The sequence below is a fragment of the Corythoichthys intestinalis genome, chromosome 8 (assembly GCF_030265065.1).
Source record: "Corythoichthys intestinalis isolate RoL2023-P3 chromosome 8, ASM3026506v1, whole genome shotgun sequence".
Taxonomy (NCBI): domain Eukaryota; kingdom Metazoa; phylum Chordata; class Actinopteri; order Syngnathiformes; family Syngnathidae; genus Corythoichthys; species Corythoichthys intestinalis.
The window spans coordinates 30,105,261-30,231,339 of NC_080402.1; the positions used below are offsets into that span (position 1 = coordinate 30,105,261).

General features: G+C 39.6%; 1 long non-coding RNA gene across 1 annotated transcript; it reads right to left on the reverse strand.

Moving 5' to 3' along the window:
- Positions 1–1,061: 1,061 nt before the first annotated feature.
- Positions 1,062–116,446, reverse strand: LOC130920262 (uncharacterized). Its single transcript, XR_009064128.1, has 3 exons — positions 116,266–116,446; positions 14,328–14,537; positions 1,062–4,374 (listed from the first exon to the last, which is right to left on the reverse strand). It is a non-coding gene; the product is annotated as an uncharacterized LOC130920262 (long non-coding RNA).
- Between the last annotated feature and the right edge of the window lie 9,633 nt (positions 116,447–126,079).

The window sequence follows — 126,079 nt, forward strand, 5'->3', positions numbered from 1 at the left end:
ATAATACACTTCACTGGTCCTTGGCATACATCTAATGGTGTTTGATAAACCTCTTCTTCTGTCAGCTTTATAGGTAGAGTTTGTTGGCGTCCTGCCCTGGGCCGTCCCGTCGCCGGTCTTGGCCGTTGGGGTTTTCGGCCGGGGCTTGTCTGGTTGCGTCTGGCTGTGCAGGGGTCCCGTCGGGCGTGCGCTGGTGTCGTGGGCGGGTGGGGGTGCTGCGCGGGTGCCGGTCCGGGGCCGCGGCCCTTCCCCAGCCGGCCGGGGTGGGGTGGAGTTGGGGTGGGGGCCGGGGGGGTGTATGCGGCGGCCATGGTTCCCTCCCGGGTCCGCCCGGCCGGAGCCGCGTCTCCCTGTACCGGGTGCCGGGGAGGTGCCCTCTGGTGTCATACCGCGTGCCCCTCCTGGCCCGGGGGTGGGTTGTGGGGGGTGCGCTTCCATCCCCTTGGTCTGTCTCCGGCCCTGTCCGCCTCACTGGGCCACGGCAGCTGCCGCTGCCCCCCGGCCAGTGGGGTCATCGACGGGGCCTGCGGGGCCTTGGGGGTTGGTGATGCGTCCCCTCCTGCCATCCCTGAAGGCCGGTTGATGGGTGCGCAGGTGGCCCAGGGGACCACCCTGGATCCCGGGGGGGGGGACGATGGCTCCTTTGCTGGCCTGCGGGAGGAGGGATGGGCTGCGCTTGACCCCCCCGCCCGCCCTCCCTCCCCGGGCTGGCTGGGTGGGAGCCGTGACCCTGGGTTGGCGCCCGCTCGGCTTCTCCGCCCGTCTGCGTGTCTGTCGCGCGCCCGGTGGGGCTCGCGTGCTGCTGGATGTTTGGGTTGGGGGTACTGGTGCCGGGATTGGCGATGGGGCGGCGTAGGGTTGGTCGCCAACGGGCTTACATTCATAAGAGCCCGAACACGATTACTGGGTTCTAGATCACAGAACTGATTTGTGTACACTCTACCCCTTTCAATCACTTAGCTTATAGACACCCCCACCCTCGTCCCCCTCTTTCACTGGCCAATAGGCCCCCACATGGTGTAAACCGGAAATACAATGTATTTCTTGTTGTTGTTTGTGTATGTGTTTCTTTCTTCTCTTGTGTTTCTTTTCTTCTGTCCCCCCATAATCCCTTCCTGTTCGCTGCTCTGTCATAATAAAAAGGTATTTTGAATGATCACAATGGGAATATGTCAGACTCTCAATGTGAAACCTTATAACTGTTCAGACTATCCGGGCACTTAGACTTCCATTCTCTGTGTCAAACAGCTGAACAGGACAGGTTAAAAAAAAAAAAGAAAAGAAAGTGCGGCTGGCTTGACCACGGAATTAAAAACGCGGCTCACTTCAGACAGCAAGAACACCGGGATTGCGTACAAGGCTTTATTGAACACACAAAAAAACGCGAAATCACAAAAAGGGACATTACAGTACATCGGGGTTTAAATTTTTTTTTTTTAAAAAGGGGAGAACCGCAGTGAGAGGCAACAGGATATACAAACTGTAAAATGGCAGCAAGTCAACACAAGCCGCCTAGGATCGATTTAAAGACACTGTCGGTGAGCTAGACTTGGATGCAGGTACAACGTTGATAACTCATTCCACATCTCTGTAACAACACAATCTGACCAGCAGAAGAATGTGACAAAATCATGCCAGTCGTCATACTAGCTTCACTTGCTAGCTAGCATAGCTTTTCTCCCAGTCCAGGCCAACTGCGTCATCACCCCCAGCGTGCAGTGCGCGCGTAAAAATGGCGCCCTCCGTAGGTCAAAAAATGTTCTAAACATTATAGATTTTTAAATCCATGGCAATAATATATGTATTTCTAATAACATAATTTAGTAAAAGAAAAAGAATGTGTGGCTTATTAGAGCCTACAAGTCTAAGTCTGAGGATCCCTTTAAAAGTTGGTGGTGTTTTATTAATTTCAACACTGTCATTGGACGTATATGCATCATCATTCAAGGCAAACTCCCTTACTCTGTCTGTCTCTCTCATTGATTGAGTCCACCATTAGGCACAGTCACATTTAGGATAGGCCAGCCATTCAAAGCTTTCTCCAGTGATTTGCACACAGCCATGAGCGCTACATCAAGACAATCAAGCCTTTTCACATTAAATGTGGATGAACCCGACAACCTTAAGTTAGTCTAATTTCAAGAACTCTTTTTGGAACGTATCCATGCTGCCTCAGGCCATCGTCGCTCTGTGATCGTGCCATGTGATTACAGGATGGCCGGACACACACAGACATCATTTTGCTAACTTCTTTGAGCTTAGCGACCAAATTTAAGAAAGACTCAAAGGATATATGAACTTTTATAACCCTTATATCCAATCATTTGCTTCTCCTAGCCTCCTTTTAGAGACTTTTTTTAAGAGCGACCTTGCCATTACCTCTCGGGGCACTTTGATTTATTGGCAACTTTTTTTTAACTGCCTGCCAATGAGAACTATAATGAGACATCAAATTAAAAGTTATTTTCCTGAGCAATAGTATATAAACTAAAACTCAAATTGGCTTGTTTCAGGTGTATCACACAAGTGAGTCACCTCACTTCCAGTAAAAAACCTTAACCCTAAAAAGTCACGACTGATGGTATGCGCTTACTTTTATTTTATTTTTTAAAACACATTGGTAATAGCAGAAAAACAAATAAGATCCAGGATTATTTTTTTTTTTACCATAAGAAACATTGATCACCTGTACAGGCAAGTAACATTTTACAGTAGGATAAACATACTTGTGAAATGTGTTGTTCCAACCCCCCACAAAAATATAGAACAACCACTTTAAGAGGGCCTTCACGCTACCTGATGCTCAGGCTCTCATAAAACTGGTCATCCTTAAATTATGTAACTTTTAGCATATAGTATAATGGAGCCTTGACTTATGAATTCAATTTGACAACACTTCTAACTCAAAGCACTTATCTTATCTATAGAAGAATTGGGCTATCTGCCAAGCTTCTGCTAGCTGTGTGGTTTGCTGCCACCATCTTAAGCTTTCCATTCAAAAAATGTGCTCAAGACAAAAAAAAAAAAAAAAACAGTCGTGTGACTGCTGTACATCTAAAAATTGTAGGTCAATTCATCTGCAAATCAAGGTACGAATATGGAAGTGTTGACGTCATCCATTATGCTCTGTCACATTTTCCGTGGCATTCAAGTAGGGGAAGTAGGGGTGTGACAAAAAATATCGAAATATTGATATATCGTGATACTATCCCAAAAGGTTATCGATATGCTCCTACCAAGAATCAAGATATCATTTTAAAAAGGTGTCAATGTGTAAAAAAAAAAAAAAAAAAAAAAAGGAACCAACAAGTTGCTACCAACTTCTTCCACCATAATAGTGTCTCAGTTAACTCTAAGGCTGCCATTGACAGTGCTCGACGCCCAATCCATTTAGACTGGGAACGGTCGTTCATTCGAAACCAGTGCATTCGCAGTCATTCTGTCCGATTTTCGGGGCACTTACAGGTCACTTGCTGTTCATTTACAGGTCATTTCCTGTTGAGTTTGAGTCACTGCCTATTCATTTGATGATTCCCAGGTCACTTCCTGTTCTGTAACGCAAAATAAACAGGAAGTGACCCATAAAATACCCCCAAATCAACAGGAAGTAACTGAAAATCAACAGGTAAATCACCTTAAATGGCCCAAGATTACATCATTGCCTGGCATTTACTGCCAATGACAACCATAGACGTTCAATCCGTTTGAAGTGGGAGGGATGGCAGCGAATGAACGAATGTTCATTCGCTGCCACCCTCCCAGTTCAAATGGATTGGACGTCTACTAGTGATAAACTCATTCCATTTCACAGCAGAAGCTTGTTTTTCTGTTCATTAGTTGTTTCTAGAATATTCTAGAATAATTTCTTGACCAATTTATCGATAATCGTTGTATCGCCATGTCGTCAGATCATCGTTATCGTGAGCTTTGTATCGCAAATCGTATCATGAGGTACCAAGAGGTTCCCACTCCTACATTCAAGTGTAAAAAAAATAAACACAGTACCAAAAAAATCCACTTCTGACTCTTCAGTAAAGTGTGTTGCTGGCATAAAGAGAAGTGGAAGTAGAAGGAAAATGTCTTCATGTTTATGTCCACCAACTATAACAGCAATATTCATATCCTTTCTAAAAAATAGGACAGATAGATGAACAGCTACTGAAATCAAGCTACTTCGTGCATATCAATTGTTAATATTACTAATTCAATGAATAAATCGATAAAATGTTTAGTACATCCATAGCGCTATGTTAAAGGAGTGTTAGGTAGCACTGGATACCGGCTGTCGGTCTACTGGCTTGACAGCAAACGTAGCATGATGGAAGATTCCAGTTGTGGTCCAGAGGCTGGTTAGAGTTTCTGTGGGGCGTACACCTGAGAAAGCAGGAAAGTATCATTCTCAAGATGATGCAGATATGCAGAAGTCTGGATAGGTGTTGGCAATGACAGAAGTTGGTTCTGAGTAGGGGTGTAAATCACCAATTTCATGGCCATACGATATTGATTCTTTGGACAATTACATGATATCTCCTGATTAAACCAAAGTGTGCCACGATTCAATTCAAAGGCCTTTGTTCAATTTAATACAATATTATACAGTGAGGAACAGACGTATTTGCACCCCTTGTGATTTTGCAAGTTCACCCACTGAGGAAATAGGTAGAGGTCTGAAATTTCCATCATAGATGCATTTCTACTTATAGAGACAAAATCTTGAATCCGGAACTCACATTGTATGATTTTTAGATAATATATTTGTAATTTACTGGGGTTCATAAGTATTTGCAGACCTGAGAATAAGCAATAATTATGACACTCAAAGAGTTGTCAGTCTACCTTAAAAAAAAGTCCACCTTTACCCCATGAATACCCACCCACCTACCACCCGTTTGAGCTATTTATTGTCACCTGTGCACCCCACAGTCAGTCATAATCCAACTGCTACCATGGGCAAGACCAGAGATCTTTCGAAAGACACTAGAGAAAAAATTGTTGAGCTTCACAAAGCTGGAAAAGGTATGGGACAATCGGAAAGCAGCTTGGTAAGAATAAATCAACAGTTGCAGCATTTGCTAGAAAATGGAAAAGGCTAAACATGACTGATAATTTATCTCGGACTGGGGTTCCATGTAAAATCTCTTCTCGTGGGGAATCATTCATGATGAGAGAAGTGAGGACTCAGCCTAGAACTACAAGGCAGGAGCTGGTCAATGACCTGATGAGAGCTGGATGTACAGTTTCAAAAGCTACTGTCAGTAGAACACTACGGTGCAATGGTTTAAAATCCTGCGTTGCTCAGAAGGTTCCCCTGTTGAAGCCAGTATATGTGAAGGTCGTCTGAAGTTTGCCAGGGACCATCTGAATGATGCAGAGGGGTCATGGGAGAAAGTCATGTGGTCATATGAAACCAAAGTAGAACTTTTTGGTATAAACTTTACTCGTCGTGTGAGGAGGAAAAAGAAGGATAACTACAAGAACACCATCCCCACTGTGAATTTTCGTGGTGGAAACCTCATGCTTTGGAGCTGCTTTTTGGCGAAGTGGACAGGACAACTGTAATCTATAAAGCAGAGGATGAATAGTGAAATGTATCGTCAGATTTTGAGCCACAACATCCTTCCCTCAGTCAGAGCCTCAGAAGATGAGTCATGGCTGGATCTTCCAACATGGCAGTGATCCGAAGCACAGAGCCAAGCTGACCTAGGAGTGGCTGCGTAAAAAGCATATCAAAGTTCTGGAGTTGCCTAGCCAGTCTCCAGACCTCAATCCAATAGAAAATATTTGTTTGGAGCTGAGACTGCCTCAAAACCTGACAGAGCTAGAGAAGATTTATGTGGAGGAATGGGCCAAAATCCCTGTTTCCATATATGAAAACCTGGTGAAGAACTACAGAAAGCGTCTGATCGCTGTAATTGCAAACAAAGACTTCTGCACTAAATATTAGCACTGTTTTTCTCTGGGGGTACAAATACTTAAGAAACCCAGTAAATTACAAATAAATTATTGAAAAATCATACAATGAGATTTCCGGATAATTTTTTTTTTTAAGTGGAAATGCATCAATGATTGAAATTTCAGCCCTCTACCTATTTTCTAAGTAGGTGAAATTGCAAAATTATTAGGGGTGAAAATACTTCTGCCCCTCACTAAACACAGTTTAATTTCACATTTTACCTAAATGAATAAAATTAAAAAACGTACAAAGAATTTTGGATGTTTTTGACAATTTTCTTTTTCACAAAACGGCATAGACTGCATAAAAGATAACGCTATTAACCGATATTTTGCGTTTTGATTGATTTTGATTGAGCTATGTTTGATAAATCGATGTGTTGATCCGGACCGATTACTTGTTAAACGCTTAACTCCAATTTCGACTCATAACACAAAGCACCAAAAAAAATTGACTGTACATATTAGCATTCAGGTTTTAGGTTTTTGATGACATTTATTTTTGACGTCATGACCAGAAACTACAAGGCTTATTTCTTGCCTCTGTGAAAGTCTTCAAGCACTTCCTCCGCCCTGTTAACCTACAGTACGTGTCCTTGGCGAAGAAGCCTTTTTATTGACAACACATCAGCTGGATATTTTAGAAGTCCAGGCTTTTTTTTCTCTCTACGATCCTTTGAGCCACGAGACGCTGCGTGACGAAAGGGACGTAGACCTCATGACTGCCCACGGGCGGAAGGGGCTGGGGGGCCATTAGGCCTCGTTGTGGGACGCTTTTGTCTTATAAAAAGTCACGCACAAAGTCTGATTTGAGTCATGTGCTCCTCATTGCATGGCCTTGTAAGACAGCGAGGATGTGTCTGGTCTCTCATTTTCTTTGCCTCGCATTCGTCCTTTTTCCCAGAAATTGTGTTTGATGTTATCTATCGCCTTGCGCTTCTAATGTGCATCCGGTGCCGCATGCCGCTGTGAAGATGCGCTGTGCATGTTGAGTGGGTGTGTCGGCGCTGGGTCGAGGCTTTTTAGTGCACGGAGACTTTTAGCTGGCTCCTAGGGACACTTCTTCCACACCCACGCCTCATTTTGATATATTCTCTGGACCACATCAGCACTGCTGAGATTGATATCGACACAGGCACAAACACATTCTTCCTGATCTATCTAGTATATGATCCATTTCTGGTCATTTTCTGTCATGGCCACGATGGCCATGCCACCAAATGTTCGATGAAAAAATTCAAGAAACCTCCATCACCCTGTGTTGAGGCTGGATGCTTCAAGGCATACCGGATATAGTTTGTTAATGTGAGATCATGGAAATAAAGGAGGCTGCACAAACACACCCATTGTAAATCAAAACGACAGCAAATATTCAAAGGAGCCAAAGATCCCCTTCAACATTTGAAAAAGCCTTTCCCAAACTTTTTAAGCCATACACTCTCTAAACCTAAACTTGGTTTTGGGAAAAACATTGAAAAAGCAGGTGTTTTTTTTGTTTTTTTTCCCAATTTTAAAAATGAATGAACAATCTCTCCATCAAGGTGTGTCATTATCTCCCCTTTTATAGTTTTCTGACCGCCTGGAGAGACGGCTGGTAAAGTCCTTCACTTTGTTGTTCTTCTTGGTAAGGACACTAACTAAAATGGCTATTCCTCTGTCACTCGTGGATGGATCAGAATGAAATTTGGTAGTGACATTCTAAGGATGTACATATATGCACCAATTTTTTTGTGTTTGTCTCTGAGCTGATTAATCGCTGATTATTTAATGGCGTACCGCAAGCAACACGTCACTTCCGCTCATTAATATTCATGGCATTAGCTACTGTTGCTAGGCAAGGACAAGCCACCATTTGTCCCTAATAGGAAATGAATGGAAATCGTGTACGAAGGAGATGTTTACAGCGCTAAACCTACCAATTCTCTCCGAAAATGATGTGCCTGGTGCCAAATTGACTGGCATAGATGTGGAAGAACATAAAAATGTTCAGTTAAAGAGATGGCTTTAGTGTCGAAGGCTGAAAAAGACGAAAAAAACGAGCCGACCTAAGCATAGCTTTAGCTTTTTTTTATCGACGCGACTGACAATGACATTCTCCGGTTTCAAAAAGCTATCCTTTACCATCAGCCCTGTCTTTCTTATATATCCTCTGGTTGTCCTACGTCTCTTACCGTTCTTGGGGGTAATTTAGTTAGCTTTGTGTAGCGATCGCAAATGCTACTCAGTCACAGCCAACGAACACTTTTAATTTTTTCATTGATAACACATCTTAATCCTACAATTTATTTACACTTCCCCCTTACTCAAGTTGTTTATATATATATATATATATATATATATATATATATATATATATATATATATATATACACACATATATATATGCTTCAATCAAAATTAGGGCTGTCAAACGATTAAAATTTTTAATCGAGTTAATTACAGCTTAAAAATTAATCGCAATTAATCGCAATTCAAACCATCTATAAAATATGCCATATTTTTCTGTGAATTATATATATATTCTGTAAAATGTTGGAATGGAAAAATAAGACACAAGATGGATATATACATTCAACATACGGTACATAAGGACTGTAGTGGGCATTTCACTCTGTTGTCATTTAAATCTGTCTATGCTGTCCTCACTCCGAAGCGTCTACTTTTTTCAAAGCTAGACAGCTAGTGAACGACGCCTTAATAATCAGACTTCTTCCTTTTTCATCTGATTTATTAATAAAATGGCCTCAAACCATTGTCCTCTTTAGACCGTTTACGTAAAACTACAAAAAAAAAGTAAACAAACATTGCATTAGCAACAACGTTAGCTTAGCACGCTATACAGGTTGACTAAACATAAACAAAAAGCGTCTCATACAAAAAATATAACATTTCGCTTACTAACATAATATGTACATTCTTTACAACAACCATACTTATATACAAATCTTTTCCAAGGATCATATAAGCACAACAGAGACGTCGTGCAGCCCATATTGAACTGGCAAGAAAAAAATAAAACATGTCGCAAAGCGACCACAAGAGTTTGCTGTTAGACAGCACAAAACGCCTTGCTGTCAAACTTACCAAAAGGCAGAATACTGTCTGAGAGGGACATATGCGTTAATTGCGTCAAATATTTTAACGTGATTAATTTAAAAAATTAATTACCGCGTGTTAACGCGTTAATTTTGACAGCCCTAATCAAAATATATATTTTCAATTTAAAAAAAAAAAAAGTCACTTCAATCAAAAAAAAATGTGTTTGAATGCAAAAATAAATTTGAAATTTCAAAAAATGCATTTGAAAGCTATTTTTATTTGATTTTTTTGATTGAAGTAATGTTGTTTTGTGTTTGGGCCACATTTTGGCTAGGACATTTGTGTCCATTATTCAATCAAAAAATAAGATGCTTCATACAAAAAAATATATATTTTCAAAAGAAAAATGATTTCAATCAAAAAAAGAAAATTTAAATCATAGAAAAAGTTTTTGAATGCGAAAAAATATTTGAGACTCAAAAGTTTGCATTTTAACACATAATTTTTCATTTAAAAAAAAGTTTTCTTTAATTTTAGCAATCCTTTCTGTGTTTGGGCCATATTATGGGTTGGATATTTGTGTCTAAATCAATCAATTCCCCCAAAAAGAAAAAAAAATTGGCCTCCTTTTTTCTGTTTTGTTTTTAATAATACGCAGAGCAAATTACCGTCTAAGATGCTAGTCACATGATCTGTTCAAAAAATAAATTGGACCCATTATAAAAATATCTTTTTTTGTTCATTTCATTCATTTTTGTTGTTTGTTTTCTTGCTTTACAACTTTTATATATATAGGAAAGTCAATTACATGCATTGATACTTTTCAGACAACAGGGGGGGCCTGGCCCCCTTAGCCCCCCCTCAAACTCCGCTTATGCTGGCCAGGATCTTCAAAGAAGTCAATTACATTAACCTCATTAACCTCAAATAACATTCACCTCATACAGAGTGTGTCAACAGGCAAAACCTGTGATTTATTTGCAATGCTTTAATAGCCACTTGTGAATGTTAAACATTGCGCGTTCAGTGATGGCAAGACCAACAACTGTGCCTTTTAGGGGGAAATGTTGTCACTTCCTCGCACACACAATGATGATTTCCCTCTGGCCTGCATTGCATGTGTACAATGCAACCCATTCTCCATCAGCGTGTCAACCATCACAAAACCACAGGCACTTTTGTACCTCCAAGATGTTAGCCAAGGGAAAAACAGCTCTCGTGTCTCATCAAACATCACTCTTTTGAAAAATCTATGACTACGTCCGAATGTGACACCGCAGAATATTCCAATAGAGAGAGCAGGGTTGAACATAAGCATCAAAATCACACTTCAAACACAAACAGGGTGACGCATTTAGAGCGGTTCCGGCAGATTTTTTGAATGCAATTCAAAGCCGTGAATTATTACATCTTTGGTATGTAAGGAGTGGGTCCCTTGCTTGCTGCCTGCTATTTAAGTTCTTCAACATCAATCTCATAAATGATTTATTAACACTGAAGTCCAGTTAGCTTGTAAGTGTACAAAGATGTATGATAAAGATTCAGCTTGTATTTAAGTGTTCTGATTGAATAATTTCTCAATTCATTAAAATTGTTTAGAGTGTACAATGTTTCCTCAAGGATTTTTTTTTTCAGCAACTGGGGCAGTTATCAATGTAAACAAAATATATTTTAATTCATGTTATCGTTATTAATTTTAAATAAATTATGCAAATGGTGAAAAACATACACAAGGCTGAAAAAGTTGTTTCTGCTCTTGCACCCCTCTTTAAAATAAACTGCTGTATTTTAAGCCAAAAGAACTGTTGTGTTTGATAGAACAATATGTATATACAGTGGGGAGAACAAGTATTTGATACACTGCCAATGGGAAAACCCATTGGCAGTGTATCAAATACTTGTTCTCCCCACTGTATGCTGCCATAGCAGTTTCATGGTGCATTATGCCCCAGAACTATTTTTAATTTGTCCTGTTTACCCTGGAGACCCCTGTTTACAGACACTGCGCAACCGCTTTTGTGTCAACCCAGCCATAAAAAGAAGTAATTCTATTTATTATTTGAAATGTCTATCATTAATCAATGTCTAATATTTCGTTTAAAAAAAGTAACTTTAAAATATACGAGTGAATAATTTTTTAAACTTTTAAACAAATTACGTCACAGTGAAAAAAGTGTCTGTAAATAGGTCATGGATATCTACCTCATAACTATCGCTTAATTGTGGTGGTTTGTTTTTTTTTTTGTTTTTTTGTTACTGACACATTTTACATGATATTTTAGATGATAAATAACCAATCCAAACAAAGAAAAATTGAAAAAAAAAAAGTTGAAAAGGGTAAATATTTGAAAAAGAAAATCTCGACCACCCCTTTTTGTCTGTGACTGCTGTATCGCAACCCTTGCTATATTACCATGTTTCACCCATAAAATCCCCACAAAGTCCGGCTGTGGCCATTCACAGCTGTGTCTTGACACTTGGTGAGACATGCTACACGGAGTTTTGGGATTGAAACAAGGTAAGTACGCGATAATATCTCGTTAAAATCATCGTGTCTTTAATGATGCTTGCACCTCGAGTTACCGGAAAGCCCCAAAAGACCTACATTGCAGTCGAACGCTAAAATGCGAATTATGGACACAGCAGGCTAACTGACTAGTGTGCTATCCATTATCTTTTGGACCTTTGTTGCCGTTTGGATTGCTTATTATGGAATGATATCGATGTATTAGATAAATTAGATACTTAAATCATCATCTTGGTCCTAGGCTTGAAGGCTAAATACAATAAATGGATAGTGTTATGTACTAGCATTCATATGTTCCGTTTATGCATATACAGCCTTTTATTCTCATATCTCGCATTCACATTCTTTAATCATAGTTGAAAAATATTTTAAAAGCCCACTGCAAAAATTAAAATACAACGGTATTGGAATTTAACCCCTAAAATTCCCCTAGAAATGTTTTTTCTTTGCACAGATTAAAATCAATCTAAATAAAAAAAATGTATACAGTAAAGTTATCATTAACTATACTCCCAGTTTAGCCATGTTTATTTACAAAATAAAACACAGGGCTAAATTAAATCTACATTTACTCACACACAAATTTCATTTATTGTTGTACATCAGCCAACATGTCTGAGTGCATGCGTATTGATGATCAAAGACTTGAGTAGACAAAGGGGGATCATCTTGAAGTGTTCGTTATTTATTATGTACCAGGATGGTTGTCCAAAACCTTTTTTTTAAATGAGAAACTTAAAGAAAATTTCAAGGGTCTCAAAAATGTCAATTTTTCACTCACCTGATTTGACCTACTTTTAAGGTGTCAAAAAATGCCCTCCTGTTCCAAATTTTTCTTCCCCCAGAAAATACAGATTTTACACCTTCCAATGATGTGTCACACATACGTATGTATAGGACCATTTTGAATTTTGGCCAAATTGGGAGTCTCAGAGTGGAACTTCAAGTCACCTGAGTGTTTTCCGATATATATATTATAATTTATTTAAATTCATTTAAAAAATATTTTTCCATTTATTAAACAGAAATATTACATTCATATTTTATAAAAAATAATGATAATAAATATAAATGGGGGAAGGCTTCAAAAACACCATTATTAGCACAGTTGAGCCATGATTCGGGGGGGGGGGGGGGTGTCTAGTGATACGTGTGTGCATCTTCTTCAGAAACTATAGTAATGATACCTGACAGTGCTGTTATATTTACATAGTCAGTAATGATAAATGACATTAATAGGAATCATAGAAAAATATGAGAAATTCCCTAATCCCTTAAAAATCAGCCTTGAGTGGATGCACACCATGGCTACTGGGAGGAGGCAGCATTTGGCAAAGAAGCATAGCCATTAAACTTCTGGAGGAAGAAGAAGACTTTGTTGGTGATTGTTTATTTTATTTATTTATTTATTTATTTATTTATTTTTGATAGTGGTAGTATAGTGTTGTGTGAAAAATAGCGCCCACGAGTGTTGTTTTAATTCTTGTCTATGAAAGATGTTCACGAAGCATTTTCATGTGAATATTAATTGTTTTAGGAGGCTAACAAAGCGGATTCCAAAAATGTTGGGACACATACAAATTGTGAATAAAACTGAATGTGAAGTGCCAAATGTCATTATTTTTTTCCAGAATAGTGCATAGATGACGAAGTTGGCCAAATGTACCATTTAAAAAAATATTTTGATTTTAAATTCCATAATGTCAACAAATCTCAAAAGAAGGCCATTTTCACTACTGTGAGGAATCTCATCTTCTCGAGATCTCATTCTCAAAATCACCCCACCCTATTTCAAACCCACACCAACACAGGAAGGACCTGCAAACAACCAGATCATTTCACTAATGCTAACAGTTTTAACAAATGACCAAAACTGAAAGGGATATTTCCCATGTTCCCATCTGGTGATGTCTCAGTAGACACCAATAGTTGTTGAAAATCACCGCACTCAAACACAGTGCTTCCACCGTCAAAGGGTGAGTTTTTCCCACTTTTGATTGATTACTCCGTGGTTCTCTTTCTACATGTGTGACAGTCAAGAATGTTAAAAGGTTACATATAACTTTCAGGGTTGCTGCCCTTAGCTGACATAGCAGCTGCGAGGCCCTGACCTTAAACCAGACCATGGAAACAGAACTTCAGCACTCATCATCGCACCTACAGAAATGTTTAGGTCACATTTAATGGTCACCCCCGCCTAGTTTTATTTTTTAATTGCCAGACTCAACAGTTTGAGAGTGTGATAGCGCAAAGTGTTACACATATGCTCGACCCGCTCGTGTCCCAGCATGCCTGACAGTCTGTGTAACTGCGCATATGTAAGAGTCTTTGTGTTAGCGTGCGTGTCGGGAGCTTGGGCGACCATAAACGAGTGCAAGCCGAAGCCTCTCTCCAGGCAGAAAGAGGGAGAGCTGCAGGTCTGAAAAGGTCTCAGAGGGGGCTCCCAAGCAGCTTGGCTGAAGGTCCTCATAGTGGGAGGCTGCAGTATCGTGCTTTTGCACTTGATTGATGCCCCACATAATACCTTCCACTGGTGACAACATGCATTTGATGTGGTTACGGGCTAGGCATGTACCGGTATGATATTCTGACGATATGATTACCTTAAGCCAAATATCACGGTATTGCAATTACAGCAGTAAAAAAAGAACTTTTTTCCATTGAACAGGATTTTTATTTCTCAAAACATATTGGCAAATTGAAACATGTACAATGTTAAGTTAAAAAAATATATATATATTCTAAATAAAATAAATGCAGTCCTTTCGGTTAGCCTAAACCTAAAGCCACAGCTCAACATTATTATCACCTTGTCCAATGCAGATTCTTGACTTGACACTTTGTCCAATGCAGATTCTTGACTCTTGACACAATGATGATGCTGGAACTTTTGTTTGGTGCTGTTCCAGTGAGATTTACAAAGATGACTGCCTGAAGAAGACATCAATATTCCCTCAGTCCTTGATGATTTGGAGCTGCATGTCAGGCAAAGGCACCGGGGAGATGGCTGTGGTTAAATCTTCAATAAATGCACAAGTTTACATTATAATTTTAGACAGCTTTCTTATTCCTTCAATTAAAAATATGTTTGTCATTTTCGAAGATGACAGTGCATCATGCCACAGAGCTAAAACTGTTAAAGCATTCCTTGGAGAAAGACCTGCAAATAGCCCAAATCTCAACCCTATTGATAACCTGTGGTGGAAATTGAAAAAAAAATGGTCCACAGGAAGGCTCCGACCTGCAAGGATGATCTGCCAACTGCAATCAAAGAGAGTTGGCACCAAATTGATAAAGAATACTCATCAAGTCCATGCCTCGGAGACTGCAAGCTGTCATAAAAACCAGAGGTGGTGCTACTAAATACTAGAGATGTGTTTTGATTATTATTTCTTTGTTTGTTTCTCATGATTCCATATTTTTTTCCTCAAAATGGAGTGATTCCATATATATTTCCCTGAACTTGCTCTATAAAATTAACATTTACTGACCCCTACAATGTTTTTTATTCATTTCTTTTAGTGTTTATGAAGGCTAAAGAGTTGCACTTTTGAACATAAGCGGATTTTAAGGGGGGGGGCGCCCCTAGTGGCCGAAAAGTGTCATTGTGTGAAATTGACTTTTCTATATATAGAAAACCTGTAAAGCCATAAAACTGCAACAAAAATGAATGAAATGAACAAAAAAAAAACTTTTTTTTTATATTAGGTCAAAATATGGCCCAAACACAAAAAGGATTGCTTCAATCAAAGAAAACTTTTTCAAATAAAAATTAAATGTTCAAATGCAAATTTTTCAATCTCAAATATTTTTCGCATCCAAAAATTTTTTCTATGATTGAAATGTTTTCTTTTTTTGATTGAAGTGATTTTTCTTTTTGAACATATATAATTTTTGAAGCAACTTATTTTTTGATTGAGTAATAAAGACAAAAACGTCCTAGCTAAAATGTGGCCCAAACACAAATCAACATCACTTCAATCAAAAAAGTTGCTTCAATCAAAAAACAAACAAAAAAAACCGACCCCAATCAAAAAAAAAAAATCAAAGAAAAATAGCTTTCACGTCACAATTTTTGACTGGGGTAACTACATTGGAATGACACCGGCGGGCGTACCATATTCAGTGGATGACGATCTTGGCGAAAAGTATTGCCTAAGCAGCCTGATTTAGAATTCCCCTCAAGAATGATGGGGGGGGGGGGTGCTCATTGTCAACTTATTATTATAAATATTCTTGTAAGTTAATCTTATGGCTGACACTGCGTTTTGAGGTCATCAACATGTGGTGCCCCCGCTCCCCCAGAAGTCAAATTCTCAAAAAGCCTATGCTTTTGAACTCATTCATTATTTTTTCAAGCTTTTTATCTGAGTTTGTTCTACATGATCAAATGTCTAAGTGAGTGTTCGTCCGAGACTGGTGATGCCATACTTTTTGATAGGCGTTGCACACACACACACACACTCTCTCTAAACACAGACAGTTGCCAGAGAGAAAAAAAATAAAAAATTGCAAAAAATAACAAATATTCTAAATAAAATTAAAACACTATAAATGCAGTCCTTTAGGTGAGCCTAAACCCACAACCACAGCTCAACATTATTTCCATGGGAAAAAAAATAATTTTATAATTGTCCATAAAAAGCAAATGTGTATGACACTCTCTTTCTCAAAACAGACAGTTGCCAGAGAAAAAATAAGACGTTTTACCAATGCTAGACACACTAAACATGCTGGAGTTAGCGCTTGTAGCTGGTGGGAAACGTTCATGACAGTGTTTACTAAAGATGTCCCGATTGATCGGGATGCCGATCGATCGGATCCGATCACGTCATTTTCAAAGTATCGGAATCGGCAAAAAAATATCGGACATGCCTTTTTTTAATATATATATATATATATTTTTTAATTTAAATCATTTTCTAATTGTATTTAACGTTACAGACAAAATGTCTTACAGTCATCCAGAGTAGTTTTGGCTTAAAGTAGGGCTATAAAATTTATTTCATTAACGGTGGTAATTAATTTTTTAAAATTAATCACGTTAAGTAATTAATGCATGCGCTGCACGACCCACTCACGCATTGTCGTGTTCAATCTATAAAGACGCTGTTTTACCTATAGATAACGCTAAAAGGCAGCGTATAATGAGTAGAGAGAATTTTGACAGCCTTTGAAGGCATTTTTTATGTGGCTAAAGCCTTACAATACCTCTCTCCACAATTAAAAATAACGTGGGAGGCAATGTGGGGAAGAAAGGTAGTAGTTGATCATTTTCTTAACACCCTATGTTCTTTCCCAACGCAGAGAAGATATATCAATTCATGGTTGCACTTCCCATCATGCATTTGGGCAGAAGTTAAATGGCTGCAGTATCATTTACTGAAAGCTCAACAAATACACTAGATGGCAATATTTAGTCACTATATACAAAGTCACATTTATCCTTTAAGAATTAAAAGTCTTTCTATCCGTGGATCCCTCTCACAGAAAGAATGTTAATAATGTAAATGCCATCTTGAGGATTTATTGTCATAATAAACAAATACAGTACTTATGTACTGTATGTTGAATGTATATATTAGTCTGAGTTTTATTCATTTTTTTCTTAATGCATTGCCAAATGTATATGATCAGGAAAAATTATCGGGAATGATTGGAATTGAATCGGGAGCACAAAAAAAAAGCAATCGGATCGGGAAATATCGGGAACGGCAGATACTCAAACTAAAACGATCGGATCGGGAGCAAAAAAACATGATCGGAACAACCCTAGTATTTACTAACCTTTAATTTTGTATAAATGTGAAATCATATTGGAGGCATTGCCTCCTCGGCGGCCACCCCCCGCAAACATGTTTTACATGTCAGTTGACCCTCCTCCTCTAAGCTGCTAAGCGTCCTACTTTTCTGTAGCCGAAGTATTCCCATAACGGTGGTTTCGTTTTCTTCGAAGGGGGAAAAAGTTCAGGGGTTTCACCTCCTCCAGCCATCGTGTAGCACAGATGACTCACTGACACTGAGCAACAACCGGTGGGGGAGGGTTGAGCCTTGCAGCTGCAAGTGAGGAATTTCGCCATGCATTTTTGGGACATAAAACATAGCTAATACGGAATATGACTGAATTTTTTTGTGGTTTGTGGTAACCTTGACGTTTTCATAGCACTGTATACCTTGAAACCAGCAAAATCGAGCAAAATCAGCAAAAGGGAATCTTTATCATTTATCGGACACCTGTAAGTTGCCAATTTCCTGTGGATATTTTGAAAAGCAGTAGGGAAATTAGCATTTGTTATGCTCTATCACATAATATATCGTTAATAGTATTAAGTTAATAGTTAATACATAGACTTCACTGTCAGTTAACGGGGCTTGGGGCCGATCCATAGGGGGCCTATTTTCAAAAACTTAAAATTCAAATATTTTCAAAACCAAAGCCGCTAGCCACCTAAAACCAAAACAGGCACCTCCATGAGCAGCGGCATTAAAAAAAATTCAAAGTCGTTCCCTAATAAATCCCGATTTTTTTTTCTACACAAGTATAACAAAACTTAAAATGGCTATGAAATTCTTAAATTTCACGCTAGATGTACAAAAATCACCAAATACAGAGGTAATCACCTATATTTTCAGGATCAATAGCAATAAAATGAGTAAAATGAATAAGTTTTTGCCCAAAATAGCACCTTTTTTTTTTTTTTTTTTAATTTAGCGCAAGTTTTCAACAGCTAATAAATCACTAACATTAGAAACTTAATACTTGAGGAAAGCAAGCAGAATCACCTTCAACTTATTTGGGTTGAATTCCGATGTTTCTATTGCCTCAGCACGTCTTGCCGGCTATCTGGCCCTTGTCCTCTTTAGATCGAAACGTTAACACTTAAAAAGTGTTTTTTGCGTCTAATGTCTAAATTATTACTTTTTTGCCCCAAAAAACAGGCAGTTGGCCGAAAATTACATGGTCATTTGACTGTAAAGTTACGCTACTGTGTATGGACAGAACATGGCGGCCATCACAAAACAAAGCTTTTTAGTTGAAAATTCTTGTAAATAAATGCGTACATCCTGGAATTTCAATAGATATGAACATAGAACAGTCTAGATTCTTGGTTAAAAGCAAAAAAAAAAAAAAAAACAGGCAGTTATCATTCCACGTAAATATTTCAAGCTAAAGTGCGTGCATGGGGACATTTTCTATAATAATTACCTTGAATCCTCCTTGTAAAACATTCATCCTTTTTCCACCTAAATCCAGCGTTTCAACACAGCGTGTGTTTGAGTTGATCAAAGTGAAAGCCAAACGCTCTGCCTGGGTCGGCCCCCAACAGGAAGGCATGGTTCAATGTTTGTGGGAGCTGTCTTGCCAACTGATGAAGTCTATGAGTTAATACCTTTTACAAATGTTTACTTTATTTTACTTTTTTACACTTTGAGCAGAGGTTGCGCTAGACTTTTTCGTTGTCTGTCATTTTGACTGACAGTGTCATAAAAATCCGGTCATAATCTATTTTTACCCGTCACTTACATTTTTAAAATGATAATAATTCCATATTCATTAGTATTTAGTTTTCATTCATTTTTAATTAATATTCTGTCCGAACAAGCTTAACAAGAGGCAAACAGACAGCGGAGTGCACCAATCAGCGACGGGCAGACGTGCCGTTAGCAAAGCGACGAGGGCAGGACGAGGGACTTGCGCGCGGAAGTAAACATACCGAGGAGAACGGAGTTTATTCAACATGGCTAGCGCGAGACAGACTGTTGTCAATGTCTCGTGTCGATGTGTTTTAGCTCATTTAAAACTGAATTTACCGCGGATTGGAGCATATTCTCGGCTCTGCCGTTCGCCATCCGTGTTGTTGCAGAGACGACTTTCGGCGCGCAACAGTGACGTTGCTCGTGAAGAACACGTCACGCAAATAAACAAATCTGATTTGTCGATTGATTTTGTACCTACTCGAGAGGCTGTGTCCCAGACTTTTCTCTCAGTGTTTGAAAAATACAGGGAGAACAGTTTGGCCGTGCCAGGCAAACACTCAGTTGCCTTGACATATTTCCGAGTAAGGCCAACGACGTCATGCATCAAGAGAAACAATAGCTAACTAGGCCTGCAAGCAGGACTGAACGGGCCCTCGCAATCTAGCGCAACTCGGACGTCACGCAACTCGGACTGTGTGCAGGTCAGGGTGGTGGCAGATCCTCCTCTCTAATCATCTCATTAGAACCTAACATGCTCGAAAGTCGCCTAATTACATTCCCACACCCAAGAGATAAAAACCCCTATTGGAGAGAGTACTACAAAAAAGGAGCCACTACTGAGCTGTGCAGCCAAGCCCTTATTCAAAACCAAAATTAATCTTCTAACTTGGCCAATTCGACCAAGTGTGCCAAATATTGTGGCTCTATAAGCTGCCTGAGTCTCTGAAAAAAAAATTTTCCTTTAAATGGCGAACAAAGGGTCGTCACGGCAACAGACAGAGACACGTGGACATGGGCCGTAAAAAAGTATTTTAATAGGTCTTGAAACTACAATGACCAACATGAAAAGAACTGGACATGTTTTGGATAAACGAGTGACTTCCTATCGCCACTAGTTGGCGCTGTAGGGTTGATGCAAATGACCCCTACAAGTTCCTTCAGGGTATGACTCTCAACAAGCACGGGAAGTTTGGCGCAGATATGTTCTATATCTGCCTAGTTATGATTGTTCAAAGTTTTTGGAGAGAAAAATTGTTGACAGTCATTTTCACTTTCCTGTTTGGACCCCTCCGCTTCAACGAAACTTCAATATTTTTCATCAGGCACCTGAAGACAGGTCTTAAGGCTTCCCTTATGCAGGTTTGAGGTAGATTGTTTTTTTCCCTTTAGAGGAGGAGTGTGTCCCGTAAAAAAGGGCATTTCCTGTTTCCACTAGGAGGCGCCAGGCACAAATGGTAAATTTTCAATCCAGTCCTGCTCAGGCTGGTATACCTCACACACATGCCAGATTTAAAATAGATTTAACATTGTATGAGGGTGTTATCAGTCATTTTCCGAATTTGGTGTTTTGGCGAAAAAATGGAAGAATTTGGCGCCCCGCCCAGGTCAGGCCCGTGAATGAAAACACACCATTTTTATAACTTAAGATTTCATATGCCTCATGAACAGTCTCGCCAATTTTGAGAATGATCAAACTAATTCCCTAGGTGCCAAGGTGTAAAATGTGCACACTGTAAATCGATAAAAAGTTCACATTCAATCCAAAATACCCGATTTCCTGTAGGATTTGGAATGTGTGTGCAAGAGACTTTTTGGAGCAGTTTTGCACAAAGTTTTGACTCTCCAAATTTCATCACTCTATGTTAGAAAAACCTAAATGGAGAGGCCTTTTTGAAAATTTCAAGGGGGCGCCACTGAGCCATTTTCTTAAATTGTTTCGTAACGTTGCAAGATTATCGAACGTTATCCAAAGCCGCATGTATGTGCAAATTTTGGTGAGTTTTTATGCATATTCAAGCCTCCAAATGTAAACTCTTACTGTGAACCCATGAAAATTTCACATTCGATCCAAAATACCCGATTTCCTGTTGGATTTGGAATATGGGTGCAAGAGACTTTTTGGAGCAGTTTTGCATAAGGTATCTACTCCCCAAATTTCCTTGCTCTATGTTGAAAAAACCCAATAGGAAAGGCCTTTTTTAAAACTTCTTTCTGTCGCCACTAGTTGGCACTGTAGAGTTGATGCAAATGACCCCTACAAGAACCTTCAGGGTATGACTCTCAACAAACACGGAAAGTTTGGCGCAGATATGTTGCATATCTGCCGAGTTATGACTGTTCAAAATTTTTGGCGAGACAAATTGTTGACGGTCATTTTCACTTCCAGTTTGGACCTCTCCGCTTCAACGAAACCTCAATATTTTTCATCAGGGACCTGAACACATGTCTTGAGGCTCCCCTGAAACAGGTTTGAGGTCAATAGATTTTTTTCCCTTGGAGGACGAGCCTGTCTCGTAAAGAAGGCCATTTCCTGTTCCCACTAGGGGGCGCCAGGCCTAATGGGTAATATTTCAATGCAGTCGTGTTCAGGCTGGGATATCTCATATACATGCTAGAAATGAAAAAGATTGAACGTTGTATCACGGAGTTTTTAATCATTTTCTGAATTTGGTATTTTGCCCAAAAATGGCCGACTTTGGGACCACGCCCAGGTCAGACCCTTGAGTGAAAACTCACCATTTTGAAAACTTAAGATCTCATATGTCTCCTGAATAGTCTGACCAATTTTGAAGACTATCCAACTATTTTCTTCAGCGACAAGGTCTCAAATGTAAATCGATAAAATTTCACATTTGATCCAAAATTTCCGGCTTCCTGTTGGGTTTGGAATATGGGTGCAAGAGACTTTTTGGAGCAGTTTTGCACAATGTATCGACTTGCCAAATTTCATCGTTCTACGTTGAAAAAACCTAATAGGAAAGGCCTTTTTGAAAATTTCAAGGGGGCGCCACTGAGCCATTTTGTTAAATTTTTTTGTAGATTATCAAAATTTACGCAAAGTTGCATGTATGTGCAAATTTTGGTGAGTTTTCGTGCATGTTCAGGCCTCCAAATGTAAACTCAAACTGTGAACCGATAAAAATTTCACATTTGATCCAAAATATCCGATTTCCTGTTGGATTTGGAATATGGGTGCAAGAGGCTTTTTTGAACAGTTAGGCATAAGGTATCTACTCCCCAAATTTCATTGCTCTACGTTGAAAACCTGAGAGGAGAGGCCTTTTTGAAAATTTTAAGGATCAAGGGGGCGCCACTGAGCCATTTTTTGACATTTTTTCAAAACGACACAAGATTATCGAAATTTACGCAAAGCCGCACGTTTGTGCAAATTTTGGTGACTTTTCGTGCATGTTCAGGCCTCCAAATTGGCCATTTTCATTTGCCCTGAAAAAAGAAGAATAATAATAATAACTAGGCCTGCAAGCAGGACTGAACGGGCCCTCGCAATCTAGCGCAACTCGGACGTCACGCAACTTGGACTGTGTGCAGGTCAGGGTGGTGGCAGATCATCCTCTCTAATCATCTCATTAGAACCTAACATGCTCGAAAGTCGCCTATTTACATTCCCACACCCAAGAGATAAAAACCCCTATTGGAGAGAGTACTACAAAAAAGGAGCCACTACTGAGCTGTGCAGCCAAGCCCTTATTCAAAACCAAAATTAATCTTCTAACTGGGCCAATTCGACCAAGTGTGCCAACTATTGTGGCTCTATAAGCTCCCTGAGTCTCTGAAAAAAAATATTTCCTTTAAATGGCGAACAAAGGGTCGTCACGGCAACAGACAGAGACACGTGGACATGGGCCGTAAAAAAGTATTTTAATAGGTCTTGAAACTACAATGACCAACATGAAAAGAACTGGACATGTTTTGGAAAAACGAGTGACTTTCTATCGCCACTAGTTGGCGCTGTAGGGTTGATGCAAATGACCCCTACAAGGCCCTTCAGGGTATGACTCTCAACAAGCACGGGAAGTTTGGCGCAGATATCTTGTATATCTGCCGAGTTATGACTGTTCAAAGTTTTTGGAGAGAAAAATTGTTGACAGTCATTTTCACTTTCCTGTTTGGACCCCTCCGCTTCAACGAAACTTCAATATTTTTCATCAGGCACCTGAAGACAGGTCTTAAGGTTTCCCTTATGCAGGTTTGAGGTCGATTGATTTTTTCCCTTTAGAGGAGGAGTGTGTCCCGTAAAAAAGGGCATTTCCTGTTCCCACTAGGAGGCGCCAGGCACAAATGGTAAATTTTCAATCCAGTCCTGCTCAGGCTGGTATACCTCACACACATGCCAGATTTAAAATAGATTGAACGTTGTATGAGGGAGTTATCAGTCATTTTCCGAATTCGGTGTTTTGGCGAAAAAATGGAAGAATTTGGCGCCCCGCCCAGGTCAGGCCCTTGAATGAAAACACACCATTTTTATAACTTAAGATTTCATATGCCTCATGAACAGTCTCACCAATTTTGAGAATGATCAAACTAATTCCCTAGGTGCCAAGGTGTAAAATGTGCACACTGTAAATCGATAAAAAGTTCACATTCAATCCAAAATACCCGATTTCCTGTTGGGTTTGGAATACGCATGCAAGAGACTTTTTGGAGCAGTTTTGTACAAGGTATTGACTCTCCGAATTTCATCCATCTACGTTGAAAAAACCTAAATGGAGAGGCCTTTTTGAAAATTTCAAGGGGGCGCCACTGAGCCATTTTGTTACATTTTTTCGTAACGTTGCAAGATTATTGAACGTTATGCAAAGCCGCATGTATGTCGAAATTTTTGTGAGTTTTCGTGCATGTTCAAGCCTCCAAATGTAAACTCCTACTGTTAACCGATAAAAATTTCACATTTGATCCAAAATACCCGATTTCCTGTTGGATTTGGAAAATGGGTGCAAGAGACTTTTTGGAGCAGTTTTGCATAAGGTATCAACTCCCCAAATTTCCTCACTCTATGTTGGAAAAACCCAATAGGAAAGGCCTTTTTTAAAACTTCTTTCTGTCGCCACTAGTTGGCACTGTAGAGTTGATGCAAATGACCCCTACACGAACCTTCAGGGTATGACTCTCAAAAAACACGGGAAGTTTGGCGCAGATATGTTGTATATCTGCCGAGTTATGACTGTTCAAAGTTTTTGGCGAGACAAATTGTTGACGGTCATTTTCACTTCCAGTTTGGACCTCTCCGCTTCTACAAAACCTCAATATTTTTCATTAGGCACCTGAACACATGTCTTGAGGCTCCCCTGAAACAGGTTTGAGGTCAATAGATTTTTTTCCCTTGGAGGAGGAGCCTGTCTCGTAAAGAAGGCCATTTCCTGTTCCCACTAGGGGGCGCCAAGCCTAATGGGTAATATTTCAATGCAGTCGTGTTCAGGCTGGGATATCTCATATACTTGCTAGAAATGAAAAAGACTGAATGTTGTATCACGGAGTTTTTAATCATTTTCTGAATTTGGTGTTTTGCCCAAAAATGGCCAATTTTGGGACTACGCCCAGGCCAGACCGTTGGATGAAAACTCACCATTTTGAAAACTTAAGATCTCATATGTCTCCTGTATAGTCTGACCAATTTTGAAGACGATCCAACTATTTTCTTCAGCGACAAGGTCTCAAATGTAAATCGATAAAATTTCACATTTGATCCAAAATTTCCGACTTCCTGTTGGATTTGGAATATAGGTGCAAGAGACTTTTTGGAGCAGTTTTACGCAATGTATCGACTCACCAAATTTCATCGTTCTACGTTGAAAAAACCTAATAGGAGAGGCCTTTTTGAAAATTTCAAGGGGGCGCCACTGAGCGATTTTGTTAAATTTTTTTGTAGATTATCAAAATTTACGCAAAGTTGCATGTATGTGCAAATTTTGGTGAGTTTTCGTGCATGTTCAGGCCTCCAAACGTAAACTCCAACTGTGAACCGAAAAAATTTCACATTTGATCCAAAATATCCGATTTCCTGTCGGATTTGGAATATGGGTGCAAGAGGCTTTTTTGAACAGTTAGGCATAAGGTATCTACTCCCCAAATTTCATCGCTCTACGTTGAAAACCTAAGAGGAGAGGCCTTTTTGAAAATTTTAAGGGTCAAGGGGGCGCCACTGAGCCATTTTTTGAAATTTTTTGAAAACGACGCTAGATTATCAAATTTTACGCGAACCTGCACGTATGTGCAAATTTTGGTGACTTTTCGTGCATGTTCAGGCCTCCAAATTGGCCATTTTCATTTGCCATGAAAAAAGAAGAATAATAATAATAATAACTAGGCCTGCAAGCAGGACTGAACGGGCCCTCGCAATCTAGCGCAACTCGGACGTCACGCAACTCGGACTGTGTGCAGGTCAGGGTGGTGGCAGATCCTCCTCTCTAATCATCTCATTAGAACCTAACATGCACGAAAGTCGCCTATTTACATTACCACACCCAAGAGATAAAAAACCCTATTGGAGAGAGTACTACAAAAAAGGAGCAACTACTGAGATGTGCAGCCAAGCCCTTATTCAAAACCAAATTAATCTTCTAACTGGGCCAATTCGACCAAGTGTGCCAAATATTGTGGCTCTATAAGCTGCCTGAGTCTCTGAAAAAAAATATTTCCTTTAAATGGCGAACAAAGGGTCGTCACGGCAACAGATAGAGACACGTGGACATGTGCCGTAAATAAGTATTTTAATAGGTCTTGAAACTACAATGACCAACCTGAAAAGAACTGGACATGTATTGGAAAAACGAGTGACTTTCTATTGCCACTAGTTGGCGCTGTAGGGTTGATGCAAATGACCCCTACAAGGCCCTTCAGGGTATGACTCTCAACAAGCACGGGAAGTTTGGCGCAGATATGTTGTATATCTGCCGAGTTATGACTGTTCAAAGTTTTTGGAGAGAAAAATTGATGACAGTCATTTTCACTTTGCTGTTTGGACCCCTCCGCTTGAACGAAACTTCAATATTCTTCATCAGGCACCTGAAGACAGGTCTTAAGGCTTCCCTTATGCAGGTTTGAGGTAGATTGATTTTTTCCCTTTAGAGGAGGAGTGTGTCCAGTAAAAAAGGGCATTTCCTGTTCCCACTAGGAGGCGCCAGGCACAAATGGTAAATTTTCAATCCAGTCCTGCTCAGGCTGGTATACCTCACACACATGCCAGATTTAAAATAGATTGAAGGTTGTATGAGGGAGTTATCAGTCATTTTCCGAATTCGGTGTTTTGGCGAAAAAATGGCCGACTTTGGCACCCCGCCCATGTCAGGCCCGTGAATGAAAACACACCATTTTGATAACTTAAGATTTCATGTGCCTCATGAACAGTCTCGCCAATTTTGAGAATGATCAAACTAATTCCCTAGATGCCAAGGTGTAAAATGTGCACACTGTAAATCGATAAAAATTTCATATTCAATCCAAAATACCCGATTTCCTGTTGGGTTTGGAATACACATGCAAGAGACTTTTTGGAGCAGTTTTGTACAAGGTATCGACTCTCCGAATTTCATCCTTCTACGTTGAAAAAACCTAAATAGAGAGGCCTTTTTGAAAATTTCAAGGGGGCGCCAGTGAGCCATTTTGTTACATGTTTTCGTAACGTTGCAAGATTATTGAACGTTATGCAAAGCCGCATGTATGTCCAAATTTTTGTGAGTTTTCGTGCATGTTCAAGCCTCCAAATGTAAACTCCTACTGTGAACCGATAAAAATTTCACATTCGATCCAAAATACCCGATTTCCTGTTGGATTTGGAATACGGGTGCAAGAGACTTTTTGGAGCAGTTTTGCACAAGGTATCGACTCCCCAAATTTCATCACTCTATGTTAAAAAAACCTAATAGGAAACGCCTTTTTGAAAAATTCAAGGGGGCGCCACTGAGGCATTTTGTTACATTTTTTCGTTACATTGCAAGATTATCGAACGTTATCCAAAGCCGCATGTATGTGCAAATTTTTACGAGTTTTTGTGCATATTCAAGCCTCCAAATGTAAACTCCTACTGTGAACCCATGAAAATTTCACATTCGATCCAAAATACCCGATTTCCTGTTGGATTTGGAATACGGGTGCAAGAGACTTTTTGGAGCAGTTTTGCATAAGGTATCTACTCCCCAAATTTCCTTGCTCTATGTTGAAAAAACCCAATAGGAAAGGCCTTTTTTAAAACTTCTTTCTGTCGCCACTAGTTGGCACTGTAGAGTTGATGCAAATGACCCCTACAAGAACATTCAGGGTATGACTCTCAACAAACACGGGAAGTTTGGCGCAGATATGTTGTATATCTGCCGAGTTATGACTGTTCAAAGTTTTTTGCGTGACAAATTGTTGACGTTCATTTTCACTTTCCTGTTTGGACCCCTCCGCCTCAACGAAACCTCAATATTTTTCATCAGGCACCTGAACACAGGTCTTAAGGCTCCCCTGATGCAGGTTTGAGGTCAACAGATTTTTTTCCCTTGGAGGAGGAACCTGTCTCGTAAAAAAAGGCATTTCCTGTTCTCACTAGGGGGCGCTAGACCTAATGGGTAATATTTCAATGCACTCGTGTTAAGGGTGGGATACCACACATACATGCCAAATATGAAAAAGATTGAACGTTGTGTCAAGGAACTATTAGTCATTTACTGAATTTGTCATTTTGCCGAAAAAATGGTCGACTTTGGCACCACGCCCAGGTCAGACCCGTGAATGAAAACGCACCATTTTCAAAACTTAAGATTTCATATGTCTCCTGAACAGTCTCACCAATTTTGAAGATGATCCAACTAACTCCCTCGGCGAAAAGGTCTCAAATGTGCACCCTGTGAATCGATAAAAATTTCATATTTGAGCCAAAATAACCGATTTCCTGTTGGGTTTGGAATATGCGTGTAAATGCTTTTTTGGAGCGGTTTTGGACAAGGTATAGACCCCCCAAATTTCATTGCTCTACGCTGACATACCCTAATGTTATAGGCCAATTTTAAAATTTCAAGGGGGCGCCACTGAGCCATTTTGTTGTATTTTTTTGCAACGTTGCAAAATTATCGAATTTTACAATTTTTCGGACGTATGTGCAAATTTTGGTGACTTTTCGTGCATGTTCAGGCCTCCAAATTGGCCGTTTTCATTTGCCCTGAAAAAAAAAAAAAAAAAAAAAAATAAAAAAAAAAATAATCCTTTGCAAAACAATAGGGCCTTCGCACGCTTAGTGCTCGGGCCCTAATAATAATAATAATAATAATAATAATCCTTTGCATTACAATAGGGCCTTCGCACGCCTAGTGCTCGGGCCCTAATAATAACTAGGCCTGCAAGCAGGACTGAACGGGCCCTCGCAATCTAGCGCAACTCGGACGTCACGCAACTCGGACTGTGTGCAGGTCAGGGTGGTGGCAGATCCTCCTCTCTAATCATCTCATTACAACCTAACATGCTCGAAAGTCGCCTATTTACATTCCCACACCCAAGAGATAAAAACCCCTATTGGAGAGAGTACTACAAAAAAGGAGCCACTACTGAGCTGTGCAGCCAAGCCCTTATTCAAAACCAAAATTAATATTCTAAATGGGCCAATTCGACCAAGTGTGCCAAATATTGTGGCTCTATAAGCTGCCTGAGTCTCTGAAAAAAAATCTTTCCTTTAAATGGCGAACAAAGGGTCGTCACGGCAACAGACAGAGACACGTGGACATGGGCCGTAAATAAGTATTTTAATAGGTCTTGAAACTACAATGACCAACCTGAAAAGAACTGGACATGTATTGGAAAAACGAGTGACTTTCTATTGCCACTAGTTGGCGCTGTAGGGTTGATGCAAATGACCCCTACAAGGCCCTTCAGGGTATGACTCTCAACAAGCACGGGAAGTTTGGCGCAGATATGTTGTATATCTGCCGAGTTATGACTGTTCAAAGTTTTTGGAGAGAAAAATTGTTGACAGTCATTTTCACTTTCCTGTTTGGACCCCTCCGCTTCAACAAAACTTCAATATTTTTCATCAGGCACCTGAAGACAGGTCTTAAGGCTTCCCTTATGCAGGTTTGAGGTAGATTGATTTTTTCCCTTTAGAGGAGGAGTGTGTCCCGTAAAAAAGGGCACTTCCTGTTCCCACTACGAGGCGCCAGGCACAAATGGTAAGTTTTCAATCCAGTCCTGCTCAGGCTGGTATACCTCACACACATGCCAGATTTAAAATAGATTGAACGTTGTATGAGGGATTTATCAGTCATTTTCCGAATTCGGTGTTTTGACGAAAAGATGGCCGACTTTGGCACCCCGCCCAGGTCAGGCCCGTGAATGAAAACACACCATTTTGATAACTTAAGATTTCATATGCCTCATGAACAGTCTCGCCAATTTTGAGAATGATCAAACTAATTCCCTAGGTGCCAAGGTGTAAAATGTGCACACTGTAAATCGATAAAAATTTCACATTCAATCCAAAATACCCGATTTCCTGTTGGGTTTGGAATATGCATGCAAGAGACTTTTTGGAGCATTTTTGTACAAGGTATCGACTCTCCGAATTTCATCCCTCTAGGTTGAAAAAACCTAAATGGAGAGGCCTTTTTGAAAATTTCAAGGGGGCGCCACTGAGCCATCTTGTTACATGTTTTCGTAACGTTGCAAGATTATTGAACGTTATGGAAAGCCGCATTTATGTCCAAATTTTTGTGAGTTTTCGTGCATATTCAAGCCTCCAAATGTAAACTCCTACTGTGAACCGATAAAAATTTCACATTCGATCCAAAATACCCGATTTCCTGTTGGATTTGGAATACGGGTGCAGGAGACTTTTTGGAGCAGTTTTGCATAAGGTATCTACTCCCCAAATTTCCTCGCTCTATGTTGAAAAAACCCAATAGGAAAGGCCTTTTTTAAAACTTCTTTTTGTCGCCACTAGTTGGCACTGTAGAGTTGATGCAAATGACCCCTACAAGAACCTTCAAGGTATGACTCTCAACAAACACGGGAAGTTTGGCTCAGATATGTTGTATATCTGCCGAGTTATGACTGTTCAAAGTTTTTGGCGAGACAAATTGTTGATGGTCATTTTCACTTCCAGTTTGGACCTCTCCGCTTCAATGAAACCTCAATATTTTTCATCAGGCACCTGAACACATGTCTTGAGGCTCCCCTGAAACAGGTTTGAGGTCAATAGATTTTTTTCCCTTGGAGGAGGAGCCTGTCTCGTAAAGAAGGCCATTTCCTGTTCCCACTAGGGGGCGCCAGGCCTAATGGGTAATATTTCAATGCAGTCGTGTTCAGGCTGGGATATCTCATATACATGCTAGAAATGAAAAAGATTGAACGTTGTATCACGGAGTTTTTAATCATTTTCTGAATTTGGTATTTTGCCCAAAAATGGCCGACTTTGGGACCACGCCCAGGTCACACCCTTGAGTGAAAACTCACCATTTTGAAAACTTAAGATCTCATATGTCTCCTGAATAGTCTGACCAATTTTGAAGACGATCCAACTATTTTCTTCAGCGACAAGGTCTCAAATGTAAATCGATAAAATTTCACATTTGATCCAAAATTTCCGGCTTCCTGTTGGGTTTGGAATATGGGTGCAAGAGACTTTTTGGAGCAGTTTTGCACAATGTATCGTCTCGCCAAATTTCATTGTTCTACGTTGAAAAAACCTAATAGGAAAGGCCTTTTTGAAAATTTCAAGGGGGCGCCACTGAGCCATTTTGTTAATTTTTTTTGTAGATTATCAAAATTTACGCAAAGTTGCATGTATGTGCAAATTTTGGTGAGTTTTCGTGCATGTTCAGGCCTCCAAATGTAAACTCCAACTGTGAACCGATAAAAAATTCACATTTGATCCAAAATATCCGATTTCCTGTTGGATTTGGAATATGGGTGCAAGAGGCTTTTTTGAACAGTTAGGCATAAGGTATCTACTCCCCAAATTTCATTGCTCTACGTTGAAAACCTGAGAGGAGAGGCCTTTTTGAAAATTTTAAGGGTCAAGGGGGCGCCACTGAGCCATTTTTTGACATTTTTTCAAAACGACACAAGATTATCGAATTTTACGCAAAGCCGCACGTATGTGCAAATTTTGGTGACTTTTCGTGCATGTTCAGGCCTCCAAATTGGCCATTTTCATTTGCCCTGAAAAAAGAATAATAATAATAATAATAATAACTAGGCCTGCAAGCAGGACTGAACGGGCCCTCGCGATCTAGCGCAACTCGGACGTCACGCAACTCGGACTGTGTGCAGGTCAGGGCGGTGGCAGATCCTCCTCTCTAATCATCTCATTAGAACCTAACATGCTCGAAAGTCGCCTATTTACATTCCCACACCCAAGAGATAAAAACCCCTATTGGAGAGAGTACTACAAAAAAGGAGCCACTACTGAGCTGTGCAGCCAAGCCCTTATTCAAAACTAAAATTAATCTTCTAACTGGGCCAATTCGACCAAGTGTGCCAACTATTGTGGCTCTATAAGCTGCCTGAGTCTCTGAAAAAAAATATTTCCTTTAAATGGCGAACAAAGGGTCGTCACGGCAACAGACAGAGACACGTGGACATGGGCCGTAAATAAGTATTTTAATAGGTCTTGAAACTACAATGACCAACCTGAAAAGAACTGGACATGTATTGGAAAAACGAGTGACTTTCTATTGCCACTAGTTGGCGCTGTAGGGTTGATGCAAATGACCCCTACAAGGCCCTTCAGGGTATGACTCTCAACAAGCACGGGAAGTTTGGCGCAGATATGTTGTATATCTGCCGAGTTATGACTGTTCAAAGTTTTTGGAGAGAAAAATTGTTGACAGTCATTTTCACTTTCCTGTTTGGACCCCTCCGCTTCAACGAAACTTCAATATTTTTCATCAGGCACCTGAACACAGGTCTTAAGGCTTCCCTTTTGCAGGTTTGAGGTAGATTGATTTTTTCCCTTTAGAGGAGGAGTGTGTCCCGTAAAAAAGGGCATTTCCTGTTCCCACTAGGAGGCGCCAGGCACAAATGGTAAATTTTCAATCCAGTCCTGCTCAGGCTAGTATACCTCACACACATGCCAGATTTAAAATAGATTGAACGTTGTATGAGGGAGTTATCAGTCATTTTCCGAATTCGGTGTTTTGGCGAAAAAATGGCCGACTTTGGCACCCCGCCCAGGTCAGGCCCGTGAATGAAAACACACCATTTTTATAACTTAAGATTTCATATGCCTCATGAACAGGCTCGCCAATTTTGAGAATGATCAAACTAATTCCCTAGGTGCCAAGGTGTAAAATGTGCACACTGTAAATCGATAAAAATTTCACATTCAATCCAAAATACCCGATTTCCTGTAGGATTTGGAATGTGTGTGCAAGAGACTTTTTGGAGCAGTTTTGCACAAAGTTTTGACTCTCCAAATTTCATCACTCTATGTTAGAAAAACCTAAATGGAGAGGCCTTTTTGAAAATTTCAAGGGGGCGCCACTGAGCCATTTTGTTAAATTTTTTCGTAACGTTGCAAGATTATCGAACGTTATCCAAAGCCGCATGTATGTGCAAATTTTGGTGAGTTTTTATGCATATTCAAGCCTCCAAATGTAAACTCTTACTGTGAACCCATGAAAATTTCACATTCGATCCAAAATACCCAATTTCCTGTTGGATTTGGAATATGGGTGCAAGAGACTTTTTGGAGCAGTTTTGCATAAGGTATCTACTCCCCAAATTTCCTTGCTCTATGTTGAAAAAACCCAATAGGAAAGGCCTTTTTTAAAACTTCTTTCTTTCGCCACTAGTTGGCACTGTAGAGTTGATGCAAATGACCCCTACAAGAACCTTCAGGGTATGACTCTCAACAAACACGGAAAGTTTGGCGCAGATATGTTGCATATCTGCCGAGTTATGACTGTTCAAAATTTTTGGCGAGACAAATTGTTGACGGTCATTTTCACTTCCAGTTTGGACCTCTCCGCTTCAACGAAACCTCAATATTTTTTATCAGGGACCTGAACACATGTCTTGAGGCTCCCCTGAAACAGGTTTGAGGTCAATAGTTTTTTTTCCCTTGGAGGAGGAGCCTGTCTCGTAAAGAAGGCCATTTCCTGTTCCCACTAGGGGGCGCCAGGCCTAATGGGTAATATTTCAATGCAGTCGTGTTCAGGCTGGGATATCTCATATACATGCCAGAAATGAAAAAGATTGAACGTTGTATCACGGAGTTTTTAATCATTTTCTGAATTTGGTATTTTGCCCAAAAATGGCCGACTTTGGGACCACGCCCAGGCCCGACCCTTGAGTGAAAACACACCATTTTGAAAACTTAAGATCTCATATGTCTCCTGAATACTCTGACCAATTTTGAAGACGATCCAACTATTTTCTTCAGCGACAAGGTCTCAAATGTAAATCGATAAAATTTCACATTTGATCCAAAATTTCCGACTTCCTGTTGGATTTGGAATATGGGTGCAAGAGACTTTTTGGAGCAGTTTTGCACAATGTATCGACTCGCCAAATTTCATCGTTCTACGTTGAAAAAACCTAATAGGAAAGGCCTTTTTGAAAATTTCAAGGGGGCGCCACTGAGCGATTTTGTTAAATTTTTTTGTAGATTATCAAAATTTACGCAAAGTTGCATGTATGTGCAAATTTTGGTGAGTTTTCGTGCATGTTCAGGCCTCCAAATGTAAACCCCAACTGTGAACCGATAAAAATTTCACATTTGATCCAAAATATCCGATTTCCTGTTGGATTTGGAATATGGGTGCAAGAGGCTTTTTTGAACAGTTAGGCATAAGGTATCTACTCCCCAAATTTCATTGCTCTACGTTGAAAACCTGAGAGGAGAGGCCTTTTTGAAAATTTTAAGGGTAAAGGGGGCGCCACTGAGCCATTTTTTGACATTTTTTCAAAACGACACAAGATTATCGAAATTTACGCGAAGCGGCACGTATGTGCAAATTTTGGTGACTTTTCGTGCATGTTCAGGCCTCCAAATTGGCCATTTTCATTTGCCCTGAAAAAAGAATAATAATAATAATAATAACTAGGCCTGCAAGCAGGACTGAACGGGCCCTCGCAATCTAGCGCAACTCGGACGTCACGCAACTCGGACTGTGTGCAGGTCAGGGTGGTGGCAGATGCTCCTCTCTAATCATCTCATTAGAACCTAACATGCTCGAAAGTCGCCTATTTACATTCCCACACCCAAGAGATAAAAACCCCTATTGGAGAGAGTACTACAAAAAAGGAGCCACTACTGAGCTGTGCAGCCAAGCCCTTATTCAAAACCAAAATTAATCTTCTAACTGGGCCAATTCGACGAAGTGTGCCAAATATTGTGGCTATATAAGCTGCCTGAGTCTTTGAAAAAAAATATTTCCTTTAAATGGCGAATAAAGGGTCGTCACGGCAACAGACAGAGACACGTGGACATGGGCCGTAAAAAAGTATTTTAATAGGTCTTCAAATTACAATGACCAACCTGAAAAGAACTGGACATGTATTGGAAAAACGAGTGACTTTCTATCGCCACTAGTTGGCGCTGTAGGGTTGATGCAAATGACCCCTACAAGGCCCTTCAGGGTATGACTCTCAACAAGCACGGGAAGTTTGGCGCAGATATCTTGTATATCTGCCGAGTTATGACTGTTCAAAGTTTTTGGAGAGAAAAATTGTTGACAGTCATTTTCACTTTCCTGTTTGGACCCCTCCGCTTCAACGAAACTTCAATATTTTTCATCAGGCACCTGAAGACAGGTCTTAAGGTTTCCCTTATGCAGGTTTGAAGTAGATTGATTTTTTCCCTTTAGAGGAGGAGTGTGTCCCGTAAAAAAGGGCATTTCCTGTTCCCACTAGGAGGCGCCAGGCACAAATGGTAAATTTTCAATCCAGTCCTGCTCAGGCTGGTATACCTCACACACATGCCAGATTTAAAATAGATTGAACGTTGTATGAGGGAGTTATCAGTCATTTTCCGAATTCGGTGTTTTGGCGAAAAAATGGAAGAATTTGGCGCCCCGCCCAGGTCAGGCCCGTGAATGAAAACACACCATTTTTATAACTTAAGATTTCATATGCCTCATGAACAGTCTCACCAATTTTGAGAATGATCAAACTAATTCCCTAGGTGCCAAGGTGTAAAATGTGCACACTGTAAATCGATAAAAAGTTCACATTCAATCCAAAATACCCGATTTCCTGTAGGATTTGGAATGTGTGTGCAAGAGACTTTTTGGAGCAGTTTTGCACAAAGTTTTGACTCTCCAAATTTCATCACTCTATGTTAGAAAAACCTAAATGGAGAGGCCTTTTTGAAAATTTCAAGGGGGCGCCACTGAGCCATTTTGTTAAATTGTTTCGTAACGTTGCAAGATTATCGAACGTTATCCAAAGCCGCATGTATGTGCAAATTTTGGTGAGTTTTTATGCATATTCAAGCCTCCAAATGTAAACTCTTACTGTGAACCCATGAAAATTTCACATTCGACCCAAAATACCCGATTTCCTGTTGGATTTGGAATATGGGTGCAAGAGACTTTTTGGAGCAGTTTTGCATAAGGTATGTACTCCCCAAATTTCCTTGCTCTATGTTGAAAAAACCCAATAGGAAAGGCCTTTTTTAAAACTTCTTTCTGTCGCCACTAGTTGGCACTGTAGAGTTGATGCAAATGACCCCTACAAGAACCTTCAGGGTATGACTCTCAACAAACACGGAAAGTTTGGCGCAGATATGTTGCATATCTGCCGAGTTATGACTGTTCAAAATTTTTGGCGAGACAAATTGTTGACGGTCATTTTCACTTCCAGTTTGGACCTCTCCGCTTCAACGAAACCTCAATATTTTTCATCAGGGACCTGAACACATGTCTTGAGGCTCCCCTGAAACAGGTTTGAGGTCAATAGATTTTTTTCCCTTGGAGGAGGAGCCTGTCTCGTAAAGAAGGCCATTTCCTGTTCCCACTAGGGGGCGCCAGGCCTAATGGGTAATATTTCAATGCAGTCGTGTTCAGGCTGGGATATCTCATATACATGCTAGAAATGAAAAAGATTGAACGTTGTATCACGGAGTTTTTAATCATTTTCTGAATTTGGTATTTTGCCCAAAAATGGCCGACTTTGGGACCACGCCCAGGTCAGACCCTTGAGTGAAAACTCACCATTTTGAAAACTTAAGATCTCATATGTCTCCTGAATAGTCTGACCAATTTTGAAGACGATCCAACTATTTTCTTCAGCGACAAGGTCTCAAATGTAAATCGATAAAATTTCACATTTGATCCAAAATTTCTGGCTTCCAGTTGGGTTTGGAATATGGGTGCAAGAGACTTTTTGGAGCAGTTTTGCACAATGTATCGACTCGCCAAATTTCATCGTTCTACGTTGAAAAAACCTAATAGGAAAGGCCTTTTTGAAAATTTCAAGGGGGCGCCACTGAGCCATTTTGTTAAATTTTTTTGTAGATTATCAAAATTTACGCAAAGTTGCATGTATGTGCAAATTTTGGTGAGTTTTCGTGCATGTTCAGGCCTCCAAATGTTAACTCAAACTGTGAACCGATAAAAATTTCACATTTGATCCAAAATATCCGATTTCCTGTTGGATTTGGAATATGGGTGCAAGAGGCTTTTTTGAACAGTTAGGCATAAGGTATCTACTCCCCAAATTTCATTGCTCTACGTTGAAAACCTGAGAGGAGAGGCCTTTTTGAAAATTTTAAGGGTCAAGGGGGCGCCACTGAGCCATTTTTTGACATTTTTTCAAAACGACACAAGATTATCGAAATTTACGCAAAGCCGCACGTTTGTGCAAATTTTGGTGACTTTTCGTGCATGTTCAGGCCTCCAAATTGGCCATTTTCATTTGCCCTGAAAAAAGAAGAATAATAATAATAATAACTAGGCCTGCAAGCAGGACTGAACGGGCCCTCGCAATCTAGCGCAACTCGGACTGTGTGCAGGTCAGGGTGGTGGCAGATCCTCCTCTCTAATCATCTCATTAGAACCTAACAAGCTCGAAAGTCGCCTCTTTACATTCACACACCTAACAGATAAAAAAAAACCTAGTGGAGAGAGTACTACAAAAAAGGAGGTACTACTGAGCTGTGCAGCCAAGCCCTTATTCAAAACCAAAATTAATATTCTAACTGGGCCAATTCGACCAAGTGTGCCAAATATTGTGGCTCTATAAGCTGCCTGAGTCTCTGAAAAAAAGTATTTCCTTTAAATGGCGAATAAAGGGTCGTCACGGCAACAGACAGAGACACGTGGACATGGGCCGTAAATAAGTATTTTAATAGGTCTTGAAACTACAATGACCAACCTGAAAAGAACTGGACATGTATTGGAAAAACGAGTGACTTTCTATTGCCACTAGTTGGCGCTGTAGGGTTGATGCAAATGACCCCTACAAGGCCCTTCAGGGTATGACTCTCAACAAGCACGGGAAGTTTGGCGCAGATATGTTGTATATCTGCCGAGTTATGACTGTTCAAAGTTTTTGGAGAGAAAAATTGTTGACAGTCATTTTCACTTTCCTGTTTGGACCCCTCCGCTTCAACGAAACTTCAATATTTTTTATCAGGCACCTGAAGACAGGTCTTAAGGCTTCCCTTATGCAGCTTTGAGGTAGATTGATTTTTTCCCTTTAGAGGAGGAGTGTGTCCCGTAAAAAAAGGGCATTTCCTGTTCCCACTAGGAGGCGCCAAGCACAAATGGTAAATTTTCAATCCAGTCCTGCTCAGGCTGGTATACCTCACACACATGCCAGATTTAAAATAGATTGAACGTTGTATGAGGGAGTTATCAGTCATTTTCCGAATTCGGTGTTTTGGCGAAAAAATGGCCGACTTTGGCACCCCGCCCAGGTCAGGCCCGTGAATGAAAACACACCATTTTGATAACTTAAGATTTCATATGCCTCATGAACAGTCTCGCCAATTTTGAGAATGATCAAACTAATTCCCTAGGTGCCAAGGTGTAAAATGTGCACACTGTAAATCGATAAAAATTTCACATTCAATCCAAAATACCCGATTTCCTGTTGGGTTTGGAATACGCATGCAAGAGACTTTTTGGAGCAGTTTTGTACAAGGTATCGACTCTCCGAATTTCATCCTTCTACGTTGAAAAAACCTAAATAGAGAGGCCTTTTTGAAAATTTCAAGGGGGCGCCACTGAGCCATTTTTTTACATGTTTTTGTAACGTTGCAAGATTATTGAACGTTATCCAAAGCCACATGTATGTCCAAATTTTTGTGAGTTTTCGTGCATGTTCAAGCCTCCAAATGTAAACTCCTACTGTGAACCGATAAAAATTTCACATTCGATCCAAAATACCCGATTTCCTGTTGGATTTGGAATACGGGTGCAAGAGACTTTTTGGAGCAGTTTTGCACAAGGTATCGACTCCCCAAATTTCATCACTCTATGTTAAAAAAACCTAATAGGAAACGCCTTTTTGAAAAATTCAAGGGGGCGCCACTGAGGCATTTTGTTACATTTTTTCGTAACATTGCAAGATTATCGAACGTTATCCAAAGCCGCATGTATGTGCAAATTTTTACGAGTTTTTGTGCATATTCAAGCCTCCAAATGTAAACTCCTACTGTGAACCCATGAAAATTTCACATTCGATCCAAAATACCCGATTTCCTGTTGGATTTGGAATACGGGTGCAAGAGACTTTTTGGAGCAGTTTTGCATAAGGTATGTACTCCCCAAATTTCCTTGCTCTATGTTGAAAAAACCCAATAGGAAAGGCCTTTTTTAAAACTTCTTTCTGTCGCCACTAGTTGGCACTGTAGAGTTGATGCAAATGACCCCTACAAGAACCTTCAGGGTATGACTCTCAACAAACACGGGAAGTTTGGCGCAGATATGTTGTATATCTGCCGAGTTATGACTGTTCAAAGTTTTTTGCGTGACAAATTGTTGACGTTCATTTTCACTTTCCTGTTTGGACCCCTCCGCCTCAACGAAACCTCAATATTTTTCATCAGGCACCTGAACACAGGTCTTAAGGCTCCCCTGATGCAGGTTTGAGGTCAACAGATTTTTTTCCCTTGGAGGAGGAACCTGTCTCGTAAAAAAAGGCATTTCCTGTTCTCACTAGGGGGCGCTAGACCTAATGGGTAATATTTCAATGCACTCGTGTTAAGGGTGGGATACCACACATACATGCCAAATATGAAAAAGATTGAACGTTGTGTCAAGGAACTATTAGTCATTTACTGAATTTGTCATTTTGCCGAAAAAATGGTCGACTTTGGCACCACGCCCAGGTCAGACCCGTGAATGAAAACGCACCATTTTCAAAACTTAAGATTTCATATGTCTCCTGAACAGTCTCACCAATTTTGAAGATGATCCAACTAACTCCCTCTGCGAAAAGGTCTCAAATGTGCACCCTGTGAATCGATAAAAATTTCATATTTGATCCAAAATAACCAATTTCCTGTTGGGTTTGGAATATGCGTGTAAATGCTTTTTTGGAGCGGTTTTGGACAAGGTATAGACCCCCCAAATTTCATTGCTCTACGCTGACATACCCTAATGTTATAGGCCAATTTTAAAATTTCAAGGGGGCGCCACTGAGCCATTTTGTTATATTTTTTTGCAACGTTGCAAAATTATCGAAATTTACAATTTTCCGGACGTATGTGCAAATTTTGGTGACTTTTCGTGCATGTTCAGGCCTCCAAATTGGCCGTTTTCATTTGCCCTGAAAAAAAATAAAAATAAAAAAAAAAAAAATAATCCTTTGCAAAACAATAGGGCCTTCGCACGCTTAGTGCTCGGGCCCTAATAATAATAATAACTAGGCCTGCAAGCAGGACTGAACGGGCCCTCGCAATCTAGCGCAACTCGGACGTCACGCAACTCGGACTGTGTGCAGGTCAGGGTGGTGGCAGATCCTCCTCTCTAATCATCTCATTAGAACCTAACATGCTCGAAAGTCGCCTAATTACATTCCCACACCCAAGAGATAAAAACCCCTATTGGAGAGAGTACTACAAAAAAGGAGCCACTACTGAGCTGTGCAGCCAAGCCCTTATTCAAAACCAAAATTAATCTTCTAACTTGGCCAATTCGACCAAGTGTGCCAAATATTGTGGCTCTATAAGCTGCCTGAGTCTCTGAAAAAAAATATTTCCTTTAAATGGCGAACAAAGGGTCGTCACGGCAACAGACAGAGACACGTGGACATGGGCCGTAAAAAAGTATTTTAATAGGTCTTGAAACTACAATGACCAACATGAAAAGAACTGGACATGTTTTGGAAAAACGAGTGACTTCCTATCGCCACTAGTTGGCGCTGTAGGGTTGATGCAAATGACCCCTACAAGTTCCTTCAGGGTATGACTCTCAACAAGCACGGGAAGTTTGGCGCAGATATGTTCTATATCTGCCGAGTTATGATTGTTCAAAGTTTTTGGAGAGAAAAATTGTTGACAGTCATTTTCACTTTCCTGTATGGACCCCTCCGCTACAACGAAACTTCAATATTTTTCATCAGGCACCTGAAGACAGGTCTTAAGGCTTCCCTTATGCAGGTTTGAGGTAGATTGGTTTTTTCCCTTTAGAGGAGGAGTGTGTCCCGTAAAAAAGGGCATTTCCTGTTTCCACTAGGAGGTGCCAGGCACAAATGGTAAATTTTCAATCCAGTCCTGCTCAGGCTGGTATACCTCACACACATGCCAGATTTAAAATAGATTTAACATTGTATGAGGGTGTTATCAGTCATTTTCCGAATTTGGTGTTTTGGCGAAAAAATGTAAGAATTTGGCGCCCCGCCCAGGTCAGGCCCGTGAATGAAAACACACCATTTTTATAACTTAAGATTTCATATGCCTCATGAACAGTCTCGCCAATTTTGAGAATGATCAAACTAATTCCCTAGGTGCCAAGGTGTAAAATGTGCACACTGTAAATCGATAAAAAGTTCACATTCAATCCAAAATACCCGATTTCCTGTAGGATTTGGAATGTGTGTGCAAGAGACTTTTTGGAGCAGTTTTGCACAAAGTTTTGACTCTCCAAATTTCATCACTCTATGTTAGAAAAACCTAAATGGAGAGGCCTTTTTGAAAATTTCAAGGGGGCGCCACTGAGCCATTTTCTTAAATTGTTTCGTAACGTTGCAAGATTATCGAACGTTATCCAAAGCCGCATGTATGTGCAAATTTTGGTGAGTTTTTATGCATATTCAAGCCTCCAAATGTAAACTCTTACTGTGAACCCATGAAAATTTCACATTCGATCCAAAATACCCGATTTCCTGTTGGATTTGGAATATGGGTGCAAGAGACTTTTTGGAGCAGTTTTGCATAAGGTATCTACTCCCCAAATTTCCTTGCTCTATGTTGAAAAAACCCAATAGGAAAGGCCTTTTTTAAAACTTCTTTCTGTCGCCACTAGTTGGCACTGTAGAGTTGATGCAAATGACCCCTACAAGAACCTTCAGGGTATGACTCTCAACAAACACGGAAAGTTTGGCGCAGATATGTTGCATATCTGCCGAGTTATGACTGTTCAAAATTTTTGGCGAGACAAATTGTTGACGGTCATTTTCACTTCCAGTTTGGACCTCTCCGCTTCAACGAAACCTCAATATTTTTCATCAGGGACCTGAACACATGTCGTGAGGCTCCCCTGAAACAGGTTTGAGGTCAATAGATTTTTTTCCCTTGGAGGAGGAGCCTGTCTCGTAAAGAAGGCCATTTCCTGTTCCCACTAGGGGGCGCCAGGCCTAATGGGTAATATTTCAATGCAGTCGTGTTCAGGCTGGGATATCTCATATACATGCTAGAAATGAAAAAGATTGAACGTTGTATCACGGAGTTTTTAATCATTTTCTGAATTTGGTATTTTGCCCAAAAATGGCCGACTTTGGGACCACGCCCAGGCCAGACCCTTGAATGAAAACACACCATTTTGAAAACTTAAGATCTCATAGGTCTCCTGAATAGTCTGACCAATTTTGAAGACGATCCAACTTTATCCTTCAGCGACAAGGTCTCAAATGTAAATCGATAAAATTTCGCATTTGACCCAAAATTTCCGGCTTCCTGTTGGGTTTGGAATATGGGTGCAAGAGACTTTTTGGAGCAGTTTTGCACAATGTATCGACTCGCCAAATTTCATTGTTCTACGTTGAAAAAACCTAATAGGAAAGGCCTTTTTGAAAATTTCAAGGGGGCGCCACTGAGCCATTTTGTTAAATTTTTTTGTAGATTATCAAAATTTTTGCAAAGTTGCATGTATGTGCAAATTTTGGTGAGTTTTCGTGCATGTTCAGGCCTCCAAATGTAAACTCCAACTGTGAACCGATAAAAATTTCACATTTGATCCAAAATATCCGATTTCCTGTTGGATTTGGAATATGGGTGCAAGAGGCTTTTTTGAACAGTTAGGCATAAGGTATCTACTCCCCAAATTTCATTGCTCTACGTTGAAAACCTGAGAGGAGAGGCCTTTTTGAAAATTTTAAGGGTCAAGGGGGCGCCACTGAGCCATTTTTTGACATTTTTTCAAAACGACACAAGATTATCGAATTTTACGCAAAGCCGCACGTATGTGCAAATTTTGGTGACTTTTCGTGCATGTTCAGGCCTCCGCAATCTAGCGCAACTCGGACGTCACGCAACTCGGACTGTGTGCAGGTCAGGGTGGTGGCAGATCCTCCTCTCTAATCATCTCATTAGAACCTAACATGCTCGAAAGTCGCCTAATTACATTCCCACACCCAAGAGATAAAAACCCCTATTGGAGAGAGTACTACAAAAAAGGAGCCACTACTGAGCTGTGCAGCCAAGCCCTTATTCAAAACCAAAATTAATCTTCTAACTTGGCCAATTCGACCAAGTGTGCCAAATATTGTGGCTCTATAAGCTGCCTGAGTCTCTGAAAAAAAATATTTCCTTTAAATGGCGAACAAAGGGTCGTCATGGCAACAGACAGAGACACGTGGACATGGGCCGTAAAAAAGTATTTTAATAGGTCTTGAAACTACAATGACCAACATGAAAAGAACTGGACATGTTTTGGAAAAACGAGTGACTTCCTATCGCCACTAGTTGGCGCTGTAGGGTTGATGCAAATGACCCCTACAAGTTCCTTCAGGGTATGACTCTCAACAAGCACGGGAAGTTTGGCGCAGATATGTTCTATATCTGCCGAGTTATGATTGTTCAAAGTTTTTGGAGAGAAAAATTGTTGACAGTCATTTTCACTTTCCTGTTTGGACCCCTCCGCTTCAACGAAACTTCAATATTTTTCATCAGGCACCTGAAGACAGGTCTTAAGGCTTCCCTTATGCAGGTTTGAGGTAGATTGGTTTTTTCCCTTTAGAGGAGGAGTGTGTCCCGTAAAAAAGGGCATTTCCTGTTTCCACTAGGAGGCGCCAGGCACAAATGGTAAATTTTCAATCCAGTCCTGCTCAGGCTGGTATACCTCACACACATGCCAGATTTAAAATAGATTTAACATTGTATGAGGGTGTTATCAGTCATTTTCCGAATTTGGTGTTTTGGCGAAAAAATGGAAGAATTTGGCGCCCCGCCCAGGTCAGGCCCGTGAATGAAAACACACCATTTTTATAACTTAAGATTTCATATGCCTCATGAACAGTCTCGCCAATTTTGAGAATGATCAAACTAATTCCCTAGGTGCCAAGGTGTAAAATGTGCACACTGTAAATCGATAAAAAGTTCACATTCAATCCAAAATACCCGATTTCCTGTAGGATTTGGAATGTGTGTGCAAGAGACTTTTTGGAGCAGTTTTGCACAAAGTTTTGACTCTCCAAATTTCATCACTCTATGTTAGAAAAACCTAAATGGAGAGGCCTTTTTGAAAATTTCAAGGGGGCGCCACTGAGCCATTTTCTTAAATTGTTTCGTAACGTTGCAAGATTATCGAACGTTATCCAAAGCCGCATGTATGTGCAAATTTTGGTGAGTTTTTATGCATATTCAAGCCTCCAAATGTAAACTCTTACTGTGAACCCATGAAAATTTCACATTCGATCCAAAATACCCGATTTCCTGTTGGATTTGGAATATGGGTGCAAGAGACTTTTTGGAGCAGTTTTGCATAAGGTATCTACTCCCCAAATTTCCTTGCTCTATGTTGAAAAAACCCAATAGGAAAGGCCTTTTTTAAAACTTCTTTCTGTCGCCACTAGTTGGCACTGTAGAGTTGATGCAAATGACCCCTACAAGAACCTTCAGGGTATGACTCTCAACAAACACGGAAAGTTTGGCGCAGATATGTTGCATATCTGCCGAGTTATGACTGTTCAAAATTTTTGGCGAGACAAATTGTTGACGGTCATTTTCACTTCCAGTTTGGACCTCTCCGCTTCAACGAAACCTCAATATTTTTCATCAGGGACCTGAACACATGTCTTGAGGCTCCCCTGAAACAGGTTTGAGGTCAATAGATTTTTTTCCCTTGGAGGAGGAGCCTGTCTCGTAAAGAAGGCCATTTCCTGTTCCCACTAGGGGGCGCCAGGCCTAATGGGTAATATTTCAATGCAGTCGTGTTCAGGCTGGGATATCTCATATACATGCTAGAAATGAAAAAGATTGAACGTTGTATCACGGAGTTTTTAATCATTTTCTGAATTTGGTATTTTGCCCAAAAATGGCCGACTTTGGGACCACGCCCAGGTCAGACCCTTGAGTGAAAACTCCCCATTTTGAAAACTTAAGATCTCATATGTCTCCTGAATAGTCTGACCAATTTTGAAGACTATCCAACTATTTTCTTCAGCGACAAGGTCTCAAATGTAAATCGATAAAATTTCACATTTGATCCAAAATTTCCGGCTTCCTGTTGGGTTTGGAATATGGGTGCAAGAGACTTTTTGGAGCAGTTTTGCACAATGTATCGACTTGCCAAATTTCATCGTTCTACGTTGAAAAAACCCAATAGGAAAGGCCTTTTTGAAAATTTCAAGGGGGCGCCACTGAGCCATTTTGTTAAATTTTTTTGTAGATTATCAAAATTTACGCAAAGTTGCATGTATGTGCAAATTTTGGTGAGTTTTCGTGCATGTTCAGGCCTCCAAATGTAAACTCAAACTGTGAACCGATAAAAATTTCACATTTGATCCAAAATATCCGATTTCCTGTTGGATTTGGAATATGGGTGCAAGAGGCTTTTTTGAACAGTTAGGCATAAGGTATCTACTCCCCAAATTTCATTGCTCTACGTTGAAAACCTGAGAGGAGAGGCCTTTTTGAAAATTTTAAGGGTCAAGGGGGCGCCACTGAGCCATTTTTTGACATTTTTTCAAAACGACACAAGATTATCGAAATTTACGCAAAGCCGCACGTTTGTGCAAATTTTGGTGACTTTTCGTGCATGTTCAGGCCTCCAAATTGGCCATTTTCATTTGCCCTGAAAAAAGAATAATAATAACTAGGCCTGCAAGCAGGACTGAACGGGCCCTCGCAATCTAGCGCAACTCGGACGTCACGCAACTCGGACTGTGTGCAGGTCAGGGTGGTGGCAGATCCTCCTCTCTAATCATCTCATTAGAACCTAACATGCTCGAAAGTCTTCTCTTACTTTACCACACCCAAGAGATAAAAACCCCTATGGGAGAGAGTACTACAAAAAAGGAGCCACTACTGAGCTGTGCAGCCAAGCCCTTATTCAAAACCAAAATTAATCTTCTAACTGGGCCAATTTGACCAAGTGTGCCAAATATTGTGGCTCTATAAGCTGCCTGACTCTCTGGAAAAAAAATATTTCCTTTAAATGGCGAACAAAGGGTCGTCACGGCAACAGACAGACACGTGGACATGGGCCGTAAATAAGTATTTTAATAGGTCTTGAAACTACAATGACCAAACTGAAAAGAACTGGACATGTATTGGAAAAACGAGTGACTTTCTATTGCCACTAGTTTGCGCTGTAGCGTTGATGCAAATGACCCCTACAAGGCACTTCAGGGTATGACTCTCAACAAGCACGGGAAGTTTGTCGCAGATATCTTGTATATCTGCCGAGTTATGACTGTTCAAAGTTTTTAGCGAGACAAATTGTTGACGGTCATTTTCACTTTCCTGTTTGGACCCCTCCGCTTCAACGAAACCTCAATATTTTTCATCAGGCACCTGAAGACAGGTCTTAAGGCTTCCCTTATGCAGGTTTGAGGTAGATTGTTTTTTTCCCTTTAGAGGAGGTGTGTGTCCCGTAAAAAAAGGGCTTTTCCTGTTCCCACTAGGAGGCGCCAGGCACAAATGGTAAATTTTCAATCCAGTCCTGCTCAGGCTGGTATACCTCACACACATGCCAGATTTAAAATAGATTGAACGTTGTTTGAGGGAGTTATCAGTCATTTTCCGAATTTGGTGCTTTGGCGAAAAAATGGCCGACTTTGGCACCCCGCCCAGCTCAGGCCCGTGAATGAAAACACACCATTTTGATAACTTAAGATTTCATATGCCTCATGAACAGTCTCGCCAATTTTGAGAATGATCAAACTAATTCCCTAGGTGCCAAGGTGTAAAATGTGCACACTGTAAATCGATAAAAATTTCACATTCAATCCAAAATACCCGATTTCCTGTTGGGTTTGGAATACGCATGCAAGAGACTTTTTGGAGCAGTTTTGTACAAGGTATCGACTCTCCGAATTTCATCCCTCTACGTTGAAAAAACCTAAATGGAGAGGCCTTTTTGAAAATTTCAAGGGGGCGCCACTGAGCCATTTTGTTACATGTTTTCGTAACATTGCAAGATTATCGAACGTTATGCAAAGCCGCATGTATGTGCAAATTTTGGTGAGTTTTTATGCATATTCAAGCCTCCAAATGTAAACTCTTACTGTGAACCCATGAAAATTTCACATTCGATCAAAAATACCCGATTTCCTGTTGGATTTGGAATATGGGTGCAAGAGACTTTTTGGAGCAGTTTTGCATAAGGTATCTACTCCCCAAATTTCCTTGCTCTATGTTGAAAAAACCCAATAGGAAAGGCCTTTTTTAAAACTTCTTTCTGTCGCCACTAGTTGGCACTGTAGAGTTGATGCAAATGACCCCTACAAGAACCTTTAGGGTATGACTCTCAACAAACACGGAAAGTTTGGCGCAGATATGTTGCATACCTGCCGAGTTATGACTGTTCAAAGTTTTTGGCGAGACAAATTGTTGACGGTCATTTTCACTTCCAGTTTGGACCTCTCCGCTTCAACGAAACCTCAATATTTTTCATCAGGCACCTGAACACATGTCTTGAGGCTCCCCTGAAACAGGTTTGAGGTCAATAGATTTTTTTCCCTTGGAGGAGGAGCCTGTCTCGTAAAGAAGGCCATTTCCTGTTTCCACTAGGGGCGCCACGCCTAATGGGTAATATTTCAATGCAGTCGTGTTCAGGCTGGGATATCTCATAAACATGCTAGAAATGAAAAAGATTGAACGTTGGATCACGGAGTTTTTAATCATTTTCTGAATTTGGTATTTTGCCTAAAAATGGCCGACTTTGGGACCACGCCCAGGCCAGACCCTTGAATGAAAACACACCATTTTGAAAACTTAAGATCTCATAGGTCTCCTGAATAGTCTGACCAATTTTGAAGACGATCCAACTTTATCCTTCAGCGACAAGGTCTCAAATGTAAATCGATAAAATTTCGCATTTGACCCAAAATTTCCGGCTTCCTGTTGGGTTTGGAATATGGGTGCAAGAGACTTTTTGGAGCAGTTTTGTACAATGTATCGACTCACTAAATTTCATTGTTCTACGTTGAAAAAACCTAATAGGAGAGGCCTTTTTGAAAATTTCAAGGGGGCGCCACTGAGCCATTTTGTTAATTTTTTTTATAGATTATCAAAATTTACGCAAAGTTGAATGTATGTGCAAATTTTGGTGAGTTTTCATGCATGTTCAAGCCTCCAAACGTAAACTCCAACTGTGAACCGAAAAAATTTCACATTCGATCCAAAATACCCGATTTCCTGTTGGATTTGGAATATGGGTGCAAGAGGCTTTTTTGAACAGTTAGGCATAAGGTATCTACTCCCCAAATTTCATTGCTCTACGTTGAAAACCTGAGAGGAGAGGCCTTTTTGAAAATTTTAAGGGTCAAGGGGGCGCCACTGAGCCATTTTTTGACATTTTTTCAAAACGACGCAAGATTATCGAAATTTACGCGAATCTGCACGTACGTGCAAATTTTGGTGACTTTTCGTGCATGTTCAGGCCTCCAAATTGGCCATTTTCATTTGCCCTGAAAAAAGAAGAATAATAATAATAATAATAATAATAATAATAATAATAATAATAATCCTTTGCAAAACAATAGGGCCTTCGCACGTCTAGTGCTCGGGCCCTAATAATAATAACTAGGCCTGCAAGCAGGACTGAACGGGCCCTCGCAATCTAGCGCAACTCGGACGTCACGCAACTCGGACTGTGTGCAGGTCAGGGTGGTGGCAGATCCTCCTCTCTAATCATCTCATTAGAACCTAACATGCTCGAAAGTCTTCTCTTACTTTACCACACCCAAGAGATAAAAACCCCTATGGGAGAGAGTACTACAAAAAAGGAGCCACTACTGAGCTGTGCAGCCAAGCCCTTATTCAAAACCAAAATTAATCTTCTAACTGGGCCAATTTGACCAAGTGTGCCAAATATTGTGGCTCTATAAGCTGCCTGACTCTCTGGAAAAAAAATATTTCCTTTAAATGGCGAACAAAGGGTCGTCACGGCAACAGACAGACACGTGGACATGGGCCGTAAATAAGTATTTTAATAGGTCTTGAAACTACAATGACCAAACTGAAAAGAACTGGACATGTATTGGAAAAACGAGTGACTTTCTATTGCCACTAGTTGGCGCTGTAGCGTTGATGCAAATGACCCCTACAAGGCACTTCAGGGTATGACTCTCAACAAGCACGGGAAGTTTGTCGCAGATATCTTGTATATCTGCCGAGTTATGACTGTTCAAAGTTTTTAGCGAGACAAATTGTTGACGGTCATTTTCACTTTCCTGTTTGGACCCCTCCGCTTCAACGAAACCTCAATATTTTTCATCAGGCACCTGAAGACAGGTCTTAAGGCTTCCCTTATGCAGGTTTGAGGTAGATTGTTTTTTTCCCTTTAGAGGAGGTGTGTGTCCCGTAAAAAAAGGGCTTTTCCTGTTCCCACTAGGAGGCGCCAGGCACAAATGGTAAATTTTCAATCCAGTCCTGCTCAGGCTGGTATACCTCACACACATGCCAGATTTAAAATAGATTGAACGTTGTTTGAGGGAGTTATCAGTCATTTTCCGAATTTGGTGCTTTGGCGAAAAAATGGCCGACTTTGGCACCCCGCCCAGCTCAGGCCCGTGAATGAAAACACACCATTTTGATAACTTAAGATTTCATATGCCTCATGAACAGTCTCGCCAATTTTGAGAATGATCAAACTAATTCCCTAGGTGCCAAGGTGTAAAATGTGCACACTGTAAATCGATAAAAATTTCACATTCAATCCAAAATACCCGATTTCCTGTTGGGTTTGGAATACGCATGCAAGAGACTTTTTGGAGCAGTTTTGTACAAGGTATCGACTCTCCGAATTTCATCCCTCTACGTTGAAAAAACCTAAATGGAGAGGCCTTTTTGAAAATTTCAAGGGGGCGCCACTGAGCCATTTTGTTACATGTTTTCGTAACATTGCAAGATTATCGAACGTTATGCAAAGCCGCATGTATGTGCAAATTTTGGTGAGTTTTTATGCATATTCAAGCCTCCAAATGTAAACTCTTACTGTGAACCCATGAAAATTTCACATTCGATCAAAAATACCCGATTTCCTGTTGGATTTGGAATATGGGTGCAAGAGACTTTTTGGAGCAGTTTTGCATAAGGTATCTACTCCCCAAATTTCCTTGCTCTATGTTGAAAAAACCCAATAGGAAAGGCCTTTTTTAAAACTTCTTTCTGTCGCCACTAGTTGGCACTGTAGAGTTGATGCAAATGACCCCTACAAGAACCTTTAGGGTATGACTCTCAACAAACACGGAAAGTTTGGCGCAGATATGTTGCATACCTGCCGAGTTATGACTGTTCAAAGTTTTTGGCGAGACAAATTGTTGACGGTCATTTTCACTTCCAGTTTGGACCTCTCCGCTTCAACAAAACCTCAATATTTTTCATCAGGCACCTGAACACATGTCTTGAGGCTCCCCTGAAACAGGTTTGAGGTCAATAGATTTTTTTCCCTTGGAGGAGGAGCCTGTCTCGTAAAGAAGGCCATTTCCTGTTTCCACTAGGGGCGCCACGCCTAATGGGTAATATTTCAATGCAGTCGTGTTCAGGCTGGGATATCTCATAAACATGCTAGAAATGAAAAAGATTGAACGTTGGATCACGGAGTTTTTAATCATTTTCTGAATTTGGTATTTTGCCTAAAAATGGCCGACTTTGGGACCACGCCCAGGCCAGACCCTTGAATGAAAACACACCATTTTGAAAACTTAAGATCTCATAGGTCTCCTGAATAGTCTGACCAATTTTGAAGACGATCCAACTTTATCCTTCAGCGACAAGGTCTCAAATGTAAATCGATAAAATTTCGCATTTGACCCAAAATTTCCGGCTTCCTGTTGGGTTTGGAATATGGGTGCAAGAGACTTTTTGGAGCAGTTTTGTACAATGTATCGACTCACTAAATTTCATTGTTCTACGTTGAAAAAACCTAATAGGAGAGGCCTTTTTGAAAATTTCAAGGGGGCGCCACTGAGCCATTTTGTTAATTTTTTTTATAGATTATCAAAATTTACGCAAAGTTGAATGTATGTGCAAATTTTGGTGAGTTTTCATGCATGTTCAAGCCTCCAAACGTAAACTCCAACTGTGAACCGAAAAAATTTCACATTCGATCCAAAATACCCGATTTCCTGTTGGATTTGGAATATGGGTGCAAGAGGCTTTTTTGAACAGTTAGGCATAAGGTATCTACTCCCCAAATTTCATTGCTCTACGTTGAAAACCTGAGAGGAGAGGCCTTTTTGAAAATTTTAAGGGTCAAGGGGGCGCCACTGAGCCATTTTTTGACATTTTTTCAAAACGACGCAAGATTATCGAAATTTACGCGAATCTGCACGTACGTGCAAATTTTGGTGACTTTTCGTGCATGTTCAGGCCTCCAAATTGGCCATTTTCATTTGCCCTGAAAAAAGAAGAATAATAATAATAACTAGGCCTGCAAGCAGGACTGAACGGGCCCTCGCAATCTAGCGCAACTCGGACGTCACGCAACTCGGACTGTGTGCAGGTCAGGGTGGTGGCAGATCCTCCTCTCTAATCATCTCATTAGAACCTAACATGCTCGAAAGTCGCCTATTTACATTCCCACACCCAAGAGATAAAAACCCCTATTGGAGAGAGTACTACAAAAAAGGAGCCACTACTGAGCTGTGCAGCCAAGCCCTTATTCAAAACCAAAATTAATCTTCTAACTGGGCCAATTCGACCAAGTGTGCCAACTATTGTGGCTCTATAAGCTCCCTGAGTCTCTGAAAAAAAATATTTCCTTTAAATGGCGAACAAAGGGTCGTCACGGCAACAGACAGAGACACGTGGACATGGGCCGTAAAAAAGTATTTTAATAGGTCTTGAAACTACAATGACCAACATGAAAAGAACTGGACATGTTTTGGAAAAACGAGTGACTTTCTATCGCCACTAGTTGGCGCTGTAGGGTTGATGCAAATGACCCCTCAGGGTATGACTCTCAACAAGCACGGGAAGTTTGGCGCAGATATCTTGTATATCTGCCGAGTTATGACTGTTCAAAGTTTTTGGAGAGAAAAACTGTTGACAGTCATTTTCACTTTCCTGTTTGGACCCCTCCGCTTCAACGAAACTTCAATATTTTTCATCAGGCACCTGAAGACAGGTCTTAAGGTTTCCCTTATGCAGGTTTGAGGTAGATTGATTTTTTCCCTTTAGAGGAGGAGTGTGTCCCGTAAAAAAGGGCATTTCCTGTTCCCACTAGGAGGCGCCAGGCACAAATGGTAAATTTTCAATCCAGTCCTGCTCAGGCTGGTATACCTCACACACATGCCAGATTTAAAATAGATTGAACGTTGTATGAGGGAGTTATCAGTCATTTTCCGAATTCGGTGTTTTGGCGAAAAAATGGAAGAATTTGGCGCCCCGCCCAGGTCAGGCCCGTGAATGAAAACACACCATTTTGATAACTTAAGATTTCATGTGCCTCATGAACAGTCTCGCCAATTTTGAGAATGATCAAACTAATTCCCTAGGTGCCAAGGTGTAAAATGTGCACACTGTAAATCGATAAAAATTTCATATTCAATCCAAAATACCCGATTTCCTGTTGGGTTTGGAATACGCATGCAAGAGACTTTTTGGAGCAGTTTTGTACAAGGTATCGACTCTCCGAATTTCATCCTTCTACGTTGAAAAAACCTAAATAGAGAGGCCTTTTTGAAAATTTCAAGGGGGCGCCACTGAGCCATTTTGTTACATGTTTTCGTAACGTTGCAAGATTATTGAACGTTATGCAAAGCCGCATGTATGTCCAAATTTTTGTGAGTTTTCGTGCATGTTCAAGCCTCCAAATGTAAACTCCTACTGTGAACCGATAAAAATTTCACATTCGATCCAAAATACCAGATTTCCTGTTGGATTTGGAATACGGGTGCAAGAGACTTTTTGGAGCAGTTTTGCACAAGGTATCGACTCCCCAAATTTCATCACTCTATGTTAAAAAAACCTAATAGGAAACGCCTTTTTGAAAAATTCAAGGGGGCGCCACTGAGGCATTTTGTTACATTTTTTCGTAACATTGCAAGATTATCGAACGTTATCCAAAGCCGCATGTATGTGCAAATTTTTACGAGTTTTTGTGCATATTCAAGCCTCCAAATGTAAACTCCTACTGTGAACCCATGAAAATTTCACATTCGATCCAAAATACCCGATTTCCTGTTGGATTTGGAATACGGGTGCAAGAGACTTTTTGGAGCAGTTTTGCATAAGGTATCTACTCCCCAAATTTCCTTGCTCTATGTTGAAAAAACCCAATAGGAAAGGCCTTTTTTAAAACTTCTTTCTGTCGCCACTAGTTGGCACTGTAGAGTTGATGCAAATGACCCCTACAAGAACCTTCAGGGTATGACTCTTAACAAACACGGGACGTTTGGCGCAGATATGTTGTATATCTGCCGAGTTATGACTGTTCAAAGTTTTTTGCGTGACAAATTGTTGACGTTCATTTTCACTTTTCTGTTTGGACCCCTCCGCCTCAACGAAACCTCAATATTTTTCATCAGGCACCTGAACAGAGGTCTTAAGGCTCCCCTGATGCAGGTTTGAGGTCAACAGATTTTTTTCCCTTGGAGGAGGAACCTGTCTCGTAAAAAAAGGCATTTCCTGTTCTCACTAGGGGGCGCTAGACCTAATGGGTAATATTTCAATGCACTCGTGTTAAGGGTGGGATACCACAAATACATGCCAAATATGTAAAAGATTGAACGTTGTGTCAAGGAACTATTAGTCATTTACTGAATTTGTCATTTTGCCGAAAAAATGGTCGACTTTGGCACCACGCCCAGGTCAGACCCGTGAATGAAAACGCACCATTTTCAAAACTTAAGATTTCATATGTCTCCTGAACAGTCTCACCAATTTTGAAGATGATCCAACTAACTCCCACGGCGAAAAGGTCTCAAATGTGCACCCTGTGAATCGATAAAAATTTCATATTTGATCCAAAATAACCGATTTCCTGTTGGGTTTGGAATATGCGTGTAAATGCTTTTTTGGAGCGGTTTTGGACAAGGTATAGACCCCCCAAATTTCATTGCTCTACGCTGACATACCCTAATGTTATAGGCCAATTTTAAAATTTCAAGGGGGCGCCACTGAGCCATTTTGTTATATTTTTTTGCAACGTTGCAAAATTATCGAAATTTACAATTTTCCGGACGTATGTGCAAATTTTGGTGACTTTTCGTGCATGTTCAGGCCTCCAAATTGGCCGTTTTCATTTGCCCTGAAAAAAAAAAAAAAAAAATAAAATAAAAAAAAAAATAATCCTTTGCAAAACAATAGGGCCTTCGCACGTCTAGTGCTCGGGCCCTAACTAGGCCTGCAAGCAGGACTGAACGGGCCCTCGCAATCTAGCGCAACTCGGACGTCACGCAACTCGGACTGTGTGCAGGTCAGGGTGGTGGCAGATCCTCCTCTCTAATCATCTCATTAGAACCTAACATGCTCGAAAGTCGCCTATTTACATTCCCACACCCAAGAGATAAAAACCCCTATTGGAGAGAGTACTACAAAAAAGGAGCCACTACTGAGCTGTGCAGCCAAGCCCTTATTCAAAACCAAAATTAATCTTCTAACTGGGCCAATTCGACCAAGTGTGCCAACTATTGTGGCTCTATAAGCTCCCTGAGTCTCTGAAAAAAAATATTTCCTTTAAATGGCGAACAAAGGGTCGTCACGGCAACAGACAGAGACACGTGGACATGGGCCGTAAAAAAAGTATTTTAATAGGTCTTGAAACTACAATGACCAACATGAAAAGAACTGGACATGTTTTGGAAAAACGAGTGACTTTCTATCGCCACTAGTTGGCGCTGTAGGGTTGATGCAAATGACCCCTACAAGGCCCTTCAGGGTATGACTCTCAACAAGCACGGGAAGTTTGGCGCAGATATCTTGTATATCTGCCGAGTTATGACTGTTCAAAGTTTTTGGAGAGAAAAATTGTTGACAGTCATTTTCACTTTCCTGTTTGGACCCCTCCGCTTCAACGAAACTTCAATATTTTTCATCAGGCACCTGAAGACAGGTCTTAAGGTTTCCCTTATGCAGGTTTGAAGTAGATTGATTTTTTCCCTTTAGAGGAGGAGTGTGTCCCGTAAAAAAGGGCATTTCCTGTTCCCACTAGGAGGCGCCAGGCACAAATGGTAAATTTTCAATCCAGTCCTGCTCAGGCTGGTATACCTCACACACATGCCAGATTTAAAATAGATTGAACGTTGTATGAGGGAGTTATCAGTCATTTTCCGAATTCGGTGTTTTGGCGAAAAAATGGAAGAATTTGGCGCCCCGCCCAGGTCAGGCCCGTGAATGAAAACACACCATTTTTATAACTTAAGATTTCATATGCCTCATGAACAGTCTCACCAATTTTGAGAATGATCAAACTAATTCCCTAGGTGCCAAGGTGTAAAATGTGCACACTGTAAATCGATAAAAAGTTCACATTCAATCCAAAATACCCGATTTCCTGTAGGATTTGGAATGTGTGTGCAAGAGACTTTTTGGAGCAGTTTTGCACAAAGTTTTGACTCTCCAAATTTCATCACTCTATGTTAGAAAAACCTAAATGGAGAGGCCTTTTTGAAAATTTCAAGGGGGCGCCACTGAGCCATTTTGTTAAATTGTTTCGTAACGTTGCAAGATTATCGAACGTTATCCAAAGCCGCATGTATGTGCAAATTTTGGTGAGTTTTTATGCATATTCAAGCCTCCAAATGTAGACTCTTACTGTGAACCCATGAAAATTTCACATTCGACCCAAAATACCCGATTTCCTGTTGGATTTGGAATATGGGTGCAAGAGACTTTTTGGAGCAGTTTTGCATAAGGTATCTACTCCCCAAATTTCCTTGCTCTATGTTGAAAAAACCCAATAGGAAAGGCCTTTTTTAAAACTTCTTTCTGTCGCCACTAGTTGGCACTGTAGAGTTGATGCAAATGACCCCTACAAGAACCTTCAGGGTATGACTCTCAACAAACACGGAAAGTTTGGCGCAGATATGTTGCATATCTGCCGAGTTATGACTGTTCAAAATTTTTGGCGAGACAAATTGTTGACGGTCATTTTCACTTCCAGTTTGGACCTCTCCGCTTCAACGAAACCTCAATATTTTTCATCAGGGACCTGAACACATGTCTTGAGGCTCCCCTGAAACAGGTTTGAGGTCAATAGATTTTTTTCCCTTGGAGGAGGAGCCTGTCTCGTAAAGAAGGCCATTTCCTGTTCCCACTAGGGGGCGCCAGGCCTAATGGGTAATATTTCAATGCAGTCGTGTTCAGGCTGGGATATCTCATATACATGCTAGAAATGAAAAAGATTGAACGTTGTATCACGGAGTTTTTAATCATTTTCTGAATTTGGTTTTTTGCCCAAAAATGGCCGACTTTGGGACCACGCCCAGGTCAGACCCTTGAGTGAAAACTCACCATTTTGAAAACTTAAGATCTCATATGTCTCCTGAATAGTCTGACCAATTTTGAAGACGATCCAACTATTTTCTTCAGCGACAAGGTCTCAAATGTAAATCGATAAAATTTCACATTTGATCCAAAATTTCTGGCTTCCAGTTGGGTTTGGAATATGGGTGCAAGAGACTTTTTGGAGCAGTTTTGCACAATGTATCGACTCGCCAAATTTCATCGTTCTACGTTGAAAAAACCTAATAGGAAAGGCCTTTTTGAAAATTTCAAGGGGGCGCCACTGAGCCATTTTGTTAAATTTTTTTGTAGATTATCAAAATTTACGCAAAGTTGCATGTATGTGCAAATTTTGGTGAGTTTTCGTGCATGTTCAGGCCTCCAAATGTAAACTCAAACTGTGAACCGATAAAAATTTCACATTTGATCCAAAATATCCGATTTCCTGTTGGATTTGGAATATGGGTGCAAGAGGCTTTTTTGAACAGTTAGGCATAAGGTATCTACTCCCCAAATTTCATTGCTCTACGTTGAAAACCTGAGAGGAGAGGCCTTTTTGAAAATTTTAAGGTTCAAGGGGGCGCCACTGAGCCATTTTTTGACATTTTTTCAAAACGACACAAGATTATCGAAATTTACGCAAAGCCGCACGTTTGTGCAAATTTTGGTGACTTTTCGTGCATGTTCAGGCCTCCAAATTGGCCATTTTCATTTGCCCTGAAAAAAGAATAATAATAATAATAATAATAATAATAATAATAATAATAATAATAATAATAATAATAATAATCCTTTGCAAAACAATAGGGCCTTCGCACGCTTAGTGCTCGGGCCCTAATAATAATAATAATAATAATAATAATAATAATAATCCTTTGCAAAACAATAGGGCCTTCGCACGTCTAGTGCTCGGGCCCTAACTAGGCCTGCAAGCAGGACTGAACGGGCCCTCGCGATCTAGCGCAACTCGGACGTCACGCAACTCGGACTGTGTGCAGGTCAGGGCGGTGGCAGATCCTCCTCTCTAATCATCTCATTAGAACCTAACATGCTCGAAAGTCGCCTATTTACATTCCCACACCCAAGAGATAAAAACCCCTATTGGAGAAAGTACTACAAAAAAGGAGCCACTACTGAGCTGTGCAGCCAAGCCCTTATTCAAAACTAAAATTAATCTTCTAACTGGGCCAATTCGACCAAGTGTGCCAACTATTGTGGCTCTATAAGCTGCCTGAGTCTCTGAAAAAAAATATTTCCTTTAAATGGCGAACAAAGGGTCGTCACGGCAACAGACAGAGACACGTGGACATGGGCCGTAAATAAGTATTTTAATAGGTCTTGAAACTACAATGACCAACCTGAAAAGAACTGGACATGTATTGGAAAAACGAGTGACTTTCTATTGCCACTAGTTGGCGCTGTAGGGTTGATGCAAATGACCCCTACAAGGCCCTTCAGGGTATGACTCTCAACAAGCACGGGAAGTTTGGCGCAGATATGTTGTATATCTGCCGAGTTATGACTGTTCAAAGTTTTTGGAGAGAAAAATTGTTGACAGTCATTTTCACTTTCCTGTTTGGACCCCTCCGCTTCAACGAAACTTCAATATTTTTCATCAGGCACCTGAACACAGGTCTTAAGGCTTCCCTTTTGCAGGTTTGAGGTAGATTGATTTTTTCCCTTTAGAGGAGGAGTGTGTCCCGTAAAAAAGGGCATTTCCTGTTCCCACTAGGAGGCGCCAGGCACAAATGGTAAATTTTCAATCCAGTCCTGCTCAGGCTAGTATACCTCACACACATGCCAGATTTAAAATAGATTGAACGTTGTATGAGGGAGTTATCAGTCATTTTCCGAATTCGGTGTTTTGGCGAAAAAATGGCCGACTTTGGCACCCCGCCCAGGTCAGGCCCGTGAATGAAAACACACCATTTTTATAACTTAAGATTTCATATGCCTCATGAACAGGCTCGCCAATTTTGAGAATGATCAAACTAATTCCCTAGGTGCCAAGGTGTAAAATGTGCACACTGTAAATCGATAAAAATTTCACATTCAATCCAAAATACCCGATTTCCTGTAGGATTTGGAATGTGTGTGCAAGAGACTTTTTGGAGCAGTTTTGCACAAAGTTTTGACTCTCCAAATTTCATCACTCTATGTTAGAAAAACCTAAATGGAGAGGCCTTTTTGAAAATTTCAAGGGGGCGCCACTGAGCCATTTTGTTAAATTTTTTCGTAACGTTGCAAGATTATCGAACGTTATCCAAAGCCGCATGTATGTGCAAATTTTGGTGAGTTTTTATGCATATTCAAGCCTCCAAATGTAAACTCTTACTGTGAACCCATGAAAATTTCACATTCGATCCAAAATACCCAATTTCCTGTTGGATTTGGAATATGGGTGCAAGAGACTTTTTGGAGCAGTTTTGCATAAGGTATCTACTCCCCAAATTTCCTTGCTCTATGTTGAAAAAACCCAATAGGAAAGGCCTTTTTTAAAACTTCTTTCTTTCGCCACTAGTTGGCACTGTAGAGTTGATGCAAATGACCCCTACAAGAACCTTCAGGGTATGACTCTCAACAAACACGGAAAGTTTGGCGCAGATATGTTGCATATCTGCCGAGTTATGACTGTTCAAAATTTTTGGCGAGACAAATTGTTGACGGTCATTTTCACTTCCAGTTTGGACCTCTCCGCTTCAACGAAACCTCAATATTTTTTATCAGGGACCTGAACACATGTCTTGAGGCTCCCCTGAAACAGGTTTGAGGTCAATAGATTTTTTTCCCTTGGAGGAGGAGCCTGTCTCGTAAAGAAGGCCATTTCCTGTTCCCACTAGGGGGCGCCAGGCCTAATGGGTAATATTTCAATGCAGTCGTGTTCAGGCTGGGATATCTCATATACATGCTAGAAATGAAAAAGATTGAACGTTGTATCACGGAGTTTTTAATCATTTTCTGAATTTGGTATTTTGCCCAAAAATGGCCGACTTTGGGACCACGCCCAGGCCCGACCCTTGAGTGAAAACACACCATTTTGAAAACTTAAGATCTCATATGTCTCCTGAATACTCTGACCAATTTTGAAGACGATCCAACTATTTTCTTCAGCGACAAGGTCTCAAATGTAAATCGATAAAATTTCACATTTGATCCAAAATTTCCGACTTCCTGTTGGATTTGGAATATGGGTGCAAGAGACTTTTTGGAGCAGGTTTGCACAATGTATCGACTCGCCAAATTTCATCGTTCTACGTTGAAAAAACCTAATAGGAAAGGCCTTTTTGAAAATTTCAAGGGGGCGCCACTGAGCGATTTTGTTAAATTTTTTTGTAGATTATCAAAATTTACGCAAAGTTGCATGTATGTGCAAATTTTGGTGAGTTTTCGTGCATGTTCAGGCCTCCAAACGTAAACCCCAACTGTGAACCGATAAAAATTTCACATTCGATCCAAAATATCCGATTTCCTGTTGGATTTGGAATATGGGTGCAAGAGGCTTTTTTGAACAGTTAGGCATAAGGTATCTACTCCCCAAATTTCATTGCTCTACGTTGAAAACCTGAGAGGAGAGGCCTTTTTGAAAATTTTAAGGGTAAAGGGGGCGCCACTGAGCCATTTTTTGACATTTTTTCAAAACGACACAAGATTATCGAAATTTACGCGAAGCGGCACGTATGTGCAAATTTTGGTGACTTTTCGTGCATGTTCAGGCCTCCAAATTGGCCATTTTCATTTGCCCTGAAAAAAGAAGAATAATAATAACTAGGCCTGCAAGCAGGACTGAACGGGCCCTCGCAATCTAGCGCAACTCGGACGTCACGCAACTCGGACTGTGTGCAGGTCAGGGTGGTGGCATATCCTCCTCTCTAATCATCTCATTAGAACCTAACATGCTCGAAAGTCGCCTATTTACATTCCCACACCCAAGAGATAAAACCCCTATTGGAGAGAGTACTACAAAAAAGGAGCCACTACTGAGCTGTGCAGCCAAGCCCTTATTCAAAACTAAAATTAATCTTCTAACTAGGCCAATTCGACCAAGTGTGCCAAATATTGTGGCTCTATAAGCTGCCTGAGTCTCTGAAAAAAAATATTTCCTTTAAATGGCGAACAAAGGGTCGTCACGGCAACAGACAGAGACACGTGGACATGGGCCGTAAATAAGTATTTTAATAGGTCTTGAAACTACAATGACCAACCTGAAAAGAACTGGACATGTATTGGAAAAACGAGTGACTTTCTATTGCCACTAGTTGGCGCTGTAGAGTTGATGCAAATGACCCCTGCAAGGCCCTTCAGGGTATGACTCTCAACAAGCACGGGAAGTTTGGCGCAGATATGTTGTATATCTGCCGAGTTATGAGTGTTCAAAGTTTTTGGATAGAAAAATTGTTGACAGTCATTTTCACTTTCCTGTTTGGACCCCTCCGCTTCAACGAAACTTCAATATTTTTCATCAGGCACCTGAAGACAGGTCTTAAGGCTTCCCTTATGCAGGTTTGAGGTAGATTGATTTTTTCCCTTCAGAGGAGGAGTGTGTCCCGTAAAAAAGGGCATTTCCTGTTCCCACTAGGAGGCGCCAGGCACAAATGGTAAATTTTCAATCCAGTCCTGTTCAGGCTGGGATACCTCACACACATGCCAGAATTAAAAGAGATTGAACGTTGTATGAGGGAGTTTTCAGTCATTTTCCGAATTCGGTGTTTTGGCGAAAAAATGGACGACTTTGGCACCTCGCCTAGGTCAGGCCCGTGAATAAAAACACACCATTTTGATAACTTAAGATTTCATATGTATCCTGAACAGTCTCGCCAATTTTGAGGATGATCAAACTAATTTCCTCCGTGCCAAGGTCTCAAATGTGCACACTGTAAATCGATAAAAATTTCACATTCAATCCAAAATACCCGATTTCCTGTAGGATTTGGAATGTGTGTGCAAGAGACTTTTTGGAGCAGTTTTGCACAAGGTTTTGACTCTCCGAATTTCATCACTTTATGTTAAAAAAACCTAAATGGAGAGGCCTTTTTGAAAAATTCAAGGGGGCGCCAGTGAGCCATTTTGTTACATTTTTTTGTAACATTGCAAGATTATCGAACGTTATCCAAAGCCGCATGTATGTGCAAATTTTGGTGAGTTTTTATGCATATTCAAGCCTCCAAATGTAAACTCTTACTGAGAACCCATGAAAATTTCACATTCGATCCAAAATACCCGATTTCCTGTTGGATTTGGAATATGGGTGCAAGAGACTTTTTGGAGCAGTTTTGCATAAGGTATCTACTCCCCAAATTTCCTTGCTCTATGTTGAAAAAACCCAATAGGAAAGGCCTTTTTTAAAACTACTTTCTGTCGCCACTAGTTGGCACTGTAGAGTTGATGCAAATGACCCCTACAAGAACCTTCAGGGTATGACTCTCAACAAACACGGAAAGTTTGGCGCAGATATGTTGCATATCTGCCGAGTTATGACTGTTCAAAGTTTTTGGCGAGACAAATTGTTGACGGTCATTTTCACTTCCAGTTTGGACCTCTCCGCTTCAACGAAACCTCAATATTTTTCATCAGGCACCTGAACACATGTCTTGAGGCTCCCCTGAAACAGGTTTGAGGTCAATAGATTTTTTTCCCTTGGAGGAGGAGCCTGTCTCGTAAAGAAGGCCATTTCCTGTTTCCACTAGGGGCGCCAGACCTAATGGGTAATATTTCAATGCAGTCGTGTTCAGGCTGGGATATCTCATAAACATGCTAGAAATGAAAAAGATTGAACGTTGGATCACGGAGTTTTTGATCATTTTCTGAATTTGGTATTTTGCCTAAAAATGGCCGACTTTGGGACCACGCCCAGGCCAGACCCTTGAGTGAAAACACACCATTTTGAAAACTTAAGATCTCATAGGTCTCCTGAATAGTCTGACCAATTTTGAAGACGATCCAACTATTTTCTTCAGCGACAAGGTCTCAAATGTAAATCGATAAAATTTCACATTTGATCCAAAATTTCCGACTTCCTGTTGGATTTGGAATATAGGTGCAAGAGACTTTTTGGAGCAGTTTTACGCAATGTATCGACTCACCAAATTTCATCGTTCTACGTTGAAAAAACCTAATAGGAAAGGCCTTTTTGAAAATTTCAAGGGGGCGCCACTGAGCGATTTTGTTAAATTTTTTTGTAGATTATCAAAATTTACGCAAAGTTGCATGTATGTGCAAATTTTGGTGAGTTTTCGTGCATGTTCAGGCCTCCAAACGTAAACTCCAACTGTGAACCGAAAAAATTTCACATTTGATCCAAAATATCCGATTTCCTGTTGGATTTGGAATATGGGTGCAAGAGGCTTTTTTGAACAGTTAGGCATAAGGTATCTACTCCCCAAATTTCATCGCTCTACGTTGAAAACCTGAGAGGAGAGGCCTTTTTGAAAATTTTAAGGGTCAAGGGGGCGCCACTGAGCCATTTTTTGAAATTTTTTCAAAACGACGCAAGATTATCAAATTTTACGCGAATCTGCACGTATGTGCAAATTTTGGTGACTTTTCGTGCATGTTCAGGCCTCCAAATTGGCCATTTTCATTTGCCCTGAAAAAAGAAGAATAATAATAATAACTAGGCCTGCAAGCAGGACTGAACGGGCCCTCGCAATCTAGCGCAACTCGGACGTCACGCAACTCGGACTGTGTGCAGGTCAGGGTGGTGGCAGATCCTCCTCTCTAATCATCTCATTAGAACCTAACATGCTCGAAAGTCGCCTATTTACATTCCCACACCCAAGAGATAAAAACCCCTATTGGAGAGAGTACTACAAAAAAGGAGCCACTACTGAGCTGTGCAGCCAAGCCCTTATTCAAAACCTAAATTAATCTTCTAACTGGGCCAATTCGACCAAGTGTGCCAACTATTGTGGCTCTATAAGCTCCCTGAGTCTCTGAAAAAAAATATTTCCTTTAAATGGCGAACAAAGGGTCGTCACGGCAACAGACAGAGACACGTGGACATGGGCCGTAAAAAAGTATTTTAATAGGTCTTGAAACTACAATGACCAACATGAAAAGAACTGGACATGTTTTGGAAAAACGAGTGACTTTATATCGCCACTAGTTGGCGCTGTAGGGTTGATGCAAATGACCCCTACAAGGCCCTTCAGGGTATGACTCTCAACAAGCACGGGAAGTTTGGCGCAGATATCTTGTATATCTGCCGAGTTATGACTGTTCAAAGTTTTTGGAGAGAAAAATTGTTGACAGTCATTTTCACTTTCCTGTTTGGACCCCTCCGCTTCAACGAAACTTCAATATTTTTCATCAGGCACCTGAAGACAGGTCTTAAGGTTTCCCTTATGCAGGTTTGAAGTAGATTGATTTTTTCCCTTTAGAGGAGGAGTGTGTCCCGTAAAAAAGGGCATTTCCTGTTCCCACTAGGAGGCGCCAGGCACAAATGGTAAATTTTCAATCCAGTCCTGCTCAGGCTGGTATACCTCACACACATGCCAGATTTAAAATAGATTGAATCTTGTATGAGGGAGTTATCAGTCATTTTCCGAATTCGGTGTTTTGGCGAAAAAATGGAAGAATTTGGCGCCCCGCCCAGGTCAGGCCCGTGAATGAAAACACACCATTTTTATAACTTAAGATTTCATATGCCTCATGAACAGTCTCACCAATTTTGAGAATGATCAAACTAATTCCCTAGGTGCCAAGGTGTAAAATGTGCACACTCTAAATCGATAAAAAGTTCACATTCAATCCAAAATACCCGATTTCCTGTAGGATTTGGAATGTGTGTGCAAGAGACTTTTTGGAGCAGTTTTGCACAAAGTTTTGACTCTCCAAATTTCATCACTCTATGTTAGAAAAACCTAAATGGAGAGGCCTTTTTGAAAATTTCAAGGGGGCGCCACTGAGCCATTTTGTTAAATTGTTTCGTAACGTTGCAAGATTATCGAACGTTATCCAAAGCCGCATGTATGTGCAAATTTTGGTGAGTTTTTATGCATATTCAAGCCTCCAAATGTAAACTCTTACTGTGAACCCATGAAAATTTCACATTCGACCCAAAATACCCGATTTCCTGTTGGATTTGGAATATGGGTGCAAGAGACTTTTTGGAGCAGTTTTGCATAAGGTATCTACTCCCCAAATTTCCTTGCTCTATGTTGAAAAAACCCAATAGGAAAGGCCTTTTTTAAAACTTCTTTCTGTCGCCACTAGTTGGCACTGTAGAGTTGATGCAAATGACCCCTACAAGAACCTTCAGGGTATGACTCTCAACAAACACGGAAAGTTTGGCGCAGATATGTTGCATATCTGCCGAGTTATGACTGTTCAAAATTTTTGGCGAGACAAATTGTTGACGGTCATTTTCACTTCCAGTTTGGACCTCTCCGCTTCAACGAAACCTCAATATTTTTCATCAGGGACCTGAACACATGTCTTGAGGCTCCCCTGAAACAGGTTTGAGGTCAATAGATTTTTTTCCCTTGGAGGAGGAGCCTGTCTCGTAAAGAAGGCCATTTCCTGTTCCCACTAGGGGGCGCCAGGCCTAATGGGTAATATTTCAATGCAGTCGTGTTCAGGCTGGGATATCTCATATACATGCTAGAAATGAAAAAGATTGAACGTTGTATCACGGAGTTTTTAATCATTTTCTGAATTTGGTATTTTGCCCAAAAATGGCCGACTTTGGGACCACGCCCAGGTCAGACCCTTGAGTGAAAACTCACCATTTTGAAAACTTAAGATCTCATATGTCTCCTGAATAGTCTGACCAATTTTGAAGACGATCCAACTATTTTCTTCAGCGACAAGGTCTCAAATGTAAATCGATAAAATTTCACTTTTGATCCAAAATTTCTGGCTTCCAGTTGGGTTTGGAATATGGGTGCAAGAGACTTTTTGGAGCAGTTTTGCACAATGTATCGACTCGCCAAATTTCATCGTTCTACGTTGAAAAAACCTAATAGGAAAGGCCTTTTTGAAAATTTCAAGGGGGCGCCACTGAGCCATTTTGTTAAATTTTTTTGTAGATTATCAAAATTTACGCAAAGTTGCATGTATGTGCAAATTTTGGTGAGTTTTCGTGCATGTTCAGGCCTCCAAATGTAAACTCAAACTGTGAACCGATAAAAATTTCACATTTGATCCAAAATATCCGATTTCCTGTTGGATTTGGAATATGGGTGCAAGAGGCTTTTTTGAACAGTTAGGCATAAGGTATCTACTCCCCAAATTTCATTGCTCTACGTTGAAAACCTGAGAGGAGAGGCCTTTTTGAAAATTTTAAGGGTAAAGGGGGCGCCACTGAGCCATTTTTTGACATTTTTTCAAAACGACACAAGATTATCGAAATTTACGCAAAGCCGCACGTTTGTGCAAATTTTGGTGACTTTTCGTGCATGTTCAGGCCTCCAAATTGGCCATTTTCATTTGCCCTGAAAAAAGAAGAAGAATAATAATAATAATAATAATAACTAGGCCTGCAAGCAGGACTGAACGGGCCCTCGCAATCTAGCGCAACTCGGACGTCACGCAACTCGGACTGTGTGCAGGTCAGGGTGGTGGCAGATCCTCCTCTCTAATCATCTCATTAGAACCTAACATGCTCGAAAGTCGCCTAATTACATTCCCACACCCAAGAGATAAAAACCCCTATTGGAGAGAGTACTACAAAAAAGGAGCCACTACTGAGCTGTGCAGCCAAGCCCTTATTCAAAACCAAAATTAATCTTCTAACTTGGCCAATTCGACCAAGTGTGCCAAATATTGTGGCTCTATAAGCTGCCTGAGTCTCTGAAAAAAAATATTTCCTTTAAATGGCGAACAAAGGGTCGTCATGGCAACAGACAGAGACACGTGGACATGGGCCGTAAAAAAGTATTTTAATAGGTCTTGAAACTACAATGACCAACATGAAAAGAACTGGACATGTTTTGGAAAAACGAGTGACTTCCTATCGCCACTAGTTGGCGCTGTAGGGTTGATGCAAATGACCCCTACAAGTTCCTTCAGGGTATGACTCTCAACAAGCACGGGAAGTTTGGCGCAGATATGTTCTATATCTGCCGAGTTATGATTGTTCAAAGTTTTTGGAGAGAAAAATTGTTGACAGTCATTTTCACTTTCCTGTTTGGACCCCTCCGCTTCAACGAAACTTCAATATTTTTCATCAGGCACCTGAAGACAGGTCTTAAGGCTTCCCTTATGCAGGTTTGAGGTAGATTGGTTTTTTCCCTTTAGAGGAGGAGTGTGTCCCGTAAAAAAGGGCATTTCCTGTTTCCACTAGGAGGCGCCAGGCACAAATGGTAAATTTTCAATCCAGTCCTGCTCAGGCTGGTATACCTCACACACATGCCAGATTTAAAATAGATTTAACATTGTATGAGGGTGTTATCAGTCATTTTCCGAATTTGGTGTTTTGGCGAAAAAATGGAAGAATTTGGCGCCCCGCCCAGGTCAGGCCCGTGAATGAAAACACACCATTTTTATAACTTAAGATTTCATATGCCTCATGAACAGTCTCGCCAATTTTGAGAATGATCAAACTAATTCCCTAGGTGCCAAGGTGTAAAATGTGCACACTGTAAATCGATAAAAAGTTCACATTCAATCCAAAATACCCGATTTCCTGTAGGATTTGGAATGTGTGTGCAAGAGACTTTTTGGAGCAGTTTTGCACAAAGTTTTGACTCTCCAAATTTCATCACTCTATGTTAGAAAAACCTAAATGGAGAGGCCTTTTTGAAAATTTCAAGGGGGCGCCACTGAGCCATTTTCTTAAATTGTTTCGTAACGTTGCAAGATTATCGAACGTTATCCAAAGCCGCATGTATGTGCAAATTTTGGTGAGTTTTTATGCATATTCAAGCCTCCAAATGTAAACTCTTACTGTGAACCCATGAAAATTTCACATTCGATCCAAAATACCCGATTTCCTGTTGGATTTGGAATATGGGTGCAAGAGACTTTTTGGAGCAGTTTTGCATAAGGTATCTACTCCCCAAATTTCCTTGCTCTATGTTGAAAAAACCCAATAGGAAAGGCCTTTTTTAAAACTTCTTTCTGTCGCCACTAGTTGGCACTGTAGAGTTGATGCAAATGACCCCTACAAGAACCTTCAGGGTATGACTCTCAACAAACACGGAAAGTTTGGCGCAGATATGTTGCATATCTGCCGAGTTATGACTGTTCAAAATTTTTGGCGAGACAAATTGTTGACGGTCATTTTCACTTCCAGTTTGGACCTCTCCGCTTCAACGAAACCTCAATATTTTTCATCAGGGACCTGAACACATGTCTTGAGGCTCCCCTGAAACAGGTTTGAGGTCAATAGATTTTTTTCCCTTGGAGGAGGAGCCTGTCTCGTAAAGAAGGCCATTTCCTGTTCCCACTAGGGGGCGCCAGGCCTAATGGGTAATATTTCAATGCAGTCGTGTTCAGGCTGGGATATCTCATATACATGCTAGAAATGAAAAAGATTGAACGTTGTATCACGGAGTTTTTAATCATTTTCTGAATTTGGTATTTTGCCCAAAAATGGCCGACTTTGGGACCACGCCCAGGTCAGACCCTTGAGTGAAAACTCCCCATTTTGAAAACTTAAGATCTCATATGTCTCCTGAATAGTCTGACCAATTTTGAAGACTATCCAACTATTTTCTTCAGCGACAAGGTCTCAAATGTAAATCGATAAAATTTCACATTTGATCCAAAATTTCCGGCTTCCTGTTGGGTTTGGAATATGGGTGCAAGAGACTTTTTGGAGCAGTTTTGCACAATGTATCGACTTGCCAAATTTCATCGTTCTACGTTGAAAAAACCTAATAGGAAAGGCCTTTTTGAAAATTTCAAGGGGGCGCCACTGAGCCATTTTGTTAAATTTTTTTGTAGATTATCAAAATTTACCCAAAGTTGCATGTATGTGCAAATTTTGGTGAGTTTTCGTGCATGTTCAGGCCTCCAAATGTAAACTCAAACTGTGAACCGATAAAAATTTCACATTTGATCCAAAATATCCGATTTCCTGTTGGATTTGGAATATGGGTGCAAGAGGCTTTTTTGAACAGTTAGGCATAAGGTATCTACTCCCCAAATTTCATTGCTCTACGTTGAAAACCTGAGAGGAGAGGCCTTTTTGAAAATTTTAAGGGTCAAGGGGGCGCCACTGAGCCATTTTTTGACATTTTTTCAAAACGACACAAGATTATCGAAATTTACGCAAAGCCGCACGTTTGTGCAAATTTTGGTGACTTTTCGTGCATGTTCAGGCCTCCAAATTGGCCATTTTCATTTGCCCTGAAAAAAGAAGAATAATAATAATAATAATAATAATAATAATAATAATAATAATAATAATAATAATCCTTTGCAAAACAATAGGGCCTTCGCACGCTTAGTGCTCGGGCCCTAATAATAATAATAATAATAATCCTTTGCAAAACAATAGGGCCTTCGCACGCTTAGTGCTCGGGCCCTAATAATAATAATAATAATAATAATAATAATAATCCTTTGCAAAACAATAGGGCCTTCGCACGTCTAGTGCTCGGGCCCTAATAATAATAATAATCCTTTGCAAAACAATAGGGCCTTCGCACGCTTAGTGCTCGGGCCCTAATAATAATAATAATAATAATCCTTTGCAAAACAATAGGGCCTTCGCACGTCTAGTGCTCGGGCCCTAATAATCCTTTGCAAAACAATAGGGCCTTCGCACGCTTAGTGCTCGGGCCCTAATTAATATGCTCACTCGCCACCCTGTGGTCTGGGGCGTGAATTGCAACCTGTCAAAATGACGGATGGACTTGAGTTTTTTCCCTCACCGTTTTAAAAAACCTGTCAACGACGGAAAATATTCAGTTAACGCGACCCCTGACTTTGAGATGTTCATTTCTCACGATAATGAAACTTTGATTCAATGAAAGAGGTGTTTACAAAACGTTTTAAAAAGGAAATGTCCATTTTGATCATTTTGACCTAGTGAACCACTTCTGCCTTTTATCTTGGAGTTTATCTTTGCAACCTTTGACTCATTTTGCAATGCCAGGTCACATATACTTTGCGTCACATGATCACATCACGCTGCCCGCCATGTTATCTCGCATTTCCAAGGAGTGCCTGGTGACCACGCTCAGTGTTGGTTTAGTGTTACATTAGTATGGTGACTGGGTCAGGGGTAGCAGTGTGTTCCTACCCGTGTGCACGCATGCAAAGGAAACACCGGGCTTGAAAAGAAAGCTAGATAGGAAACCAAATGACATATACAGTAAATACGCTCAAATTACATGACGCATTGACTTATTTCCAGTGGTTGGAAGAGGGCATGTAGTAATTGACTTCACCAAGAGGAAATAAGACAGAAATCTATTTTTCCTCTCACATGCTCATTTTCACCTGTGTTTGTTGTTTTGCAACAACGCAGGAGCTCTAATAAGGCAGCCAAGTGCTTTAGTAAACATTTTGAAGTCACCATCTTTTCATCATTTCATGACCATTTGTAGCTAGAGTGTTGAAACAGACTGGCAAATGGGGAGGATAAAGGGAATATTCTCACCAAAAGTCTTCAGTCCATGTGCCAACTCTTATCAAAGTACAGTTGGGCAAATAAGTATTTAGTCAACCACTAATTGTGCAAGTTCTCCCACTTGAAAATATTAGAGAGGCCTGTAATTGTCAACATGGGTAAACCTCAACCATGAGAGACAGAATATGGGGGGAAAAAAAAAAACAGAAAATCACATTGTTTGATTTTTAAAGAATTTATTTGCAAATCATGGTGGAAAATAAGTATTTGGTCTATACCAAAAGTTCATCTCACTACTTTATTTTGTACCCTTTGTTGGCAATAGCGGCGGCCAAACGTTTTCTGTAACTCTTCACAAGCTTTTCACACACTGATGCTGGTATTTTGGCCCATTCCTCCATGCAGATCTCCTCTAGTGCAGTGATGTTTTGGGGCAACACGGACTTTCAACTACCGCCACAGATTTTCTATGGTATTGAGATCTGGAGACTGGCTAGGCCACTCCAGGACCTTGAAATGCTTCTTATGAAGCCACTCCTTTGTTGCCCTGGCTGTGTGTTTGGGATCATTGTCATGCTGAAAGACCCAGCCACGTCTCATCTTCAATGCCCTTGCTGATGGAAGGAGATTTTCACTCAAAATCTCTTGATACATGGCCCCATTCATTCTTTCCTTTACACTGATCAGTCGTCCTGGTCCCTTTGCAGAAAAACAGCCCCTAAGCATGATGTTTCCACCCCCATGCTTCACAGTGGGTATGGTGTTCTTCGAATGCAATTCAGTATTCTTTCTCCTCCAAACACGAGAACCTGTGTTTCTACCAAAAAGTTCTATTTTGGTTTCATCTGACCATAACACAGTCTCCCAGTCCTCTTCTGGATCATCCAAATGCTCTCTAGCGAACCGCAGACGGGCCTGGATGTGTACTGCCTTCAGCAGGGGGACACGTCTGGCAGTGCAGGATTTAAGTCCCTGGCGGCACATTGTTTTACTGATAAAGGCCTTTGTTACTGTGGTCCCAGCTCTCTGTAGGTCATTCACTAGGTCACCCCGTGTGGTTCTGGGATTTTTGCTCACCGTTCTTGTCATCATTTTAACGCCACGGGGTGAGATCTTGCATGGAGCCCCAGATCGAGGGAGATTATCAGTGGTCTTGTATGTCTTCCATTTTTTAATAATTGCTCCCACAGTTGATTTCTTTACAGCAAGCGAAGAGTGAAGAGTTACAGAAAATGTTTGGCCTCCGTTATTGCCAACAAAGGGTACATAACAAATTATTGAGATGAACTTTTGGTATTGACAAAATACTTGGTTTCCGCCATGATTTGCAAATAATTTTTTTTTTAAAATCAAACAATGTGATTTTCTGGGTTTTTTTTTTCCACATTCTGTCTCTCATGGTTGAGGTTTACCCATGTTGACAATTACAGGCCTCTCTTTTTCAAGTAGGAGAAATTGCACAATTGGTGGTTGACTAAATACTTATTTGCCCCACTGTACATTAGAGAACTTACTTTGACAAACGATCGCTTCTTCACACGAGCTTTTCGACATCCAACGTAACACTTGACTCGCCTTTTGTTTCCACATCCGACGACATGCTCAAAATACGGCTATTTATGACAGTGCCGCAGTTGTTGTGCCGGACTGACGCACAGCGGATTTTCTTGTGAAAGAAAACACGGGTTCCAAGGTTAGTACAGGTGGTGAAAAAGGAAAAAGGTGACGCTTACTATTGAAATGAAGATGGAAATGATAGAAAAATATGAGCGTGATGTGCGCATCCGTGAACTGGCTGATCTCGATGGTCCTCCTCCGACCTCCGTTAGCCAGTCTTTATAAGTTAAGGGGACAAATATTACTGCGGTTCCATCGCCAAAGAAATCATCAGGTTTCAAATCATTTGTTCAATCAACTTGTGCAACACAACACGCTTACCTTTCACCACAGTTGGCGGCACCAACAAAACATTAAAAGAGAAAGTAAAATCTCTACCGCACTCTCCATCTCACTGTAACATCAGCCACGCGCTGCGTTCAGGTGCAGCCCGCAAAAAACACCCGCCACATTCGAACCAGATTCGTTATTTTTTTACAGGAATTATTATTATTATTATTATAATATTATTCAGATTTTTAATTATAATTTATTTTTATTTTGCTATGTGTAATTGCCATTTGGAATAGTACCAGCAGTGTTTATTAAGGATTGTAGGATGTATACAAGGATGTATTCTTGTGGAAAAATCCTGTTCGACATACGACCATTTCGACTTACAAACAAGGTCCTGGAATGAATTAACTTCATATGTAGAGGTACCACTGTATCATAAAATGAACATTTCAAGTAAAATTGGTGTTGCACTTGTTTAGCTGCTGTATAATAAATAATGATTTTTTTTTTTTAATTAAATTTTTAAAAAAAGAGGTGGAAATAGATGATCATCAGATGATCTTCCCTAATGTTATTTGTTATTATTTTTTCTCTTATATTACTACTTTATTTTTACATTCACCAAACCTTTAAATCAAGATATTCCGACTATTTTGTGAAAATATTTCTGTCACATAACTCTCAGACTTTATTTTCATAAATTCAACTTTTCCCCTCATACTGCAGCATTACGTTTCAACTTTTTTACTTCTAATCCTTTTATTTTTATGAAATTGCAACCTTTTTCTCATACTCTATCGACTTTGTTGTAAAATTTCTACATTTGTCTCAATAACAGTTTTTTCCCCTTGAAATTTTACATTATCTTTATACAATTATGATTTTTTTTCTCATGTTTTCACACAATAAATTTGGACTTATAAATTTCTTATTTTTTCACATTACCATCTTTTCATAAAACTTATTTTTCACCTCAGTACTACGACTTAAGTCTTATGAATTAGTTTAAGACCTGACTGTAAGTTTTCTCATGATTTTATGGCTTCATTTCAATGGGAAAAAAATCCTCACAACATGACGATCTTTTAACTAGTATTATCTCATTTTCAGTATAGCCTTTGCAGTACAGTATATGCAATTCCGTGTATTTACTGTAATTTTCAGACTGTAAGGCGCACTTGACTATAAGCCACCACCCACCAAATTTGACACGAAAACGGTATTTGTTCATAGATAAGCCGCACTGAACTATAAGCCGCAGCTGTCCTCACTGTATTATGGGATATGTATACCAAAAGATATTAACTGGTAACACTTTGGTAACACTATTTGACAGCGGCATCATAAAACTGTCATAAAACCAAATGAACCACCATGAAGCTTTGAACCAAATGGCTGTAAAGCTTCGTTGCTTCACTAAGCTTCATTTGGCCATCACTGCTCCCTTGGGGGAGACAGTCAATCTCTGCTGCCACCTGCTCTCAACACTGTTGTCGTCCAACATGCCTCCTAACATGCACTGCGGTGCTTCAGCTGTAAATATCAATCCAAAATCCATGTTCTGTGCTAATTATTTCTTCAGTTACTCATTCAGTTGTTTCATTAATCGCTACCTCTGGTATTCTGTAACACTTTATTTGACAGTGGCGCCATAAAACTGTCATAAGACCATCATAATTATGACATACCACTGCCATGAGCATTAATTAATGCTTATGACAGATGTCATTTTGTGTCATCCGGCAAATTATCTCACTTTTGCATACAGTGCCTTGCAAAAGTATTCGGCCCCCTTGAATCTTGCAACCTTTCGCCACATTTCAGGCTTCAAACATAAAGATATGAAATTTAATTTTTTTGTCAAGAATCAACAACAAGTGGGACACAATCGTGAAGTGGAACAACATTTATTGGATAATTTAAACTTTTTTAACAAATAAAAAACTGAAAAGTGGGGCGTGCAATATTATTCGGCCCCTTTACTTTCAGTGCAGCAAACTCACTCCAGAAGTTCAGTGAGGATCCCTGAATGATCCAATGTTGTCCTAAATGACCGATGATCATAAATAGAATCCACCTGTGTGTATTCTAGTCTCCGTATAAATGCACCTGCTCTGTGATAGTCTCAGGGTTCTGTTTAAAGTGCAGAGAGCATTATGAAAACCAAGGAACACACCAGGCAGGTCCGAGATACTGTTGTGGAGAAGTTTAAAGCCGGATTTGGATACAAAAAGATTTCCCAAGCTTTAAACATCTCAAGGAGCACTGTGCAAGCCATCATATTGAAATGGAAGGAGCATCAGACCACTGCAAATCTACCAAGACCCGGCCGTCCTTCCAAACTTTCTTCTCAAACAAGGAGAAAACTGATCAGAGATGCAGCCAAGAGGCCCATGATCACTCTGGATGAACTGCAGAGATCTACAGCTGAGGTGGGAGAGTCTATCCATAGGACAACAATCAGTCGTACACTGCACAAATCTGGCCTTTATGGAAGAGTGGCAAGAAGAAAGCCATTTCTCAAAGATATCCATAAAAAGTCTCGTTTAAAGTTTGCCACAAGCCACCTGGGAGACACACCAAACATGTGGAAGAAGGTGCTCTGGTCAGATGAAACCATAATTGTACTTTTTGGCCACAATGCAAAACGATATGTTTGGCGTAAAAGCAACACAGCTCATCACCCTGAACACACCATCCCCACTGTCAAACATGGTGGTGGCAGCATCATGGTTTGGGCCTGCTTTTCTTCAGCAGGGACAGGGAAGATGGTTAAAATTGACGGGAAGATGGATGCAGCCAAATATAGGAACATTCTGGAAGAAAACCTGTTGGTATCTGCACAAGACCTGAGACTGGGACGGAGATTTATCTTCCAACAGGACAATGATCCAAAACATAAAGCCAAATCTACGATGGAATGGTTAAAAAATAAACGTATCCAGGTGTTAGAATGGCCAAGTCAAAGTCCAGACCTGAATCCAATCGAGAATCTGTGGAAAGAGCTGAAGACTGCTGTTCACAAACACTCTCCGTCCAACCTCACTGAGCTCGAGCTGTTTTGCAAGGAAGAATGGGCAAGAATGTCAGTCTCTCGATGTGCAAAACTGATAGAAACATACCCCAAGCGACTTGCAGCTGTAATTGGAGCAAAAGGTGGCGCTACAAAGTATTAACGCAAGGGGGCCGAATAATATTGCACGCCCCACTTTTCAGTTTTTTATTTGTTAAAAAAGTTTAAATTATCCAATAAATGTTGTTCCACTTCACGATTGTGTCCCACTTGTTGTTGATTCTTGACAAAAAATTAAAATTTTATATCTTTATGTTTGAAGCCTGAAATGTGGCAAAAGGTTGCAAGGTTCAAGGGGGCCGAATACTTTTGCAAGGCACTGTAGATGTTAAAGATCCTAGCTGGACATAAATGGAGTTAGTGAGAATTTTTTTTGGGATCATACTTAATGACATCTGTCATAAGCATTCATTAATGCCCATGATAATGTCATCTCAAAATTATGATGGTCTTAGGGCAGTCTTATGACGCTAATGTCAAATAAAGTGTTACCTATTAACCAAAATAAATTAACAAATGAACTTCACTGGACTATAAGCCCCAGGTTTCTAAATGGGGGTAGCGGCTCATAGTCCGAAAATTACGGTAGTTGTGAAGATAATGTCTTCCTGCTTGGATTCTGAATGACAAAAGACATTCTCTTGAGCCAATTCAGAGAATGGATGGGTGTATGTTTCATTATCATGGGGTAAAATCAGCCAAACAGAATTGTGGCCATTTTATTTTCTAAAGTTCCTAAACACATTGCTGACATTAATTGATTATACGGAATATTATGATTCAATTTGTTATCAAACTAATGTCCTGAAGAGAAAAACAACCTCAAACAATGTATTGTGTTGTAGTTGTTAGGCTTACTTAACCGACTTGGCTTTGTTAGTCCCTGCATAAAATAGAATCTTTGATTTTTTTCATAAGAAATCTATTCATTTCCACAAAAACTGAACGTTGAGCTTATTTGAACTTTTCTGTCAACCACAATGGCATTGGCAGCACCTACTTTTAAAAAGGCTCATCTATTTGAACATTCCAAGATATTACTTCTTGTAATAGTGTCTCAAAAAGGTAAAATATTGGGGAAAAAGAACAATATTAAAACTCAGGTTTCACACCCTAAACAGCTCCATAACTCAAAACACTTGCAACGGTTCCCTGGGCATTTATACTCTTCTAGGCCTGGAGTGGCTAATTGGGAGGATCGGGATGAATCCGTGGGCCGGCCAGCCAGGAGGGCTAGTCTGGGTTTTCTACATTTTAATACTAATAGATTTTTTTGGTTTTGGTATTTATTCATGACAGTGAGTATTACTTATATGCTGTTACCGCTGTCCCTGTGGGCTGTCTTTAAAAAAAAACAACGTTTTTTTTAATTGTGTGCAGGCGAATAAAACATGCAGCTCCCCAGCACTTGTAAAAAAGCTGAAAAATGTGCAAAAATAGCAATTTTTTTAATGCAACGAGCTCGCGGCCTCAAACGACAGAGGATCACAGCAAAAGTGGTAAGAATGCAATTTACACGGAGTGATACGACAAGTTCACGTAACGTTAGGAAACTTTAGCGCATAGCACATCACAAGTGCAGAGCAGGCCGGTAGGATTGCCATGTTCAGTGAGTGAATATTAGAATTAATATCATCAATTTGGTGGCGTCTTTAAAGTGCCATAAAATTGACTTGAATTTATCAGAATGTTTTGTAAATTAGGGGGGGTTGGGAGGATCTGTTCTGTTCTGCCGTGTATACTACTATATGTCTATAAATGTAAGTATTTTACATCAATCTGTGTGTATAAGGGGGAAAGCTATATGAACGAAATTTGTTAAAAGGTCCTGCTGAATGGAAGATCACCTATATTTGTAGCTTGTAGCTCAAGTGAAGTGTGGCGTCCAGGGGTTAATTTGTGCCAGATCTTGCCCAAAACAGAATCCGGCAACTCTTGATTTTGGCCTCCCTGTGTTCTGGGACTTATTTGGGCAGATCCGGCACCTCTCGTGTGACATAAAATTTTTTGTTTTTTAAACTTTGGAAATTAGCGGCTTCTGGGGAGCAAGCAGCCACAATCAAACGGTATTTCAACATGCCAAAAAGACAGTTGCATTTTTTTCCAAAAAGAAGGATGATGGTTCAAAACGAGTGAGAAAAGCAACAACCGACGATGAGGGCAGCTGCAACGATCATGCTAACTGTCAGGACCGGGTGCAGCAGGAGGCTAGCGCCGCAGCAGCTAGCCACGTTCACGGACAGCCACCCAAGCTGGGGCAGGAGGCTGCTACCGTTGCAGCAGCTGGTCAGGTTCAGTGCCACCCGGAGTGGGGGCCAGCTACAGCCCCAGCAGTCAGCCATGTGGACCATCAACAGCCGGAGCGACAGGCCAATACCCTTGTGGGAAATTCATGTTTGGACTGCACAATTTGTAAGGCGGTGGGAACTTTGAGGCCAGAGCAGATGGGGTGGGGGGTTGGGGGGGTGAAACTCGCAAAAGAATGGGTTTGTGTTATTTATTGTAATCTCTGATTTTTTTTTTTCAATGTTTTACAATCTAGACCTGTTGAGAAACTAATTGTTTAATGTGTACTGTAAGTCCCACCTGTGGTTATGTGGGCAAATGTCCGTGCTGTGCAGAGTATAGCCTAAATAATTGTAAATTGTTGTCATAACATTTATACCATGGATATTATCTGAAATTGAGACTTCTAAGTCCCACAGCATGGTAAGTTGGCATTTGCGTGTTGTTTTCAGCACCATTTTCTGCGTATGTTCCGGGACCTGTGCCCGTCTCGTCATCCCTGCGCTGTCATATGTACTTTGTGTTCCGACACCTTATGATTTTCAAATTAAGCACTGCTTGTAGCTCAAGTGAAGTGAGGCATCTACATGGTATTTGTATACCAGCGTGTATTGTGCAGATGTGTTGAATGCATACGTGTTTCTTTGTTACAGTTTCAGAAACTTAAACAAATTACTTCATATAAAAACGACAAAAGATCAAGCCTTGTGTTTTATTGGAGGACATTCAATGTTAGCTAGATGTTGGGCACTGTACATACTCTGCACAAGGAAACGCACTGTTTTGGGCAGTACACTTATATATATTTTTTTATTTTTTTTTAGGGGCCAAAAAATGACAAAATAATCCCGAAATACAATGGCATTACCAAAAGAAACAAAAATATACACGTTTTATCTAGTGCTGTCAAATTCATCGCATTAACGGGCGGTAATTAATTCTTTTAATTAATCACGTCATAATATTTGACGCATTTAACGCATGCGCGGAATGACCCGCTCATGCATTGCCTCAAACAGACTACAATGACGCCGTTTTTTGCACATTGAGAGCTAAGAGGCAGAGAAAGGCGAGTGGACACAGGCATTCATTGAACCGCGCCATTCATTGGCATAAGCTTCGACAACTCCTTCACAAGAAACATAAGTATCATTAAGTAAAAGCACAACAAAAATAATATTTCTATCGCTCAAAAAATAATAATGTTCATTCACAATCAAAATAGCTACACAAAATACACATAAACTTACTCAGACTTTGGTCAAACTCTATTTAAACATTTCATTTAGCTCAACAAATACATTGAATGGCAATATTTAGTCACAATGTACAAACTATCAGAGGTCTCGTACGTTGTGAACCCAGCTCTCAAATGACCGTGTACAATGTATGGACCAGAAAACAGGGAACTACTGCATCAGTCGAGGGAAAAAACACACACATTGGCTGGATTTCTAAGTAATTTAACACTCGCCATTGACACCTTGTGGTGAATTTCAACTGTGGAAGAACGGCAGGGAGCACATGTGATGTTCGTGCTCGGTGACGTCAAAAAAGGCTAGTTATTAGTTTTTGTTTTGATTGAAAATTTTACAAATTTTGTTAAAATTAAAACATTAAGAGGGGTTTTAAAATTACTATAACTTGTACTAACATTTATCTTTTAAGAACTACAGGTCTTTCTACCCGTGGATCCCTTTAACAGAAAGAATGTTAATAATGTTAATACCTTATTGTGGATTTATTGTTATAATAAACAAATACAGTACTTATGTACAGTATGTTGAATGTAGGGCTGCAGCTGTCGATTATTTTAGTAGTCGATTAATCGATGAACCATTAGTTCGAATAATCGAGTAATCGTATAAGGAACATGAAAAATTAAACTACCTGAGCTGAGCCTCAAACGGTATAAAAAATAGATAAAGGAGGATCTATGTACAACGAAAGAACAATTGGCTAACTTAGATAGCAAAAGTCCGCTAGTTCAGATGCTATAAAATGCTGACTTTTTAACAATGATCTTAACAAATGGTTCAGACACATATTCCCACAAAAATAAGCTAAATATACCTATAAACTAAATTACAAATGCATTAAAAAAACATTAGCTCAAACAAAAACATAGCTTATGTTGAGCTTCACAGGGAGCACCTGGATTTAGCCATGTGAAATTAGGCATACTAGAAGGCAGTGTATCCACCCAAATCAATAAATTTAAATGCAAGCACTTTCAACATAAACCATTACAACGTCACTTTAATTAAATGAATACTCGAAGCAACAAAATTTCATTCGAATCTTTTTTTCTAATCGAATACTTGAGTTAATCGATTAATCGTTGCAGTTCTAGTTGAATGTATACAGTTGTGGTCAAAAGTTTACATACACTTGTGAAGAACATAATGTCATGGCTCTCTTGAGTTTCCAGTTATTTCTACAACTCTGATTTTTCTCCGATAGAGTGATTGGAACAGGTACTTCTTTGTCACAAAAAAACATTCATGAAGTTTGGTTCTTTTATGACTTTATTATGGGTTAACAGAAAAAGTGATCAAATCTGCTGGGTCAAAAATATACATACAGCAACATGAATTAGCAATTTCTTGTGAGTGATTATTGACTTGAACAATCATTGACTTGAACAAGTCAGGAAAGTCACTTGGAGCCATTTCAAAGCAGCTGCAGGTCCCAAGAGCAACAGTGCAAACAATTATTTCTAAGTATAAAGTGCATGGCACTGTTTTGTCACTGCCACGATCAGGAAGAAAACGCAAGCTATCACCTGCTGCTGAGAGAAAATTGGTCAGGAGGGTGAAGATTCAACCAAGAATCACCAAAAAGCAGATCTGCCAAGAATTAGAAGCTGCTGGAACACAGGTGTCAGTGTCCACAGTCAAGCGTGTTTTGCATCTCCATGGACTGAGAGGCTGCCGTGCAAGAAGGAAGCCCTTGCTCCAAAAGCGGCACCTTAAGGCTCGACTGAAGTTTGCTGCTGATCACATGGACAAAGATAAGACCTTCTGGAGGAAAGTTCTGTGGTCAGACGAAACAAAAATCGAGCTGTTTGGCCACAATGCCCAGCAATATGTTTGGAGGAGAAAAGGTGAGGCCTTTAACCCCAAGTACACCATGCCTACCGTCAAGCACGGTGGTGGTAGTATTATGCTGTGGGGCTGTTTTACTGCCAATGGAACTGGTGCTTTACAGAGAGTAAATGGGATAATGAAGAAGGAGGATTACCTTCAAATTCTTCAGCCCGAAGATTGGGTCTTGGGCGCAGTTGGGTGTTCCAACAGGACAATGACCCCAAACACACATCAAAAGTGGTAATGGAATGGCTAAATCAGGCTAGAATTAAGGTTTTCGAATGGCCTTCCCAAAGTCCTGACTTAAACCCCATTGAGAACTTGTGGACAATGCTGAAGAAACAAGTCCATGTCAGAAAGCCATCAAATTTAACTGAACTGCACCAATTCTGTCAAGAGGAGTGGTCAAAGATTCAACCAGAAGCTTGCCAGAAGCCTGTGGATGGCTACCAAAAGCGCCTAATTGAAGCGCTGCTGTATGTATATTTTTGACCCAGCAGATTTGATCACTTTTTTCTGTTTACCCATAATAAAGTCATAAAAGAACCAAACTTCATGAATGTTTGTTGTGACAAAGAAGTATCTGTTCCAATCACTCTATCAGAGAAAAATCAGAGCTGTAGAAATAACTGGAAACTCAAGAGAGCCATGACATTATGTTCTTCACAAGTGTATGTAAACTTTTGACCACAACTGTATATCCGTCTTGTGTCTTATCTTTCCATTCCAACAATAATTTACGAAAAATATGGCATATTTTAGAGATGGTTTGAATTGCAATTAATTACGATTAATTAATTTTTAAGCTGTGATTAACTCGATTAAAAAAAATTTAATCGTTTGACAGCCCTATATACTCTTCAACATTCCCTGAAACAGATGAAAAGAAAGTACTGTAGGAAGTTTGGAACTTTTGTTCAATTATCGGATCGGGACTCTTTATCGAGAGATTCTCCAAATCAGGTGACTCGGATGCGGGTGCAAAAACATGTGATCGGGACATCCTTATTTTAAAATAATATCAAGTGGGCCGGTCTAAGGCATGAAATATCCGGGCTGAAAATGATTCCCACTCGGGATCTGTACTGTTCACAAGGTAACAAGTAAGTCACAAAAAGGTACAAGGTCCACCTGGAACAAGGATAACCAAAGCCTCGAGATGCACATATGAATGATGAAAATAAAACAAGGTCAAATTATATATGATTTTGATTGTAATAGGCCTACTTTTCAATCAAACACAGTGTTTCTACCTTTCCTTGTTAGTGGCTTCCAGTTCTGTCTTTCCCCCACTTGGACCTGCACTCACTCACAAAGGCTTTGTGAGCCATATACAGTCAAAGAAAGCATAATACGCAAGGGGAGGAAGAGAACTCGGCTCATGCTCCGCTTTCACCAGTGACCCTGCTGGTGTAAATCTCACATTTTTGGAGAGCCTTAGAGTGAAGTCACTATTGAATATGGACTCATTCTGATCCCCACTGGAAAGCTACATATTGAAGTAAAGCCAATCTCCCCGATTGTGTTCCGCACAGATGTTTAGAGTCGTAGCTAAAACTTGAGGTTAAAGAAATTCGATTGGAGCAGATGCGACAACAATTGGGACTGTCGAGCTATTTTACGCTTCTAGGTGTGAAGTCACTACTAAACAAATCCCTTGGCTGTACATTTGCTTTGCAAAAACAAGTCCTGCTTCTTTTTACACTCCTACTCATGAAGCGTGCCTCTCATTCACACCCACTTTGGCAAAAGGAGCAATGACAGAAGACTATGAATTACAATTCATGTTCAATGTATAACCCAGACAGATTTCAAAACCAGCTGTGAGTGCATTTTAGTCTATGTAAATGACATGAAAAGTATCGCTGCAGTTTTGCACCAATGTTTGCATGCCTAATAACAAGGACCATGAACGATGAAACCATGTCATCCTGTTCCAAAAGTGTATGAATAAATTACTAATAGGGCTGCAATGGGACGGAAAATGTTTATTCAATTTTCAGAAACCTTCCTTTGGAGTAGTTCTTAGCAGTTATGGTAATATTCCATGTCGGCATATTAGGGAAATAACTGTTCATTTGGGGATAATTATCATTTATCCATTCATGTTCTGCAGGAATTGAGCTGGTGGGTGAGCTGGAATCTATCTCATCTGATTTTGGGAGAGAGGAAAGGTAAACAAACAAACAAACAATTGTTCCCAATATCAAGATTTCAACCTCAGAACTGTGACGCAGACGTACTTATAGCTATTTCACCCTGCTCTCTTGGACAGTCCCAAACTACCCAATTCAAGACTTCAAACTAAAAAAATATTCCTGCCTAACAATTATATACTCAGCTAAAATGGATTTTAAGAATTAGTGAACAAAATAATGAACATCACTATTGTCTGAACAACAACAATTAGACTGAGTTGTACTAAGGGAAAGGACAGCACGCTGTAGTGGTTAGCACGGCTGTCTCAAGATTATCATTTTAGAATTGCTTTGGAAAATTAAAGGTTTCAATAAATTCCTTGCCCTTAATCCCTTACAGAGCAAGTTTTTTTTAAATTACCGTATTTTTCGGACTACAAGCCGCACCTGAGTCGCACCAGCCATAAAATGCCCAATGAAGAGGAAAAATACATATATAAGTCGCACCCAAGTATAAGTCGTATTTTGGGGGGAAATTTACTTGATAAAATCCAAGACATAGAACACATATGTCATCTTGAAAGGCAATTTAATACTGTATAAAAATACAATAGAGAAAAACATGCTCACCAGGACGCTATGGCTCGTTCCTCGCTATACAGCCAGCTAAACTCCCAAATGACGATGCTGGACGTCCGCATAATTTGCTGAATCAATTTCGTCCACGATACCAAACAGGTTCGCATCAACGTAAATAAATGATAATTAGGTGCTATTACAGCAATGACAAAAACGGTTCGCATGCGTTCGCTAGCATTAGCACATCGTTCAAACAACCACACAACTGGCTCTAAGTGTCCGATCGCAGGTGGAAAACACACAACAACAACAGACAAGATGATTCACACAAGCTGTAGAGATATTTTACAAGCATAAACAATGACCGTAGGTTCACAGCCGTGTCTCTCTTTCTCTCGCTCTCCCACTTGCTCAGACAGAGACGCTGCGTAGCTGTCCATCGTCTTCTGGTGTGTGAGCGCTCTTCTTCGCGTAAACAAGTGCGAGTGCGCCCCCACGTGGGCGTGAAAGCGCCACAAACTAAAAGCATGCATTTTAATATAAAAAAGTCAATGATACAATTGAATACACATTGCCAAAGGTAGAACGCGAACGTGGCCATAGCTATTAAGAGTTATTCAGATAACTATAGACCCTACCCACGTGACGTCACAACTCCGCTCTCCTGACTGGTGCCGCCCAATTGTCCGTCAACACATCGTGTTTACCTGTTACGGCTACGTACATTCCTCCTATTTACGGCGTGTTTTTCTGCTCGTTAACATTAATAATCAAAATGGTGAAGGCGTGTGTGGCGGTCGGTTGCAATAACAGAGAAGATAGACGGAGAGACTTGAAGTTCTACCGGATTCCGAGAGACACGGAGAGGAGAGAGCGAGATGGGCTGCTGCAATTCGACGAGAAAACTGGGCTCCAAACGATTACCACAGATTATGTAGTAGTCATTTTATATCTGGTAAGATGCATTTAATATATATTTAGAGGGTTTTGGGCTGACAACCACAATTAAGATCATTGCTAGGCTAATCGCCGACAACATACACGTATGTATGTAGTGAGAGTGCTATCGCTAAACCATATAAACATTAAAAGCCCTAGCTCCATTGACAAATGACATGAAATAATTTAGACTTGACAGTGGATGTTAGCAAGAACAAAAGATTTTGAATTGAAAATTTCGTAACTCACCTTTCCAAGCACAAGATAGATTCCTGCCGAATTTTCGTGGACGAGGACCTGTTTCACCCAACCAGCAACGGAGTATTTATAAGCCTCCAAGCTCTTAAAGTTTTTCAAACTTTCGTGAGAATAGGCTGATTTTGTTTGGACAAGATAGTTGTACATATCAGGGTAGCTAGCAGATGTCAGGCAAATACGGCGGAGACAGCGGGTCGAAAAACATCGATTTAGGCATCAAATATGGATCTGGCGAATGGATAAACTGAAGTTTTTCCACATAACGCCTTTTATGCAACGCATCAAGTGAGTTTACGGTATCCGAAAGCACCGGGTCTTCCATGAAATGCATTATAAATTGCTTGATCAATTGAGACCATTGATAATACAGACACAAAATGACGGACAAGGGGGCGGAACCATACAGCGAGCACGTGATTTTGTGACGTCGGTGGGTAGGGTCTATAGCATAAAGAACATGCTAACAAGTTTACCAAACTATCAGTGTCACTTCAAAACACCAAAATAACATGTGAAATGATATCATAATGTGTTAATAATTTCACACATAAGTAGCTCCTGAGTATAAGTTGCACCCCCAGCCAAACTATGAAAAAAAAACTGCGACTTATAGCCAGAAAAATATGGTATATTTCATAGTCTTTAACTTATTGCCTGCAATTGACAATGATAGACATCAAATTCATTTAAACTGGAAGGACGGGCTGTAAATCAGTGGCGTTGTTAGAAATTGCTAAAATAAAAGTTGCTAAAATATTCTTAAACCCCCCCTAAATAATTAGAAAAATACAAAAATGCTGAACATATTCACTATAAAGCTGCCAGAATGTTAGTTTAAATCAATAATCCTATAATCTGTCATTATTAATTTAAATATGATCATACATCAGTCAGTTTCCCCTTAAAGGGTATGTAATGGCAAAGGGGGTGTGAGACATCAATAGAACCGTTATGTGCCAAGATAACAAATATTGATAAAGTTAACCAAAAAAATCAATCACATTAATGAGCAATTATCAAAAATAGATTGAAAATGACGAACATTTCCGAAAGTGTTCCGGAAACAGCCGAATGGGGCGGGGACGTCACAACAAGTGATTGACAGTCGAAGCGGAGCCAGGTGCCATTGTTTTTTATCGACGAGAGAGTAGCGTTCGGGTTTGTTTGACCAAAACATCACTAAAATGGTTCAAAACTGCTGTGCTATGTGGTGTACAAATAGCTATTTATCGGAATATAGTATCCATGAGTTCCCCAACGCGAAAAAAAAAAAGCTGGACTACGCAAACAATGGGTAAAGTTCGACCGTGCAAAGAGGGCTAATTTTCTAGACCCAGCCTCCGGCACGTTTTTCTGTTATTTTCCACCTGAAAGCTTCTCGAACTATGGACAAGTGAAATCGGGTTTTGCTGCAAGATTGCTGCTCAAAGCAGATGCGGTGCCCACCATACACCAGCCACCTAAATGTCCCGAGATATCAAGAAAGAGGACGATGACTGGCAAAGGAGGCTAAGGCTAAGCAAAGGAGGGGAGCAGCCAAGCTCGAAATGGCCAGAGTGAGTACTCTTTTATAACAAAAAAATATCACGCATTGGATACAGGACTGGACACATGTATAAATTATCGCTCGTAAAATATATAGAACAAATCCTCTGATCCCATTCATATTTGTGTCTGTTGGCAGAGCGAAAAACTATGATAGCGCAATAAATGATAATTATTCTATACATTACTTTATTTTGCGGTCACGGTGTATCAGCTTCACAAAAAGAAATGCAAAAAATATCATTTGTTGTTTCCCACACGATCTGCTGCCGATGTTTCATCAGTGTTATTGCTCCCCTCAATGACCGTTTCATTACGCTGCATTGGCGTTCGTTTGCGCTCAAATTGGTAACCTAAAACACCAATTAAAGCTTCGTAACTCTCCTCGTCACCATTAGATGAACATTCGTTACGTCCTTCTATGTCGGATTCGTCGCTGAAACGAGAAACGAAATTGTCTGCCATCATCGCCGCCATTCAGTATTAAAGCACTGAGCCTTTTTTCTTGTTGAAGAAACACCCCTCACTTTCAATTCTGAATTCTCTTTTATTGACAACGAGGGGTGTTTCTTCATGAGGGAACCTGGAATATGTGCAGGACGAACACAATGCAACAGCATAAACAGCTCAAAACACCGCTAATTCTCCCCTCATTAGAAGGAATTATATTGACGCAGACAGGCGCTGCCCCCCTAGTGGCCGGTGGCACTTGTAATGACGTCACACACACAATCTGCCAGATCTCGGGCGCCGGTCGTTTTAGTTTGACAATCGAGCCAAATTTCTCTCATTTTCTTGTGTGTAATTACACGAAGTGGCATGATATGAATACAAAAGGCATGCGTTTATGGATAAATGATGGAATATTAACATTTTCCCAGGGCATGACATACTCTTTAATTCATGGAGTAAGGTAGAGCACCGCTTCAGTGCGTTGCTATCCATTCCATTCCACTTGTTCATATAGAGAACTCCCACATCTCTGAAAATCCAGTCCACGTTTTCCCTGTGACATTGCTAGCAGTCAGTACTACCTTTTTTTTTCCGCAGTATGTCTCTGCGCCAGTCTTCCTTTGTTGTTTTAAAAAGTTACATCCCAGCTCCAAAATAACGCAGCTACTTAGCTGCTGCTAGAGAGTTAGTCTGAAATGCATTGTCAAGGTCCTAGTAGAGTTAAGTGTGCACTCTTGTTACCACTATCTTTGGGGTGACTTCCTCCTGGAGCATCAGCTGTGTTTCTCACTTTACGCATAGACGAGTACAGGAGCTGAGCTCATTCACGTATGATTATCATGAGTGGATAGTCATAGTAATACACTAAAATTAATCAGTCCACCACGTTTATTGATCTGTTGGAGTCAGAGCAGAGGAGCAAAGTGGGTGACAGGAGAGAGACCTCCACGTAAAAAGTGAGTAGGAGACTAATGATTAGAAAGTAGTGAAAGCCAAGAAGATGATTATATATAACATACATAGCCCCCCCTCCTTAAGCAGTTGAGTAAATAAACACCAAAGGTCTAAATACTATCTCTGTGCAAATACATTATTTCGGTAAAGATTAGAATCAAAATGTCATCTTCTGTAATTGCGTCTTTTTAGACAAAGCACATGATCAAGATTTTTTTTGTGAGATATGAAATGCCACAAGTAACATTTGATCTTAAAAATACATCTGCATATAAATGAATCATCTGACGCTTCAAGCCAGAGTCACAAGACAGGACATGAGTTCAATAAAGGAGTATCACAAGCGCTGCCTGAGAGAGTACTTCGAAAACATAGCCATTTGTACCTTAGCGTTCTTTAAAAAAAAAAAAAATCCCATTAGTCATTTTTATTGTCTACGTCTCATTCGGTACCAAAATTAAATCAGAGCTTCCAGAAGCCAAGTGCAAACTCAAGCGTCTCTATAAATCAAGCGCTTATTTTGGCATTGTGAGTGGCTGCCGCTTGCGTTAAAGGTGTACGGTTACCGATGGTGGATGTAATGGATACACAGCCAGCTGGAAACGACTCGCGGACTGCATCATTTCACTTAAAAAGCTACACGAGCGCTTCTTGCCATGAGAGATCACTGAATGTGAAAGATCGTATTAATGTCTCATATCGTCTCCAGGCAATGATTTTGAACCATCATGACTATATAAAAGCTCAATTTATGACTACATAGATATGTGGTTTCAAATAAGTCATCTCACAAGCAGGCATGCTGACACAGGTGGACAAAGTTGATGATACTTGTCTGTTAATAAAAGAAAAACCCACAGTGGTCACTGAAATCACTCGACACTTAAAAAAGTAACTATTTAAAACAATGTTGTATACTAGGAAATCAAAATCCGCCAAAAGTTTATTATTTTTGTTTAATATAATTTTAAAAGTAAATAAATAAAACTAATTAAACATATCTAGACAAAATTATGGAACCCATAACTTAATATTTTGTTGGTTGTGCAACAGTTTTATGGCCTTTTATTAACGGATGTGTACCAAAAAATTGTGTCCACATATGTAGTATATCAAATGATAACAGGACTGCAGCTATCGATTATTTTAGTAGTCGATTAATCGATGAACTAGTTAGTTCGAATAATCGAGTAATCGAATAAGGAACACAAAAAATTAAAATACCTGAGCTGAGCCTTAAACAGTATGAAAAATAAATAAATGAGGATCTAAGTACAACAAAAGAACAACTGGCTAACTTACATAGCAAAACTCTGTTAGCTTAAATGCTATAAAATGCTAAGTTGTTAGGTTTTTTTTTTCCAATGCTCTTAACAAATGGTTCAAACACATTTTCCTGCAAAAAATGGCTAATGGCTAAAACTAAAGCTTATGTTGGTCTTAACAGGGAGCAGCTGGATTCAGCCATGTGAAATGAGTTATGTCATATTTATTGTTGCTACTAGAGCACAGTGCATCCACCCAAATCAATAAAACTAAATGCAAACACTTTTAAAACAAAACATTGCACGCCACTTTAATTAAACGAAGACTCGAAGCAGAAAATTTTAATTTGAATCTTTTTTTACAAATGAATTACTGGAGGTAATTGATTAATCTTTGCAGCACTAAATAATTAAACTAAATATAGAAAGGATAGCGAGTTTATTGTGACTCCTCTTTATTGTGGATTTTTTTTTTTTTTTTTAATTGTGGCTCACTTTTTTTTCTTATCATTTTCCATTTGTTTAATATTAATGACCTGCACATGTGTTCTGTACAGACATTGACTGAAATTCCAACTTCACGACTATGTTACGTCATCGCCAAACAGTAGGAACTACCCAAATCTTTTAAGCCCTACTAACTTTCATGGATCTGCGAATGTGGGAAAAACGTCTTTGTTACTTACAAAAGGAATGTGGAATGAGATATGTTATGGTCTCAGCCCAAATGTTAGTTAATGTCTTGTGTGATATCATGCATGATGTTGATGATGATTCAATTATAAATTATACTGCATGTACATTAGACCGGTCCAAAAGAATGACCTTGGCAAAATTGCTGCTCCACAAGGTTATATTTGTCCCTTTCCTAGACAATAACACGTATACAAAATTTCACGTTCATAGTCCTTTATTTAGTGTCTCCGCCCAAGCCCTCAAGTTGTCTACTAGTGACCGCTCTCTAGACGGTCACTAGACAGGGTGAGGGATAACAATCAACGACCAACACAATAACGCAAAATGAAAACACTCGTTCTCATTATCGGGGCATTTACAAGTCACTTACTGTTGAGTTTGAGTCACTGCCTATCCATTCCTGGGTCATTTCTTGTTCTGGACCAATTAAATTACCCAAAATCAATAGAACATGACCCATAAAATTACTCAAAATAAACAGGAAGTGACTGAAAATGGCCCAAACTGACCTCGTTGCCTGGAATTGGCTGCCACTGACGGCCATAGAAGTCGGAGGGGCCCATTTAAATAGGGCAGGGGTTAATTTGCTGTGACCAGTGTTGTTAATCTTATTTTTAAAAAAGTAATTAATTTCAGTTACAAATTACTTCTTCCAAAAACTAATTGCACTAGTAACTCAGTTACCTGAATGTAAGAGTAATTAGTTATTTGGCAAAGTAACTGGTGATAATTTTCATATTTTTTTCCTCACAAAAAAAAAACAAAAAAAAAAACAGGTCACACAATGTGAAGTTAAAAGGTTTTTGGGACAATTGGCCCTAGCCCAATTCTTTACCGTAAACTTAACTAGACACACGGGTATTGCAGATATTGCAATAACTAGATAGTAACCTTTGCTATGTGTGGAAGTCATTTAATGTTGTGAATCAACCGTTAAAGTTGTTAAAATTGCTCCCATTATTGCATTAGTTCCCTTCTATTTTCCCTTCTAAGTTTTAAAACTGTTTCATCATTTAAAGATAGATTTAAGTCAAGTTTTGCCAATTTAGGAGCATTTTAGATAAAAAGTTACTTAGGTTCTCTAGGAAGGTTCTCTACAACAGAGCCTTCCTGAGAAGTCTACTGCTTTAAGATGGCGGCTGTTTACTAACGCATCTAGTTCTTCATTATACATGTTGCTAATGCGGCCGTGTCTGTCATTTGAATCTAGTTCTGTATAAATGTGATATATCTATCGAAGCATCATGTGGGCGTAGTTTGTTGGCTATCGGCTACAGTCAAGTAGCATTGGAGCCACCTAGCATAGTAGCATCGCGTTTGCAACGGCATCACACTCCCATGCCTCCTCCCCACTCCCGCTCTGCTCTCTCATCTCCGTGAGTCCGTCTTTTTCAGATTTTTCTCGCATCTGTCAACCAACATCGTAACGCATAGTAACGCACGCCTTTCCCGCCTCAGTAAATGTAACGGCGTTGCCAAGATGAGAAAAGTAATTAATTAGATTACTCACTAGTGAAGAAAATAACGCCGTTAGTAACGCCATTATATTCTAACGCCATTATTAACAACACTGGCTGTGACCCTCCTAGTTCAAATGGATTGGACGTCTACTTGTGATAAATTTACAGCAGAAGGATGAAGAAAAATTGTTTTTCTGTTTACTAGTTTTGTAGACTATCCTAGAATGATTTCCTAGCCAATGTATCGATAATCGATGTATCGCCATATCGTGAGATCATCATTATCGTGAGCTTTGTATCGCAAATTGTATCATATCGTAAGGTACCAAGAGGTTCCCACCCTAAGTTCCGGGAAGTTTGCGCCGCATTCCCTTTTTTTACGACAGCGCAGCCTTCGTGGAGGTTCCAGGCAGTCTGGCGGCCTCCCGCAACTAAGCATTCGACGGATCACTGAGAGTTTGGAGCTATCTCAAGGCTTGAGAACCTGTCCAGAGGGCCACCAATCAGCCACCACTTCAGATCACTTTATCGGTTCGTTGTGGGAACGCATAAAGGAAAAACAATCATGGAGGGCGCGCACATTAATTGCTTACTGAATGGCACCAAACTTCACACAGATGTCTTGGACCTTAAGCAAACAAAAACAGCCTTGAGGAGGAGAAATTCAAAAACTAAGAAAAATAACCATTATGCGACGGACCAGTCTAATGTACATATGTCCTTATTATATCTTATTTTGCCATTTGAACCGTATTATACATGTTAATGTGACACAACAAATGCATTATTCACATAATTACGACAGAACCCCACTATTTTGTTATTGTTTTGTTAAAGCGCAAAATCTGCAAAATGTCACGTTTTGTGAGAAAACTGAAATTACATCCACCAAAAAAATTATTAACCCTTTTGAGAATGTTATACTTCTATTATCCCGCAATTAGTCTGAAACTAAACCCCTGCCATAAAGGAGTGATTACTTTATTGACCAGTTCCTTTTTTTTTTTTAACTGATATTATAGATTAGTCATCTTTTTGTCATTATGTCTACTCTGTGATACACACTCTAATTTCAAAAGTGCTTCAAAACCATCAGCAGTGACATCATAAAAAATGAGGCTGTCAACATGAATAACTGTCATTCAAGTATATATTTGAATATATTTAACATGCAAATGTGTATTTCTCCAAGCTGTTGATACTGGAATCAAATGTGGTCTGTTGCTCTCAGACGTAAGGAATGAGAAGAAGCCTCCAAGAAGGCACATGGCAGCACTTTGAGTGGCCTTGTGGCTGTCACACTGTGGCTGACATTACTTTTGATGCCAACACGGAAACATCAAGTCACATGGCCTAAACTGGCTATCGCCTGAAATATTCGGGAAAGTTTTGCCTTTAAACACAAATTATTTGGCTATATTCATTAAGTATGGATAAAGTTTTATTGTAAATAGTAACTAAAAGGAAGGAGTACATACTTCTGCTCTCTTTAACCTGAACAGGTTTTTCCATGTTCTTTGTTTTTATTTTATTATATAGTTGTATTATTTCATGTTAAAAACCGTAACCAATCAAATTATTACCATGCAGTGTTGTTTATAACGGCGTTGCAATATAACGGCGTTCCTAACGGCGTTATTTTTTTCAGTAGTGGGTAATCTAATTAATTACTTTTCTCATCTTGGCAACGCCGTTACCGTTACTGAGGACGGAAAGGCATGCGTTACTATGCATTACTATATTGGTCGAAAAGTCTGAGAGAGACGGACTCACCGAGACGACAGAGCAGAGCAGGAGTAGGGAGGAGGCAAGAAAGTTGTGACGCCGAGCAAACGCAATGCTAGGTAGCCCCAATAAAACATGTTGTAGCCGATAGCCTACAAACTACGCCCGCATGTTATGGTTGATATGGTAGACATGGTAGATATCACATGTACTGTACATAGATATAACTAGATGCAAAATGACAGACATGGCACTAAATGAGTTAGTAGACAGCCGCCATCTTAAAGCAGTAGACTTTTTAGGACGGCTCTGTTGTAGAGAACCTTCCTAGCGAACCTAAGTAACTTTTTATCTAAAATACTTCTAAATCGGCAAAATCTTGACTTGAATCTATCTTTAAATGATGAAACAGTTTTAAAATTTTCATGTGTTGAAAGTAGAGACAAGGGAACTAATGCAATAATGGGAGCAATTTTAACAACTTTTAACAGTTGATTCAGGGTAAAGGGTAAATTAGGGTAAAGAATTGGGCTCGGGCCAATTGTACCAAAAACCTTCACAAAAAACTTCACATAGTGTGGCCAATGTTATTTTTTTTTTTTTTTTTTTTTGAGGGAAAAAAAAAAAAGTATCACCAATTACTTTGCCAAGTAACTAATTACTCTTACATTCAGGTAATTGAGTTACTAACGCAATTACTTTTTGGGAAAAGTAATTTGTAACTATAATTAATTACTTTTTTTCAGTAAGATTAACAACACTGTTACCATGCCTAACAAAAGTCATTTGAGCATGCATCAGTTGATTAATTCTGCATTTTTTCCCCTCAAAGATGGCGCACGACATTAATAGAAACTAGGGCTGCAACTATCGATTATTTAGGTAATCGATTAATTTATCCGTTAGTTGGTTCAAATAATCAAGTAATCAGATTACGAACATTTAATATGTCGCAGAATAAATTTTAGGAGATGTAAAACAAAGAAACAAGTGTTTATGCCTGCAATAACATTTATTTTGGCTTGCTAAGATTGCACTTTCAAAAGAGCATTAAGAGCATTGCATAGCAAAAGTCCCTTATCTTAAATGGTATAAAATACTACAACTTTTTCTTCTAAGCTCTTAACAAATTGTTCAACATGTATTACCACAATAAAAACGGCTAGGTAAACTTCTGAACTAAATAACGAATACTTAAAGAGTAGGAAAACACCTGGGGAAATGCTAATATTCCATCACTTATCCATAAACGCATGCCTTTTGGATTCATATCATGCCACTTCGTGTAATTACACACATCGCAACACCAAGAAAATGATAGAAATTTGGATCGATTGTCAAGCTAAAACGACCAGCGCCCGAGATCTCGGAAATCTAGCATATTGTGTGCGTGACGTCACAACTAGGAAACACCCGGCTCAGTGCTTAGTACTGAATGGCGGTGATGATGGCGGACAATTTTGTTTCTAGTTGTAGCGACGAATCCGACGTAACGAACGTTCTTCTAATGGTGACAAGGAGAGTTATGAACCTTTCTTTGGTGTTTTGGGTTATCAATTTGAGCCCAAACGAAAACCAATACAGCCTAATGAAATGATCATTGAGGGGAGCAATCACACTGATGAAACACCGGCAACAGATCGTGTGGGGAAACACCGAATGGTTTGTTTTGCATTTCTTTTTGTGAAGCTGATACACCGTGACCGCAAAATAATGTATAGAATAATTATCATTTATTGTGCTGTCCTAGGTTTTCGCTCTGCCAACAGACACAAATATGAATGGGATTAGAGGATTTGTTGTATATATTTTACGAGCGATAATTTATACATGTGGCCAGTCCTATATCCAATGCGTGATATGTTTTTTTATTATATAAGAGTACTCACTCTGGCCATTTCGAGCTTGGCTGCTCCCCTCCTTTGCTTAGCCTGGGGTGGTGGGGTGGTCTCATCAGTGCCAGTCATCGTCCTCTTTCTTGATATCTCGGGACATTTAGGTGGCTGCGCTTGTATGGTGGGTACCGCATCTGCTTTCAGCAGCAATTTCTTAGCAAAACCTGATTTCATTTGTCCATAGTTCGAATAGCTTTTAGTTGTAAAATGTGCACCACACAAAACCGTACCGGAGGCTGGGTCTGCAAAATTAGCCCTCTTTGAATGGACGAACTTTACTCATAGTCTGCGTAGTCCAGCTCTTTTTCTCGCGTTCGGGAACTCATGGGTACTACATTGCAACAAATGGCTATTTGTACACCACTGCATGATGGGTTTGAACCATTTTAACGATTTTTTGATAAAACACGAATGCAACTCTCTCGTCGATAAACAACGATGGCACCTGCCTCGACCGTTTGTTTCCTAGCTGTGACATCAAAGCCCCATTCGGCTGTTTCCGGAATACTTTCGTAAATGTTCGTAATTTTTGATCTATTTTCGATAATTGCTCATGATTTATTTTTTTTGTTAACTTTATCAATATTTGTTATCTTGCCACATAACGGTTCTATTGATATCTCACAGCCCCTTAGTATTATAATTCTCTTTAAAGAAACATATTCGCTCAAACAGAAACGTACCTTATGTTGGTCTTAACAGAGAGCAGCTGGATTCAGACATGTTAGACAGGTTATGGCATATTCACTGTTGCCACTAGAGGCCATGTATCCACCCAAATCAATAAAGCTAAATGCAACACTTTCAAAACAAACCATTACAACATCACTAGTTAAAACGAATTCTCGAAACAGCAAAATTTTGATTCAAAGTTTTTTTTCCTAATCGAATTACTGGAGTTAATATGTATTTTCCACATTTTTGGTGTGGAGCGCCGAGTTTAGGTTAATATTTTAGTTTATTTGTGCTGCTGCTATTATTAATCACTTAATTGTTGCAGTACTAGTAGAAACTACACAGTAGTGAAACTTCAGCGTCCTCATTCAAGGATAATTACTTTTTCATACTCACGTCATACATAACAATGTTACACAATGAGTTGTGAGTGATTTGTCACGTGGCCCATTTATGCTCTTCATCAACTTGTCATTACATTATTATTTTTTGAATACCTGTATGACTGCTATAAAAAGAAATGTCCTAAAAATATTTATGTACAGTCATGCAAAGCTTGGGAATTTGAAACACGGTTATGCATTACGTCATACAAGAAACGTTCTCTCGACACATACCACAAGCACACACACGGGTTCTTGTTTATATTGCTTGTTAAAGGTTACAGTTCTAAGATGAGTACCACAACCATGAATGTGATTATACCAACTCCAAGACAGCTGATGTTTTCCATTTGGCTTGAATAACTTCCATTGTCAGGCTGAGTAGAAGCGGGAACCTAATTTTCTGCTACGGAAGAAAGAATTTGGTGGGGGAATGGCTTTTCCCTCTATTTGTTGTTGTTTTTGTGCTATCCTCAGAGCCAAGCCTGGCATGAAGGCCCTGTGAACTTGAAGGCCAAATGAACAAAGAACCTTCAAGTGAGCTCTGCTTTAGCCGTGACTATCTGCAAATCCTCACTAGTTCTTCTTGTTTACTCCACCATACTGCAGTCTCTTTTTCATTTTCATTTTTACAGCACAGACCTAAGCCGCCCTCTCTGTGTGTGCGTGAGTGTGTGTGGAGCAAATGGCCACCTTTCACGACAGTGAAGAGGTGGGAAAGATAAAAGACTTTGCGATTGCTCCGGGTTCCTTTGGTGAGTTTTGGCAGGCTCTTTGGCAAAGATACTTGCTGCCAAAGCAAACACCCACTTTCAATTTTTTTCTGACTCCACACACATATACAAGAGTATGACTGTATCTTTGGCATGCAACACACAACTGCGCAGTAGAGCCTCCGACTCAGCTTGGCCACCCTGTGCCAACGTGCGCGGTTGACCCCAAACAGGCAGAAAACAACTGTAAACCAGAGTGGCTCTGCGCGGATGCTTGACAGAACATCCCCCACTACGAATTTTGTTGGACTACTTCCACACAATGCAAATACCGCGACGAAGCAAACACCGCTGCTAAGATAAACAGGAGCTCTGCTGATTGAACTGAACTGGTGCAAAAAGGCACAATCACATTCCTTATAGGTCGGTGTGGTCCTGCACTTGATGCTGACAGTCGTGACGTGTTTATGTGGGGCCTGTTATGAGGCTGTTTACATTGACAACATCGTGTCAACACCACTTTACAAAAAATTACATAGCCATGCAACGCCCTAGCATTCCCCTAGTTGAGTAGGTACAGCGATTTTCACGGTGGTTATCACACTGAGAAACAAGACATAAGCAGGGATATGTTACTGACGATATCACACAGTAACGATCCATCACATAATAAAAGCAAACCGAAGCAAAATCCAAGCAAACTTAGCTGGTGCTGCGTCACCAGTAGGTAGATGGCGAGGTAGTGTAAAGCGCTTTGAGCGCCTTGAAAGGTGGAAAAGCGCTATATAAGTATAACACCATTTACCATTTAGGAGGAGCACACCTAGACATAGCACGACTAGCTAAAGGAAGTTGATTGGTTAAAGGGAAAGAATAACTGTCCTTCATGTGAAAGAGGTTTTCTAAGAGTTTAAGTATGCATATCGCGCCTACTCGTACCTCTGAAAACACAGAAAATAATGTTTAAACACAAAAAATTACACTGCTTACAAGTGCACCCGTTGTGTGATGTGACGTCAGTTGCATCATGCTTAGGGTGACTAAACGTCCTCTTTTCGCTGGACATGTCCACTTTTTATATCCTGTCCTTGGCGTCCGGCGGGGTTTTATAAATTCATGAAAATGTCCGGTTTTCATTACTGATACCGATATCAGTACCGGCCGGGGGGGCCGATCCGTCCCGAAATGGTGGTATCAGCATCGGCGAGTACCCACCAACAGGGCGCCGATACCATTTACCAGTCCGGTAACACTGAACGCAGCCTTTTTTTCTTCTGACACTCACTACACTCTGTGTTGTGTGATCCCACGTGATTACTTTGCATGCCAAGCAACTATCGAGATTGACCTGCTCCGGACCAATGAGAGCGGGCCAATGGTTGCGTTTAACCAATGCAGGGGCAGCTTTTTCATATGTAGGAAAAACAAACTAGGAGTAGGAGATTAAAATATTGGCAGTTTCGGAATATTTCAGCGTTGAGTACAATGGCTGGTGATGGACCACAGCAACAAACCCAGTGCAGTTGGACGAGGAGAGTGAAGCAGCAAGACAGATGTCCGAAAAAAATCACCGAAATGATTGTCGTCTATAACCTTCCCCTTGCCTCCGTTGGAAGCGTGGGAATCCTGCTTTTTATGGCTCACGCAGTACTAAGTATAAGGTCCGAAGTCGCAAATACATTATTAAGTAGACGACTATCCTGCACTTAAAAAATAAAGTAACGAAACATAATTTAGAAAAGCTGGAGAAGGCAGGGGCCGTAAGCTTTTCAACCGATGTCTGAAGCAGCCAAGTTTCCCAACTTTCCCTGCTTAGCTTGACAGCCTACTGGAAAGCGTAGTAGGCTACTTAATGCGAATGAATTCAAGGGATCACACACACTGGCCAAGCTATTGCTGCTCAACTGGACCATCCCGAAGCCAAAGGTACTTTAAGTTTTTTGTCTTTTACAGAAAGAAATGCCGCAGTAATTTGAGACCTGCTTCAACTAGAAGTAAGCAAAGTAAGCTAAGCTAAGTGGCTTAGCTGTGTGTGTGTGGGTGCTGTTTGCATTTGTGCGTTGCTATAGATGGAGTTTAGTTATGTGGCTGCTGGTGCACAAAGAGGGAGAGTAACAGAGAGACAGGATGCTGTGGTCAATTATTATTATTTTTACTTATAATTTTATTAAAGTTGTGCTTTTTGTCCATTGAAAGGTTTAAAAAAAAGTTTATTCAGTTCATTCAGAGTTTATTATTACGAATGTATTTTTACTTTCTGACTGTTGGGCTAGTATTATACATGTTTTAATTTCACGAATTCAGCACTATTTTGGCCTTTGAGAGCCAAAGGTTTATTCAACTATTGTCATCCATACCAGATATGCAATAAAAAGTTCTATTGTATTCACTTTGTATTAATCTTTTTCCTGTTTTGCAAAGGTAAGCTGCAGTCTGACAAAGCCATGATAGCAATGATTTCACATCTATGTATGTAGCTCTGTGGGAAAAATATATATATACACTAGTACATGTATGGTGGAAAACCCTAACAAGTCTGAAAAAGCAGTTTCTGGTCTTGCACCCCTCTTTAAAATAAACTGCTGTATTTTAAGCCAAAACACCTGTTGTGTTTGATAGAACAATATGTCTATATGCGGCCATAGCATTTTCATGGTGCATTAAAACCCCCGAACCGCTTTTGTTTCAACCAAGCTATAATAAGAAGGTAAGTAATTTATTTATTATTCAAAATGTCTGTCATTTTTAGCTTAGAATCATTAATTGATGACTAATATTTAGTTTAAAAAAAAAAAAAAAAAGACTTTAAAAAAATTATTCACTCGCATATTTTAAACTTTTGAACAAATTACGTCACAATGAAAAAAAAATAGTGTCTGTAAATAGGTCACGGATATCTACCACATAACGATCGCTTAATTGTATTTTTTTTGGTACTGTCGCATTTTCCCCGATATTTTGGATGATAAATAATCGATACAAAGAAAAATAAGGGAAAAAAATGTCTGAAAGGGGAAATATATGAAAACGAAAATCTCAAACACACCTTGATGTCTGCGATTTCTGCATCGCGACCCTTGTTATATTACCATGTTTCACCCATAAAATCTCCCAAAAATCCAGCTTTGGCCATTCACAGCTATGTCTTGACACTCTGTGATAGATGCAACATGGAGTTTTTGGATTGAAAAGAGGTAAGAACGTGATAATATCTCGTTAAAATCATGGCGTCTTTAATTATGCTCTCTCATGCTCTCATCTCCAGTTACTTTCGCTGTTTAAAGAAAAAAAGATTTTTTAAATGCCTTCCAGTTCAAAAATTTTCTTCTCCAAGAAAATGGAGATTTAAAGCTTTCCAATGATGTATTAAACATGCATACATGACAATTTTGAGATTTGGCCAAATTGGTCTCAGAACGGAACTTCAAGTCAGAGTGTTTTCCGCCATATATATACGGTATAAACAGAGTGGTATTGGTATGGTATCGGTAACGGCCGATACTGCACAGCCAGGTAGTGGTATCGGGGCCAAAAAATGGTATTGGTGCAACACTAGGGACCAATTAGCGTGTGTTGAAAGTGACTGATGCTTTGCGCAGAATACTACGGTACTGTGCTGCCTGGGACGTGTTCCAAAAGAGCCTGCCCAGTTTTTAAGACTTTTATTATGATCAATACATAAATAATCAAATGCTAATGTACCCAAAAGAGTAATTAAGTCGAAAATACATTTATTGTACTTTGAATACAAATTTGCGCATGCGTGCGCAGTCACAGATTGGCTTTACCATGGCGTCATTCCCAAACAAACCTTCGTCACGCCAGGACCTCACATGCTATCGGTACCTCCACTTGCTAAATTTACCTTCCGGCAACTGTTGACTTATGTTGGCGCTTTGTACTGGTGTGATCTGTAAAATCTCGTTTGGTGTCACATCATTGCGCTGATGATGATTGTAAACTTTTATAGCAATGTTTGATTTGTGCCTCGGCTACCGGTGCTCGCTAATAGGGAAGCTGTCAGTGAGCTGAGCCGCGCTAGGCGTTATGGTAAATGGAGTTTTGAACAGCTGCATTAGGAAACATGCTAGTTGAGTTGTTCGTCACTTTATTTTGGTTATTGTTTGCGTCCAATTTAGAACATTGAATGAAAATAGTAATTGAGTGGGGATAACAATTTGTCAATGACAATTGTATTGATAGTAATTTATAAAAATGTTTAGTTTGCACATAGCCTACTGTGTGTGTGTATTGATTACACTCCCATCGGTCTGCATTATATTAATGAAATATTTAACTATTAGTTTTTGAACAACTTCTGTGTAATGCTGACTCAATAATGACGTTGTTGACTACGATTATATGGAGGTAGATTTGTGTCTTATTATTCAATCAAAAACAAAGTTGCTTCAATCAAAAAAAAAGAAAAAGAAAAAAAGTGTTTGAATGCAAATATAAAACTGAATTTTCCTATCCAGACAAAGAAGGCACACTTTTAAATATATTAAAATGATAAGGCATGTTTGAGTGAACGAGTAAAATTTAAGTGTCTCGAGGCTGGACTGAGTGTCCTCTCTTTTGGAAATCAAAATATGGTCACACTACGCATGCCCGTACGGCACATGAACGCTGACACAGGTATAAAGTAGCTAAAAAAGAGACTCACAAGGGCACTTAAACTCACAGAAGGCCGTAAGATAGAAGTGGACAAGATGGAATTCAACGGAAGGTGTTTGGCGTCAGCTGTTAACAATAGCTAGGTATGTGGAGGAAGATTTTATGTTTTATGTATTTTATGTTTCCACCATCCGCAAAATGAACATTTTCCTCCACATACCTAGCTATTGTAATGATTTAAGTGTTGTTGTCCTTGTAAGTTCCGTCGCTATAGGTTATATAGGTTATATACTGTAGTTATTGACTACTACCGGTACTCCTGGTTGGAAAGCCCCTCCCAACACCATTCAATTGACAGACTTTTTTTTTTCAATTTAAAGATAAGTTCACACGTGCTAATCTAAATTTCACCCCTTGCTGGTGAATTCCACTCACTATTGCAGATGCATCATACAGTACAACTTATGTACATTCAACAAGCTGATGAAGTGAGAGAGGTCAAATGGTTCATGTCAGTTAAGGTAAGGCACAATCCACCTTTTCTCACCTTCTCTCTTTTGTTTCCATTATTTGCTTGGTATTCAAATGGTACCTCGAGTATTGCGCGGCTGTCAGCAAACAGGCCATAACAATGTTGAGCTTGGTTAAACATGGGCTCATGGGTGCGCCCCTTTCACTTGTTTGGTCAGTTTACTATGTTGCAACTCTTCAGCTGGACTTCTTTTGCAGATGCAGTCCTTTAAATGTACATTACAATTGAACCGTAACTTGTCACTATGCTTGTACTACTAAACAACGGCATGTGCAAAACGCTGAATACAGGCCGATGACACAAAGCAATAAAGAAACGGAAGTGACGATACTGGTGGAATTAATTAAATACTAGATACCTGCGTACAAGTGTCTGTGTCAGCTCACGTTTCCCTACTTAATGCTAAAACTTTTGGCCTTTGTTTCATCATGGTATTTTGTGGGTACACAAAAAAGGCTAATTTAATATTCCTAAGAGTGACCAGACTGTGATGATAATATTACACATTTTGTTGTTGTTGTAATTCCAAGGAGATGTTTAGGGTGTTCAAATGTCTATTCAAACATATTGTACATGCATCTCATCAGATTTCAATGTATTTCTTGCTAATTAATTTTTTATCTTATGTTATGACACAATTTTTCTCAAACTACTACTTTAATCTCATAAAATTTTACATTTTTATGGGAAATATTAAAACATCAATTTCATAAAAGGACCATTTTGTTCTCCTATTTTCCTCCTAAATTCTGTCTTATATTTTTATAGACTACAACTTCAATCTGGTAATATTTTTTTTAACCAAGAGCTTTAGGGTAAAAATACTCCTCCTATCATTTCTCAGAATGACAACTTCTACCTCATATCGTTCATATCATTAAATTTGCATGCAGATTTTGCATGGTACAGTGTATTACAATTTTATTATGAAACAAGTTCAAAATGAACTACAACCGCCCGGCTCACTCCTTAAACGTCTCATCGGCCCAGACACTTGAATAGCACATGCCCTCTACCGGATAACTCAGAGCATACATGCATCAATGAGTCCGCAACGAATTAATGTAATTAATCAGCTGACACAAAAAAAATTACAAATCAGGCTCTGAATATCGATGCATGGTCTAAAAAAAAAAAAACACACACACTTAATTATCATAAGCCCCTTTCAGACTTATATCCCGGCAAATTCCCATGTAAGGAGATGCTGGATTTACACGTGTCATGACTTTCAGACATGAGGAGATGTCCCGGGAATAACTGGGGTTGGACACTTTCAGACTTGTTCCGTGTTGACGACTCTACGTTTTCTGTGCTGGGAGGGCGGGGGGCGGGATTTTATAACCCGGGGATTACGTCATTTTTGGTCGAGTTCAGCAACAGAATAAACCACATATTTCCAACGATGGACAATGAATAGTCCCTTCATCGGCTCTAAGATCCAGTGGAAATTTAACTTTGTAAAGTTTCCCGTTTAATTTAGCTATTTCCAGTTTACCATGTTGATAATTGCGATGTTTGTTTACCGCTTTTCGTCCTACTACGACGAAAGAGGAAATGACGATTGGCCCGCTATGATATTTACGTCATCAGCCTTCGCACTGTGACACGCGAATTAAACGGCTGCTTTCACGTCGCGTACCGGGTAAATCCTGGTCATTATACTAGGACACGACCGGGTTAACCCTTTAACACCGAACGTGTTGGCGGCGACAAAATTACGCATATCATCTTTGAAGCCTCATCACGCTGTAATGGTTGGTCTCATTTGAAAGTGCGGAAGTTGAGGTCCACGCCAGTTTTTACTTGAAGTCAATCGACCAAATAAAACGGTAGATAATGTCATTTGAGTTTTATAGTTTTATTGCCCTCATAAATAAGCATTAAAACACTGCATGGACCATGTGTTTATGTCCATATTTCCATCATTTCTTGTCCTTTTTCAAAACCGAAAGCACCACGAAAGACTACATATCCCAGGAGCCATTGTGAGGTTAAGAAGGACGGACGGACGGACGTAATGTGAACATTTTTAATAAATTGCCGAGCAGGTCGCCACTTAAGAAGAGGGGAGCAGGGTAGCGAGCGATGGCCAGTTGGACTGAGCGAGCGACTTTGAAACTTACGGAATGCATCGAAAACTAAATTCATCAACTCGAGGAAGAGGATGGACCAGATTTTTCGTTGTTTTCTTGATGAGTCGGCGAGTTGGGAAGAGCGACATGCTGACAGCCCAAACGGCGGAAGAGTGGGCTGTGTGGTGTAATGTATGAAGCAGCCCTTTGTCTTGTTCAAGTGGGAACTGAGTGACATGCCTGAAAAAAAATTTGAACCGGACTACTTTATTGTCAATATTTTTAAAAAGACTTTCAATGAAATCTTCATTTTTTTTCGCTATCAATTATTCAATTTCAGTGTGTATGACCGAGAAGCGTAATTGCACGTACAGTAATTCCTCGCTACTTCGCGCTTCAAATTTCGTGCACTCAGTCCATCGTGGATTTTTTTTCAATTTAAAAAAATAAATAAAATATGTATGAGCTGTCCAGTGCCAATCGCGTAGTCTCACTCTCGCTCCCTCCCTCCCTCCCTCTTCCTGCTTTTTGTTTGTCAGGCACTGCGGCACTGCACTGGAGTTGCTTATTAAAGTTAACAGTGTTGACAGATGTTTGTGTTTGATCTTGCCAGAGTCACGAGCTTCAGAAGCGCGGCATGCATCAATCATTGTTTAACTTGTTAAACAGTTGCTGTGGCAACTCATTGTGTGTAAGTGAGAGGATTTCAACAGACTCGCTCAAAGAAGTGTTGTGAGTGCTGACTTGGAACAGACAGGCTCTGTATGCGTATGCGCGGGTGGGGGGATAAGGAAGCGCGCGCTGGAATGAATGCGTGTGTGTGGCGACGTTCAAGCCAGCCGTGTTGTGTTCACGGCAATAAACGCCACATGTTAAAAGTGATCCTGAGCAGTACATGTATATATATATATATATATATATATATATATATATATATATATATATATATATATATATATATATATATATATATATATATATTAGGGCTGTCAAAATTATCGCGTTAACGCGCGGTAATTAATTTTTTTAATTAATCACGTTAAAATATTTGACGCAATTAACGCACATGTCCCGCTCAGACAGTATTCTGCCTTTTGGTAAGTTTTACAGCAAGGTTTTTTTATGCTGTCTAACAGCGAACTCTTGTGGTTGCTTTGCGACATGGTTTATTGCTTTCTTGCCAGTTCAATATGGCTGCACGACGTCTCGGGCTGACGCCTACGTTGTAATGTTGTGCTTATATGATCCTTGGACAAGATTTATCCGTAAGTATTGTTGTTGTAAAGAATGTACATATTATGTTAGTAAGCAAAATGTTATATTTTTTGTATGAGACGCTTTTTGTTTATGTTTAGTGAACCTGTATAGCGTGCTAAGCTAACGTTGTTGCTAATGCAATGCTTGTGTACCCTTTTTTGTAGTTTCACTACGGTCTAAAGAGGACAGTGGTTTGAGGCCATTTTATTAATAAATCAGATGAAAAAGGAAGAAGTCTGATTATTAAGGCATCGTTCACTAGCTGTCTAGCTTTGGAAAAAGTAGACGCTTCGGAGTGAGGACAGCATAGATAGATTTAAATGACAGTAGAGTGAAATGCCCACTACAGTCCTTATGTACCGTATGTTGAATGTATATATCCATCTTGTGTCTTATCTTTCCATTCCAACAAATTATTTTACAGAATATATATATAATTTACAGAAAAATATGGCATATTTTATAGATGGTTTGAATTGCGCTTAATTGCGATTAATTACGATTAATTAATCTTTAAGCTGTAATTAACTCGATTAAAAATTTTAATCGTTTGACAGCGCTAATATATATATATATATATATATATATATATATATATATATATATATATATATATATATATATATATATATATATATATATATATATATAAACTATACATATCAGGGGTCGCGTTAACCGAATATTTTCCATCGTTGACCATTTTTTTAAAACGGTAACGGAAAAAAATTGACGTCCATCTGTCATTTTGGCAGGTTGCAATTCACACCCCAGACCACAGGGTGGCGAGTGAGGATATTAATTAGCTATTGTCTCTCTTGATGCATGAGGTCATTGGCCTTACTCGGAAAAATGTCAAGGCAACTGAGTGTTTGCCTGGCACGGCCAGACTGTTCTCCCTGTATTTTTCAAACACTGAGAGAAAAGTCTGGGACCCAGCCCATTAACGGCCTCTCTAGTAGGTACAAAATCAATCGACATATCAGATTTGTTTATTTGCGTGACGTGTTCTTCACGAGCAACGTCACTCTTGCGCGCCGAAAGTCGTCTCTACAACAACACGGATGGCGAACGGGAGAGTCGAGAATATGTTCCAATCTGCGGTAAATTCAGTTTTAAATGAGCTAAAACACATCGACACGAGTCATTGACAACAGTCTGTCTCGCGCTAGCTATGTTGAATAAACTCCGCTCTCCTCGTATGTTTACCTCCGCGCGCAAGTCCCTCGTCCTGCCCTCGTCGCTTTGCTAACGGCACGTCTGCCCGTCGCAGATTGGTGCACTCCGCTGTCTGTTTGCCTCTTGTTAAGCTTGTTCGGACAGAATATTAATTAAAAATGAATGAAAACTAAATGCTATTGAATATGTCATTATTATCATTTTAAAAATGTAAGTGACGGGTAAAAATAGATTATGACCGGATTTTTATGACACTGTCAGTCAAAATGACAGACAACGAAAAAGTCTAGCGCAACCTCTGAAATATATATATAATTTTGCACTATTGGTCTACTTTATAAAACCTGTTTTGACCATAGTATGCGTAAAGGCCAAAAACGCCAATGACCATACCCGCTGTTTGTGTTGAATTGTCAAATCCACAATTATTCAGTACTTTTTTCTGATGAATGTTTATCTTAACAAGTTGAATAAATATTATCAAGCTTGAAAGCGTTTCATTTAGCATGTTTGGTTGTCATTGCGACGTCAATATTACAAATTTTGACAAAAGACTTTGGGATTTTTTGTCTTTTTGGGTCCAAAATGTTGATTATAATTGGTCAGTGAAGAAAACTACAGTTTGGACATGAAGGTTATGGTGTCCTGAAAAAAAGGGACCCAACCAGGTCATTGTGAACATTTTTTTTCTTTGAAATATAAAGGCAATATCAAAGGAATGCAAATTCGACAAAATAAACTCAGGTGTTGAAGGGTTAATCTCCGTGTCAGTTGACCTGGGAAATTGCTTTCAGATTTAAGGGCTACCGGTTTAAATCCCGGGATTCAAACGGAGTTCAGCGTATGTCTGAAAGAGGCTATAAATTCCAATGGGTAAATCAATCTTCTAAAATGAAAACGAAATTCAAACTGTCAACCAAGTTTGTTCTCATAACATTTTTTCATCTTTATTGTCATAGTACGACTTTGTTCTGGGCATTGGAGGACTGACTAGGGCATTCCCCTTACAAGTCAGGGGTTGTCAGTGCAAATACAGGAGCAATTTTTCATTTATTGCTTTCAATTTTGTTACTTGCCCTAAAAATAAAGTTGAGTTGAGAGTTGACTTCTGTGCATTTCGATGACCTCTGAGTCACAGTGACAGGGTCAATTTAATCTGTCTGCTTACATTGCAATCACATATCCAATATTTAATTTCGCTGCAGGCCAATTAGTCACGTGCATCTAGGAAAATCTTAGTGCCGATGCATTCAATTCTCAGGTGGGTGGCTAACAGTCCCACACAACTCCACCATCTGTCGATGCCTCATTCAGCTCCTCGCACTTACTTGAGCTTTAGTTAAAGGGAAGTTAAATGTACTAGCAGTGAGTATGTATACAGTATTTGTCATGGGACGCTTCCTAGTGGCATTTGTCACGGTCGCCTCGCCATTGTGAGAAAACCTCTGATCAAGCTATTTTCAGTTCTTCCTTTTTGTTAAATATTTGGATGCTGTTGCCTAATTTGTGGCAGAAGAACAACCTGCCCCGACATGGTGTAATTTAAAACCCAAATAAAAGCTGACCAACTGCGGTGTACTGCAAATACATGTCATTTTTTTATTTAGTCTGGCTGTTTCTCCGACCGCAGTCAGATGGGGAAACTAAGGTAGTATTTGAGGAGCCGACTCTCTGCAAATTCAAACGACTTTGGGAGATAATAAAAGTGTGTTTTCACAAGCACGAACTCCTTAAGGGGATTGGGGGGAGTCATCATGTGGCTGTCTCGTTGAAAAATGGGTATAAAAACGCAATTTCAATGATCACAAGCGCAACGCCTCGAGGAGTGTCAAAGGAGAGCGTTAGAATGCTTCCTGTGTGATCATATGCGCAACAATTGATACCTTCACTCACTTCCTGGTTTGAGAAAGTGATGTCAATGAAGGGGATGCTTGATGGCCGTGGGGGAAACACGCGGTCAGTCCTATGATAGCCGTATGAGATTCCACATGCCCCAATGAGTAATTCCTTCCTCCCTTCTCCATCGCCATGTGGTTCATGGCCCTGAGTCATCGACTTCACTCCCCACCTTCCCCATTTGTCTATTCGTTCAAGTGTCTCGCTATCCTATCGTCTATTCTCAGCGGTTCCATCCGACCCCCAAGTGAAGGTCATTCTAGTGGAGGAGACTCAACAGAATAGTTCCTAATGACTCATTCGCCAACATTAACAGAAAACCACACCAGACCAAACCACACCCAGGCATGGATCCCAAATGTTCCACAGCTGGTCCCTTTGCTTCTGAAACTGGGTATACATGCAAATTAGAGGACTTATTGATCCATGCAACGCTCCGTTTTCCACACTGCTTCTCCTCATTATGGCAACGTGTTCTTATACTGATAATGAAATGAATTGTGGTGAACATCAGCACAGAGAGACCGCAATGGATTTCTTGTCCACATCCTTATCGCTAAAATAGTTGTTTACTGTCCGATATACAGAATTGACAAGTTGGCAGCTTCCAACTGATCGTACAACCATTTGGTACGGTTTCTGTTGGGCTTGTCCAAAAGCACTGGTAAGCTCTAGTTCAACTTCAACCACCGTTTTACACAGAATGGCAAAGAGGAATAATTTTTTTTTTCTACAATTCTCATCACAGTCTTACACACTCAAGGGCGTAGGTTCGGTCACAACATTGGTAGGGACGATATAACAGCATAACCTGCATGCAAACTTTTTGCTGGGGACAGGACATTAATAAGATCAAACAAATGGGATGAATGAGGGTCAGGGCTACATTTCTCACAAATATGAACCTAATTAATTGATAGGCCAAATGATCAATGCAAAATACATCTATATTGTCTTATACTAACTTTCATATGTATTGGTTCAGGTGAAACACCGTTCGATTCAAACCTTTGTTTTCAAAAACTATGAAAGAAACAGTTTGAAAAACTTCCAGAATAAATGTCTGGATTTGAACATAACTTGAATTGTATTAAAATACACAATAAATACAAACTTGTTAGTAATCTCTTAACTATCCAGGCATGCAAAAAATAAACGTTTGTCTTAAGTCCACTCAACATTGTTGAGAAAATAATATAACATATATGTATAATATATAAATATATAATTTAAATGTAACTGAAAAAAACTCTTAGTCAGGGAATAACAAAAATAAATAAATATAGAATAAAAATAAATAAAAATTACGCCTTCTTTTAATTAAAACATGACTGCTTTTGTCCACAAGCACAGCCAAACTCAACAAAAAATAACGGCTTCTTTGGGCTGCTTTAAAACCACAGAAATAAAATTAAAATGACAATTGGGGAGAAAGGGATTAACCTCGGTTAACTACATTTTTCACCGTTTAATTAATGTTAACAGTAGAAAACACATAAAGGAGGACACTTCTCTCTAAGCAGCTTCCTACTAAGTTTTGCAGGTTAGTAAATTCACAATTTAAAGTTATGCTAACGCTGATACAGGTCGGACTTTCAGTAGCAAAATTTGTGGTGTGTTCCCCGCCTCCACAACATTGACGTCTTTATACATTTCTTACAGTGCAGGCCGGAAAAAGAAAACTTCTAATATCACTCTTCTTTGAAAGGGGCGGAGGAGGTGGCATGGGGCTGTGAGTGCGTGTGTGTCAAGGGCATAGTTTTGGTCTCAACATTGGTAGGGACGCTATAACAGCATAACCTGCATGTACACTTTTTGATGGGGACAGGACATTAATTAGAACAAAAAGATTGGGTAGATTTCCCAAAAATTGCTAGTTCCTAGGTAAAAATGAAAAAAGTTAAAACTATTTTCATGGGAGAAAGTCATTTTTCAAAATGCTTGCATCCTATAGGCTAAAGGAAATTTACAGTGGTTGTGTTTTTGTGGTTTTTGGGTAGGTAAGATTTTAAAATATATGCATAGGCTGCAAATAAAAATACACCTATTTTTTAAATGATGTAGAAAATAAATACATTTTAATTATTGAATAAATACAGAAAATGCACTGTTGAATTAACGTTAACAGTTGAAAACATTCATGAAGACACCTTTCTAAGCAGCTTTCAACTTGAGTTTTACAGGGTAGCAAGTTCATAGAGTTTAATGTTAGGCTAACTCTTATGCAGGTTGAAATTTCAGTAGCAAAATTAGTGTCGTGTTCCCCACCTCCACAACATTGGTGTCTTTTTACATTACTTGCAGTGGCTGCTGCTGGCCAAAAAAACGAATATCCCTCCTCTTCAAAGGGGGCGGAGGAGACAGCACGTTGACATTTATTTCTGTTGGGATTGTATGAATGTGGGGGTCCTAGTCGTCAGCCAATCAAACGTGTGTTTGAGGGAAAAAAATGGACTGGTACATTCAGCAAGTGAAAAGGGGTAAATGTAAGTCTGAACATAATGAAAGAAATTCACTTAATCATGGTAGGGTCAATTCTATCCTTACAACATATGGGAAGACAATCTAAATTACCTATACAGTATAACTGAACTCATTATATAATGCAAATAAGGTTGCTTTAAAGTTGGTGGGAAAATTTTGAGCATCCTGAAAAGTTGGTAGTGTTATGTCTCTACAGTCCCTATGCAAACCTATGCCCTTGTCCAAATTATTTGACCAGTGTTGTCACATTTGCAGCAACGTTTAGGTAGTGGATGCAGTTATGAGACAGATACACTTGAGTTAGGTTAGCACGTTGTTCTCTATGAGCCGGTCGATGGGCAATCGTCATTCCCATTTCTATCGAAAGACAAAGTGGTGCCTCGAGAAATTAATAAGATGGTGACCACTGGAGTCATTACTAGTATCACAAATTATCGTCTCACCATTGAAATAAATGGAAAAAACATTTATCTATTAAAACCATAAGGTAAATGAATAAAACTAAAATGAATTAACAGTACAGTATTTGTCACACGGCTTCAATTAAATGACAATTGTGCCGTTGCAGCCTTGGCAGTATAAGACATACAGTACGGTAGACTACATCGACATCATCAGTATGGAAGTTCCAGCTACTCTTAGAGGATGAATAAAATATGACAAAGAAATATTATACAGAAAGTCTGTATGTATATTTTGCTAAATAAGTTTCTGTTCAGATGTCAGATGCTTAAAGGTTTACACTTATGTTTTCCATTTACTGTTAGCATTTACATTAAACAACTGGATTATATTTTTTTTGTATGTTGTTTTTAAGGAAAAACATGTAATTCTTTGAATGCATTGATTTGGAACAAAATTTGGTTACCATGTAGGCATGGCCTTTTACAATCAATCCTCACATGGCATTTTTAGAAATGTATTGGTCCACACTAGACATGGGCCGATTACCGGTTTCAATGTATACCTTGGTATGAAAACGTCAAGGTTTCAAAACTGCAAAAATTGTCCGTCATACTGTCCCTAAGGTATCAGCTATTTTTGATGTCCCAAAAATGCAGGGAGAAACCCCTCGTTTGCAGCTGCAAAGCTCAAATATCCCCCAACGGTTGTTGCTCAGTGTCAGTGAGTCAGCTGTGCTTCACCATGACTGGAGGAGGTAAAACTCCTGAACTTTTTCTCCCGTCGAAGAAAACGAAATCGCTGGTATGGGAATACTTCGGCTACAGAAAAGTTACAGACAGCCACGGCTTATAGAAGGAGGGCCAACCGACATGTAAAACCTGTTTGCGGAACGTGGCTGCCGAGGAGGCAATACTTCCAATATGATTTCGCATTTATACAAAATTAAAGGTGAGTAAACACTCTCATGAACGTTTTCCACCAGCTACGAGAGTTAACTCCAGCATGTTTAGTGTGTCTAGCGGTGGTGAAACGTGTTCTTTCTCTCTGGCAACTGTCTGTGTTGAGAAAGAGAGTGTGTGTATAATGTAAATATGATACAGGTCATACACACATGCTTTTTATGGACAATAATAAAATTAGTTTTGTTCTGATGGTAATAATGTTGAGCTGTAGTTGTGGGTTTAGGCTCACCGATAAGACTACATTTACTGTATTTTAATTTTATTCAGAATAGTTATTTTTTTAATTTTAACTTAACACTATACTTACATTCCAATTTGTTAATATGTTTTGAAAAATAAAAATCCTGTTCAATGGAAAAAAGTTTTTTTTAACCCAGACATCTCAAAGAAACACATTTTAGAGCTGTAATTGCAATACCTTGATACCGTGAAACTGTGATATTTTGGCTTAAGGTTATCATAACGTCAGAATCTTATGCCAGCTCATGTCTAGTCCACACTATTATAGAGTCAAGCCTATCTCAACTGCCTTTGGGTTATAGTCGGGGTCCGCCACACATAGACAAAACATTCACACACACAATTACACACGTAGACAAATCTTTTTTTTTTTTTTTTTTTTAAAATAAGTTTACTTTGATTGTCTAAAAAAAAAAAATGGAGTCAGTTTGGTCACTTAAATAAACATTTGTAGAATGCAGTTTCTGCCGTACATTTCGTCTTTCCATTTTCTGTCTATATACAGCTGCTTCTCCTGTCTCTGCCAGCACACTCGTCTGCTGCCTGTCAAGATGTCTCCTTGTTTATGACTCCTAACACTCCCCTTGGCCTCCCTCTATTGCAACCGGTTCGTACCACGCACTCCGTTTCGCTCTACCTGCCTATCACTCCTTTTCATATTCACACACTGAAGAAAACTGGGCATGCTTCTAGTATGCCTTGCGATAATGGACGATGAAAAAATTGCAATTGTTAGAGGGCAAGATGCTTTTCACAGTGCATGCGTGACTCCCCAATAGAAATGTTAACATTTCCAGCTCGCTAATCAAACGTCAGCAAACAATGTTGGGAAAGTCGAACGAGCAAACCTGCCTCGAGGAAGCATTGTTACAGGTTGTTGACGTCTTGATGCAGTTTTGTGGAGCATTGCAAGAGCAATAAGGATTTTTAGGGGCATTATGACTGGGTTAATAAAACACAGCTGCCCCTAAAAGTCCCTCACTTTTCTTGCTGCCTTTTCTCTCCCTCCCTCCCTAACTTAACATCTTTTCTGTCTTCTTCTGGACTTTTTTTTTTATCAAACTAGGATTTTTCCCATTGGGACACACTGACCTTCTTCGTTGGCACACACCAAGCATGCTTTGGACTATTTACCAAATAGGTACATATCTGGCTTGGATTTATTGGTGTCTCAGTTTTTTTTAAAGGCTGGGATGACTGAGTTCATTTCCAGCAAAAGTTAAACAAAGCTTTTATCTCTGCGGTTCTCCTGGAGCACAAACGTGATGGGCTTGTTGTTACGATCCAATGGACCAACGGAGCGAAGAGTCAGAACCCGAGGCAGAAAACAACCTGGGGTGGGGTAATCTATTTAAAGTAAGTCTACAAGCCTGCATACAAATAGTGTGAGAATATGAGACAGAGGAGGAAAATGAAGTTGTAAGCAGCCAGTGACGAGTCGGCTCTGATTGTTAAGGGCCGAGGGCGAGCGGTAGCAGCTGGCACTGTTTAATATCATATCTTTATAGTATTAATCAGCTACCCTGTGGTCCTGTTGCTTATTCAGACCAGGCACTCATTCTTTTACCATGCGACCTGCGCCACTCTGCTGCAGCTTATAAGGATAACGTTTAGCACCACAAGGTGCTCTCGTCTGTCGTCAATGGTGGAACAGATAATTGGGGACTCATTATTTTTAAAATTAAGCTCTAAAGTTCCAAGGCAGTACAAATTAACTGATCGTAAAAGAGGTGGGATATAAAAAAGTAGTATTCAAATCCCTTTTAAAAGTAATCACCCTAAAAGTAAGCATTGAACTGATTTAAATTTTATCTGCGGGTGCTCGTGTAATATACAGTTTATGGATGTGTAACGATGACATTCTGATTTGAAGAAATGATGACAAAATCTCCAAACTATTATTATCTAAAATAATCATAACAGGAAAACCTTTTCATTTTTATATTCACATTTTAACCCTGACTTTCTGGGAGAAGTCACAAGGTTCTAAAACGTTACAAGGAAGCACGTGGTATGCATTTTGGAAATTAAATTCCCTATAAGACGCGATGACAGATCTCTAAATCTTTTTGAAAACTATATTAAACCTTTATATGACACTCGTTGAAATAGGTTGAAGCTCCCAGAATGACTATAATCCATTACATGACTTTTCTTTTTCACTGTCTACAAAGAGTTTGAAATGTTTTAATTATTACAATTACATTAAATATTTTATACCAGTGTAAGGGAAGTAATAATGTATTATATTACTATTTGATCATAATTGTTATCTTTATTGTTTGGTTGAAATAAGCTATGTGACTATTAACTATCTACGTACGTTTAATAAATTTGTATAGTATTGTCCATTAACCCCTTCCGAGCCGCATTTTTTTCTGCAGGGCAAAAAAAAAAAACTGCTAATTTTTATTCCACTCAAATACCAGAAAAAAGTGCAATTTTTGGGTCGGGGATATTTCATGCTTTTATTAGTTATTTTTAATGTTAACGTTACATTGTTTTTAAATGAGAAATGAGCACTTACGTTTGCCTTTTTGAAGTTGCATTTCAGCCATTTTCAAAGAGCCAAAAATAGCAAAGAGGGCGAGCTAAACCACATGATTTGATTTCGATGGGTAAAGTTTCGTCCAATCATCTCCCAGAAGTGGCAGTAGTAACTAAATTCAGTGTATTTATTGAATTAGAGATGCGATAGTGTCATGTCTTTCAGCAGCATGCTCAGGTCTGAAGGGGTTAAATATATATACAGTATATAAACGTTGTGTTTCACAATGGAATGGTTCATTTCTCTTATTTAATACTATTTTAATACCAGTGTATGTCTTATTTTTTCAAATTATTAGATTATAATCATTACCTGGTTTATATCTATTGGCTGGGATAAATCTTATGGATTTCATAGAATTACCTTTATACTAAATTATGTGGTATCCATTTTGAGAAATGTTTTCTTGAAATATAAAGTGCGACTACAAAGACTGAATTTGGTTTCGTTGAAAATGATTCACCGTTTTAATTATTCCCAGATGCTTCTTTCTTCTCTAATAACAATACTACAAGGCTTGAGCAAATGCCATACCTACGTGTCACTTGCAGCATAAAGATGCCACCATGACCCTTGTCGCTTCTCTATTAATTGCATAAAGCATCTAGTGTCAGGATGCTAAATTCATTAGGAGAGTATGTACGCCATGCCAGGGTCAGGACGGATATAGAAGCAGGCCTCCATAACAACTTCTTCTCCACCTGTTCAATGTAACAGAGCTTTGCTAGATTTTTGGTTTATTAACACACCTTTAACTACTTTTTGCCGTAGATTAAGATAAAGTATATGTTAAAATAATTCTGATGAATGGATGCCCACATAGCTGTGGAAGATTCATTTTTTGATAACTTGAAGTTTTGTGGAAACTTCAAAACGATCCATGAAATCGCATCTAAAGATTTTCCAAATTGCAACCTGTTTGTTTGTGCGGGTGTGTTGAAGTCAAGCTTAGTGATGATAATGTTATTACCTGCAGTCAATTAATGATTTTTTTGTTGGGGATGAACCGCAGCACCGCATATGATAACAGAGAATTAGTATGACATCATTAGCCCATGAAAAGCTTGTATATTTGAGGGTTTCATCTGGAAATATAGCAAAATAGGAATAAAACACAATTATATTGAGTTGTGTGAGTTTATGAGGGGATTATGTGAATTAATTCATCTTTCATTAATTAAAAACTATCTTAACTATTCCAATTGGCATGTAACCAATAAGGCTTTTAACCTGCTGCTTATATGCGCCAAAAACTGGGACTTTGTAGGCCAGTTGAATAGATGGAGGACTCACCTTGCCCGCAAAGACCCAGCTTCTAACACACAACCAATCATCGTCACTATAGCAAAGGACATTAGGGACTGTCTTGTTTACTCATTCTTGTACTCCCAATGGTGAAATAAATGCTTTCACAGCGGGATTTTCCAAACTTTTTCATTTTGATATGAAAACGTACTAACTACATCAGCATGACACAGTACAAAAAGCATACTTAACTCTTTATAGGGCATTCATTTAACTCATTGGCTGCCATTGGCGCCACTAGACGTCCAAACTATTTTGACTGGTAGAGGCGTCTATCGCCGTCAATGGCACTGAAACAAGAGCATTCACAGCCAGTCTTCCAAGTTTAAATGAATTGGATGTCGGACATTGTCAAGAGCAGGCAATGGGTTAAACGTATTCTTTTTATAAATAAATAAATAAATCTACCTTTCCCCTTTGTTTAAAATGTTTGTTCTTTATTTTACGTTATTTAAAAAAACAAAACGAGTAATTTTAAAAATGTTATTTGTCATTCCTTTTGTTATTTGTTGCATTAAATGTTATTAGGGGTCATAATCATAATGTTTTTTTTGTTCATTCATTTCAATTTTGTTTTTAATTATCTTTTTATTAATGTACTATTTTATTTATTCATAAAAATGTAATAAAAAATGATGAATAAGGAAAAAATATATATTCATATACTTATAATTGAAACTTGACATCCACATATGTGGACATCATAGTTTGGGACATGTAGGCCACATTTGTACATAACCAAAAGTTAATATTGACCAAAAATGTGATTTTCTTGATGTGGAAGAAAAGGCTTTATGAGAAGACTTTAAAGTTAGGGAGGATAGTAATTACCAAAAATTGTCTCTTGCCCTATAAAGGGTTAAAAAACAACAACAAAAGGCAAAAAAAAAAAAAAAATGTATGCATGCTTGATTAATCATCAAATAGCATTTAAAGCAATTTCCATGACACCCCCAAATTGGCCTATGACTAATTTCAGGACCCTGAACCATAGTTTGAGCTGCTCAAATTGATACCTACCAAGTCAAGGAGATGCTCCCTGGTTGGTCTGTCTGTGGCTTGTTGTCACCTCCATGCAGCAGCATCCACAGTAGCCTAGTGGAGGCAAGGGTAGCCAACTGTCTGTCTGGTGGTCTGGAGTAAAAACTTGCCCGTTCGTCCACATTATCCTTTAAGAATGGTGGGTGGGCAAAGCTTCTTGTGCAACAGCTCGGACAGTCCCCCCCCCCAACCCCCCTCCACCACAACCGGTACCACAAGTCAACCACCCCTCCTTGCGCATGATCGTCTCCTCAGACACACGCAACAGTGTCCTCCAAAAAAGAAAAGCCCCCACCCGCGGTGACAGACCCAGGGTGGGTGCACACCCCAGCCAAAGCGCCGTGTTAGGATGAACCCAGCCGGCGGGAGGCAGACGGCGAAAGCCCCTCCTCCCCGTGTGGCGTGAAGACGGTGAGTGAACGGGATATTCCCAAACAGCTGGAAAAGGAGGAGCTGCTGGGCCCTCCCCAAAAAGCGGGGAACTGAGTGGGAACCTGGTTATTTTCAGCGCGTCTTCACTGGCTCCTCTCCAATTGCAGGTCTTGCTAGGGGAGGGAGGTCGGACCAGTATTCTCAATTGAGCAAGAAGAGGGGGAATTGTCTACACGTTGTGCTGCTAAACGGATCATGCCAAGGTGTTTCCTTCACCTCGTTGCGAGTGTCAACGCGGTTGTGAAGGTTTCATCCCGACCGTGTTCTTCTCACCCTCTTCCCCTCCCCTGGACGGCGGCGTGGCGGTGCAGAGCGTCTCCTTGTGGCCAATTGAGGTTATCACAAGGATTCCAAGCCGACTGTAGCGTAAAGTGATCACATGCTGATGTCGTTTTAACCCTTTATAGGGTAAGAGGCATAGGCGGAGTTTCTGACTTTAAGGGCAGTGGGGGCACAACATGTTGATGAGCCTGAAACGCAGTGTCAGCAATAAAACTAACTTACAATAATATTTATAATAATAAGTTGACAATGAGCGTTTTTTGTTTCCCATCATTCTTGAGGGGAATTCTAAATCAGGCTGCTTAGGCAATACTTTTCGCCAAGATCGTCATCCAATGAATATGGTAGGCCCGCCGGCGTCGTGCCAATGTAGTTACCCCAGTCAAAAATTGTAACCCCTGGGCGGAGCCATATGGAGGTAGATTTGTGTCTTTATTATTCAATCCAAAAAAAAAAAGTTGCTTCAATAAAAATTTGTTTTTAAAAGTTGCTTCAATCAAAATATATATTTTCAACAACAAAAAAGTCACTTTAATTAAAAAAAAAAAAAAAAAATGTGTTTGAATGCAAAAATACATTTGAAACTTAAAAAAATGCATGTGAGAGCTATTTTTCTTTGAATTTTTTTTTTTTTTGATTGAAGTCAGGTTTTTTTTTTTTAATTGAAGCAACTTTTTTGATTGAAGTAATGTTGATTTGATTCTGGGCCACATTTTGGCTAGGGCATTTTGTCTTTATTATTCAATCAAAAAATAAGCTGCTTCAAAATATATATATATTTTCAAAAAGAAAAATTACTTCAATCAAAAAAAAGAAAAATTTCAAACACGGAAAATGTTTTTGAATGCAAAAAAATATTTGAGATTGAAAAATTTGCATTTGAACACTTAATTTTGTATCGAAAAAGTTTTCTTTGATTGAAGCAATCCTTTTTGTGTTTGGGCTATATTATGGGTAGGATATTTGTGTCTAAATCATTTAAGCCCCCAAAAAAGTTGCTTCAATGAAAAAAAAAAAAATTTTTCAATCAAAGAAAAAAATCATTTGAAAAATAAAATTGTCCGCCCCTATTCTTTTTTTTTTTTTTTTTTTTTTTTTAAGAATATGCAAAGCAAATGACCGTCTAAGTTGCCAGTCACATGATCTGTTCAAAAAAAATAATTTTGACCCATTATAAAAAAAAAAATTTTTTTTTGGTTCATTTCATTCATTTTTGTTGCAGTGTTATTGCTTTACAACTTGTATATATGTAGCAAAGTCAATTACATGCAATGACACTTTTAGGTCAACGGGGGGGCCTGGCACCCCCTTAAAATCCGCTTATGGCAAGAGGCTAATTTTGGTCATTTAAAAAACATAACTCATGAAGACATAGCATATACATAGATGGAAATAACATTTTGGGTCATGTAAGCCACAATGTTAACATTTTGTATACAATATATATGGCGGGAAACACAGACGAGTGAAAAAGCCGTTTCTGCTCTTGCACTCCTCCTTAAAAGAAACTGCTGTAGTTTAAGCCATAACAGCTGTTGTGTTTGATAGAACAATGTCTATATGCTGCCATAGCAGATTCATGGCACATTAAGCCCCCAAACTATTTTTAATTTGTCCGTTTTACCCTGAAAACCCCTATTTACAGACGTCGGTAATTTATATTTTTCAAAATGTCTGTCATTTTTAGCACAGAATCATTAATTGATGTCTAATATTTCGTCGTAAAAACGACTTAAAAATTTGTTCACTTTCATGTTTTAAACTTTTAAACTTATTACGTCACAATGAAAAAATGGTGTCTGTAAAAAAGTCACGGATATCTGCCTCATAACCATTAACCATAGCTTAATTGTATTTTTTTTTTTTTTTTTTTTTGTTACTGTCGCACCTTCTCCGATATGTTAGATGATAAATAATCGATCCAAACAAAGAAAACTTGAAAAAAAAAAAAAACGTTTAAAAAGGTAAATACATGAAAAAGAAAATCTCGACCACTCCTTGATGTCTGCGATTTCTGCATCGTGACCTTTGTTATATTACAATGTTTCACCCATAAAATTGCGGGAAAAAAATCCAACTGTGGTCATTCACAGCTGTGTGTTGACACTCAGTGATACATGCTACATTGAGTTTTTGGATCGAAGGTAAGTACGTGATAATATCTCGTTAGTCTTGGCGTCTGTAATTCTGCTCTCGTGCGCTCTCACCTCCAGATAGGGTTTTGCTGTTAAAAAAACATTTAAAAAAAAAAAAAGTGTGTCAAGACAAAGCTGTGAATGGCCACAGCTGGACTTTTTGGGGATTTTATGGGTGAAACATGGTAATATAACAAGGGTCGCGATGCAGAAATCGCAGACATCAAGGAGTGGTCGAGATTTTCTTTTTCATATATTTACCCTTTTAAACATTTTTTTTTTGGTTGTTATTTTTCTTTGTATGGATCGATTATTTATCATCTAAAATATTGGGGAAATGCGACAGTAACAAAAAATATACAATTAAGTGATAGTTATAAGGTAGATATCCGTGACCTATTTACAGACACTATTTTTTAGTGTGATGTAATAAGTTTAAAGTTTAAAACATGAAAGTAAACAATTTTTTAAAGTCTTTTTTTTTTTTTTTTTCACGAAATATTAGACATCAATTAATGATTCTAAGCTAAAAATGACAGACATTTCAAATATTAAATGTACATATAACTACTTTTTATGGCTGGGTTAAAACAAAAGCGGTGCATGGTATCTGTAAACAGGGGTCTCCAGGGTGAAACAGACAAATTAATAACAGTTCGGGGGCTTAATGCGCCATGAAACTGCTATGGCAGTATATAAACATTTTGTCAAACACAACAGTTCTTTTGGTTTAAAATACAGCAGTTTATTTTAAAGAGTGGTGCAAGAGCAGAAACTGCTTTTTCAGGCTTGTCTGTGCTTTTCACCGTTATATATATGTATACATATATATTATATATGGCGTATACTGCTTTTCAGGCTTGTCTGTGTTTTCCACCATTATATACTGCATATAAATATATATGGCGGAAAATACATATACCATTATATACTGCATATAAATATATATGGCGGAAAACACAGACAAGACTGAAAAAGCAGTTTCTGCTCTTGCACTCCTCTTTAAAAGAAACTGCTGTATTTTAAGCCAAAACAACTGTTGTGTTTGAGAGAACAATATGTCTATATGCTGCCATAGCAGATTCATGGCGCATTAAGCCCCCAGACTATTTTTAATTTATCCGTTTTACCCTGAAAACCCCGTTTACAGATGTCGCGCAACCGCTTGTTTCAACCTAGGCATAAAAAGAAGGTAAGTAATTATACTTATTTTTCAAAATGTCTGTCATTTTTAGCTTAGAATCATTAATTGATGTCTAATATTTAGTTTAAAAAAAAAAACGACTTTAAAAAATTATTCACTCGCATATTTTAAACTTTTAAACAAATTACGTCACAATGAAAAATTTGGTGTCTGTAAAAAAGTCTTGGATATCTACCTCATAACTATCGCTTAATTGTACTTTTTTGCTGCTGTCGCATTTTCCCCGATATGTTAGATGATAAATAATCGATCCAAACAAAGAAAAACTGAAAAATAACGTTTAATAGAGTAACTACATAAAAAAGAAAATCTCAACCACACCTTGTTGTCTGCGATTTTTGCATCGCAACCCTTCTTATATCACCATGTTTCACCCATTAAATAAAATTTTAAAAATCTGGCTGAGGCCATTCACAGCTATGTTTTCACACCCGGTGATACATGATTCATGGAGTTTCTGGATCGAAACAAGGTAAGTACGCGATAATATCTCGTTAAAATCGTGGCGTCTTTAATTCTGCTCTCGCGTGCTCTCGCCTCCAGTTAGGGTTTTGCTGTTTAAAATATATATATATATATATATATATATATATATATATATATATATATATATATATATATATATATATATATATATATATATTATTAATGCCCCTCTGTATAAAAATTTTCTCCCCCCCCCCCCAAAAAAAAAATTTGAGATTTTAAGCTTTCCAATGATGTATCACACATGGATATCAGACAATTTTGAAATTTGGCTAAATTGGGGGTCTCAGAGCGGTACTTCAAGTCACCTGAGTGTTTCCCGCCATATACATATACACAGTGAGGAGCAGAAGTATTTGCACCCCTTGTGATTTTGCAAGTTCACCCAATTAGAAAATAGGTAGAGGTCTGAAATTTCAATTATAGATGAATTTCCACTCAGAGACATAATCCCCCCAAAAATCCAGAAATCACATTGTATGATTTTTAACCCTTTAATGCCAGCAATATGAAGCAATTATTAGAGAATCCCAAAATTTGAAAAATAAGGTCCTAATGAAACTTTTTTTTCAAATTTGTGAAAATGAATATGTGTAATAAGCGCTCAGATATCTATAACCCTTTCTAAATCCTTTTTTCATGGAACCTGCAGATGCATGTGTTGACTTGTATCCATTCTTTTTTTTTTCAAAAAGAAATGTCAAAATTCTGAAATAGTCTCAAAATCATGAAATTTTAGGTGTATCAAATGTGATACGTTTGGCAATATAGGGTTAAAAATAATTTATTCGTAATTTACCAGGGGTGAAAGTGGCTAGAATCTCATTTGAACCAATCAGAGCTAACTATCCATGCTGATCACATGTCAGTATGTCAGCCAATTGAACAGACAGCAGAGTGCAGGTTTTTATTTTATTTATTTATTTATTTTTTGCATCCTGCCTGTGCTCAGAGACACGACTTGTCAGATACAGAGAGACGCTCGGAAGAACAACATAGAATAAATAAATGACCAGAGAGCTTTCGAAAGACACCAGAGAAAAAAATTGTTGAGCTCCACAAAGCTGGAAAAGACAGAATAAAGAATAAACCAACAGTTGTGGCAATTGTTAGAAAATGGAAAAGGCTAAATATTACTGATCATCTACATCGGACTGGGGCTCCATGTAAAATCTCTCCTCGTAGGACATCACTGTATGTATTGTAGGAGCCCAGATACTTACCTCATTTTTTTTCATGCCTATGAATGGCATCAATCAATCAATGTAAAAGGTTGACACTGCGTTCACATATTTATTTCTCCTTTCCCTTCTGTTGTATATTCGTGAGATCATTTTCCACTTTTAGATACCATGGACTCCGCAATGTGCTCAGGGAGCTTGTGTCTGCTCAGACATATGAAAAAAAATTAGAGGAACATTGCCATGGATATAGCCGAAGGTGCGGATCAGGTTGAGTACTGTGCCAGAAGTGACTATGAATAGCTTTGAATTCCATTGTAGTTCGTCTGCTAACGCATTGGTTAGACAGAGGAAAGTAACCAACTTTCATCCATAAATTAGTAGACGTATTCAGTCACGTGTCTCGTCATTTTTTTTCATAATGTTCAGCTACATAATTTGAAAGCAAACAGGACACAATCTTATTTTAACATGAAACTTGAGACCGGAAATGATACGTTCGCCTTCAGGCAACTTGTCGCCAAATGTAGCCGCCTGTCACAAGTGTCAACGAGCTAAACAAACAACCGGGTCGTATTAATTAGATTAAATAACATTACTTGTTGTTCTGCAACCATTTGGACGGATGTTCCTCAACGAATCGAACACGCCCCTTGCATTTGCCTCGTGTTGGTGAGTTCTGGCCACTTATATTTTTTTAACACACGCACGTGACGCCCCCTCGGCTCTCTTGTTCATCGGCTGTGGCTTGTTTGGCTACCCTTGACTTTTCGAGTCAGAAAACTCCCATAAATCCGTCAACACACGGCAAATGGAGTGCCACAAAAAGACTTTACTCAAGAGTTACGTAGAAACAAAATGTGTCATTTGTCATCAAAAAGTTCCCGACGGCATTTTTATTATTTTTTTAAATAATTGTTTTAATTACCTTTTTTGTTTTTGCTGATTTTTTTTAATACAAATACGGTATTATGCAAAATATGTAATTTTTGTGTTTTATCTTTTTGTAATAATTTCATAATAGAGTGATATGAAAAAGTTTCGCAATTCAAGTATTTTCATATTTCAATAATATGGGTATTTGATTTAGAAACTACATTTTGATAGAATAAAAAAACAAACAAATGGACAGCGTAACATTTCAGAATTGAAACTAAAACTTGGATAACCAGGGGATGATTGGGATGGTTTAATCTCATTGAGAAATGCAATCATGAGAAAATGTATTTAAGGTGGCCAATTGCATATTGTAGTTCTCTTTGAATCTCCAATGAAGAGTGAGGGTTCAAAACAGCTCTCAAATAGGCATGTGCCAGTGAGATTCTGACGGTATAACCTTAAAATGAAATATCACGGTTTCACAATGCCCAAAGCGCTTTACGTTAGCACATATTTACCACTGCTAGACACACTAAACATGCTGGAGCGCTTGTAGCTTGTGGGAAACGTTCATGACAGTGTCCAACCTTTAATTTTGTATAAATGGGAAATCATATTGGAGGTATTGCCTCCTCTGCAGTTACCCCCCCGCAAAAATGTTTTACATGTTGGTTGGCCCTCCTCTTCTAAGTCGCGACCATCAGCAACTTTTCTGTAGCCGAAGTATTCCCATACGAGCAATTTAGTTTTCTTCAATGGGGAAAAAGTTAAGGAGTTTCACCTCCTCCAGCCATCGTGTAGCACAGCTGACTCACTGACACTGAACAACAACCGGTGCGGGAGGGTTGAGCCTTGCAGCTGCAAGCGAGGGATTTCTCACTGCATTTTTGGGACATAAAAAATAATCGCTAATACCTTAGGGATGGTGTGACAGAATTTTTTTGCGGTTTTGAAACAGTGACGTTTTTATACCACGGGTCACCTTGAAACCGGTAATCAGCACGTCTACTCTCAAATGACCTGAATGAAAAGTTTAACATCATAGTTTAGATTTAGGCCACTTGTCTCCAAACTGTTCCACATAGGGCCGCAGTGGGTGCAGGATTTCACTCCAACAAAACAAGAACACAACTTTTCACCAATCTGATGTCTTACAAGTGTAACCAGCTGATTGCAGTCAGGTGCTGCTTGTTTTGGCAGAAACGTCATTGGTTAAACTGTCTGTGCTCGATCAGGATGAACAAAAACCAGGACCCACAGCGGCCCTTGAGGACTGGTTTGGAGACCCCAGGTTTAGGGAAAGGGAAGTCTATAGAAAGGCATCTCTGACATTTCAGCTGTCAGTTTCCACTGTAAGAAATTGAAACAACAAACACAAATGTTAAGTATTTACATTTTTAGTAATACATTTACATGTTGGTTCTTTTAAAAAATATATTTGTTCTAATGTTTTCATTCGATGATTATTTTGTTAACCATGCATTTCCGGTAAGAGGCAGGGTACACCCTGGGCTGGTCGACAGCCAATCCCAAAACACAGACTATGTAGACAAGCAACACAATTTCAATGTCATCAGATTTTTGTATTTTATTTTGTGCTCGCACCCCCTTAATTTTTTCCCCCCAATCATTTTTTCCCCCAGTTTTCATACTTTTTTTACGTGATTTTATGCATCGGTGCCCTGCAAATGCATGTAATTCCTAACTTTTTCTGTACTGTGTCCGTTACAGTGGTGAAAGCCCAGTGAACAGTCGGTGCATCCAGCGCCTGGGAGGCGGCGGCTTCCTCGATGGTCTCTCGCACCATGAAGGCAGTTGTGGATGCCGTGTGGGCAGTGTGGAGCATCGGGGCCTCCATCTATGACTACATCCACACCAGTGCCATGGAAGAGCGTATACATGCCCTGGAGAAGGTCACAACTGTTCATCAGTGTGCTATTGGACTGCTGTCGGCAGCCATTTTGGTGATCTTCACTTATATCTTTGTCAAAAAGCTTTGAAATATAACAATTATATACATACAACTTTATAAGCTGTATATTAGTTTTTCCTAATGTTAGTCATTATGAACACCTAATTTTCTATTTCAATTATAAAATTTTGCTAGTCATAAATAGGACTTGATACTGTCACATGAATGGTTAACAGAATGTACAGCAAAAAAAAAAAAATACATAGAAGATAACTGTGTCAATCCAAAGTGAGAATTAAGTGTCAGAGAAATGTTTATTTTGTACCTTGGAGTTGCGTCCCAACTGCACTGCCTTCCCTTTCAAAAACTTTATAGTACAGGTGTACCCAACATCAAGCTACTGTATTTCAATAATTTCAAAAGGGATCATTCTTGACATACTGTCCATTGTTGACTTTTTTTTTTTATTTGCCTTAAGGAATGTTACATTTCAGTTCATGTGAGACAGTGCGAATGTGAAAGAAGTCAGTGTCTGGAAAAAGATTTTAGCAGTCTAAACCACTGTAACACTAAAATCCATTCATCCATCCATTATCTACCGCTTAATCCGGGGTCTGGTCACGCGGGCAGCAGCTTTAGCAGGGAAGCCCAGACTTCCCTCTCCCCAGCCACTTCAACCAGCTCCTCCGGCAGGATCCCAAGGCGTTACCAAGTCAGCCGAGAGACTGTCTCTTGTCCTGTGTCGTCCCCGGGGCCTCCCGCTGGTGGGACATGCCCGTAAAACCTCTCCAGGGAGGCATCTGAACTAGATGCCCAAGCCACCTCAGCTGGCTCCTCTCAACGCGGAGGAGTAGCGGCTTGACCCAGAGTCCCTCTCGGATGACCGAGCTTCTCACCCTACTATCTCTGAGGGAGAGCCCGGACACCCTGCGGAGAAAACTCATTTCAGCCGCTTGTATCCGGGATCTTGTTCTTTCGGTCACGACCCACAGCTTGTGACCATAGGTGAGGGTAGGAATGTAGAACAACTGGTAAGTCGAGAGCTTTGCCTTTTGGTTCAGCTCCTTCTTCACCACAACCGACCAGTACAGAGTCCGCACCACTGCACCAATCCGCTTGTCGATCTTCCACTCCCTTATCCTCACTCATGAACAAGACCCCAAGATACTTAAACCCCTCCGCTTGGGACAAGATCTCATCTCCAACCCAGATAGGGCACGGCACCCTTTTCCGACTGAGGAGCATGGTCTCGGATTTGGAGGTGCTGATCTTCATCCCAACT